Genomic DNA, 144,179 nt, shown 5'->3' on the forward strand with positions numbered 1-144,179 from the left:
ATTATAGAGACCGTTGCTTCTTGAAACAGTTTTTTATTTTTTACCAAAAAGCATTTTGTTAGTGGCCACAAAAAGTGAAAAACCAGTATTCTCTTACCCATATGAAAAAGATTTGATGATTCATCCTTAAAGTATCAAATAAACAACCAAACTATAATTGGTAAGTTAGTGGAAAATGTGTCTGCAAATAATGACCAAATATGATATTACATCATATTAAACTGTAATGGGAGAGTTTTGGTGGTGGCTGCTTCGAGAGTTACTTACCCAAATTAGTGCATTTACTCAAAATTAGACCTTAATGTAGATTTAACCCACTTACGAGAGGTTAAAATGTAGTTATTCCCAAGTAAACTAATCAGGAACAGAATTCACGCACTGATATAGGTACAGTAGCTTAATTTTATTTGTCAAAAAAACAGCCTCTGATTAAAGAAAAAAAGGGGGGTGGGTACTTATGCTTCCTGGCAGTCTTGTTGATGTTGTTGACAACATACATAGAAAAAAGACGCCAACTTGTGGCTTTCATTCTTTTTTTCTTTTTTTTTTCTTTTTTCATGACAGATTGGTAACAAGGTTATCCACACCACTGCTTTTATATCTTGCCTCCTGACAAACAGGCACGTGAGATAGGCCTACTGTTCTTTGTGTATTTCATTTTGCCTTATTTCAAAAAACAAAGCATGAATATTTAAATACAAAACAGCTTTAAGGCCTACACAAAATCTTGTGACAGAAGAGCATGAAATTGTTAGGGCATATTAAAAGCACATCTGCCGATTGAGTATCCTGTTCGAAGTGAACGATCTTAAAGTCTGTGGCGCGGAGCCAAATGAGTGAATAGGAAGATACTGTCCGACATTGTGTCATTAAATATAGATGCAGACCACAATGAGTGGCTCTTTACAACAAAGGGGCTTCACATTGCGGTTATGGTACTGTAAGTGCTTTTTCTGAAGTTGCTAATACTCCATCAGATGCATTTCAGGATGTCCCAGACAGACCTAGTCTTGTAAATTGAGTTATGGCACCTTCAAAACAGTATGCTAGAGTAGCATACCTGAATCTATTCGATACAGTAGAAGCAACAGAAAATTATGTACACTGATATAGCTCAACCGAACGCCACGTAGGTGTAATTAAGAACTCCATTGGCCTGTACACTGTGGAAATGGTAGGCCTAACATCACAAACGTTGAGAATTGGCCGCAAACCTGCAGGAACACAAAGACTCGCTGTTGTACAGCATTTGCGTGAAATGTGGTCCTTTGTGGAACGCTACACCTGGAAATCGGATAGAGTCGGATTGGGTGTTTTTGCGACGACTGATCTAGTGACTCGTCACGGCAGAGGACGTGATGAATAACTAATGCAGTCCATTCACTGTGTGCGGCGAGTTCCCAACCAGCTGCTTCCGCTCGTGATGAGCGCACCACCGTGCTTCTGGCGCAGAAATCGAATTACACTCGCGTAATGAAACCGACGTCTGCTTTCTGGAGCGAGGTCTGGTCTGTGGCCTTCCCCCAATCACCCTTATTATTAGCAATGAATTATTTCCCAAGACAATCATAGACCTTACGGCGTCCAGAACCTGCACTGTGTAATGCCTCTGGTATTTTTACCGTTCGAGAGCAACCTCTTGTTGAAATTAATTAGCTCGTAAAATATTTGCCTAGTCCTACTCATAGGCTAGGTTTTTTTGTAGCCAATGAATTTTATGAGCTATCTTAGTTAATGGGAAGAGGTTGGGTGCTCAAATAACATGAAAAAAGACTTGATTTCCCAGTTGAAAAAAAAAACAAAACAATGATTTTGAAAGCACTGGTAGCTGGTTGACCAGCTGGTTCCCAGGATGTCATAGCCTGACTTGTAAAGTGAATTATGGCACCTTCAATACAGTAGGCTGACAGTTGGCTGTCTATTCAGGAGATAATATAATTAAGATCCCCATTGACATGTGAACTGTAAAAAAGGGAAGGCCTAACTGCAAACCGTTGGCTGCAAATTAACAGCTCATACCCAGCCAGACCAGCTCAATTTCCCAGCTGGCCAAGCTGGTATAGCTGGATTTTACAGCAGGGTTTAACAAACAAACAAAATCAGTCATGCCGAGCAGATTAGAAATACGTTTATATATGACATCGTTCAGGGAATATGATGTGAATGGAAAGGCTGTCGCTTCCTGGAAGTGTTATTTAAACGCTGTCAGTTTGAATCAAGACCTCCGAATTGTATGAGGGGTGTGAAAAAAATTAAAAAATCAAACGCTTTTATTCCACAGGCCTGAAATCATTGAACTCTGGGGCTACACAGACAGACATAAATGAGGCTAGACAGAGATTCCATATCGCTGATGAATACCACACATTCTTCTCCTGACAAGGAGAACAAAGGCATCAATTTCCACAGTGAAGTCAGATAAAGCTTGGCTTCCTTCTGCATGCGTTGTGGCATTGCACAGTAGGCTAGGCTACAGTACCACAGAGAGGTCAGGGAGTGCCTTTTTCTCAGAAGTATGGGCTCTATATAAATTATCATTTTAATTTAGCTGCTTTAAATTAGTTTCAGGAAGGAAAATGGTGTTCCCTCCACTGGCTTTGATCTTACCTGTTTTATTTTCCTGTGCAGTGGTCCTACTGGCCGTTTAAATCAAACACAGGCACACACACACACACACACACACACACATTTACCCTCACAAGTAGTTATTACACCCATTAAATTTGCATTACATTATAGGCACTTGGCAGATTCTTATCCAGAGCGACATACAGCAAACCCAAATAGTAAGCTGTGGTACATCAGATCTCCCAGTAATTATATTGAATAACCCACTCACAGATAAGAAAGTAAATGCAAGATACCATACCATCACTTAATCTCTACCCATAGACTGGTCCTCCCTTAACACAGACAGTTGGTTTCATCCATCTTCTTATTAGCTTCAGCTACCATCAAAGAATCCAAATTTGTATGGAATTGTATGGAATACCTTGATACATCAATTATACCACTACTAGCAGATAAGCCCAATTATTACAGAAAAGCAGCATGCTTTATTATATTTCTTAATTAATATGCACTATGAAATGTATTTCAAAGAGATTACAAACAAATAAATAAATAAAAAACATCAGGGCCTTGGATGTCCACTGGTACACACCATACAAGAAAGAAACAGTCAACCTGATACTTCCTTGTCTTAAAGATTATTATGTTTTTACACTTTTACAATTTGTCCAATCAAGGGTGACTTACAAGATCATAGTTGTTCCACACTCAGCTTTCACAGCTGATAAGTTTGCTGGAGGGAAACATCAGCTTCAGTCCAACTTAATCCGATCCAAGATAATTTTTCTTCATGAAACCACACCCAGCTGAACCTGCAGGTGAAATATACCGATCGACTCGCTCTCCGAAACTCTCCGTTTCTGCCTCAACTTGGAAACACAAGAACAAAAAGCCAAAAACAGAAGGCCATCAACTTTTATTTCAATCTTTTTTTTCGCTGTATGTACTAGAAAGAAGAGGACGGGTTTAACGTGAGTTCCTGTTGGAAGACAGATGATACAGACGGACAAAACAATCACACCAGTGAAAGAATCATGTCCCAGATGGACAAAACAATCACACCAGTGAAAGAATAATGAGATAAGTAAATGAATTATGTGAGATAGCATGTTTAAGGCCACTGCTAGCGTGTTACTTTCGCTCAGTCAAAAACAGGCCAGGGAAGGGTCCTTTTCCCCATTCACGCAGTAGAAGGGTATGAGATTACTTGATTTCTACCCGTTAAGTTTCAGGAATGAATGAATGAGGCACAAGACAGGGCTCTGGTTCCTTTCCAAGGAACGTATGTGCTCCTAAGATGAAAAAGTTTGGATCACACTAATGCATCCTAATTACAAACCTGGGTTCAAATAGTATTTGTTTTGAATTCAAATACTTTTCTGCATGTGACTAAGCTTGCCTGGCGTATTGGAACAAATTACATGATCCTAAAAGTGTAGACCCACCCATTTGCTCCTCCATGCAGGCTCCAGGCAAGATCAATAAACCACAGGAAAGTACTTGAATCCAAAACAAATACTACAGGTCTGCCATTAGTAGACGTGCTCCCAAAAACGTTGTCTAGTTAGCGCAGCTAGCATCAGTTCTTAGGAGCAAAGGCTCAGAACACGGGAACTCTGTAGAGCCTAGCAAGAGGGAACATAAACGTGGAAATTTGCGTGAGGGGTTAGCTTGTTAATATTGCAAAGCAAATCTTTAGTAGGGGTGAAAGGGCGGGGTATTGATTACCTCAACTTTCTCTAGTTTCAGCTAGGGGTTAGACAAGCTGGTCGCATTACACTGATCCATGCTCGTGATGACAAGGTACGCGGTGTTCAGAATGGCACACCGAAAAAGTGAATACCATTTCAGAACTCTACGGGAATTTCAGCTCATTTTCACTAAATAAGCCACCCACAGCCGTTTGTAGGTGAAGAAAGAAAAGGCAAAAACATATCTACACGCAGAGAGAGGGACTCCAGAGAGAGCATGAGCTATTTACAAGGATAAACCCATCTGCACGCGGCCTGCGGTTAGGGCAGGATTATTCACCTTCAAATGTAAAACAAGAAAAAAACTTTTTTTTCCTGATGGGGGAGGGTGGGGGAACCACAGTCTTCCAATTTGAGAATTATATACATTTCAGGAAAAAAAACAACTTTCATCTGCAGCCGTCACCACAATAAACATAACAGAGCAATTGAAATAGGCGGGAGTTATAAAACTGCTGAGTCACTCTACTGCTCGAGCTGCAACAGATGGGCGAGGGAACGAGACCTACGGGTAATAAACAAACACAGCCATATACATATCAACAAGTGTATATTATACAACAATTCAGACCAGGTCGCTTTCTTACGGAGAAATATTGTATGTGGTTGATATACAGGGACCGTTAAAAAAGAACACTAGCAATAAATGCCGTCAGTCTCTCAGTTCTCTTTTTTAAAAAATAAAGATGGTGGTCTGGGTTGGAGGAGTCTGGAGACCCTGTCTCTCTCGCTTTTTCCTCTTTCCTTCTCTCTCTCTCTCATTCTCACCAGATCCGTTTACAGGGAGCAGAAGGATTGTCCCTCTCTTCTGTGATCCTGTGTTCTGTTACAGAACGTCAGTCACCTCTCTTGAAAGGCTTTGTGTGTGCCTGTGTGTGTCTATGTGTGTGTGTGTATACATGTGTGTCTGTGTGTGAGTGTGTGTATACATGTGTGTCTGTGTGTGCGTGTCTGTGTGTGTGTATATACATGTGCGTGTGTGTGTATACATCTGTGTGTCTGTGTGTGTGTATATGTGTGTGTCTGTGTATGCGTGTCTGTATGTGTGTGTGTATATACATGTGCACATGTGTGTGTCTGTGTGTCCGTGTCTATGTGTGTGTCTGTGTGTGCGTGGCTGTATGTGTGTGTATATATGTGCGTGTGTATGTGTATCCATGTGTGTGTGTCTGTGTGTGTGCGTGTACGTGTGTGTGTATACATGTGTCTGTGTGTGAGTTTGTGTGTGCATATACATGTGTCTGTGTAGGAGTTTGTGTGTGCATATACATGTGTGTGTGCGTGTGTATGTGTGTCTGTGTACGTGTGTGTGCTCTGAATGTGTACGTGAGCATGTGTGCGTGTGAGTGTGTGTGTTAGAGAGAGAATGAGAAAACAAGAGAGAAAAAGAGAATCCAAGAAAGACAGAGAGACAAATAGAGGTATACAGTATAAAGGACATCTACAGTCAGGCGATGAGTTAAAAGTGGAGGCGAGAGGCATTTCCCTTCCCGGTTTTATCCTTCCCGTTTTCCTGTATTCCGGTATTCCTGTGTGGAGATGCATGTCCAGGTGGTGCTCCCCTGCATGGCAGAGATAAGGTTTTCCCAGCTTTGGTTTCTTCATGTCTGAGATGGGTCTGGCTGAAGGGTTCCACCGAATGAAAAAGGGTTCTCGTGGTACGGCCGGTGCAGCGTACGGCAGAACAGAGGGGGTCTCCCTGGAAACGAGTCAAACCTCCCACCGCCCGTCCACTTTCACTACAAATCCAGTCAAGAGCGACCCTGCTGCTACAAACACACGAGAGCTGCAAACCAGGCTGGCTTCATCACAAGACGGGAAGAGTCTGCAGTGGAGTACCAGGCCCCCACCGCGGCCACGCTGCCTACGGAGAGAGAGGGAGAGAAAACAGAACAAGCGCATGAGCGAGTGCGCCCCACAGGCATGACGAGGCCTTCGTCTCCCAAGCAAAGCGTGCAAATTAGCCATGAAACACACCCAGTATGTATACACCCAGACAACAAGCCAAGAAGGCACACACCTCCCCACCCACACACCAACCGATCCTCACCAAGGAGCCTGACAGTAATTGTGAATTAAATTCTGAATTAAATGCCACTGAAGCTCGTGTAAGCAACTGAAAGAGCGAAAATGAATACAGTAGCGCATATTGTAAAAGATATGATCATTCAAGATCAGATCAAAGGTAATGTTTTTCACTCAAAGTCAGTGTTCTAGAACTCCACTTTCAGTTACCAGTTGTAATTGTTACATCACACTTAACTGAATGTTCAGTTAAGAATATTCTTAGATGTTCAGTTAAGAATGTACAGTTAAGACCACATTCAAGTCACATATTTAAACCTAAATGGGTTAATCTACTGTAGATTGCCACTTCAGATTTAGGGTTTGCCGGTAGATTGGCATTTTTTCAAATGCTTCCAATGCAGTAATAACACTGAGCTGTATATAAACCCCTCTGAGTGGCCATGGACTCAAACTCACCTCTGCAGCAGATGCCATGGGCTTCAAGGCCAAAGAATAAAAGCAAGTGAGAAGAACAAGAACAGAAACAAAAACTGAGACGGAAAACAGATGGAGAGGAAAGGAGGGATAGAGTGAGGGAAAAAGAAAGGTGGAAGGAGGGGAGAGAGGAGAAGAAAACAATTGTGTGTTAGTTGGAGGGAAGCAGAACAGAGTAAGATCGACAGGGTCACAGCTTGTGAACAGAAAACTCTGAACCGCCAGGGCAGATAAAACGCTTACGATTCTCACAGCTATACACCAGACACGCACAAATTCAGCCAACCCCAATACTTCCAGCCAGGTCCTGAATTAGAAACACTAGAATAAACATTTTCAAATACATAGCTAGAGACACAGGAAACATGGCTCTCTTTTTTCTTCCTGGACTGCTTTCGTAATTCCACACTCCCAACTAGCAGCGTGATTGGAAAAGCAGAATAGCAGACTGCCTAAACCATGTGAGGGATTCTCTGTCATATTCTCCACTTTGTAATTGTAATTATGTATTATGTAATTGTTTTGGATTCAAGTTCTTTTCAACACTTTGCTAAGCTTGTCTGGTGTATTGGAACCTATGGAATAAAAAAGTGCAAACTCAGCGTTCTTGTGCTCTTGGTTGGCTCAAGTGTACCAGGCAAGATCAATCGAGCACAGAAAAGCATTTGAATCCAAAACATGGTCATTGACCCAGATCTGCTTTGAGGCGAGGAGAAGGCAGCCTGAGATGGATGCAGAGGCAGATTATGGCTGACTCTGGAGGAGACAGGACGTGAGCGTTCTTACCTTCTCCTCCAGGTCTTTGATTTGTCTCTTTTGAATGTCCGTTTTGTCCTCCAGATCCCGGATACGCTGAAACGCAAACATTGACCTCAAGATAAGTCCAAAGCAAAAAATAAATCATCCAAAACATACAAACATACCTCCCATCGTCATTCATGTGCATTCACATTCTTACCCAACTTTTGAAGCTGACAACATTTTTTTGGGAAAATATGGTTTCTCAATTCATTGACACAAGCAGCATTCAACAAATAATTTAAACAAATTTCAACACATTGTTAGTGCAGTACTGTTACTCCAAAGAACAGGACTGCAGGTGATACTCTGACCTCAAAAGGATTGGAAATGATTGAGAATGAGCTTGTCACACGATTCGTGGGAGTGGAAGACTTGTACCTTTTCTTTTTTCCAAGAAAATGATTCTTGTGAAAATCTGGGTTCCACACACAAGTCTGTGCTTGGGGGAGCTTTGGAGGTCAAACAGTGTTTGAGGAACAATATTGTATGCAGTACTCATCTGTTAAGATATACAATATCACCCCCTGCTGTCAACCTTATGAATCGCAAGTCTGCTGGAATGGCAAGAGCAGGTCATGTAGAATCAACCAAAGCATTTTATTTAAGAGCCCATTGTCCCTAAAGCTATAATATATTTTAAAAGCTTAAAACCTAAAATCGTTTAATATCTATGGAGCTATTCATTATTCATGAACAAAATAAATCTCCCCTCTTAGCATAAGTGCCTAAAATAATTGAATGAGACTAGAAAGTGATTCTTAAATGTAATTAGTGAAGTGAAATATGAAAAACTAAAAATTGGAAAGAATATCATCCTGACAAATCTAATCATAGTTATGGTGACTGAAGATGTTTTAAATGAATGATGACAGAGCAAAGTCACATGAGAGAAATCTGCTGGACCGATTTACCACTGTTCTCAGTCCAACCACGGTGGACTGTAGTAAATGGTGCAATGCATGAGTGAATCTAGGAAATATACACACACCTAGCACTTTATTAGGAGCAACTGTAAACCTACTTATTCATGCTATTATCTAATCAGCCAATTGTGTGGCAGCAGTGCACTGCTTAAAATCACGCACATACGGGTCAGGAGCTTCAGTTAATGCTCACATCAACCGTCAGAATGGGGAAAAAATATGATCTCCGTGACTTGATCGTTGGTGCCAGACAGGGTGGTTTGAGTATTTCTGTAACTGTTATATGCAGTCATATGCAGTTATACGTGGTCATATGCAGCTGTGCAGTCAGCCGCACAGTTGTACAGTCGTGTGCAGTCAGCTATGCGATATTGCTCTGCTTTGCGCAGTCGTACGCAGTAGTCATATGCAGTTGTGCAGTCAGCTGTGCAGTCACACACAGTCAGCTGCAGTCATACATGGGGCAGCCTATAGCCTAGTGGCTAAGATGCTTGACTGGGCCCTGGAAGGTTGGTGGTTCAAGCTCCGGTGTAGTAACAATAACATCAGTGGAGCTGTTGGTCCCTTAAGCAAGGCCCTTAACTCCACATTAGTCCAGGGGGGATTGTCCCCTGCTTATGGATGGAGAGCGGGACTGTCCCTGGTGGGCCTGGTGGAGCAGCTCCATCCTCTCCTGCAGCACCTGGCAGTCAGACTGTCCCCTGCTCAGTCTAATGGACGGAGAGCGGGACTGTACCTGGTGGGCCTGGTGGAGCAGCTCCATCCTCTCCTGCAGCACCTGGCAGTCAGACTGTCCCCTGCTCAGTCTAATGGACGGAGAGCGGGACTGTACCTGGTGGGCCTGGTGGAGCAGCTCCATCCTCTCCTGCAGCACCTGGCAGTCGTACTCGCGGCTCTTGCGCAGCATCTGTCTGCGCAGCTTCTCCACGGCCATGCGCAGCTCGTCCTTCTGCTTGTCGCTCAGCGGCTCTCCGTACTTGATGACTGTCTCCTGCTGCATCGAGTTGTACAGCGTCGCCTCCAGCTCCTGGATTTGCTGCGGGGCGGACATAAATGGTAAAATGGTTGCCGTTTATATAGGCCTTTATCCAAAGCGCTGTACAATTGATGCTTTTCATTCACCCATTCATATACGCACTCACACACCAACTGTTGGCTGCCATGCAGGGCACCAACCAGCTTGTCAGGAGCATTTGGGGGTTAGGTGTCTTGCTCAGGGACACTTCGACACACCGCCATTAACACATAAATGATTCAACTCAGTTTTATCTGTCACAAAGATGCTTAACAGAGCAACAGAAAAGGGGCAAATACCAGACCTGAGCCCCCAGGTAAAAAAACTCCCAAATGGGGAAAAATGGGGAGAAACCCAGCTATAGGGGAAATGCCCATCCTCTGCTGGGTTGGTAGCAGTTTAGGTATTAAACTACCAGGTAAAATAGAAAGTCCACATTGAAAGCGCTTTCTCAAGTGAAAGACGGAGAGAAAAGGGAGATACCATATAGGCTTGGTCCAGGGCCTGCTTTCTGTAGTCCAGTTCCTCTTCCAGATAGCCTTTCTGCTTGCAGAACATTTCCTGTGAAAACAGTGTTCTCATCACCATTTCACCCAACCACATCATTTTGCTTGGAAGGTCAATTTTCTAAACAAAAGCAACACCTGTGTATTTGCAGCTCATTAAATTAATTGAACACTGGACACCTACCCAACTGATATTTCTATTTTAGGATAATGTGAGACCTTTTATGAAATCATTGGTCGATCTCAGCTTTTAACGTCTGACCTCGTACACAATACGTGTGTCCCACCCACTGAAACTAAAGGACACGTAATTTTAAGAATGTAACAGACTGTCCATCTTACAACAGCATTACAGGTGGCATTACCAACAGAATTATGCTCAGCATTAACAACAGCAGTACCATCATCTATATAGAATTAGCAATAGTGCTAATGCTACACATTATGAGTAGCATTATGTTTGTATTAGTGCTAATGCTACACATCAGGAGTAGCATTATGTTTGTATTAGTGCTAATGCTACACATCAGGAGTAGCATTATGTTTGTATTAGTGCTAATGCTACACATCAGGAGTAGCATTATGTTTGGATTAGTGCTACTGCTACACATCAGGAGTAGCATTATGTTTAGTATTGGCACAATATTACACCCCCAGTCTTTCCAACAGGTCACTTACCATCTCCAGCTCCAGGTCCATCATCTTTTGATGCAGTGCCGCCTCCGTGCCCTCGATCTGCTGGATCCACTAGAGGGCGACAGCACAACACAAGGAATCAGGTCAGTTTATGGAGGTAGAAAAAATGTCATTGCCACCGTCAAACCGACTTCCAGCAGCTGGTTCTCTGTGCTCGCTCCAGCCCCAAAATTGAGTCTGGCCACCATCAATACGCTTGATTACAGTGATCAGACTTCCTGTCACTATGGCGACCTTACTATGACTGATGGGAACCCGGCCCCCACCCCCAAACCCCCCAATGGTGTTTTAGCTCTGATGTGCTATCAGAGGCGACCTTGGACTGGCTTGTGAATAATTACCTTACAACACAGAACCACCCCCCCCTTCCGCCACACAAACCATTTCCGTACCTTTTCTGCCAGTGAGAGAACAGTGCTGGCTTGTATGATGGCCACTTGCTCTTCATTTCGTAAGTTCTGCACGACACAATGAGGGGTTATGAAAAACAATATTATATTAACAATATAATATTATAAAAACAGTATTCTCAACATACTTATCGAATATGTTATTAGCGTTCATTAAGGGATTGTGACGTTAGAAAATATTTAATATAAAATCAGTGTGAATCTCATAATGAGAATATGGATGTACCCCATTGTCTCCGAGGATGTCTAGCAGTTTGATGAGGTCGGGTATGCACACGTCCTGGAGGATCAGAGAGAGCAGAGGAGAGAGTCTGTGTTAAAGGGCCTGGTGGGGGACCACGTCCACCTCTGCCCCTGAGAACGGACACATCTGGGCTGCAATGGTGCCCTTGGCTAAGGCACCATGCTGTGTCTCGGTTCGAATGTGGACTATTTAAGGGAGGGTTCAGTCTGTTAGAGGTCCCCGTCTCATCATTATCTGCTGTTTGATCATTTTATGTCAAACAGCTGCATGTGAAAGGTCTTCCTCTGACTCCACTCTATGTGAGCTTAGCTGTCCTCTGTGGTATGAAAAGAAGTGGGATCACGGAAGAACACAACTGCGGTTGCGAACTAGACATTCCAAATGATGGCGTGAATCGGACATGCTCAGCCTCACATGGGGCACCAATATTCATTAAATAAACACATAAATAAACAAAAGAACGTATCTGCTGCTGTAAAAATGTATCCTATTGCAATGCTGATTTCAGTACTGACAAGGGACCTGCAGTAATAACTGGTTCCCTGCAGCTACTTCAGAGCACGTCTGTCATAAGTTCATATAAATATTAATACTGAAATCTAGTTTAAATTCCAATGCACACAGGTGTAACTCTTTCTAACAGACATGTAGCTATTTGTCATTTCATAAAAGGTATTTATTATGAGTTTCATATTCACAGGACTGTATTGGATTCCTTTTATGCCTTACTGCCATTTTCAATGTGTATCCCTTTAAGGTGTGAGATCTCATATCAGATTAGAATGTTCTTAACTGAACATTCTAATGCTGATGTAATAATCACTACTGATTGAGAGCAGTGGAGTTCTAGAACACTGAATTGGAATGCTAATAAAACATTCCACAAGCCTATTCTTCAAAAGGGTGAAGTAACAGAAGCTGCTCCAGTCCACTGTCAGCTGTTGGTGGAGACCGGGCCTACCTTCACTCCCTCCTTCATGCAGTAAATTTGGAGGGCGCTGACCCCTTCTGAGAACGGGTGAATCTGGAGGTTAAACGGGGGTGATCTTCGCTCTCGCTCCTACAAAAAAATAAATAAACATACATCCCGTGATCTCAGCAACATTCACATTTCAACATCAAATGCTACAGGAAGATATTTCTCTTATTAGGTGTTCAGCCAGGACCCTGTTAGTCAAATCACCGACTCAAGGGCTGACAACAACTGCTGGGTTTCCACCCTCCCTTTACCTGGGAGTCAGGTGTACAGTCTGGATGGGGTAGATTTCCATTTGAGGGTCCATGAGCCAGGAAATAATAATGTGCCATTGTTGCACCATCGCCTGCTATGCCCCCGGCCATCCAGCAGATGGCGGCAGCAGCTGCACGTGGGCAGCCTGGATCTGCTCGTGTCACAGAGAGCCGGGCTGCCGCAGCACGGCACGCAGTCTCCGGGACGGGCCGTCAGCGACGCGCGGGCGGGGTTTGGGCTGCGAGCGCCGGGGTGTAGAGCTATATGCAGCGTACGGGAGGGGGAGGCCGATCCGCCTGAGAGCCGTTCAATACCGCGCTTTTTTATTGCCCGCTAGCGGCTAGCACAAAGAGCAGTAAATAAAAAGCCCATAAATGAGGCCACTGTCAAAGCAGGGTGCCTTCACCGCACATTTCAAACACATGATACGCTGTACGGAACTGCACCTGTGCTATAGCAAGCCCTGACATGGAAAAGCTATTCAGCTGTATTAATAAATTTGGTGCTAAAAGCATTAGCAATGGTTCAATAAATAGTTCAGCCTACCTAACCACAAACAATACCCAGAATGCAGTTCTTCACCACTTTTTTCTCTGTGGATTGTGGCAAATAAAAAATAGTACAGTTGTTACTCAATCCTTAAGAAGCATTCTTCCTTCTTAAAGCATACAAACACACATTACAAACAGGCTGGAGATACAGTGCATGCTTTGTGCACCAATGTGGTTTGCCTGTTACAGTGCGGAATAGGATTTCAAATGTGCACTATCAGCAGAAGAGGCAGAAATGACCTGCTTCAAATTGCATTCTGGGGATTGCAGGCAGAAAGGACCGCACGCTTACACTAAAACATATAGGGACAGCCTCCTGTACTCCCTTTGAAGGGTCGTACAGAGGATTTGTTCAAGAGTTAATTAGTTCCTTGTGTATGAGAAGTAAAGGGAGATTATATGCAATTAAACTCGCTCCTCGCTTTCAGAATTCAGAAACATGCGTTCCATAACCGGTATGAAAATTGCCACAGCATTCATTATATTGACATTTCACTTTGCACCATCTCCCTTTGTGTTTTCTCAGCTTAAGTGAAGCTCGCAGGCTGAGACAAAAGATACAGTAAACGTGCAGTAGTAGAATCGATCTGAAAGATGAAGATGAAGAATCAAACAAAGAAAGGTCACCTCTAATTCCAGGATTCTGAACTCGAGCAGTTCACTCTGGTCTTTGGAGTCCTGTAACTCCTGCTGTAGGCGGCTAAGATCCGCTTCCAGCTTTTCAATCTGCGAAACACACAAATGTAAACCTCTCTTTGAGTATATCTATCATTTAAGGGTGATCAATAACTACTGTAATTGGTCAATGGTTTTCTTTCAACGGAACTCCACTATTTGAAGTATGAACGGTCTGTCTCACAGCTAGATATGGAGCAAACACCATCAATTCTTTAAAAGTCAATTATTGTAATCTGTGAATGTGAAATCAAATTAAAGTAATTACATTTGCTTCAGTTGAATCTCTTAATAAACATGGAAAAATTCAAATGACTATATTCCTTATATAAAGGCTTACAGCAAGAAGACTAATGTACTCATAAATAGAGTTATTTTTTAGACTTTTTGGCCTTCTGCTGTAGCCTATCCACTTAAAGGTTTGATGTGTTGTGTGTTCAGAGATGCTCTTCTGCATACCACTGTTGTAATGTGTGATTATCTGTGTCACCTTCCTGCCAGTCTGGCCCTTCTCCTCTGACCTCTATCATTAACAAGGCATTTGTGCCCGCAGAACTGCTGTTTACTGGATGTTTTTTCAGATTTTCACTGCATTCTCTGCAGACTCTAGAGACTGCTGTGCCTGGAAATCCCAGGAGATCAGCAGTTTCTGAGATACTCAAACCACTCTGTCTGGCACCAACAATCATTCCACAAAATTATATAAAAAATACATAGATCACATTTCGTCCCCATTCTGATATTTGGTCTGAAATACAGCTGAACTTCGACCATGTCTGCATGCTCACATGCATTTAGTTTCAGCCACATGATCGGCTCATTCAATATTTGCATTAACAAGCTGGTGTACAGGTCTACCTAATAAAGTGTATATTGCTGGCTAGGGGGTACAATTTCAGTACCCTACAGGGTACTGCCCCAGCGACAAGCATTTGTATCTTTTTGGCCACTTTGGTCACCTTTTTTTCTGTGTGTGTTTCGCTTTCTTGGGTGCGGGGGTTGAGCAGGCATAAGTAAGCAATAACTGTGCAACAGTCGCCATGCTGTGAAAATTCACCTTCTCTAGAAGTTCCTGGTTTCGTCGAATGAACAGCTGTTTCTCCTCCACCCACTTAGAGTCCTGAGGTGAAAAAGATTAAAGGGGAGAACTGAAGAAAGCTTTGTCACCGAAGCCTTTTATCAAGTTTGATTTCACGCCAATATCATATGACTCAGCTTTCTTAAGAAATGAACATTTTTGTTGCTAAAAGCACATAAAATGATCAGCAATTCTGAGCTTCATAACTGTCCTATGCCTGTTTAGGTTTAAAATTGTTCTCCTAAAACATTTGCCTTTGAGCTGAATGCAGTTTTTAAACAGATGTATGAGCACCAATAGTGCAGAGGCACAATTGAACTTTTCTGGGTAAATTTCAATTAAATACTACATAACCAGCAATGGTATACACACTCTCCCAATCCAGCTTCATAATCCAGAGTGAATGTTAAAAAGTATTGCGTATAAACCAGAAATGCCCATCGTCTTCATGGGTATATCGTGACTCGAGAAGGTCCCGTGTGCATGTGTTAATCAGTAAGGAGACATTCTGGTGCGTTCACCTGTCCTTTCAGTGTAAGCTCCTTCTCCAGGTCCTCGATTTTGGCCTTGTACCTGAGAATGTCTGCCTGGATCTGCTCTTGGGCCTGGGGAAGACAGTGATGGAGTTAGCCTGAGCGGTGGGGTGGAGGTGTCACAGGCTAGCAATCTCAGAGGTGGTCCTAAAGACCGCCGGCCCCTAGGCAGAAAATAACTTGAGGTCCTTTTGTCATCGTGTAACCTCAAAGCTCCTAAAGCTCTATGGCCCGCTTCAGGGCCCCCCAGGCAGTTGCCTGCCTCGCCTGTCCATAAGCACTCTGAAGTTGAGTCTACAGTCCTTTATGTGCCTTGGTTTTGGAGGTGTTACCTTTGCCTCCATCTCCGCATCCAGGATACCCCCCTTCTGCTCCTGGAGGAGGGCGTAGGCTCGCTGCAGGGCCTGGTACTCTCTGGTCAGCTGCCGAAAACGCAGCTCTGACTCCTCCGCTGCCAGCCCCTGTAGAGAGAGGGAGCGGAGAGAGTCAGAGAGAGAGAGAGAGAGAGAGAGAGAGAGAGTGGAGGAAAGAGTCAGAGAGTGCGAGAGAGAAAGAGCAGAGGAGAGAGAGAGAGCAGAGGAGAGAGTCAAAGAGAGAAAGAGAGAGAGCGAGAGAGTGGAGGAGAGAGTCAGAGAAAGTGAAGGAGAGAGTCAGAGAGCGAGCAGAGGAGAGAGTAAGAGAGAGCGGAGGAGAGTCAGAGAGAGAGTGAGAGAGTGGAGGAGTCAGAGAGAGAGAGAGCGGAGGAGAGAGTCAGAGAGAGAGAGCGGAGGAGAGAGTCAGGGAGAGTGAGAGAGAGCGGAGGAGAGAGAGAGACAGAGGAGAGAGTCAGAGAGCAAGAGAGAGCAGAGGAGAGAGTCAGATAGAGAGAGAGAGAGTGAGGAGAGACAGATAGGGAGAGAGTCAGGGGAGAGAAACAGTCATAGAGGAAAGGTGGAGAGAGAGAGTGAGGGACAGTGAGGAGAGAAAGATAGGGGGAGAGGAGAGAGGGGAGATAGGGAGGGAGAGAGATAGTCAGAGAGGAAAGGTAGGGAAAGAGAGTCAGAGTAGAGAGAGACATTAGTGGGTAGAGAGAAATATGAAAGAGGGAGGAAAGAGAGAAAACAGAATGAGGGAATCAGTAAAGACAAGAAAGAAAAGTAGAGGGGAGAGAGGGATTATGTAAAGCAAGACTGCCCACCCTGTTCCGAGAGATCTACCATCCTGTAGGTTTTAATTTCAAACCTAATTCGGCAAACCTGATTCTACTAATTAGCAACACAATGAGATATCTAGCTGTTGAATGAGGTGTGCTTTGGAGTGAAAACCTACAGGACAGCACATCTCCAGGAACCGGAATGAGCAGTCTGCTTTTGGGTCTAGCACCCATTATCAGATTGGTCCCCGTCCCATGAGCCTTTGTGTGGCGGGGCGAGACTTCACCTCGTCCAGGTCCTCGTCCGGAGTCGCCGGGGTGCGGTCCATCCGGAAGGACGCCACCGAGGAGGACTCTGAGTCCATGGACTCCTCGTCGTACCCGAAGAACGTGTCCACCACGATGTGCCGCTGCGTGAAGGAATGCAACAGGACAGAGAACGTGAGTGGTCACGTCTTACAAAGACAACAACGGCTGAAGGTTGTGCCACAACAGACAGCCTACCTTAATGGGCCTCGAACTTCGTTTATGTCTCTTCCTGCGTAGAAGTTTTTCTCTATCCTAAAGCACAAGGAGAAACCATAGTCACGGTATAATTAATGTACAGGAGATAGATCATAACAACAGTAAATGTAATGAAGAGAAGATTCTAGCCGACAGCATTGGTTCTCGAAGTTTTTAATAATAGTACCAAATTATAAATGTAGTACCTTTCAGAAACCCGTGTAACACACATACTAGCATAGCCTAGTGGACTACAGACTCATTCTGGGGCCCACCTCATACACTCCTGTGACCTATGTAGGGTCCTGGTCCACTGGCCTGCAGTAACAGGTCCCATGTAGATTCAGTAGAGTTTATGCAGGTACTCAGGGGATTGAGAGTGGACCATAATAAAAAGGCAGGTAATGTCAGTGGATTTTCTGCTAACAGCTAACAGGACTCACTCTTGTCAGCTCGTCGATCATGTTCTGCTGCTCCAGGACCTGCAGCTTCAGGAACTCGATCTCCTGCTCGTCGTGGGCTTGGTCCAGGTCGTTCAGAGACCTCAGCTTCTTCAGGGGAGGGTGAGAGCTGATCTTCTCTTTCTGCGGGCAGAAGGGCTCTTACACCTCTCCCAAAATAAAGTTCCTCTATGTTCAATGTAATAATTCCTGCCTGAATCACATGGTTTCAGACATTTTTGTGTCTCCGATGCAGGACCTTGAGCTGGTCTACCAGTCTGCTGATTAATGGGTCCTTCACCTAAGAAGTCTGAGTGATACATTCAGTAAATAAGCCTGTCCAGTAAAACCTCACAGAGTACACTACTCCATTTCAACTGCAGTTGAACATAATGTGCTATCAACTGTAAGCAGTACTTAATGAGCCATATGTCAAGAACCATCAACCATGAATTGGGCCGTGTATCTATGTGACTTTGACAGGCGGACCCAAGTTTGTGAACACATGGGGAAGCTGAACATGCTACATTTCTATAAGTCAACTTATGAACAAATCTGGCTTTTTTTAATGATAGAATGGCACAACAGAAAATGAACAAAGAAGAAACAAAGAAAACACAAAAGAGATTTAAAAACTCACATAGAAAACTAAGTTAAGAGTTACATAGAAAGAACAGGATCTTTGAAATACCTTTCATACCCACCCCTTCCCCCAAAACAGGAACAGTGTTAATTTGTTCCAATACTCTTTGTCCACTGTGCTTTTTCTTACCATCTCCAGGTTCTCCCTGGTGAGGACCTTCAGCTTCTCCTCCTGCCGCTGCAGGGACTGGGTGAGTTCATCGTTCCGTCGGCTCAGGAGCTTGTTCTTCTCCAGCAGGGGCTTGTACTGTTTCTCAGACTCCCGCACGCGCTTCAGCTGTGGAGCACAGAGACACCCGCCGTCAGAGCTCCCGCCATGCACGCCAGAACAAGGACACGCCATGACAAGTACACAGCACAACAACATGCTACAACAAGGACACACCACCGCAAGGACGCTCCACAACAAGTACACAGCACAACAAGGACACACCACCACAAGTACACAGCACAACAAGGACACAAGCCACCACAAGTACACAGCACAACAAGGACACAAGCCACCACAAGTACACAGCACAACAAGGACATGCCGCCACAAGGACACACCACAACAAGGACACGCCACCACAAGAACACGCTACAACAAGGACACGCCACAACAAGGACACACCAGAAGGACACTCCACCACAAGGACACAATGCAACAAGAACACGCCACCACAAGTACACGCTACATCAAGGACACACCAGAAGGACACTTCACAACAAGGACACGACACGGACATGCCACAAGGACTCTCCACTCATGGCACCCAGCAATGGCGTTTGCTCGCATTCTCCACCAAGTGCAGAGAGATAGAACCTTCCACGACATCTAGAACTGCACCTCATTTTGCAATGACATTTTTGTTCTATTTATAGTCATTGTCATATGTAATATGGTCTGAAATATAAAATATGGAAATGCATACACAATATTACTGTAAGGTGGAAAAAAAAGTTATTTAGAATTTCTTTCACGCCTTGAGTTAACTTTCTGATCATCTGCCAACTTCAGGTAGGAGTTTCATGTCGAAGCAGTTTTGTGTGCATGAGACAGCATGTTGCTCAGTCTGGTAGAATTACAGGGCAGACTAACTCACAGGAGTAAATCTGCAGGTGGGAAGAGCAGATGGAAGTCCTGCATGCTCATATTATGTTTTCCACCACAGCTACACCATAAACAAGCTGTTATCGGCTGATAAGCCAATAAGAAAAGCAAGTACAAACAGAATGTCTGAAAATGTGGACAGTATCTTACACACACAAAAAAAATCCAGTACTGCGAGAAGTAGAGCAGGAGCAAGATAAAAACATTAAAACTGCTGGCGACCTTCTCTCTGTACCCTGAAGCGAAGCACTTAATATGCATTGCCTTTCGTGCATATCCAAGGACAGGGATAGGAATGGTTTAGAATGGTGCACACACAGCTTTCCTAGTCACATGAGGTTCATCACGGTGTCAGTAAGCAGATAATTCACAGTATGGAGGTTTGGAGGCACAGTGGATAGCACTGTCACCTTATAACCAGAAGGTCCTGGGTTTGAAGCCTTTCTGTGTGGAGTTTGTATGGTCTCCCCCTGTGCCTGAGTGGGTTTTTTTCCGGGTATTCCAGTTTTCTCCCACAATCCAAAGACATGCAGGTCAGGTGACTTGAGGAGGAGTTTACAAGGTGTTGCTTTAAATGAGCAGTTCAGTCAAGATCAGACCAGGGTCAATTACATTGTCTTGGATTCAAATACATTTCTACTCATTACTAACCTGACTGCTGTATTGGGACCTATAAAATGCAAACCTCACCTTCTGGTCCTATTGGCAGGCTCAGCTGCATCTGGGAAGATCAGTTGGGCACAGAAAAGTATTTGAATCCAAAAGAAATGCGTATTTGACCCATGTCTGGGAAAGTAAAGGGTAAATGAAATGAGAATTAAATTCAGTCTGGGTTGCTCTGGCTCAGACGGGCTCAGCTGAAGCCCCAGGTGCGGGTGCAGGACCCAGGTTAATCCCGGAAGCTGGATGTTTAATCCAGCAGACAGTGGGATTAGAGGGATGAAGGATGAGACGGCGTGGAGCGGTCAGGATGCGGTCGTACCAGCTCGTTCCTCTCATCCACCAGCAGTGAGTTGCGGTCCTCCAGCTTGCGGATGGTCGAGTTCAGTTCCCCGATGCGTCTCTGGTTCCGGCGCATGTCCTGCGTGCACACACACACACACACACACACACACACACACAAAGAATAATACAAACGTTAGGCTTAACTATAGGCAACTGTTGATAAATTTGTATGATAAAATTGTTTTCCATGAATGTGCATGTTTGGGACTGACAAACGTTTGATTGACAGTAGCCCCCGGCACAAAAAAGTAAACACTACAGATTTTCTACACAGTTCAAACTGAAAGTGCATCCTCTGCAATCACTCCCAAACTTCCCTTTCTATCAAAGCAAATAAAACCTCTCCATCAGAGCGGCCTCTTCAGCATCCAGGGCAAACTGTGTCTTCCAGTGACTGTGTGACTTACGGGCAGAGATACCTCCGCTCTGTGGTACCGGACAAACAGATGTTGAGAGGGATTATGGGAAAAAGAGTAATAACTGGAGATCCGCGCTGTGTTATGTGGGGTCACAGGTCAAAGGTCACGCCAACCAAATGTCCTAGTTGTGTGCCTCAGTGAGGGTTTAACACTAAGGTTGAGCATGATTCTCTGCCGATGATTAAATTGGGAAGCACCCGATAAGGAGAATTAAGATTTGGTGGAAGGACTCTCTGGCTATCAGTTTTCCAACACTTCACGACAACTGCAGCTGTATAATCTACGAAGCAACACAGTAAACGTCATGTAAATGTTGCTATGGTGATTTGGTGGGTTAGTTTTGTTATTTTGAAAAAGCATTTGGAACTATATAAGCGCTGGTGGAGGTAGAGTTTTCCCATTTCCCATCGTCTCAGTACTGCATACCCACTTTGCCGACCACTGCATACCCCTAACCATGTGAACCCGGCATTAGTGTTACTGTGAGGCAGATACCCCTCCTATTGTTTCTTCCTCTGCATATAACCCATCCTCTTCTCCTAGGCTCAGGGGTAAGCCACAGTCTCCAGTCCAGAGGTTCAGTGCCTTGGTACTTTAGGAGAATTCCTAACCTCACATACATTTATTTTGGTCCTTAATGTACTCTGATAGCATTTAACCCTGCTGACAAAAACAGCTCAAACTAGGTTTTGAAACAGCTGGCAGCTGGTTGAGCAGCAACCAGCTCAGACAAGCTACCAGCACTAGCTGGTTGACCAGCTCATACCCTGCTAGGCCAACTTCATGACCAGCTTGGCCATGCTGGTTGACCAGCTCATACCCAGCAAGACCAGCTTATGACCAACATGACCAGCTCAATGTTCAAGCTGGCATAGCAGGGAATGAGGACTGGACGTGTCACTGCGCGCTGTATCCCGGCTCTGGAGCGTACCGGGCTGCCGCAGTGCTCCGCTCCGTCCCCTGCCCTGCCGGGGATCTCCCTCTTGGGGCTGCCCAGGTTGCACTCGGCCTCCTTCACCAGGAAGAGCTGCTCGTCCAGAGCGTCCTTCTGCAGCTGCAGCTTCTGCAGGAAGCCCGCCGCCGTCTCCAGCTCCCTCTCCAGGGAGAAGATGGTGCGGTCCTTCGCCTTGATCTCGTCCACCTGTCCAACGCACACACACACATACGTGTTTACACTCACACACACACATACACACGGACACACGTGTTTACATTCACACACACACACATGTATAAACACACAGAGAACACACACATTCACACACACACACACACGGACACACGTATAAACACACAGAGAACACACACACACACACACACACATACACACACATAGACACCGCTCACACACACATACACAAATTCACACACACACACACACACACACACACACACACACACACAAACACACGTATAGACAACATGCACACACACAGACACACACACCCACAAACATAGACATACAATCTTTCTGCACAGAGTATTTATAAGTCCACAAGTTTACAATGAGTTTTACTATACTACGGAGAACACAGCACACTAACCTGTCATAGAACAGACCACATTATATCTGAGTACATACATTATTTACCAAATAGAGCAATAAGAAAGCCTCTGCCCATTTTCTCAGTGCAGAATATGTATCTACTGTCTGTCTGAGTACAGTAAAAAGAAAAGTATAAATAAATAAAAATTTTCAGTACAAAAGATATTTGTCATATGTTTGTCTCTGGTGTTTACCCAAAGAGTTCAGAGTTTGCATTATTCATCTATCTACACACATCTACAGGACAGTTTTTACTCATAGATAGACAGATAGACAGACAACAGACATACAGACGGATACACTCAGTGAGCACTTTATTAGGTAGACCTGTACACAAGCTTGTTAATGCAAATATGTAAGCAGCCAATCATGTGGCAGCAACTAAATGCATAAAAGCATGCAGATGTGGTCAAGAGGTTTAGCTGTTTTTCAGACCAAATGTCAGAATGGGGAAGAAATGTGACTTTGACTGTGGAATGATTGTTGGTGCCAGACAAGGGTGGGTTTGAGTATCGCAGAAACTGCTGATCTCCTGGGATTTTCACACACAACAGTCTCTAGAATTAGCAGAGAATGGTGCGAAAAACAAAAACCATTGTTAATGAGAGAGGTCAGAGGAAAAGGGCCAGATTGGTCAAAGCTGACAAGAAGGTGACAGTAATGCAAATAACCACACATTACAAAAGTGGTATGCAGAAGAACATCTCAACACAATGCGTCAAACCTCTAAGTGGATAGGCCATAGCAGCAGAAGACCAATAAGTAAAAATAAATAAGTCTAATAAATACCTAATAAAATGCTCAGTTAGTATACAGTATAGAGAGATAGACAGATATATACCTATAGATAGATAGGTAGATAGAGATAGATAGAGATAGATAGATGGGTGGATAGATAGATAGGTGGATAGAGAGATAGGTGTATAGATAGATAGATAGACAGTATAGATATATAGATAGATAGATAGATAGATAGATAGATAGATAGATAGATAGATAGATAGGTGGATAGATAGATAGATAGATAGATAGGTAGATAGATAGATAGATAGGTGGATAGAAAGATAGGTGGATAGAGAGATAGATAGGTGGATAGATAGATAGATAGATAGATAGGTGGATAGATAGACAGTATAGATAGATAGATAGATAGATAGATAGATAGATAGATGGACAGATAGATAGATAGATAGATAGATAGATAGATAGGTGGATAGATAGATAGATAGGTGGATAGATAGATAGATAGATAGATAGGTGGATAGATAGATAGATAGGTGGATAGAGAGATAGGTGGATAGATAGATAGATTGATAGATAGATAGATAGGTGGATAGAGAGATAGGTGGATAGATAGATAGGTGGATAGATAGATAGGTGGATAGAGAGATAGGTGGATAGATAGATAGATAGATAGATAGGTGGATAGAGAGATAGGTGGATAGATAGATAGATAGATAGGCTGATAGATAGATAGATAGGTGGATAGAGAGATAGGTGGATAGATAGATAGATAGATAGATAGATAGATAGAGAGATAGATAGGTGGATAGATAGATAGGTGGATAGAGAGATAGGTGGATAGATAGATAGATAGGTGGATAGAGAGATAGGTGGATAGATAGATAGATAGATAGATAGGTGGATAGATAGATAGATAGGTGGATAGATAGATAGGTGGATAGAGAGATAGGTGGATAGATAGACAGATAGGTGGATAGAGAGATAGGTGGATAGATAGATAGATAGATAGATAGATAGATAGATAGGTGGATAGATAGATAGATAGGTGGATAGAGAGATAGGTGGATAGATAGATAGATAGGTGGATAGAGAGATAGGTGGATAGATAGATAGATAGATAGGCTGATAGATAGATAGATAGGTGGATAGATAGATAGGTGGATAGATAGAGAGATAGATAGGTGGATAGATAGATAGGTGGATAGAGAGATAGGTGGATAGATAGATAGATAGGTGGATAGAGAGATAGGTGGATAGATAGATAGATAGATAGATAGATAGATAGATAGATAGGTGGATAGGTGGATAGATAGATAGATAGATAGGTGGATAGATAGATAGATAGATAGGTGGATAGAGATAGGTGGATAGATAGACAGATAGGTGGATAGAGAGATAGGTGGATAGATAGATAGATAGATAGATAGGTGGATAGATAGATAGGTGGATAGAGAGATAGGTGGATAGATAGATAGATAGATAGATAGGTGGATAGATAGATAGGTGGATAGATAGATAGATAGATAGGTGGATAGAGAGATAGGTGGATAGATAGATAGATAGGTGGATAGATAGATAGGTGGATAGAGAGATAGGTGGATAGATAGATAGATAGATAGATAGATAGATAGGTGGATAGATAGATGTATGGCTTTACCAGTCGGCGGATGTCGCGCTCGCAGTCCCACTTGATCTTGGAGATCTGCTCCTGGTGGATCTGGTGCTCAGTGCGCAGGTCTCCGGCCTTCATCTTGTCGGCCTGGATCATGTTGCTGAGCGCCTCGTCCGTCTGCTTCTTGGTGGACTTGAGCTCGTTGATCTCCTGCACCAGCTTGACGCGCTCCGAGTCGAAGAAGCGGCGTGCCTCCTCCCTGGCCTCCAGCGTGAGGGCGGTGCGGACCTTCTCCCCGCTGCCGTCCCGCAGGGCGCTGAGCGCCGCCTTCAGCTTCTGGTTCTCCCCGTCCTTGATCTTGGCGTTCCGGGCCAGCTCCTGCTCGTGCTGGCGCACCAGAGCCTCCCTCAGCGCCTGGAGCTCCTTCTGCTTCTCCTCGTGCCACTTGGCCCGCAGGTCCGTCAGTGTGGCCGTGTGCCGGTGCTGCTCCTGCTCCCGGACCCGCTTGGTCTCCTGGACCTTCTCGCGCTCCAGCTTGCTCACCTGCAGCGGGGGGACCGCGACCAGCAGGGGGCAGTGTTTTATCATCCGCACATAATCAGGCAGACCACATGCGATCTATGGACACGGTTACATCACAATCCAACCCATTAAGGTGTGAGGTCACAAATACATGATTAGAACATTCTTATCTTATGTGAACATTCTAATGCTGATGCAATAATCACTACTGGTAATGGAGAGTTCTTGAAGAGTGTTTCTCAACTCCAGTCCTCGGGACCCATTTGCCAGAAAGTTTTTGTTGTAACCAGGACCTCACACACCAGATTTAACTAATCAAGGGCATTTTGGTGGTTTGATTGATTCAGTGATTAAGGTTGTGTGAGTTCTTGATTACAACAAAAACCTTCTGGCAATTGGGTCCTGAGGACTGGAGTTGAGAAGCGCTCTTCTAGAACACTGGTTTAGAATTGCGGAAAAACATTCCAAAAGACTTATTCTTCAAAGGGTTCCATAATTTCATAAATATTTGAGGATGGGCAGGAAAGGACGTTACACAAACACACAAGGGCCCAATTAAATAAATATTAAATGAACTATTCAATGAAGTGTAATTATGAATGAATCATGAATAAACCAATGCTGCAGCAGATTAGACACCATGATGAGAATAGAGGCTAGGAAAGAACACAAAATGGTGTCTATAAACTCATCCTACCTTGCATTTCTCCTGATGCAGTTCTATTTGAATGTCAGTCAGTTTGGACCTGAGATCTTCATTGGCTGCTTGTAGGGCGGATATCACCACTTCGGGTTTCTCGCCCTTTGAACGTCCTTTCTTCGCCATTGGATCGAATACTACGGATCAAATACTTTCATTCGGAAATGTCCACCACCTCAAAGAAATGAACTAAGGACCTCCAAGGATTCCAGTGCTTCCTCTTCCCCATTATCCTAGCATTCAGAGGACCTGGGGGGGTAAGAACAGAGCCACGAATGCGGTCACATCTCAGCTTCCATTTCAGGGCTCTACAGAACTCACATTTTAAGCAAAATCTCCTTCCTACACATCTACACATCTTAAGTTTTTATCATTTATCAACAGAGAGCCCTTACTTCACCAGTGGAGTGGCCTTCAGAAAAGGGACAGTATCTCTGAACTCAGACATACTGTGCTCTGTAAACATGAGACTTTCCTTTGTTCCAGCTTCACACTGATGCAGATTATGATTAGAGATCGGGACCATGTGTGTGTGCTTTCACACACACACATACACATACACATGCATGCACATACACGCACTCACACACACACACACACACACACACACACACACTCTCACACACGCACACTCTGTCTCTGGGACTGCGAGTAACAAACTGTTTGGCAAACAGAGCGGGGAGGCAGCGGTCGATATGACTGAACAGAGGCTGACCGTTCGGTCGCAATAAAAACTTTAAAAAAAGAAAAAAAAAGAAAAAGAAATCTGAGCCACGGAAAAGCAAACTCAGTTTTACCTTACCCTCATCTCCCTTCCCCAGCTGTCGTGCTGAACATGGATACTACGCACCCCTACATCTGAAAGTTATACTCCCGTATACTCCATACAAAGGCCTACAATCTAACAGAAGGCCTGTCATTCTGCCAGTATGAGATTAAATCAGGACCCTGATAACCCTGACATCCCTGTCTTTTTTATGACATATCTTGGCTCTAATGTCACCCAGGGATGGGAGCCTTTCGGTCCGCCGTAATACTGCTTGTTTTAGTGAACACCCCCAAAATCATTATCACCACGAGGGATTGATAAAGGTAACAACAGCGACAGGAATCTGATAGGTACGGTCAGTGTGGGGAGGCTGACTGATCAAAGTGGAACATTCGCTGGTCATGTGGACCAACACATAAACCCAAGCCCATACAGATACAGTAAGCATTTGGACAGAGAAAACATTTCTGTTGTCTTGGCTCTATACTGTATGTACTAATGTTCAGTGTAATGGCTTCCGAAATTAAATTATGAATAGGAGGTTTAAGCATAGACTGTCAGCTTTAATTTGAGGGCATTTATTTCCATCCATATCAGGTGATCTGTGTAGAGATCTGGGTTTTAGGGCATAATGCATGCACACACATCCACACACCTGCAGACACACATATACACACACAGAAATGCATGTCCAAGTTATATACAGTATTGCTGTGGTTATGAAAACACACTTGTGTCATACACTGCATAACAGGACTTCCAGAGTGTTTCAACGGGCTTGAAGGTGAACACAGCCATGCATAAGGACGTGTGATGGCCCTGTTAAAAACGTGGCATGGTGAGAACAGTGCGGTGTACATGCATGAGGAGATATGACAACGGCCGGCCATGATAGGCTGGAGTTAATGCAAGGGCTATGATGCGGTGGGGGGGTGGGGGGGTGGGCGTTTCCCTGGCAACACGTGGACCGCAGCCCCCATCCCCCCTCCCTCACACACTGCAGCTCTGTCTTCGGCAGGGATGGAAACGGAGGCAGGATGTTCTCTCTCTTTCTCTCTCTCTCTCCATCTTCCGCGCTCTCTCTCTCTCTCTCTCTCCTGTTACCATCTGTAGACCTGCAGGAGCCATTTTCACCAACAAAAAAAACAACCGCCCCCCCTCCCAAAAAAATAAAAAACGGGAAAAATAAACAAGATGCACCCCCGTGTCATGTGACCACAGCAGCCATGTTGTGTGCTACTGCAAAAGATGTCCTCCAATAATCAGCCCTTGGTTTAACAGAATAGAATGTGATGACGTTGGTGATGTTCCGCTCTAAGACTGCAGCCGTTCAGTGCAGTAATCTCACGGCTCTCTGGGTAAAGCTCCACACTCTTTCTCTTCAGGCCTCTCCATGTTATTTTCAGCCGCGTGGATGCGCTATATACGGCTATCATTACTGTCAGCCAAGTGCTAAAACCCACAGGGACTGTGTTTATGTAAATGTGTGGGAGACAAAAGTGTGAAAGAACAATACTGCACATCATAGACTGCACACACTGCCAGAAGCCAACAGGCCAAAACGCCACCCCTTCTCGTAATAGCCACCTCCGGGGCCACAAGGAGACGAACCACACAAACTGTACATTACATGTTATTTAGCCGATGCGTTTATCCAAAGCGAATTGATTAGACTCAGCAGGAGACAATCCCTACACTACGTTATTTTTCAGACATTTTTATCCAAAGGGAATTATAGTTGATTGGACTAAGCAAGAGGCAATCCCTACATTACATGTTATTTAGCTGATGCTTTTTTAACAGTTTATTAGACTAAGCAAGATCCCCCCTGGAGCAATGCAGGGTTAATGGCCTTGCTCAAGGGTCCAAAGCTGTGTGGATCTTATTGTGGATACACTGGGGGATCAAATCTGCGACCTTGGGGGTACCAGTCTTGCACCATGTAACAGTCTGTCTGCTGTGTTCTTTTATCCAGTAAATCCGTATTTTCAAGATGGGATTCGACCCATAACCCACAGTGGGACGATTCTCAGAGGGGCTAAGATCTGATCTTAATCAAATCTCAGACACACAAAGAACTCAATTAGCAGGAGAATGCATTAGAGGTACCCGTTGGGAGGTCGGAGGGTTGACAGTCGGAGGGTTGACAATGGCAGAGTCGGAGGGTTGACAATGGCAATGACACTGATACTGCTACTTGGAGAGCAATGCGTCTTCAAAACGCTGATACCCCAGAGTGTAAAAGTGCAGCAGAAAGACAGAAAATCTACAACAGCCTGTCTGGCTCCAAGACCATCAGATAGGCCCTTATTTTGGCACAAAGATTGAGTGTTGACATGGTTTGCATTTCATTACGACTGAGCACACAGTGGAGCAGGTCACACACAGTGAATTTAACAGAAGTGATTAATACAGGCTCAAATAACGCCGCCTCACTCTCTCCGTCTCTCTCTCGCTCTCTCTCATGCGCGCCGAGGCCGAGATAGGCGCTCTCAATTTCAGCGGGTCTTCACGCTTGACTGGGGCCACCCCACGTCCCCTATGGGCCTGTAAAACGCGCGCCTCTCCTACACTGCATGGAGGGCACACTTCATTACACACAGAGAACAGAGGGCCAGCACTCATCTCCCAAAAACACGATAAGGAAAGCCTATCGTGGGAGAAGGTAAGAGGCTAACTCCATTCCAACACCGTGCAGACCACCGTGGCGCCCCAATCAGGCGCTGCATTGTAGTCAGTAATGGGTACACACGCAGTTACCGCACTCCCGCACGGCAAACATAAAATGCACAGCTTTGGAACCAAAGAAAACAATCTTCAACTGAATTAACTAAAGCCCCATTTTAACTCTTTCATGTGCGGCACTACATAGAATGCAGTTTTCACCCACAATATCTAGAACATTCCGGATCGTTCTCCTTCCTCACCCAATGTTGGCTCTTTGCAAGTCTGATGTAACAAAATGGCAGAAAAAGTTTTATTTCTTTCCTCTCCTTTATTCTTGATAACATTTTCCTATTATTGACTTTGACATAATTATCCACTCCAATCACAGCCAGTTTTTCCATGTGAACCAAAGTTACGTGACTGTACGTAACACCAATGCGTATGCACTACTTGAAGATGGCCCATCTGTCAGTCATCGGAGACCCCACCCGCCCCTCTCTGTGTACCAGTTCTGATCTTTGATTGGTTATCTCCTGAGGGCTGCAGGATGGGCTTAGCTTCCACTTCCTCCTGGCCTGCAGAGCATACCACCCTGAGCCGATACTGCAAGTCAAACCCTGGAGGGCCGCTGTGTCCCCTGGTTTTGAGGTGTGCCTTAGAGCTTAATTTAAATGGCCAATTGGCTAAATAGCTTTTCACACCATGTTTCCAAGGCCTAAAATAGGGTGCTGATAGCAAGGGACTGCAGCCCTCCAGGGCTGAAGATTGAGATCCCTGCTGCAAGTGCTTCTTTCTCCAGTAGAGGATATGATGTCAGAGCAGAAAACCCCATCCTTCCAGAAGGAAAGCAAGGTGAGAAGGGCCAGCCATTTCCAGTCCGATTTCCAGCCATTCCTCTCATTGTCTCTCATTTTACAGTAGGCCGAATGAGGTAGTGCACTGTGTCTTTCATTTTACAGTAGGCCGAATGAGGTAGTGCACTGTGTCTTTCATTTTACAGTAGGCTGAATGAGGCAGTGCACTGTGTCTCTCATTTTACAGTAGGCCGAATGAGGCAGTGCACTGTGTCTCTCATTTTACAGTAGACCGAATGAGGCAGTGCACTGTCTCTCATTTTACAGTAGGCCGAATGAGGCAGTGCACTGTGTCTCTCATTTTACAGTAGACCAAATGAGTCTCTCATATTACTGGTGAGGCCTCTCCCTCAGAGTTCCATTCTGACACACTTTTCATCCACACTGGCAGGGTTTACACTTACAGCACAATTTCATTTGTTCCAAAACGCCAGACAAGCTTAGTCAAATGCAGAAAAGTATTGGAATCCAAAAGAAATACGATTAGAAGTCAGGTCTGGCAGCAGCTCCATGGCGATCCTCAGTCTCAAAGCCTCAGTCACTGAGCAGAGGCCCACAGCATCGCCTCCCCTCCAGAGGAGAAGCATAAATCCCCTTTACTGACGCGGGGGCTCAGTCCTCTCCACTGCATCAGCGGCTGCCATCCGCGACTAAACACCGCTACGCTCAGCCTGCCAGCAGTAGAGCCCTCCAGAACAACTCCCAAACCCAGCACTGAAATGACAATCTACATCCCAGTTATTTAGCTAGTGCTTTTATCCAAAGCCAATTACAGTTGATTAGACGCCCTGGATGAATGTGAGGTTACGGGCCTTGCTCAACGGCCCAACTGCCGTGACCATACTGGGGCTTGAACCATCAACCTTCTGGGTCCCAGTCAAAGTTAGCCACTAGGCTATAGGCTGCCCCACAATCTGTGCTTATTAGATCCTTATCTGGGTACAGCCATAGCCAATCAGCTTTTACGAGACATTATTTTTCACATGCATTATTCAAAAACAGAATAAACCACAAGCACAGACTTTGAACTACATATTATTTGTCTTTTCATAAGGGCGTGTCCATATTATTTTTCATGTTTTCTCATTAAGAGGGAAGGGGGCTGGACTCTTCAGTGCTGTGGGGCCAGCCTAGAGCCACCATGCTACTACTAATCCATGGTTAGAGTGCCCTGGTCTGTTACTACCAGTGAGTCCAGCTCCTCCCAGTCACATGCCAGGCACTCACAGCCAATCAGCTGGCCTCGATGAGTAAATGGTAAATGGCTGTCATTAATATAAAGCCTTTATCCAAAGCGCTGTACAACTGACCTTCTCATTCACCCATTCACACAGCAACGGAAACTGGGTGCCATGCAAGGCACCAACCAGCTCGTCTGAGGTTAGGCGTCTGGGGTGACTTTGACACAGCCAGGGCGGGATCGAAACAGCAACCCTCCGACTGCCAGACGACTGCTCTTACCTGACCTGAGCCAAGGTCGCCCCATAATGTGACTCAGGGATGTGACTCAGATCTGTCCGAGAACTGTGTGGATGGCTGGGAGTCAGCACTGTAGCAGGAAGCACCATGCTCCTCCACGCTTCCTTAAGTTTCCTCATCAAAACAACCTCAATGGGAAAGAATTCAATGGCTTGCACTTTAAAGTTTTGTTGTTGTTTACAAATGCAGAATAGACATCTTGCACAAACACCTACCTTGTTTATTAGATGGTAGAATGCCATAGGTGTTCAGCCTGAACTGAATAAGGCATAGCCAAAACATTTGTGCAAAATGTCAATTCTGTATAAAAATACAGTTTGTTTTTACAAGCTTGGAAAATCCATTTTTGAGTGCAAATCCATTTTCTTTCATTGGATTGTTGGTTATCCCACGGCAGTATATTTGAAGGGGTGCAAACGTCAGCTTCTGGCTGCACTGTGCCTTGTGTGGGGGTGTACAGGGCACAGCTATAACTCCAAAAGACACTCAAAACAGAAAAGGGGGGAAAAAATGTCTTTCATAGAGTGAATATCATTGACCTACATATGGAAAGTACAGAAATGAATATAGCCCAAATACATAGTGCAAACACCCTCTGGTTTAGGGCCAAAGCTGGATTTCTTGTATGAATGCAATCCAGGACTGCCCAACCTTGTTCCTGGAGGTCTACCATCCAGCAGGTCTTCACCTCACCCCTAATTTGGCACAAAACATCATATCCAAAGATCATATCCAATAGGCAGAGAGACCCAATAGACACATTAGACAGTAATGCTTAATAACTTGGATTTGTTAAGGCCTTTGGCATGAAACCAGCAAAGCCTAGATGGTGATCAAAAATCTTTCAAATGTTGCCCCCACACTTCTTGCAGACTAGAGCCGGTGAATTTGTGTGCACCCGCAACAAGAACACAGCGTTTTTAATGGCTTAACACTTTATTTTGTTCTACCCGCTGAAGCTATTTCCTAGAGTGATGCTCTAACTGTGGTGTCTGGAGTGTGGTAGGGAACTGCAGAGAAAGACATTTCCCTGATTACATATTCTGCTGGGCCCGGGTCATGTGACCCGTGGCAGCTAATACCGTATTAACCCAGAAACTGAACATTCAGGGGGGAAAAAAACAACCTTCAATATCTGCAAGCGGGAGCTAGAAATGGGATGTTAAAATTAAAACAACACGCCGCGTAAGTTTCCCATCCTAATTTCATCACCGGGCTAAATGCGCTGTTGACGGCACGGATACGTGCTGCAGGGCGAGTGCCTCGCTCCCAGGTAGTTCTGCTCCCGTGTGCACTTTTATCCATTACCGCCGACTTAGATAAATTTTTCAGCGCCGTGCATTAGCCAAATTATAAGCGCGCGCGATTGGCTTAATGAGAAGCGCGAATCCGCCAGGCCCCGCGGGTCGCCCTGCGTCCGCGCGTTTTCCCGCTGCGCCGCCCGCCGCCGGTCCTCACAGCCGACCCTGCGAGAATCAATTACCCACAACCCACCAGAGTCTGCCCACTTTTATTACCTATTTCACGGATCAGTACGGAAAGGCTATTTCACTTTTAACACTATTAACTTGCTCCAGATATTAGTGCAAGGACGTATTACGCAAAAATATCCCACAGCTACATTTGGGGTTTTCTAACCAGAGATGCATGAATGAGGCAGGATTATTATTTGCAGATTCCCAGCTCCGCAGTAATTCATATTGCCGTTGTTGGAGTCATTTGGGCAAGTAAATCCTGTCTAAGATAAGCACCCCCTTATAAGATGGTGAAGATGTAATTCTCATGATGAAGAGCCTGTCACTGTTAATGTGATCCATTTGTGTGAACATAGAGGCTCCTAGTCTTAATCTGAGTGGCTGGGCCTGCATCAAACTCCTTATACAGGAGATAATAATAATCATCCTCTTTATCATCATCACCATAACCACCATCATCATCATCAACAACATTATCATCATCATCATCATCATAACAACAACATTATCATCATCAAAATCATCATCATCATCATCATCAACAACATTATCACCATCAAAATTATCATCATCATCATCAACAACATCATCACTGTGTTGAATGGACATAATATATCCACTTCCTCTTTCAGGAATGAGCGGCTGTCACCACCCTTGACCTTTCCCTGACAGCAGATATTCCGCAAGGAGACAGCGGACCCCGATAGGAGAGATGAAAACACAGAGCTGTCAAACACGCGGCCCAATTCCCGGGCGGAACACAGCCACACTGGCATTGTGACCCAGTTTCTGCGCCCCGCCTGCCCCCCTCCCTCTAAGAACCCGGCACACAGTGCCTCGACAGTGGGGAGAAAACCAGGATTTAACAGCAGAAGGGACACTACATCACAACCACAGGAGGAAGAAAATCAGACAGGAATCAATCGGAGCATCTGGATCAGGTATCACTAATAATGTCAGCAGGCCAGGGTTACTGCCAGGTTCACAGGCACTAGTGTTAACTGCACTCACCATTATTCACTGACCAACAGGACCCCTGTGTGTACAAAGACTCAATTCTAGAGGTATTGTTTACACCTGAGGTTTGCTCAGGTAAGAATTCTCCAGAGTGGCCAACTGCATATATGAGTAAAGTAAGTAAAAAGGGAGATTTTGCCAGCGATCAATTCACACTACACCATGAAGGAAGAATATTTACACCGGCCTTTCTGAAGTCACAGCACAAACAGAGGTTTCTGCAGTCAGCCGTGGGCTTCTTTAATAGACTAGCAGCTGTTCCACACGCACTTGAGGGCGAACAGGACAAACGCTTTGAGGTTGATGTTAGCAGGGCAGCCAGTAGGGGCACATAATTGTAAGCATGTGGCAAACATGTATTTCCACTAAAAACCATCATCGCAAGTCAAACGATTATGCTTGATGGCTTGTTTACAACCACTTTGGCTGCACTGAAAAGAGAGCATTGTCACTCAAGTAGTGAGCCACCCTGTAGGCCAGGAAGTCCTGGAGGCCTGCAGGGTCTGCCAGCGTCTGATGCGTTCCTGCAGTTAAGGGCTTAATTTGATTGGCTAAAGAGTCCATCCATCCATTATCTAACCTGCTTATTCCTGGTCATGGTTGCAGGGGGGCTAGAGTCTATCCCAGCATGCATTGGGCGAGAGGACAGAAAACACCCTGGACCAGGTACACACACCATTCACTCATAACTAGGGGCAACTCCACACCGGAACGAATCCCAGCCGGGATTCGATCCACTGCACAACCATGCCACCCTGGCTAAAGCCGTACAATCAAGGCCTACATCAGCTGCTGATTTTAAAAAAATCACAAAAACCAGCCCTCTAGGACCAGGAGTTGGAGAGCCTAGATGTAGGCTAGGCTGCAGTGTATGTAGGAACTCTGCAGTGTAAGTAGGTGCTCTCGTGTAATAGAGTCAATAAAAACAAAAATGAAAATAGGAAGACCATAAAACTATAATGCACTGCCAGCCAGCTTACTGTGAATACTGACCCAGCAGCTAGAAACAGAAACTGTGAAGAAACTATCTCTCACTTTAGTGGCATTTCCTTACCTTGCTCAATGCACTTTTACACATTTATAAAGCTTACTGTATGTCTGCCATCAATCACTTTTTTTTATTAAAAGTGCCTTATATTTTGCACTAATCGGGGGCCACAATTATTTTTAAATGATTTTCCGGGGATTTGCAGAAACATGTTTTTTTTTTTCTGTTCCCCAAATTATTTTCCAGTAATACATTTAAAATTCTAGGCTTGGCAGACCAGGGGAGTGTTCCACAAAGCAGGATTACTGACTTAGGCAGATAACTGCAGTAAGTGAAACCCAGAATCAGCCAAAATCCGGAACATTGGACTGAAGTAAAAAGAGCAGCTACCTGGCAATTCTGAACATATAAACAGCAAATAGTGGCCTCTGGAGACAGATCTCCAGTCTGTTAGTTTCACAACCAATGTCACAATAAAATGTCAATGTTGAACAATTACCACATACACTCAGCGGGCACTTTATTAGGTATTTATTATTACTACTCAGTACTTATTAGACTAATTTTTTAGACTTATTGGTCTTCTGCTGCTGTAGCCTATACACTTATAGGTTTGACTCGTGTGTTCAGAGATGCTCTTCTGCATACCACTATTGTAATGTGTGGTCATTTGCGTTACTGTCACCTTCCTGTCAGCTTCGACCAGTCTGGTCCTTCTCCTCTGACCTCTCTCATTAACAAGGCATTTTTGCCCACAGAACTGCTGCTCACTGGATGTTTTTTGTTTTTCGCACCATTCTCTAAAATGAGACTGCTGTACATGAAAATCCCAGGAGATCAGCAGTTGAGATACTCAAACCACCCTGTCTGGCACCAACAATCATTCCACAGTCAAAGTTACTTAGATCACATTTCTTCCCCATTCTGACATTTGGTCATAACAATAGCTGAACCTCTTGATGACGTCTGCATACTTTCATGCATTTGGTTGCTGCCACATGATTGGCTGATTAAATATTTGCAATAACAAGCTGGTGTACAGGTCTACCTAATAAATTGCTCACTGAGTGTATAATTATTATCTTATATCATATGTCACAGATAGGATATTTCCTGTATACGAGAGTTACAATCAAAATAAAAAATACCATGTCAACATACTATCCGATCTTACACTTTCTGTCCAACTATTAATATAAATCAAATAGTTGAATTCAAAGATCTCCTGCCATACACACAGTAACTGTCTTTGTTGCCAAGCAGCAATGAGCTACCACAAAAAATATGCCATCATAGATACAGAAATAATATTGTATATCTTAGATTTTTAAAAATTAATAGTTTAGATATTTCACTCAGAAATATCCCAAGCAATAGTCTCGTATGACCTTTTGTGCATATGGTATACTGTACATGTTGCTCACCATTAATATGAATGACATTACATAAAAGCTTGAAAGCTAGATTGGTACTGGTGCAGCTAACATTTAGTCAAAGTTATAGAATTGAGTAGCTAACCAAGTAAAAAATAAATAAATAAATAAAAACACACAAAAAAATTACCTTACACACGCTTATAACATTTGCATTTAAATTATTATTGTACTTAGCACAACATAATTTTAAGTTCTAGGTTACTAGCACATGACCATATAGACCAATATTTATGAATGAAGGTCACATAAAGACCTAAGTATACTGTAGAGAAGCATCAATCATGACTAAAACATATGAAGTGTATTGCATTTGAAACTATTAACCACGACGGACCATGACTGCAATACATATCAATTAAACAATTGATGTTGTACGTAGAGTAATAATGATCTTTTTCATTCTTGAGACGCAGGCTAAAGGCTCGTGCAGTAGTTCACCTAATACAGAACAATAAAGCGGAAATGATAACTGTGCCGTGGTTATGACGCCTAGTGCAGGTGGATTTCACAGTGCAAAATGGGAAAGAAGGGGAAATAAACCCACGATAGCAAATATACTGATAGCTGTCCTTAACGTTGCATTCAAAGCGTTGAAAAAACACAGCACTTCAACAACTGTACCCATCCATATCCTATTACCACAGCCAAGCGAAGCTGGTCGTGGAAGATGCCAATACATTGTTTCAAATGGCCTGGGAAAAATACGCTCAGCCTCACCAGCCGGAGTAGCTACCAGCATTTCACTTGTCATCATTGAAATGCTTGAAGCATCCTTTGGCACAGGCCAAGCTTGTAGGCTACCCCACGAATAGCATTTCCACATATCCACTTTAGTTCACACACTTCGGGGAAAATAGGTGGCTAGATTTCTCGCAACAATACATGCACTCAAAAAACGATGACCCCAATTATACTGCAATGGAAATGTAGGCTACAATATGAATCGATTATTGGCTAGCTAACTAGCTAGCGGTACCTAAACTGGTTGCATTAACAGACGGCTGCTTTTTTTTCAACCAAACGCCGAGCTTAAACATTGGCGTTCAATATCATTTGTTATTTAAACGAAATATAGGGGAAATGCCTTGTCCTTACCGTGTAATTAATCTCCGCGATGCTATAGGGCCTAAATACCTCGGATCCGTATCCATGGCTTGTCTTTTTTCCGATCCCCAACATCAGCAGCGGTACAATGCACTGAAACGATGATGCTGTAAAACCCCGCCCTCCATCCAGTCCTGCGAGAATGAGCTCACTGAATTTGCCGAGATCTGCAGTCTCCGACCCCTTCCATCTCATCGCCGTCCTGATCCGGCCGATCGCGGTCCTTTTCCGCACCTCCTTCGCGTCTTCCCAGCTAAATGTAATGCATTTTTGTCAGAAAATGTTCGTTTTAGACGTGGCAAGCGGGATTTACACCTCTTCTGCACGGTTTAGCAGTAAAACGTCCAAGCGTTCTTATTATTTTCCGTTGAGTGCAAAAAGGGCTGAAGCAGATTTTGAACAGTATGGTATTCTACATATAACTATTTAACACCCCCACCCCCACACACATATCTACAGATTAAATGTACGTATTTATGGTGCAGTATATCACCTGTATAGGCTACTGTAATTAATTAAGTGCTTTATTAGATAGCATGTACAAATATCCAAAGGAAAGCAACAGGGCACAACGTACGAAAAGGCGTAGAGTAAAAGTGGCTGAGAGATCAGCTAAGACAGGACAGAACAAGAAAGGTTCGGTAACAATTACATTTTAAACCTGCCAGTATCTTACAAGCGCTGAAGGAGGGAGTAATCAGCGGCGTCCATAAAGATGCCCATGTCAATATGCAACTAGAAAAAGGACTTAACTCCAAAGTGTCCATGCATGCAGTCACAAGCTTCCCTTGAAGTACCTCCCTTGGCAAATTACGGGATTTTGATTGGTGAAAATGTAAATATGCTAATTACGGGTGCCCTGGACACCGACAGAGGGATCAATGAGTGGCCACACTTGACAACTACACTAGGACACCGTCCCCCACAAGTAAACATATAACTAGTATTAATGACACCAGAAATCAAAGTACATTTCTCTGGCAAGATGTGAGGTATGCTTTTAAATGGAATAATGCGGTATAGTCAATGAATTAGTCCATGGGCGTCCAATCTTATCCACAAAGGCCGGTGTTGTTTTGTTTTTTTGGGGTTTTTTCTTTGCCCAGCACTAAGAAATCTTATTCAACATATCATGGTCTTGATAGAAGACCATTACTGATTTAATACTCAAGTTGAATCAGGTGTCATACTGCCGAACAGTTGTATGACACTGATATTTTCCATGAAATTGCCTTTTCAGGAACAGATCTGACCCCAGTCGGGATATTCTGGAATATTCTGGATATTCTACATCCATAAACTAAGCACGAGTCGTTTGACTTTCTTGTAGAAAAGTGGCATCCCTTCTGCAGAATTCCATACATTACTAAACTCTATACTGTGACCTCTGACTTCATATTGATGCTTCCTTTCATTTGTTCAGTTTCTGTGCCTTCTTTAAGTGTATGGATGCAGAACTCGCATACAGGTACCAATAGAGAATAAACCAGTATGTATTTATTTTGCAAGATTATTACGTAGCAGCTTGATTGCTTGAAGCCCTTTTATGGTGTAGTCAGAATCCTAAACATAAGTAGATAGTTTTGCGAAAAAGGCTGGAGGAGAGATAGGCTAACAAATATTACTTACATTTTCACTCAATAGCATTTAATGGGTATTCATTGAATTAGGTTTGTCATGAAGAATTATTGTCAAACATAAATACATTTTTCTGATGTATTATATTCAGTTGATCTTGGCCAATATTCTATTTGACCATGTGTCCTAAAATTTTATTCATGGAACATTACAAAATGAATATAAAATCCCAGGTTTTGTATCATTAACAACAAGAACAAAACATGACAAAACAAAAGGCTCTTTTGAGATTAACCACAGGTATTTGTATCAGTTTCCAACATTGATGTGTGGTTTCCACTTACAAAATATTCTGTGTGTGAAAAAGTACATCTTAAAAGGAATTGTGAATTAACTTTTCACCTTAGAGAAATTAAAATTCGAGTAAATTGTGAAACTGTAATAAGAGCGCCCCCTCGTGGTGCTTCTCTTAACTGCCAGCTTTTAAGCTAAAAATTCAGTATCAAAGCACAATGGCTGGTATCTTTTTTATTCATTCCCGTTTTAACCCTTTTTGTTCACTCTATAAATGCTTTTTTATCTGAGTCACATTTGAAAGCTTTTTCAAAGATTTATGAGAACAGCACTGGAATAAGGCAGTTGTAAAACATATATGGGGGGGACATGGCTCAGGCAGTAAGAGCAGTCATCTGGCAGTCGGAGGGTTGCCGGTTCGATCCCCCAACCGGGCTGTGTCGAAGTGTCCCTGAGCAAGACACCTAACCCCTAAATGCTCCTGACGAGCTGGTCGGGGCCTTGCATGGCAGCCAATCGCCGTCAGTGTGTGAGTGTGTGTATGAATGGGTGAATGGAGAAGCATCAATTGTACAGCGCTTTGGATAAAGGTGCTATATAAATGCCTGCCATTTACCATATGATTTAAAGAATGCAAACAACTTCATTCAAAATCCCTGTCATTGAACAAAAATGAGATCTTATTTTGCCACAATTGGTGATTCCGGAAATAATTATCTGCCGGTTAATTTCCCTTTTTTGAGCAAGATGTGCATGTAATACATTTTGAATGGTTAACAGCATACAAATGGAAAGGAGAAATCGTTGCTCCTTAATACAGAACATACTTTTATTTCATCCAGTCAATCTACAGAACACGACCCAATTAAAAAAACAACTAAAAACACTAAAATCATACCACTCAGAACATCATTTTTATTGCACAATTTTGTGTGAATCACCATTTCACCTCAATTAATATAAACCTTTCTGCTGAGCCTTAAACCTTTCTGCTAAGCCTTTAAAACTTTCACAGTATAAACCTGGAATCCATATGCATTTATACAGACCCTGATTATTACCCAGAAGCCTTAGGGCCAGGAAAGGGCAGTGCACGTGACCACAGAAACAACAGCCACAGGTTTTTACTGAATATCTGAGTTTTCTCTTTGTTCTGTGCTGCTGATACACTGTTAAACTGTTAAACTGAGATGCTCTGAAGCTGTACCCTCAATGCCATCAGTCGTGTAACAATGAGAACATATCTACATGTACGTATGTGGAGGTAAAAGTATAATAACCCCATCTACTGTAAATAGCTTAAAATCACATCTGTCTTCTCAACACATGAGCGTGCTGCCAAGTTAACAATGTCTCACCACATCTATTTATATCATACTCTTCCTACCTAAATCTAATGTACTATATATTATGTTTAATATACTATAATATGAAACACAAACTTTAGGTTTTCTCTATGCTGGGGCAGGGGTTTACTCCCAAAACGCAACTCAAGAGTCATCTACAGCATCTATTTTTCCTCTGGAAAAAAAAGAAAAAATATTGTGCTTGTATATAAATACAGAGGTAAAATCTTATTGTGCAAAGTTCTTTTCAACAGTACTGTTACTGTAAAAAGTACAACCACAAGCTGAAAAACTGGGCCACACTTCATAAGTCAAGCAACCCCATGAGTTACGCCATATTTCAGATCGTCAATTTAAATAACACATGCTATTTACATGTCATCTTGCTGTAAAGTGTTACACTTTACATAACCCTAAAGCAAACATTTCTATACTTAACTGGTTTAGAAATAGACAAATTAAAGTCTGCAGTTGACCACTGTATAAAGGCTGCATATATTGGCCCTCTCAGTAGCCAGGCCTGCAATATTCTGCAACCATATGTTTAGTTTATTACCATTTCTGTTTTGGAATGGATTCATTTTTGAATAAGACCCGGTGTAATACTTGCTCAAAATTGAGCCTTTAACAATAAGTCACGTGGGAGCTTAATCCTTCTGTATCTTTCGTCCAGCAGCTGATGTAAGCTGGTACGTGCACATTTTCTCCGCCGACTTTACCCCCTGATACCCTGTCAGCATCACCCACTGAAGTTCTATCAATGCCAACAAAACTAAAAAGAGCACAAGGAATTGTGGGCAATGTAGTTGTCAGATATCAAGGGGGCGTACACAATGCAGGCCACAGAACATACGATTTCAACGCAAACACTTTAAAAATGTTAACTTTTTGCCCTTCCAGCAGAAATGTGTTACAAAATGCTATAATATGGAATTAGGTTGAAATTCCCCTTTTTCACTGTGGCCAGAAACTGATTACCGTAATCAGAGATGGCTTGAGGTCAGGGGTGCACAAGGCCCACAATCCACATCAGGATTATGTGTCAACATCTGCTGTCAATTATTTAATTAGCTCAATTATATCTTTACCTGACATTTGTATCAGCACCAGCTACAGACGCAAAATTGCAAGCGTATCCTATAGTTTTACTGTGCACAAGTACAGGAGTGAACCAGCATAGTTAATACAGCTATCAGAAAACTAAAACTAAGGTAACCAGTTGGAACAAAAACCAGCACTCAGAGAGTTGTGCACCCCTACTTTAGATCATCATCAGTTTAACAAAGCTTAGTCACTTGGTAAATGTCAAAACTAATAATTATTTTGTTTTAAAATTCATCTAGAAAAATAACATTCACACTATATTTACGTATCATTCAGGGTATTGGAACACGACTAATCAAATCTCCCAAAGCATAAATGTCTGTTTCTGTCTATGCATATCCTAATCTTACCACAAGCCTTGGGAATATAACAACATAAATCTCTTCTGCATCTTCACAGAAACAAAATCATACTGAAATGAGGACTGACATTTGAAATATATCGGCAATAAATCGACGGGATTTTACCGCGAATTCGTCTTGTACTATTGCATCCCCTTCCGTATTAAAGGGAAAATGGCGATCGCCATGGTTACAGCGTTAGGCCGATCAGTCACCACGCAGTTGGGATATTTGCACAATCGCACCCAGCCTCAATTGATCAGTTATGGCTCAAGAGCGGAGTTCTTCAGTTTGAGTAAATTAAAAAACCCAGGGGGCCTCAGCATGCCCAGGTCTCAAGAGCACCGAAGAGCCCCGCAGAAACACAAAGCGTTGGACACACCAGAGGTACGACCTTTAGGCTGCATTACGCTGCACTATGAGCGCGCTCCGTTTGACCACAAACCAGCGCAACCGGAGGACTGCATCTCCTGTCCCATTGTGTATCAGAAACCACATTAGCGCATCACAAGGCTCGGCTTTGCTGAACTGCTGGCACTCTGAGGGTTAAGACCACAAAACCACTGGCTTCACCTGGTCAAAAATTCCTGTAATTAGTTTATTGCACAAGTAGGCTTACTTTAAGAACTGGATTTCTTTTTCTAATTGATTTTGTCTGGTTTGAGAAAAGTGATTTTCTCATGCGTGTTCGGCTGACAGGCAGACAGAAGTATAACTATGGTCCATAAGTTATATGCCTATATATTATCACAGCACCAATACAACATTGTGAAGGGAAATATGACTGCCTGATTCCATCTATTTCAGAAATCATCTACAGTATATGATTATTCCAAAGCTCAGGCAGACCTGAGGAGAGGTTTATAAGGTAGTGAGCTTCACCAATTTTGGCACACACGCAAAAAAACCCAACTGCAGATGGGGCTGTATTCCTGATTTCTACTTCCCGAAAATTGCACTTTTTGAAACGGAGGAGCAGAGCAAGATCAATAAACCGTTATTACATCTTAATAAATCCACATTTTCTCACTGAGGTCTGACTACTACAAAACAGTCAAACAAAAAATAAAATATTGGAACAACAGAGAGAAAACAGCCTTTTTCTGAAGACTACTTAATTTGAAACAATGTGGAAAATGAGGCAGATTACGATAAGACATGATAAAATCTGGATCCATACTGCAAAAAGGTAACCCCCCACCCATACCTCCCAAACAGAGATTGACACTGTCAATTCAAAAATAATAATAATTACAACTGTGGAATTTGTGATAAAAGAGAAGGAACTTTGGCACACACAACAGAGGGCTATCTGGAGCTGTTTTCCTGGGTAATGTGCTGGTATGAGATGGCTGGGGGGGGTCTCACAGTCCTTTATTAAAATACACCCTCTCCACCCCAGGGTGACTGGCCCGAATCTTCTCCTGAAGTGCTGGCTCCAAGCGGCTCACCGAAATCGAGCTGGAGACAGACACACACAGGACAGATGGACAGACAGACAGACAGAGACAGACACAGGACAGATGGACAGACAGAGAGATGGACAGAGACAGACACACAGAGACAGACACAGGACAGCATGTTAAAACGCTCACTATCAGCAGGTGAGGAGCTCACAGACGGCATAGTGAGCTCAGAAAATCAGCACAGGGCAGCAGTGCTAAAGTTCCTTTTCGGAGGAGAAACATAAAATCTTCACAAAGCCTACACATCCTCCTGGGAACCAACAGTAAAATGTATTTCATTTATTTATTTTCACATTATAGTATAATTGCCTTGATAATGGCAATAATGACTATAATGACAAAAACATGTTGAAACTATGTTCAAAGGTCTTATGTAATCTATTCTTATTGAACAGCCCTTGTAGTGTACTGTAGACTTCAGAGTAGAATAAATGGCTCTTCAGATTAAGACCAGAGGCTAGCGTCCCCAGCACTGGAGATAGATGAATGGGTGAGTCTCAGGAGCAAAGTAAGGTTTGTATTATCATAAGGTGATGGAGTACATAAAGTGTGCCATATTTCACTATGCTATGATTTAACAAAATGCCCATTAAAATGCCCTTTTTTTAAATCCATTATTCTGTGCTTGGCCAGCAACACCATTACTGTCTGCTGGGATGAAGAATGCCGATAAGCACTGAAGCTTGTCGCACTTTGTTTCAACCTTTGTTTTACGCTGTGCTGGAGAGTGCACAGTTGGCGTACTTTGGTAAAAAGCGCTTTTCGATGAAACAAGGTCGGTTTGTGAGTACGTGTCATCACGTGTCACATGTATTAAATGGAAAGAGACAGTGCTGTTGGGTTTTTCAAACGTCAATTTTTAGAGCACCGCAAAAACTTTGTCCCTTTGAGGTCCAATGGATCAGGGGAATCTGCAGCCAGTATCCAGAAAACTTGCGCATTTCAGTGACACTATCTGGATGGATAGATGGCACTCCAGGTAAATGTAACCTAGCTTAATTCCATTTTCGGGGGAACTGCCCCATTAATCTATTTTTTTGGACCAAACTATTTTGTCTTATTATGAAATTACATATGGCACAATAAGTCAAGATCTTAGAATTGTAAGATTGATCTAACTTAAAAGTATGAAAGAATGCAACATTTAAAAGGCTGCATCTGCTTGGAGCCTATTCCCTATATAAATATCTCAAAAGCACTCAGAATGCAGATACGACCTTATAATTCCAAGGTCACAAAGTATACAAATGAACAATTATTTCCTTCAGCCTGATCATCCTTGACTGTTGGCACATGGGGCACTCTTGGGCTCCACCGAAGCAGATTTAGAAAATGAAATAACCATCGCCTGGCATTCTCAGTTCACAGTAAAACGGGTCTTCGATAACTGCACCCACCTCTTCTGTGGAAACAGTGCACAGCAGAGCGGGGTGGCGAACACCAGACTGAAACGAAGAGGAAAATCACAGAGGGAACGTCACAAACCATCCCACAACACTCACACACCCTCCATACAAGGACACCCTGCAGTTGTTATGGGATCTTATGAGACAAGGTCCAGGGCTGTGTTATAAAAGGATACATGACTACCGACTTTTAAAGGTGGGAAAAGTGACCTTCATTTTCCTCTTTCATTAGTGAGATGCCCTGTCCTTCCTTTAGGACTGTAAATGCAGCCATCTGGCAACCATCCTGCCTTCTCGAGAAGCGTAATGCATAAAGATTCACCTCAAACTCAAAATGGAGAAGGGGATCACTGGGCCCTCTCTCAATGGTAAGTACCGGTAACACGACTGTCACAACCAACACCATAAATGCCTGGCATTGTTAATAATTATTTACAGTATACAGGACAATGTGTATTGCACCATTTGCATTTCACAATGCATATTTGACATGAGGTGATCTATCTTGAGCAAGGACACAATAGCTGGGATTTGAACCGAGTCCAAAAGTAATGAGTCAATCTCCCAAACCCAGTCTTCCGCAATGAATTCTAATTCAGAGCTTCTCGTAGACACATTTATTTATCATTACAAAGAGCACTTGCGCAACGTCTGAAGGCATGTCCTAGTGTAGAATCCACTCAGCCATTAAAATGGTTATAATGTCTGCATATCAATGTCATAATGTCATCTTTTCTGTTTAGTGTTTAAGAGAACCATGATGGAAATAGGCCATTTAGGCTTTTTTTTCTTTTTTTTCCTCAATAGTTTTAATTGAATGTACTGCGGTATTATTCAGTATATGTAATTGCCAAATGAATAAGATCAATGAATGAAATGAATGACAGCTGCTGGCAGAGTTGGAATGAATCCGGGGCGGCCTGTAGTGTAGTGGCTAATGTACATGACTGGGACCCGCAAGGTCGGTGGTTCGATCCCCGGTGTAACCACAATAAGATCGGCACAGCCGTTGGGCCCTTGAGCAAGGCCCTTAACCCTGCATTGCTCCAGGGGAGGATTTTCTCCTGCTTAGCCTAATCAACTGTACGTTGCTCTGGATAAGAGCGTCTGCCAAATGCCATTAATGTAATGTAATGTAATGAATCCAGGGCACACTCACCAGATTCCTACCAATCCCACCTGTATCGGTGCACTCATCCAGGGAAATCTCTGAAAAAGAAAGATTATACTGGGGGGTGGGGGTTCGAGTCACAGAAGCACACACAGAGCAGTAACCTTGTCCCTTCAATACAATACAGATCCTTACCACAAAAAGGCCTGATGACAGCTCACTGCATCAATGATGTACAAAATTGTGCTACAGCAATTACTAATATTCAAATGACTGCAGCTTTAATGCGCATTGTGAGTTACTTGTGATCTGCTGTGGTTCTGCTCTCCTGGTAAGAACATCTGGTCAGGAAATGCACTGAACTTCAGAAAACTACAAAGGTGGCTTTTTGCCTTGCGGCTCGTGGTTCTAGTTTTTCCGGTCCCATTGTGAAATTAGACGCCCTTCACCTTAAACTGGATCCACACCAGGGGTGCCTTTGGAGTGTGGGAGCAGCCCATATGTTTTGCATGTGTTTCTACTATGGCCACGTGGTTGAAAGTTTAATTTTGTCAATGAGACATGATTCATGCACATGACATACTGATACATACAAGCCATAACAGTGAATTGGAGAACGATTGAATTCAGCCCAACACACAGTGATTTTACCTTCAAAAATGCTCTCTTTTCCAATGTGTTCATCAGAAACGGTGGGATAGCTGTTAAAAGCAGGGATACACTCAAATTAAAAGCACGTTTGGGATCATTTCACTCAGGGCAAAGACACGTTGCACTGACATTTATTTGCATCCACACAAGCAAATTCATTTTCATAAAAGTGCTTACTGACAAGGTGAGGAAAATGGCTGTGGTTTACACAGCAAGCTGAAATTGCATTTCAGGATTTATATTACAGTTCTGATGGCACAGAGAACAACACGTTATTTGTGTGCACCCATTATCTCTTAGCTGTGCGGAAAAGGTAGTGTGAAGATAAGGAAAGGGAAATTGCACAGGGAATAAGACATGCCATTCCAGGACCGTGGGGACAAGGTTGCGATGGAATATTGTGTAACTTTCACACACAGGAGCATTCATTAACTGGCTGATTTTATTTTGAGCACGTTAGAGCAAAGTACAACTGAGCCAGTAAACATTTATATGAATGAATGAAGCACTAGAAGCAAATATGGTACCAGAACACAAAAAACAAGAGTAATTCCTTTTATGAGCTTTTTCTTTTAACCAAATTTTCTTTTTTTATGAATACATAACATAATATAACATAACGACAAGAACAGGCCATTCAGCCCAGCAATGTTTGCCTTTCCCCGCCACTAAAATATGCCTGCTCCTTAGTTTGCCTAAAAGCTAAATAGTACCAAGCACCTTATTACGCCTAGTCTTGAAAACCCCCAGTGTGTCTGCCTCCCACACACACAAATAGAGTGCTTATGTGCATTGAGTAAATTCTTTCCCAGAACAAACTGCACATGAACTTCATGGAGAAATGCAGTGGTGTGTTTGGGCGGGTACTGACCCATTCCGGGGGAAGCCATGAGGATTCGGGACACTACCACCTGGGTGATGGCCTGCTGGGCAGCCTTGGTGGACTCCCCGAGCCGGTTGTCGTTCTGGTCCATTATGGGAATACCGTGCTTCAGCTCTCTGCCCAGGTAAAGCAGACGAGACACAGGGCGGTAGGCTTCTTAGAGCTCGCAAGGACCAAAGCACAGCATGGCCTCGCCAGGTATAGTGATGGGTGATTATGACGCGGTTCACACATTACCACTTTGTAGAGTAGTTGTTTTTTTTTACTATGCAGAGCAGAAAGTAGTTCATGACATGGTGATATTTACATTTGAAATCATTTTTCTCCGTTTTCCTTTCTCATCAAGTAGCTGCTGTCAACAACACGTGTTTTGCTTAAAGTGGCGCATTTCGATGACGGTGTCTGAAAATCTGTATTACTTTTACTCGTATACTATAGCCGTCGTATGAAAGCTGAACGATAGTACACATGCATAGTGCGCAGTACGTAGTATGCGATTCCGTGCTTACCTTTGCCTCATCAGCGGGATATTGATACAGTTAGCAGCAGCTACGGCAGCGAAGGGGACAAACCGGCCAATGAGAGGGGATACGTGCTGCGTGAGGGAGAAAAAGAAGTCGCTCACTAATAACACAGAAAGCGCTGCCGCGTTACGGCAAAGAGCTTCACATTTCACTGTCGTCCTCCTCTTCCCAAAAAACACAAAAATACATTTTTTCTTTGTAAATGTACCTGAATATACTTCTCTAACACAGTGGTTGGTTAAACACACATGGGTCTGTGGTTATGAGTGAAACATTGTAAATAAAAAAAATGAATAAAAACAGTGTAATGAGCTAGAAGGCTGTTAAGATGGGATGAGTACCTTGGTTAGTGCGTTTAGCCCTAAAGCTGTTGCGACGGCACCCGTCGTAGCAGACACGTAGGCAGTACCGAGCTGACTGCGAATGAGAAACTCCAGTTAGCGTCCATGGGCAAGCACTTCACACCCGGGGTTATACTGTGTACGTCCAAAACATGACCACGTACACTCGGTGACCACTTTATTAGGTAGACCCGTACACCAGCTCGTTAATGCAAATATTTAATCGGTCAATCATGTGGCAGCAACTTGTTGCATAAAAGTATGCAGACATGGTCAAGAGGCCATGGAGAGGAAATGTGATCTTTGACCGTGGAATTACTATTCATGCCAGACAGGGTGGTTTGAATATCTCAGAAACTGCATGGACAACAGTCTTTAGAGTTAGGGTGCAAAATCGTGCAATAATTAAAAAAAACTTCCAGTGAGCGGCAGTTCTGTGAGTGAAAAACACCTTGTTAATGAGAAAGGTCAAAGGACAATGGCCAGACTGGTTCAGGCTGACAGTATCTCAAACCACTGTAGCCTATTGGTAAAGGTACATGACTGAGACCTGGAAGGTTGGTGGTTCAAGCACCGGTGTAGCCGCAATAAGATCCGTGCAGCTGTTGGGCCCTAGAGCAAGGCCCTTAACCTTACATTGCTCCAGGGGGGATTGTCCCCAGCTCAGTCTAATCAACTGTAAGTTGCTTTGGATAAAAGCATCAGCTATATACCATTATATAACCGTAATGTAATGTCATGATATACAGAGGAGCATCTCAGAACCCACAACATGTCAAACCTTGAAGTAGATGGGCTACAGCAGCAGAAAACCATCCATCCATCCATTATCTTAACCCACTTATCCTGAACAGGGTTGCTGGAGCCTATCCCAGCATACATTGGGCGAAAGGCAGGAATACACCCTGGACAGGTCGCCAGTCCATCGCAGGGCACACACACCATTCACTCACACGCTCATACCCACGGGCAATTTAGACTCTCCAATCAGCCTAACCTGCATGTCTTTGGACTGTGGGAGGAAACCGGAGTACCCGGAGGAAACCCATGCAAACACGGGGAGAACATGCAAACTCCACACAGAGAGGCCCCGGCCGACGGGGATTCGAACCCAGGACCTCCTTGCTGTGAGGCGGCAGTGCTACCCGCTGCACCATCCGTGCCGCCAAGCAGAAAACCAATATGTCAAAAGAAAAAGTCAAAGAAATACCTAATAAAGTGGTCACAGAGTGTACAAGGGCTGAAGAACGTGACCTGTCCCCAAACGCCCCCACCTGACAGTGAGAGGTGCGTCTCCACTCCGGTTGGTGTAGTTCACGATGGCGTTAAAAGACTGGTTGATCCACTGCCAGAACAGCACTGCTGGAGTCGTTCTGCAAACGAGAATTTGATCATTAATGAGTTGAATAAAACCAAAAAATTATTTTGCTGTAGGTGGCAACGCATAAATTGAAACCCTATAGAAATTGGCTATGCTATGTGTAATATGTGAAAAGAAATGCCGTTAAATCTAATGTGTAATTTGTGTGGTGTATGTTTGTCATTAGCACTGTTCTGCTAAAGGGCTACACTAACCTTTATTTTATGTAGATCAGCAGATATAGTTTCCTCAGTGACTCTGCAAGCCACCCAGATCACATTTGGATAAACAACTCTGCACTGGGTCTCCATGGATGGCTTTTAAAAGAACATTAACTTTTATCCCAAGGGTCTGGAAATTCAAATTGGGGTTGGGGCTGCACTAACAGTGGCTGTTTTATCCGCTGAGCTAAGAACAGTCTGCTACAACGAATATCCTTCTGCATCAACTGACTGTTTGTAAGTGATCCAGTCATTCTGGAGAAGGGCATTGGCTAAGGGAAGACATGTGATACAGCGAGGCAGTCCAACCCTTGTCCTGGAGATGTAATGTCATACAGGCTTTCATTTAAACTATAATTTGGAGCACCTGATTCTACTAATTATCAGGTCAACGAGGTGTGCTTTCATAGGGTTGGAGTGAAAACCTACAGGACAGCGGATCTCCAGGAAAAGGGTTGGTCTGTTGTCCAGCGTTATGACAAGTCAGGCAAAAAGAAAATGTATGCCCTGCACTATGTCCATTTGCATCTCACTGCAAGTTAAACAATTTAAAAACAGAATAAATGCTGAAAGCTCCGTGATTCATCGCTCACTTATAGAACGTCATCATGCTTCCTGTGATGGTCATGTTCATAGGGACCTGCGCAGACATTCGACCAATCAGCACCATCTTCTCCCCTGTATCTGGGTGAAAGGCCGAATCATAGACGTACTTCGCCCTCCAGAGCTGATCTTCTGTGAGGCCGGGGGACACCACCCCCTGCCTAAAAAAACAAACAAAAGAAAACAATAAAACATTGAAATTACAAACATGCTATTTCAGCCTTCTAACCTATCTGAAGTGTAAAATGCCCTGTGCAATCACTTTCTCTTAATTTTAAAGAGTTTAACCCCAAAATGCTCACTAACATTTTAGCTTTTTGGATGAACATTTTATGCATAAACAATTTACCTGATGTAAAATACACCCTTTCGAAGCACAAGTGCTGAGGATTTAGCAGACTGGATCCATTCAGTAATTAATTCCAATGAATTTCACATTTTTAACTTCTCACAGGTGGCTCACTAAAGGGACGAGTTGACCCATATGTAACCCACTACCTTCGTTTAAAAATAAAAGTAAGGATCATTTAAAATCCCGAATTAATACAATCGGCACTCCATCTATAATGTAATCGTTAAAAACAACGTTTTTGATTGCACACGGCCTTTACTCATCAAACTCATGTTGTAGACGGTATATTATCAGTAGAAACGCAATGTTGAAGGACCTGCTGAATAGTTTATGCAATTATCAACATTCATCTAAAATTATTACACTTGTGTAACTGTGAATGGTGCAAATGCCACCATGAATTACCTCGTGAAAGACTGTGGCCTTTTACCTGTAGTCGTGGATAATTTTCCGAGCGTTCTCCAGCTGTTCGTTGGATAAGAGAATGTTCCGGGGGTCGGTGACGGTGAAGAAGTGTTTGGCTCGTCCCATGAAGGTATCCTGGTCCCATCGCGGCTCCTTGATATTAATGTTTGTGGAAAGCTCTGTCGTCATGGTGATCTGACGTTGGGAAAAATCATAAAGAGCAGCATATGAAGACACGGGACCTGTACGCGAACATTCAGCAAAATATGGACCCCTTTTTTTTTCTTTTTTTTTTCTCCACAACTACTAAGGCTCAGTAATTACGCTGTCGTGAATGTTTCATTATACATCAGCCCGAACTGAATGTGTAGCCAGCTGTGTAATCAATGATGCCTTAAATTTGTTATGGATTTTTTGCTGTGTCTGGTTCTACCAGCCTGCAGCTTCTTCATTACCGATCAGCTGTCGGGGACTCGGAAAAGCACTTCACAATAATGATGGACAACATCGAATAAAACTAGGGCTACGCTAAAATAAAAAATTCTGATAACATACCTGTCTACTGGACACTTACTGTAGGTACTGAATAACTCTTCATGCATTATTAAAAAACACAACTTTCTGAATGAAAATCATTGTTGCAGAATGCTACGACAGTATAATCGTGGAGAGTATAGCCTAATTATTTTTAAGTAGCCTAAACCATAAAATAATTGATTTTATAGTAGTGAGGTGAAAATCAGTTCACATCCTCTGAAAGTCTTTCACAGTACAGCCATTAAACAAATTGCCATCATTAAAAACTTCTCCTGTATACAGTGTGTCATAACTCTGCAGAATTTGGAACATTCACTGCATTGGAGCATTTGCTTTAGCAGCTCAAAAGCATAAACTTTAAACTACAAAAATGTCTTTGAATAGGAAAGCACCAGAGCATTGCTTATGATTGCGAAATAAAATGAAGAACTAACAGCCTGGAAGCCATCAGGTGGGCAAAGAATTACAAAGGCCTGGGTGTGAACATTTCAGTAGGCCTACAGGGGCAACATCCATCCATTTTCATCGCTTTTTTCGCCTAGTCAGGTTTTTTAACCAGTTAATTTTCAATTATTTACAGCTATGATTTAGAAATGATGTTAAAAGCCAGGTAAAAGACCAGTGAAGACTCGTACTCGTAAACACGAAGCCAACTGGCTGACACCAGTTCACACCTGAAGTGTCTTTAAAAAGTGTTCCAGTATCTTGCAAAACCAGCTGCACGTTCAGAATTGAATAGAAACAAATTAAAAAGTAAGAAAGTGAAGAATTCCAAGCCAAGCAAAGAGAGCAGGAAAGCTTGTGGACCACACCAGGGGCCTGCATCATGAAGCAGGCTAATTGCACTGAATAAGAACCCTCCAAAAACCGGAACATTAGGAAGTAAAATGGGAAGAGAAAAGAGCTGTTCTGGGATTTATCCATCTACAACACAGTAACTCAGTAATCCCGCTTTGTGATACAGGGCCCAGGAAAACAGAAATGTTTGCAATAGAACAGTGCATTATAGGACAACAATTGCATTAGAAAACATTTTTGCAAATACCATTATTTAGTAGGCTACCCTCACAACATAATACAGCTAAGAACAACTAAATAAGAGGTTGCTGGTCCAGCAAATATCCTTAGGGTTAAAGTGGATGGGCCCCAAGGTCACAGTGCTGACTATGGCCAATGACTCTGTGGGATGGGGCATAGTTGGTCATGCTGTCACTCAAAGACGGAGACGGATCCTACTCCTCTTACACCAGTGTAACTGGTGAAGAGCCGGGTGAAAAGGATCAACAGCTGCTTACAGAACACCCTTTAGAATCACCAGGGACAGCCTTCAACAAAGCAAAAACGAGACAAAAACATGCATCACCCATAAAGCCTTTCCAGAAATGTAAATGCCCTGCACTGGCAAAATACTGTGTAAGTAAAATAACTGGCTAAATGGTTAGATCTGCACTTGAAATAATAATAATTTTATGATTCAACTAGATGGTGCATGTATGTGAACATTCAAATGATGGAATGGTGATTACACATACAATTTCAGCACTTGGCAGCACCTGCCAAATCTTCATTCATTCATTCATTCATTCATTCATTTGATATAAAGTGATGTATCCACCTATATTTAGTGACTTTTCATTGTATGAATTGTATGAAGTGCTACTTGTCCTATTTGATTGTGGCCTTACTGCACTGTTGTCCTTGGCAGCCTGTGAAGTGTTAGCTGTGCTAAAGCCAATTTGAACTTCGCCTAAGATCACAGGATTTCAGGCCTGTATTATTTCTTCCAGACTGAACCAAGCGTGTAAAAAGTGTTCATGGCTCGGGAAAGACAAAACAGACAGAACATTCTGAAATATGAAACAGTGAAATGATGCCGCATGCCATCATAATTTTGCCCAACAAATTAATTTCAGAGCTGGCATTTCCCCTTTTTCTCAGCCCTTCTGTCACTCTGTAAAGCATCTCTGTGACAGTCTGGAAAATGAAAATGAAAATGGAAGTTTGTGTTAACAGGAAAGAACACACTGGCACGCGTGCATGCACACGCTCTGTGCCATGGCCCGGCCAGTCTCTTCAGAAGAAAAGAGAAAAGAAAACAGCACTGATGAATACCTACATCAGGAGCTGCTGACTCAGCTGTGTTGCTATGGAAACTGCCGGATAACCCAGAGTGCTTTTATGGAGGGCTAAATCAAAGGCTTCCTTCACACCTCTGCCTGTGACCTGGGCCTATACAAAGAGCCCTGAGACTGACCCACTGCAAAAACATCTGCTAAAAACCCGTAAAACTTTGCTTGCAAATGAAAATCCATTTGACAAGTTCTGGTCAGTCTAGCAGTGAGATTAATAAGAATACATTCAAATCAAATAATTCAATTCTAATAATCATAGACTGTTGGTATTGAATGCTGCCACAAGCTTAATTCCGGTACAAGAGAACTAATAGCTGATGCTGATAATAAACAGAATCCTGCTTAGAAAATTGAAGAGCCAATCAATTTAAAAAACCCTTCAGGAACAATAACAAAAGACAAATCTGGCAGTGACCACGTACACAATGATGGATTCATAGCCGTGTAATATCATCACGGCTCTCATTATGTCTACCGAATCACAGCCGTGACTATATAACCTCAACAGCACTCCTGCTCATGTGATATTGCTTAATTATTTAATGTCTCTTGTAAGTTTCAGAATAGTAGAATATGGTTCTTGAGATTAAGGCCTGATGTCTTAATGTCCCCTACAGGGGCATAGAAAGAATTGCTGTGTTGCAGAAGGAAATTTAAACACGTGGCCCAGTGTAGATGCTGTTGAATCAGACAGTGGAGAAAACAATGAGAAGACGAGGCACTCATGAGCAAATAAATACGCATTTCCCCTGATCTGCTGACACCAGTACTTTCTGACTGGGGTTATAAATAACAGCAAAAAAAAGCTTATCCAATATCATTTAACAAGTGTGACATTAAGTACAGCAAGCCCATAGGTAGCAGTTAACCCACAGTCCAAATGAATAATCTAATTGGGGAGGAGTGTTGAGTAACAGCATTGAGATTGTGTGGTCAAAGAGCAACGTACAGTATGAGGTCAAAGGTTTCCCAACAAGAAGCAGGGTTAAGTATTAATAACACTTAATTATGAATTCATATACTAGCCATATAACATATAGGCTGAGCTTAGTGTCAGAAAACACTGGTCGCCTGCAAAGATTCCTTAGAATATTATATAACTGGAAATGTACAATACAATAGATTGCAGCGGTAGTAATGGAATGAATGAACTTGAGAGAGACTGGCATACAGGACTGTTCAGGCAAAGAACAGTGCTACTATCAGTATTAGTGTTAATAGCTTACTGTCCAGTCCCACAATGAGTCCAAAGTTTTTAGGCATGGGTTTGAATCCTGCTCAGGCCATTTGCCATTCAGCCAATAGGCATTAGCCATAAATGAATCAGTGAAGCCCTCCCTGGTGCAAAATCCAGCTATGAAATATCGGCTACGAGCTGTTTCAAAACAAAGCTTGCGCTGGTTTTTATTTTTTTTCTGCAGGGCTCAATCTCAAAACAAACAACTGCAATCTTGAGGACACAGAATATGAGGAGTCCTTTGCAGTCATTTGATGCGACATGATATGAATTGAACTTGTGGAAATTGGTAATTTCCTTAAACAATATAAATAGCTTCTTTTTTTTTTTTTTCCCAGTTAGACAAACCCTTATAGTGTAGGTTAAACTATATCATGAGATTTGCACCAAATAGGCACAAAATTGTAAAATAATTGTATCAGGGGCAGTTTTGCATTGTTATCCGACCTACATTTCAATGCACTCACAATGTTGTACAACAATCACCAGTGTAGGCATGACCCTAGAATAGAGCAGCATTCTATAATAATCAACCAATGCTTCCGATTCTTATGAATCAGGTGCAATGACTTTAGATGACCCCACAATTTGAATTACATAGCAGCCATTTTCTCATTTCAAGTACCATACTAGACTCATTCAATCTTTGAAAATATTCGCTACATCATAGAAAAGACGACCTATGAATAACGTTATTCCAATCTATGATGTAAACAACTGCAATTACACGTAAAACAAGCTAAATGGGGCGCTTCTATGGCTATCCATCTAGTTAACCAATTCTGGTCCGAACCATTATCAAAAAAACTATTTAGGAAGAAAAAAGGATCCGCAACAAAACACAACCGGCAGTCATCGTAGCCCTCCGTCTTCCGCGACATAGATTAATGTAGACCCAAACACAGTGTCCGTCACAATGAAGACTGCTACATGACTTGACTAGCTAGCGAACAGCAATAAGTGATTCAGATTGAGTGTCTCTGTTCTTTGCTTTGCAGTTCCAGCAGCCATCTTTGGTGAAATAATTCTTCGAGATTTCATCACGCTGCGCGCAGACCAAAGTACAATTTTTTAAACGTATACGGTTGTATTTATAAAACATGTTAATAAATATAATTGCTTTTCCTATTAATTGGTTAATAGCCTTTGTTTCCATTCGCCGGATAACGAGCAACAGTCATAGCTAATCGCTCGAATCCGGTGAAGATCCTGCTGGATCACCATCAGTTGCACCTATCTGGATTTAAGATCTGCGCATCTGCGCCGCGGAATTCGGAGTCGCCTGCTTTTGAAGAGAGACTGTATGGGTGAACAACTCAACTCAAAATTAATCATAAGCTTCGTTGCTGATATCTGATGGCGCTCGTAGTCAAACTGGGACTGTGCGCCTGTAACAGTTATATTGAGGACGGAAGGGAAACGCACTACGTTTAAAAAACAGTAACGGTTGATGCTCAGCATTTACGAGAAGGTGTTTAAAACTAGAGTTTAATCAGCTGTTTTGCTCGCTACTGAAACCCTACAACGAGCGATGGGCTGGTTTTGCAACAGTAACCGTTAGTTCGAGCAGACTCCACAGACTGGATCGCTGTAGACTAATACAATCTGAAGCGATATGCGAGACGTACACATTGTCACTAAACAGCTGGCTGGCTGTTCAGCACTTGCTCTTCATAAAATTACTTGTCAGTGCTAATTTAATCATTGAACTCTATTTTGCAAACTGCAATTTCTTATAAAGTCTCGTCACTGAACACACAGAGTTGAAATTTAAAACGCTATAGCCGTCACAGCCACTGTCTGTTCCCCGTTGAAGTGGGCATATGATGTAAATTATTAACAGGACAATATGCAGAAATCAGTTCCGCGGTTATGGAACAGATCCATCGTCGGCGATTTCTAAAGTAGTCACAAAAACGGGCTTTTTCGTTAAAATGATCCTCAAGCATCTGTCCAGTTGTGACTGGTTCGCTTAGTGCCACATCCTCATGATGCATATCACATGCTCCGCACCTCTGAACGAGGCGAGCTAGATCTGCATTTCGCCTGCCAGTGTAAAATAACAGATCAAGTTCTAAAGCTTTTTAACAAATTAAAGTCACACGTAAACACCGTTTGAAAATGGCTCGTTATAAAGATAGCGATCTACTTACTGTCCTCGGCCTCTTCGCTGTATTAAGATATGGTTTGACTGTAAAGGGGTGTCCCCGATTGCTTCGTGTGAAGCGAGTACTCTTCTCGTATTCAAAGCGACCGAGGGGAACTTCCGGCTGCTGGCGAATCGAACACTCACTTCAAAATAGAAGTATCTATAATACCAATATTATATATTTAGCAAGAATCGAATAAATGTATAAAAATCGGTGGTAAATGTGGTAATGGGTTTGATTGAACGCATTATTTGCTTGGATTTTTTTTTTGGCAAATAATTTTAAAATAACGTTCATAGTTTACCATATCGTTTAGCTAGTCAATTGGGACGTTCTAAACAATGTGATATTGACAGACCAATTGACAATTTGGTGTTGTTCAGAAAATATAAACAGCATCAGCATCTCTTTCATTTTCTTTTTAATTATAGACATTAACATGAAGAGCAACAGCCAACCGAAGTTGCAGTGAGCTGAAAAATAATCAGGGTTTTGTGTGATCAGATTAAGTCTTTAGACACATTCATTGTACATGCAGTAATTTTGTGATTGTTGTGGAATCATGAACACAACAAAGCATTAATCGGTTACTTCTATTAAGGTATATTGAGACTTAAGAGGTTTACCTTAAATGGACATTGCATCATTACCAGAATATACTGTGGCTTACGGATCACTGATTAGAGTTTATTTTGGCCAAATACAAGCTTTCCATTCTGTTCTGCGTCACATGAACCAATACGTTTGGTGCAATTTAATCAACATAATTTGGCACATTTTGTGAGGATAAGAGTGTTTTTCTTTGGAAATGGAAGGTAGGCTATTTGCACTGAAACAAAAATAAGAATAAAACTTTAAAGATGTTAAGCACTTCAGCTTCATCGGCAGAACATCCATTGAAAAAAACAAAAGGGAGAGATCCGACAGGTGCTGTCTAGAATCCAAACGAATGCAACTCTGCTCCTGGAGATCTACAGTCCTGTAGGTTCACTCCAACCCCAACAATGCACACCTCATTCATCAACTAGAGCAGGGCTGTCAAACCCTGTTCCTGGAGATCTACCATCCTGTAATTTTCGCTCTGACCCTAACAAAGTTCACCTCATTCAACAGCTAGAGATCTTGATGAGCTGCTAATTAGTAGAATCAGGTATAGGCATGTATGGTTGAAATTAAAACCTACAGGAACAGGGTTGGGCAGCCTTGCACTAGCAGCATCATCCCATGAAACATCTGCTATGCTGCAGTGAATGTCCCTAGGCCCACAGGTTGGCTGAGATGCTGCAGTAGTTCTTGTGGTCGGAGATCCAAGACAGATCGAGTTTGGGGTTCTCAGATTTGGAGTTGCATGCTGGGTCCTCACACAAATGCACGGAGTGGGTCTTCAGCTTTTAGTCAGACTCCGATAAGCCGCACCTTCTCCTGAATTCCTGGCCCCGTGCACGGATCCACTTGTTGGAGACTGAAATCAGAAGAGAGATTAGGATGAAAGATCCTGCATTGGCAAAATAGCTTATAAAGTGTGTGCGTGTGTGTGTGTGTGTGTGTGTTTAACAGAATGGTTACAACATACAGAAACACTTATCGGTTGGTCAAAAGCAGGGGTCCACAATCGTATCCGAAAAGGCATTTGTCCAGCACCAAGACCCCCAGTTCTACTAACTGTCAGGAGCTTGATTCGTTAATTACATTATGTTATTTGGCTTATGCTTTCATGCAAAGCAACTTGATTAAGCAGGATACAATTCATCCTGGGTTAACGGCCTTGCTCAAGTGCGGTGCAGATCTTATGGCTACACCAGAGATTGAACTACCAACCATCTGGGTCCCAATTATGTACCTTAACCACTAGGCTACAGGCTGATTAGTTGAATGTGTCATAATGCTGGGAGAAAAGAAAAACCTGCACCCATGCCAGCCATTGTTGGATATGATTGGGGGCCTCGGTCCTGAACAGAACACTGCTGAAGGACTCGTATGCCGAGTAGCTGTAGTTTAGGGTGCATGATGGGATACGTACCCCATTTGTTTCCCGCCATGACGGGGCAACCTGCATGCAGGGCTCGGTCATCGTCCTTTCCGCTTCGTAAAAGGTTGTACCAAAGCACAGCAGATCCCTAGCAGAACATGATTTCATTCAATACAGACCATAATTAATGCGCATACAAATGTGTGGATATCTATGGTATCCATTAGCAAGTTTCTATGGTTTCTGCTGAAACCAAAGGGCACTGCTGGTAGAGTGGAATCTACATTGCTACAGGGGCTACATGCATTGACCTTCTCGGGTTTGAGAGCTGCTCCAATGGCAGGGAATACCGTTGCTCCTCCTATATCGACATCAGTCATCTGGAACGTAGAAGTAGATCAAATCAATCAAAAAAGTTGTCATTCTTAGAGTGAATATCCCCAGGCATAGATTGGGAATAGCTTACATAGATTAAGGTGGTTGCAATCCTACCACCCCGTGTGTAGAATTCTTCATCCATAGAGAGCTGTAGGGTGTCAGATGTTAATGTTAGAATTGTCTTTCAATCTTCCTGTTCAGATGGCATAGGATGTCTCACCCTTAAGGGATACACAAATACTGAGTTACAAATACCTGTACACCCATGCAAAATTCATATTTATTCATACCTTTGAGTCATAGTGTGGTTCATACTGACCACCAATTCCATAATTTGCAACCTAAAAAATAAAATTAATGGATAGTTACAGAACGCCTATAACATCACAATTTAATAAATGAAGCTGAGATAGCCCAGCAATAAGAATTTATGAAATTAATTTGATTCAGACAGTCATTGTACATTAATATTTTGTAAATGTGGGAGAGTTGGCCAAGGAGGCAAATTTATCTGTAGACCGTCTTTGGACTGTGGGAGGAAACTGGAATATCCAGAAGAAACCCTCGCAAACACAGGGAGAGCTCCAGACATAAAGCATCCAGGCCAGCTGGGACACAAACCCAGAACCTCCTTTTTTTTTTGGAGGCAACAGAGCCAACTCTGGTACCGCCCACCCCAATCATCTCCATGCAATGATGACACAGTAAATGTCCATGCACAGCCCACGGCGATAGCAACACCTGAAGCTTCTCCGCCATCGTCATATCCAAGCCAGTGACATCTTCCAGCCTTTGATTCACACGGGAAATAACAGGGTCTTCTCCCTCAGAAAGCCACGCACTGTAGATATGAGGAAGGGAATCAGGTTCCGGGCAGATAACACAGAAAAGCTGACAGGATCACAGCAAGTAACACATGCGCTAAAATAAAGGAGTGCATCATAACTGGTCCTACAAATGATGAAATACCACTGAGGGGATATACATTTTAAATATGACTCATCAGGAACATTGGCCCTGTGACAGGGTTCTGAAATTGTGTTTATTTGGCCCAGAAAGAACAGATAGCGGAGTCTCAAACACTCCATTTGGCAGAACCTTCAGTTGCAGAAAACCACTCGATTCCAACCATTGATCATAAGTGACATTGCCAACTAGCAACCGCATTGAACCAATTGAGATACGTTTCAATACAGGATGCATGTTGCAAGCAGGTTAATCCAGGATTGTTTGTAAAGTGAAATGAGGATCTATTGAAGGGTTAACGAATTGCCATTCCCATGTAAAAGGGGTGCATGAATGCAAGTCACGTGGGCGGAACTCCAAAAATCACCCTAAAGCGCTAAGGCAGGGCGCTCATTCGTGACGAGACCTCTCTTCAAGCAATTCATATTCATCCAGGGTTTAATGGGATGGTCGTAAAAGGGGAAATAAAAAGCAACAATTTAGAAAGTTTAGCTCCATAAACTATTCTCACCTTGATGGTTCTGCACCCTGTTCTTATCAAATTGCCCTCTACTACTTTTATTTATTCGCTTCTCCATTGATCCGCTTCCGCTCCATTTGAACAAATACATTTTATTTGTATCAAATAACTATGAATAATTGTATTCTTATTACTTCTCATTTTGTGAGTGGGGAAATTGGACAGCCAAACAGTAGTTTTAAACACCTTTAAACTAAATTAAAGCCATTTATTTGTAAGAATAGCAGAGGTCCTGCTAGGTCTTCTGTGCACAGCGAATATAAATAGCTGGTTTTTCAGATTCCTAAAATAACAGCTTGAGGGCTGACAGGGAGACCCTGGAACTCATTTGAAGTCTGTGGATCAAGTGGAGTCTGAAACTTGAGCTCACCTTTTACAAACGCGAACTTCAGTAGAAATGTTCATCCCAGTTTTCGTGTCCCATACCTGCGCTCTTGAAAGCTTGGAATTGGAAATACAACCAAAACTGAAGTCAGTGACCTTTTAACCCTTCTAGTAAAGTTTTTATTTTTTTATTCCTTTACATTTTTCAAAATTGATTTCAATTACCAGTGATTGTTGCATCAGCATTGGAATTTGGTTAACATTCTGATCACATACCTTAACTGACTTCGCTAATTACAACAAATGCTTGCAACATATGCTCCAATTGATTAAATATGCATTTCCTACTCACCTTTGGTACAGAAAGGTTCTTTATGGTTTCAATTTCATTGTCAGACAGGAAGTTGTGATATCTTGTGATTTTTGGGGCGTCCCACTCATCCTCCTCTTTGATTGGGGCATAAATAAGACGAGGGTTCCTTCCACCAGTGCTGTACCTGCAGAACAGCACTCTCTGTCTTCTGGGGGTCTAAAAGATAGTCTTTTGAGCAAGGTTTCTTTTGCAATATCCCAACTCCAGTTAATCACCCAGTTAACTGAATGACAAATAATAAGTATGACTTGCCATTTGTATAGAGTCTCCTCTGCAGAGGGCTTCATATGCCTTCGTCTCTTTTGCAATATTTGGAGTAAAAATATGCGTCTCAGCTGGAGCGGTTTGAGATTCTTCTCGATGAACACTCTCCTTCATGTGTTTATAGTACTGCAAATGGTTTGCAATCAACAGATCACTGGGATCTGTGGCAGGAAGAAGCACAAGATGAGAAACGTGGGACAAATGGCTGCATTGCATTGCACAACGAGGCTCATATCCATTTCTGATTTACATGCAAACTGCCTTTTCTAATTGATACCAACATTTACACCACCTGACATTTTAGCCACATTTCTTGATAAGCGAATAAGTGATAGCCGAAGACTGTTTGGGTCTCTCCACAAAACATTTTCCTGCGATTTGTTGTACAAATGGGCCAGTATGATCTATTATACGAGTGTACGAGTGTTGTTGTGTACAGCCGATTAGCTAATTTAGCCAGGGTCATCAGGGGTTAGCAAACATACACACCAGCCCTCCAAGACCAGAATTGTTCACCCCTGATTTAGATTCTGGGGTTTAATTCCACAGCAAGAGAATCAGGGGACACCCACCCAGATCCAGCAACTGCTCTGTGAGCTTGATGGCGCTCTGCAAATCACCCATCTGAAAGACAAAGGGGGCGAGGAAACTAAGAACCTCCTTCCTGGTAATGCTGGCCTCCCGGCCCTCGTCCAGCTGTCTCAGGGTTTCCTGCAGCCACTGGAAGGCATGAAGGAACTTGCTGTTTTCATGGGCAATCATTGCAATATGGAAAGCTTCATCTGGGTTTAGGGTCTCCGCATGCGTCTGGCCTATAAGGTATAGCAACACAGGACAGAGCAGGCAGTTATTAAAACACAGAACACGGAGTAAACCGGGGCTCAAAACCAAACCACTTCTTTGAAAGGAATTTTGTTAAGCGCATTATATTCAGGAAATTTTGTTTCAAAGAGAAATGGTGATCTTAGTCCTGGACTACATTGAGTTTTGTATGGAGAATTCTTAATTTAAAATTGAATTTACTCTAGGATTAGGCTTAATCTGTGTGTCCAAAATGGGCACAGTATGTTTGTGAATGTCCAGATGAGCCAAATATTTTCTTTGTTTTAGGATTATTTTATAGTGCTAGGTACACTGTACATGTCAATTTGACATTTAACCAAAGATATGTATTGTTGGAAACAATAAGGGTTAAGAATGTCCAACATGAAAGCATGGAATACTAGCTTTGTTTCAGGACAGTAAGTGTGAAATTAGGAAATTAGTTTAACTTGGCTAAGAGAGCTACCATGCAATTTTTCACATCACACTTCATCTTACCCAGTCCAATAATTTTGTCTGGGCTCAGCATGTAGGTCTCTTGTAGCCTCACTAGTCCCAGTGCAATCCCATCCAGATCCTTGTCACTGGGGATGTTTGGGCTGTTCTCTACCAAAAACTTGTTGAACTCTAAACCACAGAAGAAGAGTTCAAATCCTTTTCAGTCTCATTGTTGAAGAAGTGCCTGACGTATCCGTTCACACATCCGTTCACACATCCGTTCACACATCCGTTCACACATCCGTTCACACACAGTATCTGCTGAAGCTGCTCACATCTGTTGATGCGCTGGGTCAGCTGAAGCCGCAGACCCGCCGCAGGACGGGTAATTCAGGGGACAGGACGGGTGATTCAGGGGTCCTACCTTGCAGGGGACTCTGCCTGGCCATACTTTCCACCTGGGTCCACTTGTACTTCAGCCTTCGCACAAACGCGTAGGCTGTGAGAGGATTGCTGATGTAATTTTCCAGGTTGTCAGGTATATCTTCAGAAAAATATTCAATGAGCGGCAGAGAACTGCGGGACAGAGACAAATGTAAAAAAATATATAATAATGTTTACAATTAAATAAAAAATTAGGCCAATTAAAAGTTGTAAAGCTGAAATGACTGCAAAAAGAATTATTTTTGTAATGCAATATATAAATGTAATATAAAGAATATTTTTGCAACCGTTGCAATTACTCATAAAAATAATACTGATGCGCTTACAAGCCTCAAATCAAGTCATATCGGTTTTTCCTGTGCCATTTTTATACAATTTCCAAAATTAGATTGGCTCAACACATTGAGAAGCAGTGATCTACTCAAACTGCTTGTGTCAAAGTCAGGAATTTCTCTGGGCCACAGGTGTACAGTGTCTTAGGAGTATAAATGATGGGTCTCTAATGCCATTTTGTCTTTATAATGGCAACCAAACAGTCCCTGGACATGAACATGATTACAGACAGTACTGCTGGCAGATTAATTAGTGGTACTCCAGCCGCTAGCCAAGAAAGATTGAGAAGCACACAATTAATCAGAATGGATAACTCAATCACTGTAGGCCCAGGAATACAGCCTCTACATGATAGATGTCACACATTCATTACACCGACTGGGCCTACACTGCTGTATGAACACAGTTCAAATTCTACAATGTCTACAGTGTGCTTTAGTTCAGAGCCATCCACCATTGGCCAATATTTTTTGCCTCAGCCTCTGCAGGCATTTGTCCAACCATTAGCTTATCAGAATCAAGAAGGTAAAATAATTAGTGAAATCAGGCAGTGTAGCGCATGGTAGGAGCAAATATCTGCAGACACTGCAGCCCACAGGACAGAGTTGAGTAGCGCGGACATAGAATGAGGTTACCTCTTCAGACGTGCCAGATGAAATTCCTCGGCTGCGATGTAGTCCTTGAAGGACTGAATGACGTCTCGCTCTATGTGGATGAGCTGGGTCATATCGCCTGTGGAGAACAGAAAAAATGGCATTAGATGGACAATATTTCAGCATCGCAAGAATACCACAGCATTTATGACGCACATTACATCACTGAAGCATTACGACATGAAGTTGTGGTCTGCCTTTTCACAACTAGGCTCATTATTTTCATCACCGAAGATAGGATTACTGACTCACCCACAGAAGAGGGGCCAGTTGCACACTGATGGCACCTGATTCTATGCAAAAGGTCTTGATTGAAGACCATGATTATATTATTAGTTGATTCAGGTGCCATATTGCTGAACTCTTAATCAAATATACATTTTATTTCATTTCGGTTTCAGGATTTTATGCCAACCTCTGCTCAATTATTTTATGAGCTCAAGCATATATTGATCTGAAATTTGTATAAACAGCATCTATAGCCACATACTGCATGTGTTTCCTAAAGTGAGCCAGCATAGCCAATTGGTTGGAACAAAAACCAGCATGCGGATATGCCCTCCAGGACCAGAGTTACACACCACAGAACATGCATACGCAAAAGCATCCAAAATGCATCAATGCAAATAAATATCAGTATTAAAAAAACCTGTTCAAAGTATAGATACATCATTTTAATGCTGCATTATTGAAAGCAGTTTTTTGTTGTTGTGCATAATATGCACCGTGGCTTTTCTCCTCACAAATTATGAAAACATGAATAGAAGTCAAACATTGCCAGAAGAATAGTTATCAAAATTAATGACCTCAAATATGTATCAACAAGAGCTTACTTTACCTGTGGAAGAGTAGAACTCAGACTTTGTGGTCCACAGAAAAAGGCTGATTAGGACCAACACAATTAACCACTTGAGAGCCATTCTTTAATGATATAAAACTAATCCTGAATTGGGGAAAAAAACAAACATCAAAAAACAGTCAGGAAACTTCAAAAGTAATAAGTAATCCAATTTGGACAAAAAGTACAGAAATAAAATATCAAAAGTAGGACTTTAAGGCACACTACTGGTGAAATCACTATTGTTCGGTCAAGAAGTTCTCAGTCTAAATGAAGCAGAAGTTGACACCAAGGCCTTTTAAACGAGCTGGTGCAAAGGCAGAAAGCTGTCCCTCATGTACCAATGGGCTCATCGGTGTGAATCACAATGCCCTAAAGCTTTCGTCTCTGCCCTAAACCCATTAACCAAACCACAGCTGCTCTGTGAACAACAGCAGCCAGATCAAATCCTCATAAATCCTGCCCAGGAGTCACACAGGGAATTAGCCATTGCACAAACACTGTATACTTGCAGCTTAATGCTTGGGTGTGTAGGAAACACACGTATACCGCCTGTCATCAATTAGTGATTATTTGATCTTTGAGCGTAGGGATTTTATTTTGGTTTAATGGTGCATCAAACATGAAGCTGCATAGACACAGTGTAAATTGTGTGCTTAAATTGTGGAGTGTGTAAAATAAAAAAAATAAAAAATAAAATAAAAACCTATGCAATGGGTAAATTCTCAAAAAGACTTAACAAAAAGTTAGTAACCCATGTAATTCCCAAGTTCCATCCTTGAGCCCCCTCCTGTATGCTGCTTTTTGTTCCAGCCAATCACTTGACAAATTAAGGCTGTTTAACACATGCACATAAGATTTTTTATCATTTTTTCCCTAAATTGATATTAACGCAAAGCATATTTGACTCATTGCCATTTGCTTTCCTCATGATTTCCTCTTTGTCTATAAAATTGTTTCATTTCAGTGACTGGGTGCCCACACTTTCACCAAGCAGTACTGATGATCCACCCATCTATGAATAATTTAATCAATTCAAGAAACCATTCGCCTTATTGCACAGTAAGTGAATGAAAGCATTCCTTTACCTGGCTGATGGTTTACCTGCCCTGGGATGTGTCATAAGATGGTAGATCACCCTTCACCACATTACAGTTAATGTGTCTCATTAAGAGCAATTAACAACTTATTATAATTCAGAGGCCACAACCTGAGAACTACCGTTCAAAAGCAGTGGTGTCAATCATGTGCCAATGAGGGCCAAGAGTATGCAGGTTTTCATTACAACCAATCACTACACCTGCGGATTTCACTACTTAGTGCCATCTTCTGGTGGAAGGTGTGTTAGTGAAATCAGCTGGTGCTTGGTTGGAATTAAAACCTGCATACTCTCTGCCCTCCTTGGAGCATGATTGGGCACCCCTGCTCTAAAGCAAAGCTGCCCAACCCTGTTCCTGGAGATCTACAGTCCTGTAGGTTTTCACTCCAACTCTATCAAAGCACTCATTCAACAGCTAGAGATATTGGCAAGCTGCCAATTCACAGAATCAGGTATACCAAATTAGGGTTGTTGTGAAAACCTACAGGACTGTAGATCTCCAGGAACAGGGTTGGGCAGCCCTGCTTTAAAGTAGCGGACTTTTCAGAATTGTCTCTCAGCAAGGATACAAGCAATGATGCACAGGTTCTATTCTAGGTACTGCTTGCAACAATTTGATTAGAAATGGTGGCAGTGTGACTAGGCCTTTTAATGAAACGTAATGGTTCTAATTAAATACAGTGTCAGGAACTCTAAAAATAATTTAAAGGACTGGCAGCACTATCTCTGATGACACAGTTCCCCCCCTCCATTTTGCATATATATTTTGGCAGACAAAAAGGTAATTTAAATACTAAATTAACATAAATAAACTCACTTAAATTACATTAAAATGCAGTTATAAGGCAAGATGAGCCCATTACAGTTCCTGTTCTAAAACCAAATTTAATCTGAAATTCAAACGGTCATTAAAAAAAAGAACATTATTAATTTGGACACATTAAACTAATGTGCATATACTGTAACGCCAAATTTCCATGTCTAATGAGTACATTTTCTAGTTGATGTTTCTACTCTCAACTTGAGGAAACAAATTGAAAGTGTTTATGGTGTCTTAAATGAAGCTGCGCCTTACAGTCTGACTATGAAACTTGTTTGGCAGTATTTGTGACCCTGGTCCTGGAGATGCAGAGGGTGTCCTGGTTTTCTTTTCATCATAAAGTCAACAGCAAATACAGACTGAAGAAACCAGGTGAGCTGAGTGAACTGTGCAATTAAGTGTTTTAATGAATTAATTAAGTGCTGAATAAGCAAAGCAACAGCCTGTATGGCCCACGGGTCCAGGATTGTCCCGCTGCCCAAGGGAAACTGGTGATTTAAATCAGGCGTGTCACACTGAATCCCCAGGGGGCCGCAGTGTCTGCAGGTTTTTGTGGTTTCCTTTCAATCAGCTGCCAATTAAGGCCTTGCGAACGAGGCGTGTGGATACACCAATCAATGACTTGAATGAACCCAGAACACCCCAAAAACCAGCAGACACTATGGCCCTCCAGGACTGCAGTTTGACACCTGTGGTTTAAATGGTTTAAAACAGGGCTGCCCAGCCATAGAGGAGAGTGGGCAGGTTTTCACTTGAACCTCTCGCTACACCAGCTGATTTCACTAATGAACACACCTTCAGCCAGAGAGAACTAATTAGTGGAATCAGAATCAAAACCTGCATATCCTCTCAGCCCTCCATGACACGATTGGGCACCTGCAGGAGCATTGGTGTTGGTGTATATATACGACTACGAGCCAAAAGCTACACACGCATACTGCCTGCTCCTGATTTAGACCAATCACAACTAAGTGTACATTTGGGATGAAGAAAAGATAGTTTGTCCCATTTTCTTAGATCACATACAATAAGTAGTTTGCGCAAGTGCAAGACATACTCTTTGTTGTTAATTTCCTTAAACTTGATTCAGTTGCTTTTTCCTGGTGTCAGGGTTCCAGCTGGGATGGCAAACCTTTTTTAACATGAATCATTTGCTTTACTCCAATCCCAGGATTAGGGAATCCAAATAAGTCAATGAAAGAGATCAAACCTCAGGACTAATGATATGAATTAAGGAGACCGCTTTGGAAAAGTGGGTGAACCAATGCTATGACAACATTTTCACACAATCTGAAAACCAACTACCTAAATCACAGGAATCAAGTATTCTTTTATAGTGTTGATGGTTGTGAAAGTGCTGCATAAATCACTGAAAGGCCTCAAACAGTTTTATTTAAGTGTTTTCTTTAACTGTGTAGTCAGTATATTGTATGGGCAGACAGGCTGAGTAGGAGAAGATGTCTTTCATGCCTGGTGTGACTGTTATGAGAATTGTCCAATGTGCAACAGGACTCTTTGGCTTCATGAAAAGCTGGTGTTAAAAAAGAAGGGAATACAATAAGGAAGGGTTGATTGCTAATATAGCCATGGGGGATGATTCAGTGGCTGTACAAAAAGCACAAACCACACCTCACCTCTGACCACAGGGAAGTCCCAGACAGTTGTTAAGGTGTAACTCTTTAAGGTGTGAGATCGCAACTACAGTGAGCTCCAGAATTATTGGCATGCTTGATAAAAATGAAGAAAAAAGGCTTTAGTAAACAACACTGATAATCTATACATCATGTTGAAACATGTGGGAAAACTAAACACTTTTATTTCAATTAATTATTCTCATGTTTCAATGTTTTTATTAATCGGTTGAAAAATGATTTAACAATGTGGTTAGAATGCTCTTAACTGAACATTCTGATGCGAATGTACTAATCAATACTGGTAATTGAAAGCGTTGTAGAACCCAGACTTAGAATTTTGCTTACCCAAGCAACGACACCTATTGCAATTGTTCTGAAGCATTGTGCTCTGCTTGCTCGCAGTTGGAATGCCGCAATGCTGGTAGTCGTCCTCATTTCAAACTAAATTAGACTCACAATTAACAGTATAAAGAGCTTCATTGAATGGATATTCTCTTACGGGCTTTCAATCAGCTAGATCAGTTCAGTTCAAACTACTGCATGGGTAATGTACTGAGGCTAATGGTGGCTTTTGAAAGCAGATGCATTTCTAATTTATTCACTAAATAAAGACAGATCTACAGCTGAAGTCCTAATTGCTGAAAATGTGGACATGTAGTCATTGGAGCTAAACCATTTGCAGGAGGGTTCCAGGATGAAAACAGGGTGAGGGGTAAGGGGTCTAACCTGCGTCGCATTCATTAATTTAAGTACAAAATGAAGTGTGCATGTTTTAGGGATCCTTGATTAAAAATCTAAAGTGATGTCCTTACTCCTTTTGGCCTTGTGACCACTTTAGTTACGGGTGAGATGGGGGTGTAATCTCCCACTTTAAATGACTAGCTCGGTGGCAAATAAAATCTAACTTTCCTAACAGGATAAGGGAAGAAAATAAGAAAAGAACACTGAAACAATCTGAATTTCATAGATTTTAAATTTTCAACTGTGAAATGAATATATTTGAATTTATTCACTTAGCATTTTGTAGTTTTGGATTCACATTTCAAAAATGGGGCGAGGTTGATCCCCTGAATACACCCGAATAATCAGAAACAGCTGAGAATCCAACAGTCCAATTACTTTTGGTCCCCTAAAATGGACGTATAAAAAGGGATGCCTATAAAAAGGAATTCCTACACGCATCACCGGATATGGATGCAAATACCCTCAATTTAAAGGTGACTGTCAGCGCTTTAATTTAATATTCATGGTTCCATTTTAAATCCAATGTGCTGGAGCCCAGAGCCAAAATAACTGAAAATTCACTGTCCAAATACTTACGGACTGCACTGTATGTTTTACTAAGCTGAGATCAAAATGTTGAAAATCCAGAATGTGTGTCCTCCTTGTTAGAGGAAGCCAGCCTTATTTTAGCATGCGACTAGTTTTTCCATTAACTTTTTTTAACTTGCTTTTCTCTGCTAAAAACACACATGCGTTCTGTCACTGATAATACAGCTTCTGAAAGTGCAACAGCCCTGAGGGAATGTTAATTCTGTCTCTCTTTTTACCAAAAGCCAGAATGAAAAAAACATCAAGTTGTCAGCATATGCAAGAAGAAAGGATACAGCCAATAAAGTGAATATCATTACATTAGTGATTTATCCGAAGCAACTTGCCGTTGATTAGACTAAGCAGAAGCCAATTCCCCCTGCAGTATTGTGGGGCTAAGGGCTTTGCACAAGGGCTGATCTTATTGTGGCTACACTGGAGCTTGAACCACCAACCTTCCAGGTCCTAGTCAAACACCTTCGCCACTAGGCTGTAGGCTGCTCTATAGGGAGATGCTTTAAATGCACTGAACCCGCCTCGTAACGATTGGTCAAAGCTGAGAAGTGGTTGGGTACCCCTCCCCTGGTTGAGCAAAAGTAAACCTATTCTTTCTCAGCACTGTTGTTTGAGAAGTAGGTAAAGGATGGTTTGTGGTAGTTTATTTTTGTGGCAGGGGTATTATGTGAACTATGACTATACTTATAGCTAAATATATAAAGCTCACTATAGCTCAGCACAGATACAGTATGCTTCAACTTTAATGGCTTATCTCCAAATCCTCATATTACGCTTCCCCAAAACATGCTTTCATTTCTCATTTTCTACTGGGAGTACTGGGGGTACCTCCTGAAACACTTTTCCCAGAATGGCCACTGGCCTAGAATTCATTCAATGAATGAATTCAATGCTGATATCTAGAGAGTTGGTGCCTTTATTTGAACAACTGTCAGGTTCAGACTAGTGTCAAACTCGGGCCAATCAGAGCACGGTAGATTCTGTGAGGGGTGCGTTTTGGACAAAGGCAGGTAAAAAAGAAAACGAAATCAAAAGGCACCCTTTTCTGTCCTTGATTCTGTGAGGTAGGCACTGATACTGTAACTCTGGGGACTCTGTACTAGCACTTAATTTTTTTGTGCATTAAATATCATCACTAAATATCAACTCAGCCTCACACTTTTCAGGATGTAACCATTACTGTGTGATTTTTAAATACAGACATAACGTATGCGTTACGTGGTACACAAAATCATTTAACATTAATACAAATACTCAGAATAAAAAAACAAAAACAATATGGTCTTGGCATCAAATCAAATAAAAATAAAAAAAAGTTTATTGTGTGTTGCCCAAATTTTTTTTTAACCACAGAACATATTACAATGGTACAGTGCAATAACTTACACTGGCTATAAATAGCTCCAACGGTTTAAAAGCAACTGTTTATGGGGCTTAATTGTTAGGTGGGTTTTTATGCATTTCAAGGCATGAATGAAGACCGTTTTAAAAGGATAAAAGTAGCAACAGACATCTGTGTTTCCAAGTCACCACCTGACCACAGGATGTATGGGAAAAGAGCCAGTGAGCTGCAGGCGTATCTGTGGATTTCCATATTTCCCAACATTCCAGATCTGTTCAAGTGGTGTTCCAGGGTAGGTCCACACCCAGAGGGATGTGCGGGGTTGTGCTTGGTAGTTCAGGTCCTACAGGAGGGGCTGGGCCTCAGGTCCTGGGCTGGGCGGGGCGGGTGGGGGGGTGGTTCAGCAGCGGAGAAGCCCCGGAAACATTCAGTCCACTTCCGTCAATCCGCACGGTCTCCGGAACTCCTGGCCGCGCTCGTGGATCCATTTATTGGACACTGCCGGCACAGCGTAACAAGATTGGGATGGGTGGGGTAGCCACTAGTTTAGGGCTGCCAAACCATCAATATCTACCGTCCTCTAGGTTTTCATTCCAATCTTAATTTGGCACACCTAATTCTACTAATTAGCAGCTCGACAAGATCTGCAGCTGTTGAATGTGCCATGTTAGGCAAAACGCACAGGACGGTAGATCCACAGGAACAGGTTTGGTCAGCCCTGCACACACACACTAGCCACTAGCCGTTAGCCACTTGAAGGACTAGGGTGTGCTACGCACTGAAAATCTCTCTGAGGAGCCGGGAGTGATCACGTGGCTGCCTGGAAGCGCCACATTATCACAGGCACCACCGAAATGCCGGGTTTCAGTGGATAACCCACTTAAGACGACCGCCGTGAGTGGGAGCTTAAGGAAAGTAATTGGTGGCTGCATCTGAATGGAGCTTACCCCATTTACTTCCCACTAAAACGGGGCAGGCGGCGTGTCTGGTTCTGTAGTCTCCTTCTCCACTTCTGAAGAGGTTGTACCAGAAGACCGCGGTGCCCTGTGAAGAGAGAGAGGGGGAGGAAGCGGAGAGCTGAGTCACCCCTCCTCAGATAGCTGGAGGTGAAACCCAACTCCGAGGTCACGGGGCGACGGCATTTGGGAACGGGGAGCGACGGCGGCGTTGCGTCTCACCTTCCTGGGCCAGATGACGGCCCCGAAATCAGGGAACACGGTCGCCCCTCCCGCCTCTACGTCACTCATCTGAGCGAAGATACAAACAAATGAAAAACTGCAACACTGCAATCACTTTCTCCTCCAGACAAGGACAAAGCGCATGCAGACGTCAATTCATCTTTCAGCCGCATTTCTTAAATGATGACTTTTTCAAATACAAAACATCCAAATGTACTTACTGAAGATACATATTATATACAAGAAAACATTTAAATTCATGCAAAAATGCACCCATAATTATTTGCATCTAAAACTCTCAAGACCAAAGCATACATCATTTAGTACACTCAGCACATCTACACAAAGCACAGGAAGAATGACTGAAGAATAAAGGTTCCCATTTTACACTGGGTGAGTGTAGTGTAATGGGTCGGGAAGTGGGCTTGTACGCCAAAGGTTCTGTGGAATATAGCGGTCGTGCCCTTGAGCAAAGTGCTTAACCTTAAGGCTCACACGCCTTACTGTGTTCCATACTGATCCAAGTAAAACGATTTTGGTAGAAGGATGCACATAATATTTTCCTGAGCTCCTTCTAAAATGATTCCCCACCTGACACAATGACATATTATGTGTTTGCATTATTATCGGATGATGTCACTAAATGTTAACACAGAGCTGACCAGGAAGTGGAAGGGGAGGTTTAGGGAGGTACTACTGTACGTCACTGTTCTTTGTGGGTGTTTTAGATACTAAAACCAGGAAGCAAACGCAAATGCGTGTGGGCCTTGCTTAAATAAATACCCAGCTATATAAATAAACAATGTAAAAATGCTAAAAACCTGCATGTTGCCCTGCATAAGAGGGTCAGCTAAATGCCTGTAATGTCCTGCAGATGTGAAAATACAAGCAAACAGTGCCATTAAAGTGGGCCCACTGGTGTATATCTGCCTTATACACCAATGATTGGTCACGGTATTCGTTTTTGCAGCAATCATTGGCTGTGTAGTTTTTTTTATTAGTTTTGTTTTGACTGCACTGACCACCCTGTTATCTGCTCTATCGGCCTGACTAGTTCCAATGCTCTGCCCAAATAACTCTGACCGTGTGGAATACTGGGCTGTTAAGGCAGCAAAGGGAGTGGGGCCTCCATTCAAAGAGCTGTCTGCAAGCGCCCGTCCAGAACATTCTCCTACTCGGTGATTTTTTTGCTCAAGGCCACTTATTAGGTACACCAATTTTAAAATAGTTTTGCTTTCTTTTTACAATTTCACCTCGTTTTCCCCCGCTTTTAAAACTGACAACGCACCTTAATGTTACAGAACATGTCTACAGAAGCGTGTTATGAGGTAAAGACAAATCTCCACAATTTGAACTGAAATTGACTGACTCTTTTGGGGCAAATTTAAAGCTTTGAGTCTTTTACTGACTTTGAATTTAACTAAAAAAAAATAAAAATAGCAATGTGACTAATAAAGCATGATTTATTTTCTTTTTGTAAAAGTCACTGGTGATACCATGAGCCCAAATGAAAGATTGGCTTCAGCAGATCAGTCAATTGAAGTACAATATTGAACAGAGACTAAGCCTTGTTTAAAAAAATTATTATTATTATTATTTTTTTTTTAAAAGCAACTAGGCAAAGGTTTAAAAAAATAAAATAAAATAAAATAAAATACTAAAGGACATTGTTGTGCAAGGTTCACACAGCGGCACCTCTACACCCATACTTACATAATTTAAAAAAGTAGCCACACGATTTCCAGTGCCTAATGATTTGAAAGCATCAGGCTCATCTCTCTATGGAGATAAAATTGGGAAATACATCCAGTGAAAGCTAGAGACACACACACACACACGTACTTACGTAGTTCAGATAGGTTGCAAGCCTATTTCCATCTTTCTTCAGGCTACTGTCAGAAGGACGCTGTAACAGACGTGCACAACTTTAACCCAAAATGGAGGATGGGGGCGTGGCTGAAATCTCCAGAGAGATGCGCAGCCATCAGTGGGCGGAGTCAAGGAAGGAAGGCTGCCGCAACGTGTTCATTACTGTCCGTGCGCCCACGGCAACCAGATCATATTCCACACGTAGGGAAACGATCAGTTAAAGGATAACACTGGGACTTTAGCTGCGGGAGCACATTCCAGACATCGTAGTAAACAGAAAAGACAACACCACCTGACTGCTTTAAATGATGAGGACATGAGTGGAGAAGCTCGAGAGAGAAGATGAGGGGCATGGGTCGCGTAATGCACCGTTTGGCAGGGAAAAGCCGCCATCTTTCAGGGGTGGGTTCACACAAACACAGGAAGTGACCTCAGGAGTGACAGATTAAGCGCATGCCAGGAACGAGTGTGCACTGTGGACACGTCCAGGGTGTCCTTGAAAATGACTTCTTAAATCGTGTCATGGTTTCTGAGAACATGTCGAACTGGTGATTGGAATTTCAACAACAAATGTCCAAGGTTATAATATATAACCATTATAAATGATATAATATAAAATTACACCCAGGGTGGCAAGTCTTTAGTGGTATTTTCCACTTACGTAGGACTGAAGTATTGCTCAATAAAGACCAAGTGTTTGTGCCCATCAGACACAAAACCAGGTCAGGAAGAGAGGAGGAGCGAACTACACTCATTCCTCTAGTAGTTGTAATGTGTGTTCATCTGCAAACCTGAGGTACCCTTTGCATTTAGTGACCCAAAAGCCAGTGCCAATCTCCCACCTTACAGGCCACGCAGTACTACCAGAGAGAGGTAGCACTGCTGAGAAAGCTAACAGGCCAAATAATAAGTTTTTCTCCCAACAAAGGTGCTTTTGGCAGTGTCAGGTGTGGACATGGATTTTGGATATTAAAAAGGGTTCACCTTACCCAAAACGATAATACATAAAGGGGAAAACGACATTGATGAAATACTTGTCAAGGGTTTAACTTTCTTTCGGCATATGGAATAAGTCATTAAAATTCCATTCACCAGATGCAGTTGTCTCTCTGTTCAAAGGTCGTCACAGGAGACGTGAATGATTATTTTGCTTTCCAGAAGCGAGCTGACAGTCCGTGACCAGCACACTTACCCGTGAGAAATCGAAATGCGGCTCGTACTGACCCCCGACGCCGTAGTTGGCGACCTGTTTGAGGACAGACAGCGGAGACGCGCAGTTACAGGACGGCTTCCACGGGCCGGGCCAACAGCACATGAAAACGCAGGCCGGTCACGTCTTGGAAATGAGACACGCTGTTATTTTTAGGTTTGGTGGGGGAACCGAGGGAAGGGGGGGGAGAGCAGGAGACTAAATCAAACCAAAGTCATGTAAGGAGAAATGCAAATTGAATGGATGTAAATGGTGGGAGGGTGTGTGCAGAGTGGAGTGTGGTCGGGGCGTGATGGAGGAGGGGGTTTGTGCGGTTGAGATTGGGCGGGGCGTTGTGTGTGGAGTGGGGTGTGGTCGGGGCGTGATGGGGGGGGGGGGGTTGTGTGGGGCGTCGCGTGTGGAGTGGGGTGTGGTTGGGGTGTGATCGGGGTGTTTGTGCAGTTGGGATTGGGTGGGGTGTTGTGTGTGGAGTGGGGTGTGATGGGGGGGTTTGTGCTGTTGAGATTGGGTGGGGTATTGTGTGTGGAGTGGGGTGTTGTCAGGGCGTGATGGGGGGGGGGGGTTTGTGCGGTTGAGATTGGGCAGGGCGTTGTGCGTGGAGTGGGGTGTGGTTGGGGTGTGATCGGGGTGTTTGTGCAGTTGGGATTGGGTGGGGTGTTGTGTGTGGAGTGGGGTGTGAAGGGGGGGTTTGTGCGGTTGAGATTGGGGGGGTGTTGTGTGTGGAGTGGGGTGTGATGGGGGGATTTGTGCGGTTCAGATTGGGCTGGGGTGTTGTGTGTGGAGTGGGGTGTGATGGGGGGGTTTGTGCGGTTGAGATTGAGCGGGGTGTTGTGTGTGGAGTGGGGTGTGGTCAGGGCGTGATGGGGGGGGGTTTGTGCGGTTGAGATTGGGCGGGGTGTTGTGTGTGGAGTGGGGTGTGGGGGGGGTTTGTGCGGTTGAAATTGGGGGGGTGTTGTGTGTGGAGTGGGGTGTGGGGGGGGTTTTGTGCGGTTGAGATTGGGCGGGGCGTTGTGTGTGGAGTGGGGTGTGGTCAGGGCGTGATGGGGGGGGGTTTGTGCGGTTGAGATTGGGGGGGTGTTGTGTGTGGAGTGGGGTGTGATGGGGGGATTTGTGCGGTTCAGATTGGGCTGGGGTGTTGTGTGTGGAGTGGGGTGTGATGGGGGGTTTGTGCGGTTGAGATTGAGCGGGGTGTTGTGTGTGGAGTGGGGTGTGGTCAGGGCGTGATGGGGGGGTTTGTGCGGTTGAGATTGGGCGGGGTGTTGTGTGTGGAGCGTCAGGGGGGCACCTGTAGCAGCTCAGCTGTGTCTACAGTCAGGCCGGTGATGTCCTGTATCCTGCGATTGACACGGTCGATGACAGGGTCCTCCTCTCCTTCCAGCCATGCACTGCACACACAGGGAGGGGGGGGGATTAACTTCCACGACCCCTCCAGGCAACGCCAGTGTGCCACGGCACATTCTGGCGGATCCACGTTACCTCAGCTTTCCGGAGAAGTCTTACCTTTTCGATACTCTGTAGTGAGCGACCGTCAGAACGCCCGACTTGGGATCCCTCACAGTCGCTCTCGCAAGCTTTAGGAGAAACAAATTCAATAAATTATTATTATTATTTCACCTATCAAATTTTGCTTGCCTACTCTATTTACTGTATTCAAATACTGATTCACACCCACCCACACCCTTTCAGTTCAGAACATCGTAATCATATCGGTGATCTCACATCGTATACCTCATCTTCCATCTTCTGCATGTCGTTCCTCTTAACCTTCAATATCACAGACGTTTTGGAGTCCATAATTTAAAAAAGTTCAGCTCATCACTCGTCAGGCAACATATTGAAAGAATAGCTTGCTAATTTGGCTGTTTTGCCAAATAAACCATGCCAAACTACCTTGTCATTGCCACAGAAGCCTTATTCAAACTGCAACAGTAACAAAGGCTCACTATCATACAGTTCAGTGTGCTAAGCAAAGTTGTTGCCCAGGTTACCAGGACGCCAGTGAAAAATGTAAAATGCTACGAGTACTATGATGCACTGAGGTACTAAGTTGCCATCGTTGTAATTTTCATCTAAACGCCACAGAGCTTTGTGTGGAAATGACTGGGCCTTTAAGGTGTATATTCTTTGACAGTGGGCATGAACAGAGAGGCTGGGGCCCTCACCCTGGGTTTGAAAAGAAGCAGGGGTGTCAAACTGAATCCCTAAGGGACCGCAGTATCTGCTGGTTTTTGAGGTTTCCTTTCAATCAGCTGTCAATTAAGGCCTCCAGAACAAGGAGTGTCGATTCTTTAGCCAACCAATGACTTAAACGCACCACAGGTTCTGAGAACAACCCGAAAACCAGCAGACACTGCGGCCCTCCAGGACCGGAGTTGGACACCTGTGGCCTAAGGTGTATATTTCCTGACAGTGGGCATGAACAGAGAGGCGGGGGTCAGGGCCCTCACCCTGGGTTTGGCCAGCTCCTTGATCTTCTCGATCTCCTGGTTGGACAGGGCGTCGAGGTAGCGCACGATGTGGGGGCTGTCCCACTCGTCCTCCTCCTTCATGGGCGCCAGCAGGAGGCGCGGGTTCCTCCTCCCGTCATGGTACCTGCAGTACAGCCGGCTGCGCCTCTGCGTGGTCTGAGGAGGAGGAGGAGGAGGAGGAGGAGGCGAGAAGACACCGCGTCACCTCCTTACGCCTCCCGCCTGTCTGCTCACCACGCTCACACACATACAGTACTCCTCTACGACTGCTCTTATATATGGGTATGGACCAGAGAGTCCATACCCATACCCAGGGACAAGTGCCCTGAAAGACCCGAGAGGGAAGTATACTTCCAAGTGCTAGAAGTCACCACATAGAGGAGGACCTTGTAGATGAATCTGATGAGAACATACATTAGCAAACTTAATGCTAGCGATACTAAAACAAGTACACACAAGTGTGATAACTACAATAAATCGTTCTCATTACATCTCATATCGGTGCTTTGCTGAGTGGAAAAGCCTCATATTTATACAGAGTGAACATTACTTCAATTCATATACTGCAAATGTCAGAATCAATAAGGGATATATTCTGATTTAACACTGCAAAGCAATGAAAGTGTGAGCACATGACAATTAGCCATGGTGCTACAAGTTAAAGGAACAGTTTGGTTTCAAATGCAATGTTTTTTTTTTTCATCTTTCCTACAGAATTGATGCCAAAGCTCTCTCTTACTTTAATAACAACATGAGCTAATAGGAAATCCATTTGTGGCTTTATAACTCCAAGGCTAACTAATGCTTACACAAATCCCATAATCCACTGCTCTGCCTCTCCAGAGAATGGTATGCACCGGGTTACAGCCCAGCAATCCATTTTATTGCAATAAATACAATCACAAGATTAAATAAATGGCATTTCCCAATTCAAACCATGAAATCCCCACAGATAATCCCCATCCCTCCCTACCTCCCTGTGAACCTTAATTGTTGTCTTTGTGATTTACGTTGTGTTTCGGTATTTTTTAGTTGGCTAGGTAAGGTATTTGGATAGTTAAGTTTGGTCACTTTTACTTTGTTGTTTGTTTATTTGTTGTTAAAAATACATAAATTTTAAAAAAGGCCCTGGTCCTTATCTTTGTTGTACGGGTAGCAATTGAAATTGCACTTCCCTCTAGGGTCTTTCAGCGCACTTACCCCTGGTTATGGGTATGCACTTTGTTGTACGTTGCTCTGGATAAGAGCGTCTGCCAAACGCCATTAATGTAATGTAATGTAATGATGTAAATGTACCAGCCGGAGGTCTCGGGATCAGAGCGCTCACCATTTTGACCCCTTCTCCGCGGCACAGGGCCTCGTAGGTGTCCCTCTCGGGCAGGTAGTCGCGGGGGCGCTCGTAGGTGGCCAGGTCGATGGGCCGCTCTGACGCGGGGTCCGTCGGCTTCCTGGCCTGCTCACGCATCTCCGTGGAGAGCAGCTTCTCGAAGTAGCGCAGGTTCCCTCCCGCCCTCTGGTGGCTGGGATCTGTAACAGCGTGCAGCTTTCTTAAGAGACCCTCACAGTTCACGAGGAGCATTCAGAATAATGAATGGGTCTGGATCGGCCGTTTGATTGAATGTTATGCTGAAAGTAACAATTTATGTTGGCATTTTGGATTTAAGGAAATAAATCATCTTATGGTAATTTTGGTACTAGATCGCCCCCTTGAGGTTGTGGCAGGCATGGTGAAGGGATGGGGTATGGGGAGTTTCAAAATGTCTGCAGGCTTTCATTCTTGAGCTTTCATTCATAGATTAACACATTAATACCATCTTATCAAATCCATTTCTTTACAGGCTAATGCATTAAGTATTTTTTTCTCATTGTACCAGGAAGAGGGAACGCATTTAGTTTATTTTTATTTATAGACAAAATGGCACTTTTAAACTAAAATTGGTTTTGTTTGGTGTTCATTGTAATAGATTTGGGAGAGAAAGCAGTAATAACACTCAAGCAGACCAATGACACTCAACGTAGTCATCACCCATGCACATGGTGAATTAAGCCGTCAGGTGGTCAATCCAGCATAGTACTCTACATTCAGTAGATTTAACCCAAAAAGTAAAAGTGAACCCTGTAATTTCTGGCCTCTTATCCTAATTATAAGCTTGATTATAAAATAGCAACCAGTAATCTGGAACCAGAACGCAGACACGGCTGCTTGAGGTCAGGGTCAGAGGAGAGGGGGGTGGGGTGGGGTGGGGTGGGGTGGGGGCAAATCCTGACCACTGATTACTGTCCCTCCCTAAGCCAAGAATCCAAGGCATGTCGTATCACCAGCTGGTTATCACAAGGGCAATTCAGCTGGTATTTACCATCATCGCTGAATCAATACGTCAGTGTTCCATCAGAGAAATAAAATATAAGAAAGTGCATTTTTGTTTCATTGCTAGGCACATGTTGTAAGACGCTCCCAGAATGTTAGGACATCCTTCATTAAGTTTTTATGAAAAAAAACTGTCCCTTTAAGAGCCATTCAACAAGGCACAGGCAAAACGAGACCTGAGAATACCTGGTCAGCTGCACATTTAGCCCAAAGCCATCTTTCATCCTGCAGCCCAGACCTAGAGGGCCTCATTTACTGAGACCTTTCACCTTTCAGCACATGCAAAAACCAACAACACAACCAATGACCGGCGCAAAACAAATGCCATAACCAAATCACTGGTCATGTTATTGGTTTTGTGCAAAAGCCTTCAGTAAACCAGGCCCAGGAAGTGGAAGGGAGGAGAGCAGTTGCTTACCGATGAAGACCAGGCGTCTGGTGAGCTCGATGGCGCGGGGCAGGTCTCCCAGCTGGTAGACGGAGTAGCTGAGGTAGTCCAGGACGTCAGATTTGGAGGTGGAGGCGTCTTCACCGGCGTCCAGCTGTCGCAGGGCCTGTTGCATCCACAGGACGGAGTGGTAGTAGTCGGCGTCGTTGTAGGCCATCTTCCCCATGTCGAAGCAGTCGTCCACCGTCAGGAGCGCGTTGTAGCGCACACCTGCAGGCACACAGGCTCTCGTTAGCTACGGGGGGCTGACGCGGGACGCCGCGACCCATCCCTCCCCAACTTTGGGAAAACGTCAAATGGTTCCCTCCGATATTATCACGTACTGGGTGATAATATCAGTGTCCCCACCCAAAACAAATGAAATGAGATCCAAGTCGATGGTCACATGCCAACACCACTGCGTATCCTCATGTTCGGGGACCTCTCCCAGTAACATTGTTGAAAACTGATCGCAGAGAACAGGGGGCATTTCATTCACCAGGGACCTGTATCACAAAGCAGGATTACCTAGTTAGCTGGGTAACTGCAGAGAGTAAAACCCAGAACCCTCCAAAATCTGGAACATAAAAAGTTGTTCCAGCTGTTCCAGGTTTTATGCAGTGCAGCTATACAGCAAACACAGTAAACCTGCCCCAGGGGTTATCTGACTGAACTAGAAATATCTACAACGTACACATTTCTGAGACCAGTGGGACTGTAACCAATTCAGAGCACTTCCAAAGGCTAATGGGTTCACCTGTCAATTTGGTTTACAGGGAACTGTCCAGATTCAAGCTGACATCAGTACATCCTGTCACACTGAAGAATGAAACATCTGAGGTGCTCGACTAGTAATGTCACCACAGTCACCTTCACTCCTTTGAAATGAAACCCAAACTAGAATCTGTTTTTATAGGACACCACATGCGCGCATACACGCATACACGCATACACACATACACACATACACACATACACACATACACACATACACACATACACACATACACCTGACAATACCCAGTTGAAAGAAGGGATAAACAGGCAGGTGTACCGTGTTCATGTCCCCGATAGCTGATCTGGGCTTTGCGTTGGCTTTTCTGCGGTATGGCTCAGAGGGTCAGGGACTGTGGGGAGGGGTGAGGTGGTTTACGGGGGGGGTAACTGGAGAAGGAGCGCGCAAGGTAACCCGAGACTCCAGCGACAGGTTGCGGCGAAACGGAAGCCGCGGGCTCAGAGGAATCCGCGGCCGCGCCCTCGTACCTGGCAGGCGGCCCTGGGAGATGCTCTCCGAGTCCAGTTTGTACGTGTCCTGCAGCCGCATCAGAGCCTTCGCCGCGCCCTTCTGGTCTTCCTCGTCGGGGAAGTACTGTCGGTGGACCGACATGTTGGCGATGAAACCTGAAGGCAAGGCGGGAAAACAAGAACCTTTCAAAAACGCGCTCACGTTACCGCAGTTCTATAGCAAGACCGTGAAACAAGACCACATTAGCCGTGTTATTTGTGTTGATTCAGGAGTCATTTTAATAGGCACCTCTCCCCACCCACTATATAAAGGACAGGAACTACAGAACACAGGTGCAGCAAGCACTCCCTCCCCAGCCACCATTAAGGCCTTAAGCCTTGAACCAGTGCGCTTTCTGGAATGTTTTTTTTGTTGTTTTTCCCAAAACTGAAAGTTACTGGATATTACAGTGCCTGTGGCATTACTGTCACATAGACTTAAGATGGTAACTGACAGCAGGGGGGAACTCCATAAGCTCATAAGCTGTGAGGGGGAAGGATCTGACAGCTCTCTATACACTGTGGAGGAGCTATGATACTGGAGAAAACGCATACACGCACAAACGCACACAGGCTCTCTCTCACCCACACACATTTAGTTAGGAAGGAATCTTTGAAGGCCTTCTAACCTCTCCCTCACACTTTCCCTCACAGAGACACACGCATTGTATCTCTCACCTAAACATACACACGCTCTTTCTTTCCAAAAGACACGTACACAGTGGCATTCTCTCACACACAGACACAAGCAGCTGTTACATTTGGGCGCTAGCTTGCCGTCGCTGCCTACATTCTGGAGCGACCCCGTAAAGAGATCCCCCCACACCTACTGTCAGAGGGGTCCTGCAGCACCAGGCTCTCCAGCTCGGACCACTCTGTGTTTAGCCTCTTCATCAGCTTGTAGGCGTTGACTGGATGCGCTAGGTACCCCTCAGGGTCAGAGGTCGACATTTGGGTCAGCATGTCCAGCTTGCTCGCCCAGCTGCCCAAGATTGACAGAAAGAAGCAGTTTAATATACACACACAGAACTCCAGCAGGTCCCCAATTTATACACACACAGAGCTCCAGCAGGTCCCCAGTTTATACACACACAGAACCCCAACAGGTCCTCAGTTTATGCACACACAGAACCCCAACAGGTCCTCAGTTTATACACACACAACTCCAGAAGGGCTCTGTTTCAAAACGCAGAATCTCTCCTCCTCTCATCTTAAAAACGTGTCTTGAAGGCTGAAAAGTTTACCTTTTGACAGCAGACAGCTTGGTTTCTTCAGCTTGGATGTATTCTTTCAGAGACTGCACCAGCTCCTTCTCTGTGAAGATGAGGTCTGTCATCTGACCTGAGGAGAAATGCAGGAGGAGAAAACGAATAAACTAAATGAAATAAATGTTTAAGAAATATACTTTAGAAATCTGTACAGTATGTATTTGAAAGAGACATGTCAATAAAAAAAGGTAATCTATATTTTTAGAATATATAGAAGTAATAAATAAAACTTTTTTTTTAATTTAACATGTGCATTCCATTCCATGCACAGAGGGAAAGGGTAAAACAGGGTTATTTTTTCTTTTCTTTCCTTTCTCCCTTTTTTAAAGACAGCCTATCATTTTCCATCTCACCACACCATCTCTACAATACCCATGAGCCCTTGAGACGACAGACCAATCACGTCTGAACACAGGAAAGGACGCCATGGCAACGGTGTACCGAAGTGAACTGGGTGCGTGCGCAGAAGAGATGGCCATTCCGCACATCTGTGTTTCGTGTCAGGACAGCCCATACTGATAAATCAGAGATGGGAGGACAAGGAGAAACACGCAAGAAAAGTGCTCTGCCTCTTTCTTTCTGTTCCGCACACTTTTATCACAGTGAATAACCACGTCTGGTAAACACCGTTAAAGAACTCCTGGCCAAACACAGGCGGGCGATGGTGTGCCTTTCCTCTGAGGCTTCCTGGTTTTATTCGATATGACAAACGTGGCCGGATCTCAGTCTGAACACCGGACACGGCACACATAGGAAAAGCGAAGCCGTCATGCGGTATCTTTTGTTCTGATCATCCAGACCGCCAGGCTGGCTGAACCGTTTGGTGTCAAACGCGTGCCGTCGCAGAGTTACTGGAGCACGGCGAGATCAGCATCGCGTTCAGCTCTCGGACCTAGGCCAGGCCCTGCCCCCGTACGGAAACTTCTGAAAGGAAGACAATGCAAAGGCAGACTGAAAACGCTCAGCGGGCTTTGCTGTAACACGCTCAAGATGAAAGGTTTCGTTCGGACCAACGACTCTGGCTATTCGCTGTAAACATCCCTCCCTTCTGAAAAACATGTGCTCTCCAAGGCAGCTGTGTACAAACAAAGTTAGTGCCAATGAATACGTTTTCCAGTCTATGTGTGCTTAACGCCATACTTTTAAATGCCATACCCTTGTGGTCTGTGAAGAGATGTGTTGTGCTACTTCTGCTACATTTAGACACACCCGTCCTCTTTCAAGCTGTGTCGCTTCAAGGGTAAATATTGAAATTAAAGCAGAAGTAACCCAAACAGTTTACATGTGGAGAAGAAAAAAAGCCAGTTATGCACTTTCAAATAAACATGATTGACAGCCTAAGCAAAATTAGCAGCATTCCAGAGCGCAAAAAAACTCAAGAAGTGGATACGAGGCTCCTGACAAGCTGGAGTAAAATCCTGTCGCTCTAAGAACCTTTTATAGACAGAACACTTGTATTTTTAAGGTTTTGAAATTGTTAAAGATTACCGATGGAGGTGAAGACCTCAGCCTTGGCACAGAAGCTAAGCCAAGCAAGAAGGAACAGACTATTCTTCATCATCATCATCATCGCCGTCACCATCTTCCGACTGGCAGAATCTGTGGAGAAATCAAACTGTCAATCACATCTTCCAGGTGTCTATAATACAGTGTTGTTTTACACCATGAACATTGGTGGACACAACTTTTAACATAATAGCATAACTTAACTTTTAAGAAAAATAACTATGAGGAGGGTACCTTATCATAGTTGAACAATGTTAACAAGGTTCAATAACACAGAAATACATGTTTAAAAAGTAACCCAGGATGAAGGCTTATAAACATAATACACATCGACTATGGTGTAGGTGGCAACATTCTGTAGGCTATTCACTAGTGGTCAGGCAGTCTGAACTACGCAAGGGTCCTGAATAGTGGGCCCTGCATATGGCTGCCCACTGAATGCCCGAGGAGAAATCACTCAGGAGTGACATAAGCCTGACTGGAAATCCGTTTGGCTATCACACCCAGGCGGAGATGTGCAGGAGGGAAAAGCAGCCCTAACTGCCTAGAGGAATTCCCGAAAATAAATATTTTACCACAGCGCTTAACTGCTCTCAGTGAATCACTTGATAAAACATTAATAAATCTGCATCTACCAATACAAGTGAAATATGAAGGGAGTGTAATAAAACACCCCTGGAAGGTGATGGAAAAAAAACAGCAGGAAAAAAGAAAGAAAAAATGAAAGATTCTTAAAAGAAAAAGAAAAAAGGCAGAATGTACAGCCAGTAAAGTAAACACACAGAAAGAAATGGCAAGTACAGCCTAGACCAGCTCCATTGACTAAACTTGATTTATTTATTGAACTTTCACCCCCTGACTCCACTTACTGCTTAAAGAATGAATCAGCAAAAGGCTCCAAGACTCGGTACAGCTGTGTTCCCCATTCCTCTGAAATGAGTGTTTTCTCTCAGTTTAATTAACACCGCTCCCCTCGTACATGGAAGACAGCTTAGTCTGAACTGCTATGTTCCATCGCCATCTAATCTGCATGTACAGAATTGCCCTCCTTTAATTAGTCTGTTGGGTGCACACCTATACTTATTCAGCTCTCGATAAAACAGTAAGCTCACTTTCTCTGTCAACCACATGTGGAGCAACACAGATGGTTATTTACAGTGAAAGTTTAAAAGAGAAGAAATTATACATGCGAGACTTCAATGGTGCTTATTCCCTCATTTAAGAAGGGGGGGCGGGAGGGGGGCGTTATCTGACTGATGGGGGGGGGAAGAAGTTAACAGGCCACATCTGGGAGGCTGTTTTAACAGCGAACTTTGGCGGAAAACTCTGGGCTTTGACATGAGCGGGCCTTCCAAGGGTGACGAGATTCTAGGAAATAAATTTGAAACATCCTGGCCCACAATTTCTGTTTTATGAAGCCATAAACCAGGGAAGAACTAGCTGAACAAACAGTTTGGAAGTGCAAGTTTGGAATCAAAAGATGCAATATCATAATCAGAGTGCTTTCCAACAGGCCAAAATGTTATGCAATTTAAAGATCCCATATGGAATAAAATGCAAGGGGTACAGGAATGACTCAGCCCTGACTAGCCAGCTGAAATCTGATATCGGACAGCCCTTACCATCATCCCCACGTTTACTCATTTTCCATCTTGCCCAATGAGGATCATATTGGGTTGGGGGTTCTCACCAAAGCTGGATCAAGGATTTTGGTGGCCCTGAACAAAAATGAACCCGGGTGGGGGAGGTGGGGTGAGGAAGCAAAGGCAGACCACCAACTTGGTTTGATTTTTAAAATATTTGAGGTACCCAACAAAACTACTTTTGTGTCAAGCAACCAGAAAGAGGGGGAAACCCAACATACTGTACAACAGGATTCAAAGCCATACAACGCCAAGGAAATGGCCGTCGCATGAAACGTCAGCACCTCTGCTCCTTCCGTCAACCTCCAGCTGTTCGCCCTCCCTTGTTTAAAACTACACGGACATTGCTCCTCCTTCTCAGCGAGGGGTCAAAAATAACACTTGCCTGTGGCAAGTAAAACCAGCTGTCAGACAAGTAAAACTGCCCAGCCAACTGCCCGATTGGCCAAGTAATGATTCAGGGCTAATGGGGAGGTATAGAGGATGTTTTGGGAAGGATACCTCCGCAGTACTGATTAAGTCTGAACTCAAGGTATGTGTTTCACGGTCTAAATACATAGCTATATGCTGAATATGATGGGATTGAAAATAAATAAATAAAACGTTTTGGTAGGTCCCATGAGGCTGTCAAGCCGACGATAGAGAACGGAATTTTTGTTGTTGTGTTTGGTACACAAATCTGATCGTGCGCTCGTAACTACAATATTTTAAAAAAGGTAATGAAAAGCGGCATTTTGTGGCTGCAGAACGATTTAATGCTTAGTTTGCTTATATGAAGTTGTCAGTGCCGCAGGGCTCACCTTGGTTACCGAGAACACTGACCAAACAACAGGCTCTTGTCCAATAGGCCATGAAGGTGCAGTGTGAGAGTCATCGCAATGCAGTCTGAACATGCACTCTGGACATAACCCACAGAAAAGTCTTCCCATGAATATATCTGCCAACTCCACATTCCCTTTAGTGTACTCGGAAAGCACATCCAACTTCCAACTGAAGCCAGGAAACAGGCACAAAGGAGGCTGTGAAGGAAATAAGCCAGTGAAACAAGACCCCCCCCCCCGCCCCCCCTTCAAATAATTTTAAAAACTACATCTGGTGACTTTCACCCGTCCAAAGCATCCATTTATCCACTTCTGTGATAAAAAATACATCTTAATCACGCTATATACGTCCACTCTGCTTCAAGTAGTCTCAGCACATGTGTCACTTCAAATGGAATTGGGGTTGGGAGTTTGACAGTACAAGAGCTACAGTACTCCTTGGATACTATTGCTGGTCTTCGTTGCCAATCTGTACTGGTTATCGGTAGGGGATCTCAGAACCTCCCCATATGTGGAAACTAATTGAAAAGACAAAGAAGAATGACAAAGTCTACAGAACTTCAGCCCTCAAAGTCTACAGATGCCACCAACACAGAATTGCCTTTTCTGTCCTAGTATAACCTTAATGTTCTTACTTAATTATGTGGTATTATGTAGCCTAGTATTTTTTTTGTATTATTAAATTCAGTCGCTCATTCATTAGAAGTTCTCAAGTTGTGTGAGACATGAAATCAATGAGCGCTTATGCCTCACGGCTCACAGATGTTGAGTACACAGTACACTAGAGATAAGAATGATAGAGGACTGAGTCTGTCCTTTCTGCCTGTGGTCCATATGAGCTTTTCAGCAAGCTTCCGCTGGCTGAAACGGAATAGCACACAGATTCTTTGGCTCTGTAAATGTCAACCACATCTGCAGTCGTAAAGGGCTAAACCAGTTTGATGTGAACAGCCTATATAGAAACAACCCAACAAAATCACATTCTTAGTCCATGAAGAATTTGAATCAGGGTAGGGGGAAATATGTAACAATATAACAGTCCTGGAACTATTAGGCTACGCCTTTCTTTCCAGTGAAAGACAAGATGAACATTTAATGGGATATCCTAGTGTTAGTCTTACAACTTCCTCCCATATTAAAAACACTCATTCATATGAGTATGATTTCATATGAAATCGTCATCCCATTGTAAGCAATAAGACCCAAGGTCGAATGGGGGGGGATGTTCCAACATTCTTCACATTTCTGTCGCACCTCTGTCTACTGTAGCTATATCACAGGTCTCTGTCAATCGTGAATAATCCATCATTCTAGTCCTAGGTTGTAGTCAAAGTAGACGGCTTTATACGATAAAATGGTTCATGGGTTTAGCAGTTTCTCCCCCGAATACTATCCTATTCCCACCGTGGCAAAGCCTGTATTTTCATTCTTTTTAATTGCTTCCTCGTTCCATTACGCTCCCACGTAGGCCAAGAGCATTTGGTCAAAACAACCCCATCCACCAATTAAGACATTTCACTCACAACCTATGGAAAAAAAGACCTTGCTCGAGAATGTTCAACTAACGCTTAAGACAAAACATGGGTTAATGCACCACAGACTGTGAAACGCTACAGGGTGTTAATCTGAGCCTCTGAGACCAATATGACAAGCCAATTAGGGCCGATAAAATTATCTCTCAGTTCGATTACAATTACATCTAGCAATAACTAACCATCGCACTCAAGGGAAAGGAGGATGCTTCTGCTCTTGATATCGAACTGCTGATATTGTCACTGATGAAGCAACAAATGTAACAAGTTACCTTTTCGTATGATATATGTAACGTTATTTGAAACGTCCCTGAGAAAGAATATCTACAACACTGTTCGTCCGTTAGCCACTTCCCAAGAATAGCCAAGTTGAATTCATTCCGGCCAAACGTTGGCGATGTTTTCAGCTCAGACAGAACTTTCTCGGCCCTACGTAAGGGAAATCCAAGTGGCGTCAGTCTGCAGAAGGATGTTTCTAGAAATACCGAAAGAACCGACAATACAAGCGGTTTGCGTATCAATATAGCCTATTTCAATTATTGACCATAATTAAGTGGACACAAATGATCTGTTTACGAGACAAACAAAATCACCCATTCACCATTTTTACACATGTAATGTTAAACATCAAGCCTCCAGAGTTAGATACATGTGGTTTGGTAATGTTATGTTCGCTATTTTTAAAACACGTCCGTACAAAGTAGCTAGCAATTTGTTAGCTTGCTTCAACTTGCTTAGCCTCATCGCATCCTAACCTAGCCTTCATTAGGAAATCATCGGTTTCAAATAACAAATAAAATATTCTGGGGCAAACAACTTGCTACTAATTGACAGCTAATTACTGAATACTAAATGAATCCTGTTTTACCAGTGCAAATTCTACAAGAGGCAAGTTAGCCTGCGAAAAATATCCCAATGTGTTCCAGTGACATTTATAGTTCTACGTCTTGGCTGTTTTCCTGAAGGTTTCGGAATAGATGCGGATCTTACCTTCCCTGCGATGTCTCGCTGTGCAAAAGTAGTGAAATCCCTGATTCGCACTGATTTCTTCACTGCCACGTATAGAACCTCCCCGTTTTAGAACCTTCAATAACAGTGCTGCGAACGTAAAGCTTCGAAAATATGCGCAAATTATTTTTGTGGGAATCGTGGGCCCTTCTCTGCGCGCGACATTGCAGCTCTATCCCATAGCACGTAGCCTACACACGTACCAGGAATGAATAGGCTACACTGGCGTATATTTAACTAGCATGCCTACTGAACAAACACGCAACCCCCTAGCCTCGTAAATAAAGATGACATTCTGCAGAACTGGAAGCATAATAAGCTGCAGCCTTTTTTCTTATCATAGCCAAGAAGGTTACCCGATACCTTTATTCATATCATTATATTTTAACATCAATAATAGCTACTCATTTTATCGAATGACATGACAACCTATGTTAATTGTCGTACTGTGTAACCCCTCCTTGTTTATTTAAACTGAAATAAAATCATCATTTTATTTATTTAATGCTTCTGCTATATTTGTGAGAAGAGACGTTTTTACGGTAGTCCATGCTGATCCGCACGTTCACTGAAAAGCCACCGAAGTTATATATAGGAAATCACCTCCACGCTAGCGTTACTTATATTGTACGGCATTGTATATCGTTCCTGAAATTCTTGTAGGGTAACATGGGGCAAGATGCCCCCCCCCCCCCCCCAAAAAAAGAAGGTCTGAATGGAAGGTCTTAGTCCACTGAACAAATGCTGCAAAAAAATTGATACCGAAATCCATTATAAATAATAAGAAAATAGGATAAACAATAATAGAAAATTACATACACCAGTATAGCTAAAATACAACATGTAAGTATAAATACCGCATCCTTCATCGCTCATGTGCCTCATGTACGTCCTCGGGGACCTTGAAGTGAAATAATAAAAGTGTGAAAAAAGTGTCACTTTTAACTTCCACAGATTCACAGACAACTTAGCACTCCAGTTGATTCCATATAATTGTTGTCCTAGTATAGAACACTGTAATTTCCCCCAGAAATTGGCATGTTGTATGAAGGGGGGGGGGGGGGGGGTTGGTGGCTGGGGGGTGGAGTGGCTAGTGACACCGCCTTGTCAGTCACGCACACACAGATGCACATGTACACACATATGCCCACATATGCATACACATGCGCACATGCACACTGTTGATGTGGTAACTACAACTTCTCGATGTGAGAAAGACAAGCTGGCTGCTCTCATGGACGTGTGGGATAAGCGAATGGAGTGCTTGTTGTGCCTGTGCAATCCTGGGCCTGAAGTCAGAGTGGAGGAGGGAGACTGGCTCCTTTAAGAAGCCATTGAGCCCTTAGTCAGGACATAACCAGCAAGCCAGTGAGATGTAGCACCATGACAAAGGCTTTGCCCACTCCCTGGTCTCCTCTATTATTGCACATTTGCGAAACACAGTTTCAGATCTTTAGGCAAAATGTAATATTAGATTAAGGGAAACTGATTAAAAACATTTTTTAAATTATTCTTTAATTTATTAAATTAATTAAAGTTGTGAAACACCCTATCACCCATGGGGGCAAATCATTTTTCACAGCACTGTATGTAATCAATGTATGGGTGGAATGTGACATCCAGTTATGTCTGACTACAACAACAGCAAGGGAGGAGTTGACAATGTTGAAAAGCTTACAGGAACTTTCAGAATATTGGGCTTCCAAACAAATAATAAGTGGACACCAGAGGAGAGACGCCAGAAAAACACTGGATTCTGAAGCTTAGTACTTGATTTCCAAGAGGACTGAACAAATGCACAAAAAACACCAACACAAGAGGGATCAAATTCTTTCTACTCAAAGGCTTCAGTATTCTGAATGACCAGTGCAAACTTTTCTTTCCCAAGGGGCCCTAATATGGGACAACTTGGGAAAGAAAGATTTCTTACTAACATAACCCTTACCCTAATCATAACCCTGACTAAACAAATGACAACCCACTGGCCTTCAGTCATTTTTAACAGTATCAATGATGTGTCTTCATACAATGCATTTCTTCTCTGAAAATCTCTTGTGAATGTAGAGCTGTGAGACTCGAGGACAACACTCTTCTTGGGAGATATTTCTGAAATAAAGGGAAAACAAGCAGACTGTTTTGTTTCACAGATAAGCTCCTTCATCAGAGTCTCCTGTGAATTTCATTATGTCAAGATATCAAGACAAACAAAATATCTGGGCCCTGTGGCTCTTTCATGAAGCAAGATTACTGAGCTGCATAACTGCGCTGAGTAAAACCCAGAAACGCTATTTTTACTTCTGTCCATGTTCCAGTTTTGGGAGGGGTCCAGGTTTTACTCAGCGCAGTTATCCAGCCAAATCTGTAATTGCTTTGTGATACAAGCCCCTGAGAAGTTTGCACATGCTAAAAACAGATGATGAAACAAAATATACAGTCATTGAGCACAGAAGGGTAGATCTCCAGGAACAGGGCTTTGAATCAGTGCTGTGGAGACCTTCCTCTGCTCGTGTGTTTTACTATTTTATCCTGTAGGTGGCGACATTGAACTAAACTAAAAAATACGACCGAAGAAAATATGAAAATGTCCATTGCAAACACATTTCTAGACATGTTTTCACTTGACAATTTCACACATCGCCCAATGGTAATGTTTCTGGAATGACGTGAAATGGTTGTGAAGTGAAGTGAAGTGTAATGATTTATGAAAAGATATGAAAGAAAATAGTTCTTGTTTATGAATTGGTGCTTTTTACCCATGTTCCAATTTACAGCATTTAGCTACAAATAGCTAATATAAGTGTCTTTGCCATTTTATTATTATTATTATTATTATTATTATTATTATTATTATTATTATTATTATTATAATTATATATTTTTTATTAATTAATTCTTTATTTATATATTTAGAATTATAATAAGTAGTAGGTGTAGTAGTAGCAGCAGCAATAGTAGTAGTAGTTGTAGCATTCTTATTAGTATTGTGGAATATATTGTACTTAATAAAGTAAGTCCACAATACCTTTGATAAGCATAGTCTTTTTTAAAAGAGATTATCATTGTAATTGATATTGTACCTACATTTCCTGACAAGTTCATGAATGACAGCTGATGAAATATTGTAATTGTAGTGTAATCTATGGTTAAAGGTACAATAGGTAAGATTTTTCTGTTAAAAACATTGTTACAAGACCATTGTAGTAAATCCCTTCCTATCATTGAAAAAGGCTCATTGACATGTTCACTCACCCGCCCGTGTTTATAGTGCTTAAATTCGGGTTTAAAAATATACAGATGATGGACCGACAATCTGTACCAAAACATTGTATAGTTGTCCAATAATTCAAGCTCATTGGTTGAAAATGGGTTCAAATTGCCACAGTAGGGTTTCAACATCAGTGCGTTCACAGAGAAGGAGGAGGGATAAACAGTGCTGTGGTTTGAGGGTGTTTGTTGCTGCAATTCCTCTCTTGACCATTAGAAGTTCAAAATTACCTATTGTACCTTTAAGCCGGCATTAGTGTCTTCAGCTAATTAACTCATTTGGCCAGTATAACTGGTGACAATGAAAACCTGCACCAACAGAGGCACTGCAGGAATAGAATTGCCCACTCACTGGACAAGACCATAATGAACCGTCTGATATCTTCAAATCTGCCTGGTTTTTCTCCCGGGTAATTCACTCAGGCAGTAAGAGCAGTCGTCTGGCAGTCGGAGGGTTGCCGGTTCGATCCCCCGCCTGGGCTGTGTCGAAGTGTCCCTGAGCAAAACACCTAACCCCCAAATGCTCCTGACGAGCTTGTCGGTGCCTTGCATGGCAGCCAATCGCTGTCGGTGTGTGAGTGTGTGTATGAATGGGTGAATGAAGCATCAATTGTACAGAGCTTTGGATAAAGGTGCTATATAAATGCCAACCATTTACCATTGACCAAAATGCAACTAAAAGGACAGAACATTTTTAAAATTTTGAGTTTGCATACAATTGAAAAGTTGACTAGCCCTCCTCACACAGTTTTCTTGAGGGGGACTGCAGTGTTCTGGACCTATGCCAAGAACCAGCCCAGGTTATCAAACCAACTTTATGTTTCCATGATCTCTTCCATGATGAACAGAGAGTGTTGTTATATAGATAAACAGCAGCCTGTTGCATGCTTATTCATGCTTTTCAAACAAAGAACCGTGCATATTACAGTATAAGATAGTATGACATGCATAACATTAAAAACATTATTGCAGCAACCTAAAAGTTACAATTATATCTATCATTAAATTAGTCAATGGATTGTCTGTCCGCAGATTATCAGGAGCACAGCAACATATCCTCAGCCATACCACCTTGTACCAGTCTCATATTATCAAACTGCTGAAGCTAAGCACATGTGGATGTAGCACCTGGAGGTGACAGTAGGTGGCACTATACCCCAGACCAAATAGAAATTCTGCCTTTCAGACCTGAGTTTGAGCCTCACCAGATCCCTGCTGTTACTGTATGTGTGCAGGCACATATGCACTACTGCAGCGATATTAGGAGATTATTTAATGTCTTTTAATCATTGACAGCACCTTTCCCCAAACAATATCTATTCAAGATGCAGTATGTTTATAATTTCACCATAATTTCCTGTTCCACCATTCAGCAGAATCTGCAGCTGAAGTAGATGGAATCTACCAATAACTTATCTCATAATTAATAATACTATCACATAAAGTGGGATCCAGAATTATTGGTACCCTTGATAAATATGCAGAAAATATCATGTAAACTAAAACATAATACTGTTATTGACAAAGTTTATTTTCAACATCATGAAAATGGGGGATAAGGCTTAGATAACAGGAGAAAAAGAATTCAGAAATAACATTTGTTGGTTACAACATTAAAGGATGTTTTGCAAGATACAGTCAAATTTCTTCCAACATTCAAATAAAAAATGTTTCCCCAAAAAACAGGTTTCACAATTATTTTTTAATACTTTGTGCAAACATCCCTGGCAAAGATGAGAGCCACGAGTCTTTCCCTATCATTTGTAATAAGATTAGAGAACACTTTTGGAGGGATTATTAAAGGAGCCAATAATTCTGGAGCTGTATATCATTACATAATGTTGCACAAATAAAACAGCTTGTACTATGAAAGTCTATGACATTTCATAGGAACACATATTTGGCCACACTTGTTTGAATGTGAGTGAAAAGCCCTTCATGGAAACCTGACCATGCATGCCTGTCGCCTTTGGTATCACAGTATGACACAGTATCAAATATAACATCGGGAAGGGTGTTTATAATGCTCAATGTTAAACAAACCCCCTTCCGTTCAAATAGTGTCTGGAGACACCTCCGACTCTGGGTCCACACTGTGAAGCACAGCTAGTTTGTTTTGACGTTTATTACCTGAAGTAAATCTTCATGTATACACACAAGTACTCGGTCTCCAAAGTGCAGCTGTGCAGAAACACGGCTTAGATACGCTATGCTACACAGGAGGACTTAGGTGTGAACAGGCCAGTAGCTTACTTTTCTAAAAAAGCTCAATCGCCATCAACAAGCTTATTCCACAAGAGAAAATTAGGCTTTCATTTAGACTCTTGCGATCAAGCATTTGGATTTTCTTTGTATCCAGTGGACTAGGTGATATGATGGTTTACACAGATCATAACCCTTTATTTTTTTCTCGATGAGTTTAACACTATTAGAAATCATTGGAGCCTTGTGCTGTAGTGCTGTAGCCAAACAGCCATGTGATTCAGCATGTGGCAGGAAAGGATAATTGAATCACTGAAGCCTTGTCCAGGGCCCTGCTTCACAAAGCAGGATTCCCAAGTAGGCTGGATAATGGCACTGAGTAAAACCCAACACTGTAAAATCTGTAACATGAAGTAAAAATACATGTAATACATACATACATACATACATACATATAGTAATGCCATACAGCCTTTTTTTGCAGTGCATTCCACATTCCACATTACACAAACGACACAGAGTACAGTGGGGAACATACAACTCCATTTGGAGTTTGTCATGGCAGCATAACTACGAGGACAGAGCCAGAGAACCCACACAGGCACGGGAAAGGCAAGAAACCTCCCCAGCCGCCAAGAGCCTGTCTTTTCTGTAATGGATGGCATTGGCGTAATTATATAGTTCAACAAGCTGAATGTGAGGTATGTCACACATCGTGCTGCGCAGACAGCCCAAGAGCAGAACTCTTATACAATAGCTATCTGAAGTATGCACACATTAATGTGCAGAAAGGTTGGCAAAACAGCTAACAGAATAGCCTGTAGATCAAAGCATTAGCACTGTTCAGGTAGCAGCGTTCCACCAACATCAGAGTTTGTTAGAAAGCTGGGGCGTATCTCCTGCCCAATCCCGTTTATTTTAGTAAAGTTTTTCCAGATGGAAGAGTGCTTCCATACGCTTGTGTTTACACTGGGCCAGGGTTTGCATTGTTAGTCAAGCACATGTAGGGTGGAAGGTCAAAGATGCAGGGAGCTGGGGGTTGTGCTGAACAGACAAAAAGGTGAAATCACTGTTCCCCTGAGCTATGTCTATGTCCGTACACCTTATTTAACAAACGAAGATGACTAAATAAAGATGACTTCAGTGTTATAAAAGCCTTAAAGCTATGTTTCATTCAGACGACATCCGGAGTAGAGTAGAAAACAATTAATAAGTGACTTCTTAGCTTCTTTGAAAGATTTATTTGTGGGCGGGGGGATGGGGTGAACATGTTCAGCTCTGCCAGAGAATGACGCAGGGATGACCTGCCAACATGTGTTGAAGTTTAAAATGGAGTCAGTCAACACGGGGAAGAGTGAGTTCCCCCAGGGCAAGAGGTGACAAAGTGGCATTCCCGCTCTTCAGCATCATCCTGCTGACATTACTGATCCAGTCACAGGCTTATTTCACTGACCCTGCCCCTCGTCTTAATCACGCGTAACCCCTATCGTGACCCAACACTTTGTGTGCTCATGATTATGTGTGTGTGTGTGTGTGAGTGTGTGTGGTGAAATGTCTTATCTGGCCCTGTATGCAGCTGGGACCGCGATCGACCGTGTGCATGCCCTTTAAGAGACAACAGTGTCACCCAGGTATTCCAAGCTTTTAACGTTCCCGATACGACAGAGAAACTGCCTCAATATTGACACAGGCTTCCTCAATTAGAGCGGCAGCTTAGTGTGAACATGTTTGTCCCCGGGGGGGGGGGAGGGCGTTTCACGTCGTCACTTTAAAAATAGCAGTCGGAGTTCCTGGGATCTCTGAGGAGATTTCACTGCATTTGTTCTCCGACTCCAAACACAGCCGCAGCCAGAGCGGCAGGGACCCCCGCGGATTCCCAGACGATGAGCTTTACGGCGGTCCGGGGAGAAACGCGAAGAGCGCATGTCTGAGCCGTCTGCGACTCAGACGCGAGACGCGAGACACGAGACACGAGACAGGGCCACGCCACGCAGACTGAGCGGGTCAGGCTGAGGTATGCTACCACGCCGGGCTCATGACCCCACTCCCCCGCCAGTCACCGCACAATTCTCCCTGTGAGAAAGATATAAATAAACAAAATGATCCGGAGAGACACAAAGCAGCTGTTATAGTCCCGTTCTTTCTTTCTTCTATTCACATATAAACCGGGATGAATTAGGGAACATTTAAGAAACATTTCCGGCTGCTTTTGAATGTTGAGCAAACCGCAGCGAGAGGAGAGGTCGGAAATGTCGGAAAGCGGGTCAGTGTGTTTGGGTTTTTGGGTTTAGGCGGGCTCGGAGCAGTTAAAATAAGCTATTCCCATTTCAAAGACTGTGAAGGGCTGACTGTGTGCCACTCAGGGACCAGTGTAAAAATACATTTCCTCTGGCATGTGCTAAAGCAATCAAGAGCCATACAGGCACAGCCATTCTTCAAAGAGCATTTTACAGAGAGATTCCAGACCTCTCCTGTGCTACTCATTTTAAGTCGCATTTGATCAGTGTAGACCAAAATTGTGCCTTATTCACCGCAATCTGTTTTAAACTACTTAAATTCATGGGTGAGAAATTCCGTTATTGCCACAAAAACCTTGAAGTCTGCCATGCACAATAGATGTTGTAATTGACTGACAGTGCGTTTTATTGCTAATCGCACAATCGATTGATCAGAAAATACACTTTTGGAATATTGAGGTCCCCCAAAAATGTTCATCATGTCCTTGCTTTGATACATAGAAAGAGTTGGGAACTGTTGCCAAAACCCCAAAATAGCTTGAGCTCTTTCGGGTCGTCAGTCAGTAGGAATATTGAAATTAATCAGGTGTTGGAGGCACAGTGTGCAAGGTTAAATGAGGACACACAAATGAGCCAAAAACTTTCTCTTGATTTATTTTCAACCGTTGATTCGACCAAAGACAGCGTCTGAGAAGACACAAACTCCCCCACGTTCCCTCCACAGAGGTATGCTGTTAATGAGACAGAAACAGAAGATGGTCTGGAAGTGATTATGCAAAGAAGGTAAGGCATTCTACGAACAAACGAACAAAAGCTGCCCGAGTGCAGCCATGAGAGAGAGAGGGCAGTGGAGGCCACTGCTACATTACACACACACATTGGTGCCAACCAATAAGGCAGGAATATAAACTGGCAGTAAAGGAACGTGATGGCGAGGAGCTCTGTGACTCCCTTCCCTGTGTGCTTCATTCTACCTACAGTATGTGCGGAGGACAACAGGGACCAAACAGAGCTGTTTGCAAAGCCACAACAAATGCAAATAAGCAGCTTGTTCCTTCTCTCTCTCTCTCTCTCTCTCTCTCTCTCTCTCTCTCTCTCTCTCTCCCTCTCTCTCTCTTTCTCTCTCTCTCTCTCTCTCTCTTTCTCTCTCTCTCTCTCGCACTCTTTCTGTATTTTGTTCCTGCAGAGCTGTACATGCTCTAAAAGTGGTACAGTATAAATGGGCATGCAGGTACAGTTAATTCCTCTGAAAGAATCCATCACAAAAGAAATAAAGCTATCCTTACACCTGGGGGATTTGCACAGTAAAAGCCAGGGGAAAATAACAGAGAGCAGTCATTTCCTGTACTGTAGGTGTGTTCTTTTTGGCAGCTCCTATGGGTGCAGAACTTATACGAATGTGAGACATTCCCCGGAGAAGGTTAGAGGCCAGAATATAAATAAGAACTCCTGCAGGAGAAGGGCTCTTTAATTGGCCCACGGTGCTGCTTGCCTTCTGTTATCAGCGCCTGCAAAAACCAGCAAGATAAATAACTCAGCTTTTACAGCTCACTTTTCCAAATGCCTTTCGTTGGCCGTCATGCAAGCCACCTACAGAAACCCTGTAAAACTGTCCTCAGAACGGTAGAAGCAGATTGTATTTCATTTTATTGAAATGGGACTTTGGCTGTTAGGGTGGGCTGCCGCTGCTGTAACTCAAATAACCACACATTACAACAGTGGTATGCCAAAGAGCATCTCTGTACACACAACACAGCGAACCTTGAAGTGGATGGGCTACAGCAGCCGACCAATATGTCTAAAAATAGGTCTAATAAATACCTAAGTGCTCACGCAGTGCATGCACAGCCATATAGTCACATTAAAAGTATGCAGTCTGGCATTTTTGAAAAATATACACTATCTGACAGAACATCTTTTTTAAAGGGTCTATGCATTTCAGCTACAACAAATACTGCTGTGTTTCCTTTACAATACTGCTACTTGCTTTACAAAAAAGAAAAAAAAGAAAAAAAAAGAACGGTGTCTGCTTGTCATTTTATGTGCTCGTGCCTGTCTAATGTTCCACGTAGTCGGCCGTGTCACCGTTCGTCATGTTTTCTTGCGAAGACTTGCGTCTGACTCACACCTTGGCGTCTCTGTACGCGTGCGGCCGCTCCAGCTTTCCACAACGGTAGTCCAGGACTGTTTGTCATTAGCGCTCTGCCACCGAAAAGATTACATTCCGTTTTCCATATCGATTCAGGAACCGTAGGAAAGTAATAGTCATGCGCGTCTCATCCAGGCTTCGCTAAACGTGTTTATTGTGTTTTTAAATCTTAAAAGATTAAACTAGGAAATTGCCTCTCTGCATTAAGGCAAGCACAGCATACAGGGTTCCATCTGCCATTTTCTACTGTTCTGAGAAAAAGAGCTGTCCGGTTTTTGACAGTTTGTGTGTTTTATGTCTTAGGACTTACTAAAAACTGGAATTACACCCAGATTAAACATTTTATATATTTTAACACCGCACACGTAAATAATTATAAATTCAGCATTTCTTTGTGTGTAACTCATTCTTAACAAAAATCACTCAGAACACTGTAATTCTCATGTCACGGTATTGTGATCAGCACAGCCAACCCATTATGACATTGCAGTGAGGACATATAATTTAAAATAACCACACAGTTCATAATTAGCTAAGATTAATGTGCTTTGGTTCACAGACTTGTGATAACAATGGCACAGTATGCTCAGATCTGTGCTTTAAATCAGCTTTATTTTGACATTTCCCTGCCGACTAATGGCTAATTACACAGCTAGCACACACTGTGTGGACAGAGACTGTGTTCAGTGATGTTGACTCTGTTTTTCCATGTGTCCCCACAACAGTGTGGCTTCCCTGTTTATATACAACTTTGGGTGCCGCACAGCAGCTGTAGCATTGACAGAAACAGGGGCGACGTCAGCTCAGGAGGTAGGGTTGCTGGTTCCGTCCCCTGCCCTATGTGTTGAAATGTCCCTGAGTAAGACACCTAACCCCCGATTGCTCCAGACGAGCTAGTAGGTGCCTTGCATTAGAGCCTATCGCTGTGAGTATGTGTGTGTGTGTGTGTGAATGAGAGACATGAGTTGTAAAGTGCTTTGGATACCATTTTCCATTTGAAAATGATTGAAATATTGCATATAGTGCCTTATCTGTAAGCTACCCATAAGAGGGGTATGAATTCAGACCATGGACTTCCAACTCCTTTTTAAATTACTTGGCACATGTTAAGACTCTTTTCAAGGCAGCTTTTTATGTCTGATTTACAGATGAACCGATGAAGCAGAAGTTGGATTATACTGTATTTCTGTGGCTTATGACACAGAAAATGTTTCTAAACAATACAATGGGGCTTTGTGCCTTCAGCCTATATCTCCTCTGTTCTTATTCAGATTATGAAAATAAATAATGTCTCAATATAAACAGTATAGGTGCGTACAATGAATGTTAAATAAGCGTGCGCCTTTGTGCAATTCCTTCCATTATAAATGTATATATTGACATATAAACTACAATGACAGGGAACTGCAAGCCATCTACTTGTGGAGAAGCTTTCTCTTAATGAAGAACAGGACCCTGCGTACCTGAGCTGGAATCTCAGACAGCAGCCAAAGTAATCAGCTCACAGGGACTGCCAGACCACATGGATATGCACTCTCCAGCTGTGTAACGGGCAGACTCCAGTGCCCTAGGTACTGCGCTGAAGCACATGGAAGGAGCAGTGGACCCACTTTGTCAACGGGTGGCCTCGAGAGTTTTACGACCGCTCTCGGTCATGAACCTTAGGGCGCCCTCAATCAATTCATTTTCATTGGCCGAGCGGAACTTTGCCACAAAAGGTACTGCCGGAAGGTTGCCCTCTGCGCTTGTTTGCAAGGCAGGTCATGATGTCACGGTGACGCAGTGGTTAGCCTTGTGACCATGCTAGAGGGCTCCGGATCCTCTCTGCGTGGAATTTGATTCTTCTCTCCATGTTCATGTGGGGCTAACACTGGCACATTTACAGGAATGTTATTAATGTGCATTGTACATGTCAAACATATATAATTAAACATCTTAAATCTTGGCTCATTCACACTCTAACTGGTATGGCTTGGGGTTCAGTGTGACTGGCATAGTCACGTCCCTTTGCAGTCTAGCTGTGAGAGTGTTCCAGTCCCTTGTGTGTTATACTGTGAAACGGGAGGTAAAGACACTGGCTTTGAAGCCTGCTTCTTGATGTTTCACCCTTCTGACACCAACCACTTATTCCTCAGGCTACTCAATCAGCTCAGTGTGAGGAAGTTGACATTTTTACGCTCAGGTGTGCTGCACATGACGGAGGAGACTCATATATTTGGTCTTACTGACAGCTTTTCAGCGTCAAAGGTTCTTTGATCCTATGCCCATTTTTAACTCAATATTTACGGAATGGACATCTTTAGCCTTCGTACACTTAAATGGCTATCATGCCCCGGCCTTAATTAAATCTGTGGAAGTCCATAACCTTTTCAATGAAAACACTGATAATCCTTAATACAATGCCTGACATGAAAAGCTTACTGATATTAATCGCTCAGCTGTTGAACTGTATTTAGCTATGGCCATAATTCCAAATGCTTTAAGTAATAACCTGAAACTACAAAAGACTGTGTAAATCAACTCTACAAGGTGACCTTGGCTGCAATGTGATACGGTGCTACTGCATGCGGGACGACACTGCATGTAACAGGCTTAATAATAGCATATTTGATCCCATTAAAATAGAAACATCTAGAATACTAACAGCTTGCGTACAGAAACATCAAGGTCACCCACTGTGCATAGTTCTCACACCTGTTTTGTACCCATATTGACAGATCTCTAAGTTCCAGTGTCTACCCACATTAATAGCAATACATTAATTAAGGATGGAACTGAAGATGATTCTCACTTGTCTCTGCCTTTCTCTCAGCCTCTCTCTCTCCTTCACCCCACTTTCTCCTTCTCTTTCTCTCTTGTTTATCTCCGTGTCTCCCCTTTCTCTCTCCTCTTTCTCTCTCACTCACCCTCACACTGTCTCTCCTGTTTATCTCTCAGTCTCACCATTTATCCTCTCTCTCTCTCTCTTTCATATCTATCAGGGAGGCATGAGAGAAAAATGCATTCAGCGGCTTGATCCGAACATGGGCAGGTCTTCTTCTGAGGCACACTGGTAATACGCTTATTAAGGATTTAAAGAATCGGGCCCCACTGGCGGCCCACGAGAGCATTTAGACTCCTTCAAGTAGTTATCGCCATGCCCACCAGCTGCCACACAATCTGCTTGGATGACACATCAAACGTGGGGCGACGCTGCCACTGACGTGGGTGTGCTGGCAGCAGCAGAGTTCAGCTGCAGGGGTTTCAGCCACAGACCTCATCTAAGATGGGGTGTGGGGGGGGTGGGGGGGTGGGGGGGTGGATGGTGCTGTTCCCTTCCCTCAGGGTTTGGGTCAGGCCCAATGAATGAAGCTCTGCCTCATTCTGCAACTTTACACAATGGTTTTGGGTTTCAACAATTTATGATCCAAGAGGGGCAGCAGCACAAGCCAAGGAAGAGACTGCTCGTCCACAGCTGAGGGAAGAAGGTCTTTACAGCATTCTGGCTGTGTAGTATCATGGTTAGAGAACTTAAAACTGTAACCTTAATGTTGCAGGTTCAATTTCCAGGTAGGACGGCTGTACCCTTGAACGATATACTTAACATGAATTGCTTCTCGCTGTATAAACGGATACTTGTTACAAATGTGAAAGTGCACTCTCAGAAGAAAAGGGACCAAAAGGCTCTTTGTGTGCCTCTCTCTATAAAGGAGCCGTATCTAGTTAATGGGTTCTTTCTTTGTCAGGCAAAATGGTTCTGGGAGCTTTCACACCTACCATAGAGGGTTCCATAAAGAACTAAAAAGGGTTCCTATATGAAGAAAAGCTAAATAACTATTTATTTTATGAGAGCATAGTGCCAGGGTCAGGAGGTTAAAGCCCTGTCACATATTTCTTCCACTCATGAACTCCAGCCAGCTGATTACACTCATTAGTTAAGTAAACTCCTGGCTTAAGATCTGTGCTAATTAGCAGATCCAGGTGATTGGAGAACAGATTACTGGGGAGGACTATTTATGTACCTCTCAGTAGTGTACTGTAAGTCTGCTGAATTCCTGTAATGTCATGTAAATACTGGGTCTGCTTCTGACACCTGCACTGGAAGTATGAGGGTGAAACTGATTTATGATGACCAGTGCAGGTTTATACAGCATATCTCTTCTTGAATTTCCCCGTGTGTAGAAACCTGGCTTCACGATCAAACCTGTCTTGGTAGGCTCACGTGTTACCATGAAACAATGCAGCTGGGCCAGTATTCAAGGCCAAGATTTTCCTGTTCTCCTGAAACATTTTTTCCCTTTTGCAGAGGGGGAAACAAGACTGCTTTTATGAATTAAAAAGAATTTGGAGCAGCTTGTAGCATAGTGGTTAAGGTACATAACTGGGATCTGCAAGGTCGGTGGTTTGATCCAACAATAAGATCCACACAGCCGTTGGGCCCTTGAGCAAGGCCCTTAACCCTGCATTGGTCCAGGGGAGGATTGTCTCCTCCATAGTCTAAATCAACTGTAGTCTCCTCCTTAGTCTAAATCAACTGTAAGTCACTTTGGATAAAAGCATCAGCCAAATGAGATGTAATGTAATGAATTCACCATAACATCAGTAGGAGCCATGGAACTACAGTAAGCGTTTCTTCTTGATAACGACCAAAAAAGTAATTAGGAAATGTCTATCCACAGCAATCCATCATGGAGAAACATTGCTGACATATGTACAGATGAGGCAACGTGTCTACTGCTTCCTGCTTCCCATCCCCTGGACAGCAGAATCACTGGACATCTCTCCAGATCCTCATCCTCAGACAGCATCATGGAATTTATCTCGCATCTTCCTAAGTCCATCCCATAGCACTCTTATCTTATGCAATTATCCCTACAAGGTTTGAGATCACAGATATGTGATTAAACTGAACATTCTGATGCTGATGACTCCACTATTCCACACCGACTTTGAACAAACATTCCAAAAAACCTCCTCTTCAAAGGGATAAGGACCATTAGGATTACTACAGCATGCTTTACTGTATGTAATTTTACGGAGTTGATTTTTTATTGTATGATAATAAACATTTGTATGATGGTTTTAGGTTGCCGCAAGTTGCACATGCACTTGCCAATCTGGAAATGTTGCTAAAATAACTGATGGGTGGATGCGTTTATGTTGCAGATCGTGTTAGATCTTGATAAGAGTGTCTTCTAAATTAACACAACGTAATGTTATGCGTCGTACAACATCAATTAACTGGGATTTCAATTTCAGTACAAGGACAAAGCAGGGCAAATTGAGCTTGCATAACCAGCACATTTTACAAATCAGTGCTCCATACAAGGCATGAAACAAGGAAACATCCCTTTCCCATTAAAGAAAAGAGAAACCAAATCCTTTGCTGATCTAGGAGAATAACTTTTCATCATAGATTTAAGCTTCCTTTTTTGGATGAGTCAATGATGCAGGCCATATTACACGCAGTATTTGAAGTGGGAGACATTTTCTGAGTCAATATATTTCCAGAAATAGCACTATGTGGTCATTAGAAGCATGCAATGATCAATGTTTCCCTAGCCTAACAATAAAGGACACTCTGTTATATCACTGTTCATGAATTTCATTTAATATCAAGGTACTGCCTGTGCCTTTGTTTATTTTTCCTACCATTTCATCAAAATGCAACATTAAATATTCAACCAGAACACCTGGTGTATGAGTAAAATGTGCTTCGGGCAATGTCCAAGGGCAGCTTATAGCAGGCGGTTGTTTGATTAAGCTTATTGCTTTGGGCAGCAAATGAATTCAACTCAACAAAAGCCCCCCAAAAAGTTATCATCCTTCCAGTGATTAAGAGACTCACGGGTCCACATGAAACCCGATAATACGCATGCTGACGTTTACTACGAGTCGCTCTCTGATCTGAGAGAACTGCAGTTGGATCTGCTACCAATCTTCCATCCTGCGCTTAAAAAATAAAAAATAAAATACAACCACATTAATCAGAAGGAATCGTTTCCATAAATGTTCCCCTTGAGAGGTTCGGCAGTGTCTCTTTTGTACTACCATTGTTTCCAGTACGTGTCATAGGAATTACAATTTTCAACGCTGAGAAGGGACGTAAATCTCACGGACCCACTGTAAGCCACCAAGCCAAGTCATTTTCATTCTTACGCTGAGAAAATGTGACCGATTCTACATCTGCAGCCAATAATCAATGTCATGAACTGATGGTATTAATTCCGCTCCCCAACTAATGCCAGACATGGATCCTTTTAAATATTCTGGACACAAAATACACATCCGTGAAAGAGTGTGCGCGTGCATGTTGGATGTGCATGCACGCACACACACAAATACATGTTCTTTAAAAGCAACCTGATCTGGTCAAATTGGTTTAGGCTGTACAACATTGGGTTGAACCATTCGTAACATCCCTAGCTGCTGAAGTTACCTCACAGCATCGTAGCCGAACATAATGTCATTCTGATATGGAACGGAGTGGAGGAGCAGTGCAAATATTTCAGAATGAGAATACTCCTAAAAAAACGAAATTCCAAAGTGCATCAATATAGAATATGCTCCAATATAGTAAAGCATAAGACACACAATACAGTGCAGTCCGTAAGTATTTGGACAGTAACACATTGTTCCAGTGGCAGCTATACATGGCCAGGCGATGACACTGTTACTTTTTTCTCCACACTTTCCCTCACTCTGGTGCAGGTTCTTCGTCTCATCTATCCATAATACTCTTCAGGTATTTTAATGTATGTTTTTGCAAACTGTAGCCTAACCATTCTATTCTTGAGACCTGCCGGGGGTTTGCATCTTGTGGTGAACCCTCTCAGGTTATGCTCCTGTATGGTGTTCTCTTGATGGTCGTCTTTGACACATCTATGCCTACATCCTGGAGAGTGTTCTTCATCTTCATCAACAGTTACAAAGGGATTTTCCTTCACCATTTGTAGGATTCTTCTGTCATCCACTACACTGATCTTCTGCGCTCTACAAGGTCGTTTGCCATTGCTGAGCTCAAGGGTGCATTCTTGATTCTTAACAATGTACCAAACAGTTGATTTTGACACACCTAATCTTTTGATTGATTTATTCTGTCACTGTCCAAATACTTATGGACTGCACTGTATATCGCATTTATCTTTAAAGGTACTGAAATGCGAATTGACTATGCATATTTAGCTTTCTGAATATTAATATACGTTTGCTGAATTGACAAAAGTAACATCCGTGTTTGCAACTCTGCATGTAAAAATGCCAGACCGAATTTCACAATAATCATGTAAAGTCATTCTAGGCGCGTCATTCTTTGTCGAGACAGGGAAAGTTGGTACCTAAGTGAAATTTCTGGGAATTGCGTCACAATACAAAGGAAGGAATACAGCGTGACAACCCGATTACTCACAACTAAGCTTCAGGATTCTTTCTCAGACAAAAAAGACGACTGAAATTTTAGCAGAAAGGCATATCGGTATTAAATAGTTTTGGAATGGAATAGCTCTGATTAAACTTGCAGATTATCTAAAATGTTACTTTAACGCCATGCCGCACGCTTCGGTGTTAAATCACATGTGAACCGCTATAGAGAACCTACTTTCGCTCGCTTACCGCAGCAGCGCTGCTAGCTAAACCATACCTTATTTAAATACGATTCGCCCTGAGACCTTTGGGAACTGTAGTTCAATTACCCAGAAAAGCGTTCTCTGTCACGGACCGATTCAGTTCCAGAACTACAATGGGCAGGACCGTCTGGGCTGTCAGCCCCAAACCACAAAGAGCCTGAGCGTTGCCATAGCGCCGCCCTCCCATTCAGTCCGAGGCCGCTCCAAAGTACTTGCTCCCCCCGTTCTGAAACGTCAGGAGCGGTTTATTATTTAAGTTTGTCTCAAGTGAGGGAGAAAGGTTTTCTTACGGGTCTGTGTTGCCTAGCAGCTTCCAGGCAGTGTACCTTAGGTTCCAGCGCGGACTTTTGGATATTTTTACTCCTGAGATATGTCCCAGACTGTAACTTTGAACGGACCCTCACCTTGGGGGTTTCGACTTGTGGGTGGAAGGGATTTTAGCACACCTTTAACTATTTCAAGGGTATGTAATTAATATTACGTTCTCTTAATATTTTCCAGGCAAAATGAAGCATGTATGATCTGATAGTTTAATCAGTTCTTCTAGCGGGTTACCTACGCGTCTTCAGGGGAAGTTTGTGTCTTATAATATTTATTGATATATACTTATCTGCTTAAAATGTCATTTTAACAGCGCTCGCCCTGCGGTTATATTTAATATAGAAGTAGATTTAGGTTGGTATTTGAAACGTCTCTACTTCTACGACGAATAAGGAATACGATGATAACTACTTCTTTATTTGTCTCAATTTGTGTGCATTATTCCTGGTTTTGTGAGATAATGCTTCTTTACAATGCATATTTTCTCTCGCAAGAAACGTAGTGTCTGGTCAGGGAGTTTGCGTCAAGATAAGGAAAAGTCATATTTCTGTTACTTGACAAAGAACTGCCGTTCTGCTTAAATCACTGTTCTAGGCTTACGCTATGGGAAGTTGTCCGTTGATGGTTTACACGGTAGTTGAAAAGATCAGCATGATTATGACGCAGAAAGGAAATATTCTTTCTGGAGAAAGGGTGAGAATGTAGGCTAACTGCTTTTCCAAACAGTGTGGAATGAATGAAACGTTTCACGCTTTCCATGAAATTCAAGCAAAGTTCATCGTTCAGTACCATGCTTCATTAGTAAGAGCCTAGCGCTCCCTTCTTTAGCGGTCTTAATAAATCAGAAATGCTGTGAAACTCCCGTAGTGTGCTTAGACGTTTTAACAGTATTATGTGTGTCGAGACAGTTTTAGAACAACCATTCGCCAGTTTATTAAAGCAAGCGACACTGCAATTCTTTGATGTATAAAAACATAAAAACGACAAACAAGTGTCTATAACTGCGATACCAAACATTTTCCAAACAATAACCTTTCGCTCTAGGAGTTTGTGTCATGCTCAGGTATTCCCCTTTGTTATGTCTGGGCATCTTGAAACGTCTGCAGGTTGAAATTCAGGTAAAGTCCCCGTTATTGTATCCTTCATCTTAATATCTTTAACGAACGTCAGGTATAATCATCCAAACGTAGGCTAGATCTTCATGATATGAGCAATGACACCCATGGGTAAAGGTGTATAGAATAATCATGAGAAAGTACGGAAAGTTCTATTGGAGGTATAAACAATGGTTAAACATTGTACATCGTTGTAGAGGAGAACAGTCCTTTCTCACAGTGAAAACAATACTGGGCACTCACTGTGGGAAGGGTGTTGAGTCTTGTTTGTCATCAGAGATTGTGGTGTGTTGAAGGACTCCAGGTGTTGCCGGGGCGGTTACCCTCCACGCCCCCCCAATCGCCTCCCCCCTTCCACCATCCCCTCTCCCCCAAGATTGAGCAATTGCAGGGTGTATCGTGTAAAAGCGCATTTGGAGTGAGCAGTTTTAATGAGTGTTTTTCTTATAGCGGCCCCATCTGTTCACATGACCCCTGCTGCAAAGGTAAAGGACATGACGAGAGTAGTATTGAATAGACAGGAGTAGTAGTATTACTAGTAGTAGTAGTATGCGACAATAATCTCATACATTACAGCCATCACTGAATGTTACCAGTGACAAAACATTAAAATGAAACGGAAAATGAAAGGAGTTAAATGGGAAACCCCCAAGGTCATCATCGACATCGTGTAAGTGGATGGGTGTTGTTGTGTGTTATCTGGTGTGTCCCAGCTGTCAGAGACATGCATGTCCAGCTCCTTGTTGTAACCCTAGTTGAAATCGGTGAGGTGTAGGAGTGTGTGATGCGTATGTGCATACATAGACGTGAGCTGTGCCCTCTTTGACAAGGGTGTTCTGAGGAGCGAGTGACTAATATTATGCCCATTCTAGTAATAGCGCCTCCTACTGTCCAACATGCATTGTACACTCAGTGAGCACTTTATTATGTATTTATTAGACTTATGTTTTAGACTTCTACTGCTGTAGCGTATCCACTTAGGGTTATAATGCGTTGTGTGGAGGTGATCAGCAGTTTCTGAAATACTCAAACCACCCTGTCTGCCACCAACAATCATTCCACAGTCAAAGTCACTTAGATCACATTTTTTCACATTCTGATGGTTGATGTGAACATTAACTGAAGCTCCTGACCCGTATCTACATGATTGTATGCATTACACTGCTGCCACACAATTGGCTGATTAGATAATCGCATTAATAAGGAGATGTAATAAAGTAAAAATGTTCCTAATAAAGTGCTCGGTGAGTGCATACGCTGCCTTTTCATCACGTTGGACACATGTACGGGAAAACAGCGTAATTGTTTATAGCATCAATACAACTTTGAGGTGCCACATTTAAACAGAGGCAAGGATTTTCCACTCATCTTCATCAGACAGTGTAGTGCAGTCCGGCACATTTGCCCCTGTTAATGATCTCACACTCCTGCGCACTGAGGCAACATTTGTTGTCTCCTGGAAGTACGAAACACGGCAGCTGCTTTTAGCGAAGGTGCCATCTCTTTTGTGAGCTGGGTTCTGACAGATAGGGCGATCACACGCCTCAGAGAACTTCATTTTCTGTCCGTAAAACCAGAGGGGCCAGGAGGCCTGCAGCCCAGATTGCTGAGGCGTGATGTGAGCATGTGCGGAAAGTTGCAGTTGTGTGACAAATCCCCACAAGTCATGGGTGAGGTCTCAGACACTATAGCTGACGTAGGCTGTCAGCGCACAGTGCACCTCAACAAACGCCCTTTCCCGAAACACGCTCTGCTCACGAAAAGTACAGTACAGGTGTTGAGAACAGTTCACAAGCCTTCCCTAAAACGAATGGCTGTCTCCTGACAGTTGGCTACTCCCCATCAGCGACTGGGTCAGCACTTATTTAACACATTTATCACAACTTTTTTTTTTGTTGTATTTTTGTATGTTTGTATTTATTTTTATGTATATGAAGTTAGTATCCCATGGGAATAGCAGGTTTGGAGACACTTGGGTTCAGCTTTGGGTCCACACTTGGGTTGTAGCGGAGTGTACTGGATGAGAAGGTGTCACCTCTGTTCTGATGCTCTTGAATCACATAGTACAGTGAATCATCAGTATTAATTTCAGCTGAAGCATAGGTGGCTCTTTTTTAAATACCAGGTTGTATAATGGCACCTGGCTCTTTGCATTGATGTTTAACAAATATTTCCACTAGCAGGGGAAAAAAAACATCTTTTTAATTAATTTAATTACTGGCAAAAAAATGAAAACAGGTTGCTCTGTCCGTAAAAAACCCCCAAAACTCTTCCGTCTGTTTTTCACGGTTTACGTCTCCCTACCCTACCCCAGTTTCTTTACGTTACATTACTGGCATTTAGACATCGTCTGCTGAGTAGCTTTATTCTGGTAATACCCTACGTTAGGCCTTTATTTGTGAAGCGAAGGGACACGCTGATCGCGTCACGCATGTCCATCTTGGTTTGTCAAACTGTTTTCTCCATCTTCGCCTGGAATTCCACGGAACCACGTGACCTCAGGCGAAAATGAGATTTATCAGCACGCTGTCCCCAATGCCCCGGCCGCCGCTGCCTTCCGGGAACATGAAACAATCTCTAATCAGATAAGTTTTCGGAGCGGTCATTATTTTAACTTTGCGTGTGGAAAGAGGTGAAAGAGTCAGGGGATTAAGCAGTGGCCCTACTGCATTACGTTTAGCAAGCTGGTAGCAGTGCAATGGATCCTGTCAGCCAAACATCCTAAATATGGTTTCTATTTAAATGCCTTCAGGTCTCGGCTGTTTACATTTTGTGGCAACCCAGTGCTTTGAAATTAGACTATGCATTTTTAAACAAATGACAAACATGTGACACCTTCTATAAATATCTGTTGACCTGCAACTAGGTACAACTGGCCTGGATCTGAAATCATTATATAATCCTGAATAGATTTATGTCATGCTATCACAACACAGTTCCCACAAGTTTCCAAATTGACGAGAGGAATGAATGACATTGTTATAACATGTTTATTTTTTGACGGAACAGTTCATTGACATCATACGTGTTTAGAGGTAAATAAAGTATGTTCAGAATGATGTGGTTTACAAAAAATGCATTGAGATCATATGTGGAGGCATTCAGCATTGAGACGGTGTTTACAAAATTTCACAAAATCAATGTAATGAGAATCGAACCATCCTCCAGTTCAGTCTAAAATGAAAAAACAGTATATTTATTAAACAGCTGGTTCTTTTTGTCTCCTTGGCAGAATTTCATCCATTTATGAACAGTAGGCTTACTTTAAAAAAATGATGGCATGCACCAGTTGAATTTTCATTGGGTACATAGGTCTAGTAAAATAATTTTTTTAAAAGTCACCAAAGCTAGAATGTGATGGACATTTTACACAACCCAACAAAAGAAGCATTATCAAATTCCACTGACACAAAAAGCTGGGATTATCTGGCATTGTGCTGCCTGAGCTTTGAAACAATGCGACACTCTCTCGGGACAGCGGAATAAGCTGTCCACGCAAACAGGATATTTATGCTCAGAGTTGACACCGCAGAAAACCAGTGTCACCCTGGCACATTTCACACACAACCGAACAGTGTCATTCCTGCTGCATCCCATAAACATTTATGACCCGCAGTTCTCTCTCTGGCAACCAGTGTGCTCAATGTAACTAACACATGCTAGCAATCATTGACAATGTGCAACCTTTAACCTTTTAGTTTTTTTGGAATGTTTTCTTTTTTCTATAAAAAAATCTTGAGTTGATTTGAGAGTTCTAGAGTTGCGTGTTCTTGAACTCGACTGTTTCCAATTGCAAGTGGTGATTGTTACATAAGCATTCGAATATTCAGTTTAGAACATTGTATTCACATTGTGATCTCACACTTGAAACAGTTATTGAGCACCTGTCAGCATATAATATGCAGTGCGTATTTCAGCTGTCTCCATAGCACACACATTCATCTTTTTTCTTGCATTGACCATCAACTGTACAAACTGAAAGATTTAACAGGAAAAGAGCATAGAATAAAGAATTAATGGCCCATAATGGGCATGCTTATAAATTAGATCATATTGATAAGTGGAAATATAAGAGAATAATAGGTAATAGGAAGATATGGCGCATTATTCTTTTGATTACTTTTCTTCTAAAATATTGTGATTATCACCTTGCGTTTCCCACATTACGGAGAAAATCAACCAGTGGATATACTCGTCATTTTGTGGTGCCATGACTGACCGAGTTGTTTTACATCACTGTGGCCATTATGGTGTGGTTTATTTAGGGAAAACTGCACCTTAAAGAAGGCATTGTGAAGGGCATTAACTTGCAGAAAGGGGGCCTGCATTTGTGTGGTGATAATGAGGGGCTTTTCCACAAGGGAGCCAGAACTATGAGTCATGGACGTCTATTCATTCCTGACCCTGAAGTCGGCTTGGTCCCGCTGAAATAACACGCTCTGAACATGACAAGCCAGCGCCTGAACACTCACAATGCACAACTGTTCACAGGGAGGTAACCAACACTGCTACAGCTCCGTTCACTGACAGAGCGCTGTCCAGACGTAAAAGTTTAAAGCTCCCAGTGATGTTATCTATACGGCCAGGCCCCCTGAAATTTCATTTTCATGGAAGAAGAATTGTTTTGTTAACTCACATATTAATTATTGTTAAATTGTGCATCCCTGTGCATTAGTGTGCAGCCATTGAAGTATGCACTTGTGAGAACCTTTATGAAAATTCAGCATGTAAAATAAAAAAAGAAAAATCTATTAAATCAGAGCTGCTTAACAGTTTATCATAGTTCGAAGTGGAAATTAAAATTAAAATGTTATATTCTGACAAATCCTCAGTAGTCACAGTACAATGGTACCTTAGTTTAACGGTCTATTTTCCCAGAGCCTTTGCGCATTGGCCTGTCAAAATGTTATTTTAAAGAATGGACACATTCCAAAAGAAATCTGCTTAATGTAATTGGCAGCTGGCGTTTAAGGATCCATTCAGTTTGAGTTATTTAGAAACGAAGTGCCTATGCATCCTGCCCCTTGATTAAATTAATTGGGAATTGAGTTCAACGCGGCATCATTCTTTCATCAGCGAGGATTAACAGCTTGTGTGCCGGGACCCCCTTGTCTTTTAGTATCGCTCAGGGGCCTGAGAGCTCTCTGAGAAGAATATCTCGTCTTCCGCTTGCTTGCAGCCACTCAGCAGTTTTCCGATGCTCTGATTTCACCATTTTGCCTTTCCGCCAATGCAACAAATCCACAGTGCGCTGCCCTACCCTCCATTTTGGCTCGATAGCAAAACTCTACTGTTCCAATGCTCCACAGTGCTATCTCAGTGGTGTATAAGTGCAAACAAGTGTCATTCGCATTCATTCGCATGTGTTCTGAGAGCTCATGGCGATGTGCGGCTTCGTTTGGGCTTGCCGCGTTGTTTCCAGATGTCCTTTTGCAGGCGCAGAAGGGATCATGGGGGTTATTCTCAAAAATTGTTGACATGTGTAAAGCGGGGATCATCTGGAGGGGAGGCGCCCCTCTGGGAGATCCAAACTTCAGGCCTCCGAAAAAGTCTCGCTGAGTCAGGAGTATAAACACACCCAGAGGACTCTGCTCTTTGTCACCACAGTTTTGGAGGGCCACGTGCATGCTGCAGCCCTGCTCTAAAATAACTCCCCAGTTAGTCAACGACAACAGCATCAACAAAAAACCTGACACATAAAACTGTACAGTATGCGGGTTTGACGCTTGCGCTCTTTTCTCTGAGGGAGCACGGTAAAACATTGTTTCAAACTCCCTAATGTGGCCTGATTGCCAAATGACATCTTCGGGGACTGTTCTCTCACACAGCTGAATGCATTCTCCTGTGGCTCCAGCACTAGGCGGAGTTAGCGGAGCCCAGGCGAGGGTAACCGTACACACGACCCGCATTGTTGTTCTCGATCTGGGCGTTTCTCCCGGTCCTAACACGGCCCTTTTGTCCTCTTTGTTTGCCCGTGTTAGATAACACCAGGTAGTAAAGCTGCGCTGAGTGACCTGTGCCCAGGAGACACCCTCCTCGCCATCAATGGAGACAGCACGGAGACTATGACCCACATGGAGGCCCAGAACAGGATCAAGGCCTGCACGGAGCGGCTGGTCCTGGCCATCAGCAGGTAAAGCCCAGGCCTGGAGGTCACCTAAACTCCCCCCCCACAGAGTACTGCACAAACCACGACCATACCACCACGGGAGAGTTTACATAGTGCTTTGTTTTAATCTCTTTCTTTCTTTCACTCCCCCCCTCTCCCTCCCCTCTCTCTGTCTCTATCTCTCTATATCTCTATGCAAGTGTGCACAGCAGCTAACTATAAACTATGCTTAACTATTAACCATAAACTATTTCTGCTCGGTTTGACTTTGTAGGAACATTCTGGAAAACAGGGGTTAATTGGTGTCAGCCGGCGCACTGTTTGACTTGTACTTACTGCTCATGCCTATTTTAATCTGTCTCTCTCTTCCCCATCCTCCCTCTGTCTCTCTCTCACTCTGTCCCTCACTCTGTCACCCTCTCTACGTTTCCCTCTATGACTATCTCTATGCAAGCATGCAAAGCAATGAACTTAACTATAAACTATGTTTAACTATCAACTTTACGCTGCATTTGTACTGCCCAGTTTGATTTTGTCAGAACATTCTGGAAAACCACAGTTGATTGGTGTCAGGAGGCACTGCTGTCTGACTTGGGCTGGGAATGTGCACTAAATCCAGGGAAAGAACGAGGGATTGTCTGTTGCATACCAGTTAAGGGTTTCAAAAAGAAAAGATGAAAAGCTCAAGTCTGTGAGCCAGACATGAGATGACACGGATGTGGATTAGAATTGCTGTTGCTTTTTCCCAAATAAGGGAACAAGCCACCAATATTCCTTCAATGGTTAAAAAAGGACGAGAAGAGACTCATAAAAAAGAACTCGTAAAAATCCTTGCCATAAACAGCTGTAGTGGTATAAAGCTTTCAGAGGGCAGTACTGAATGTTCAATCTTAAATAAACTCAGATAGAGTAAATTTGATCCTTGTTGGATTCATGTGAACATTTTTTTGAGTTCAATTAAAGGAACAGTTCACTGCCTGGAGTTCCTTGGTATTTTTCGTTTTAGTGTATATTCTCAATAGGCACAGACTCACTGTCTGTGTGTGGTGAAAGATGTTTGAGATAGTTACAGAAGTTACTGATAACCTTTGTGCTTTATTGTGGCTGGAATAGAGGCATTCACTAGGTTCAAGCAAGAAAATGAATTTTAAGTTACTTCAGAGCAGCTTTTACAATGATGTTATGCCTCCAGAGCTAATAAAAAAACATACAATAAAACTGAAAAATACAAAAGTTTCTTCAAAAGTAGAAAACTATCTATCCTTTTAATAGATTTGAAGGATTTTACAAAATATAATGAACAATCCCAATAAGCAAATCAGATAATTCTCAGTTTTGAAGTTGTCCAGTTATGCTAGTTACTACGAAAAGGCTGGCTTCTTCAGAGATATTTCCTCCAAGTGAAAGTGGATGACAAGGAGGGGGTCCATAAAGTGGTAATAAACTGAGGAGCTGAGATCTGGTTAAACAGGGAACTCTCATAAAATGACTTAAGACAACCACAGTTCTTCCTGTGGTCATTAATAGAAACGTTGTTTTTATACAATTCCAACTATTGTTATGTACTCATCGCATTTGTGAATCTATCCCTTAATACCCACCCAGACGTGGACTTTGAAAGTCTGATCCTAAATTCAATTCCCAGTGGCTCTCTTTGAAGTCTGTCTATTCTACAAGACGAGCAGTTGAGCTAGGTTATTGGTGAAAGTGGTAACAGAAAAAAACATAATCGGCCATCGTTCCCAAAAAGAGTTCGCCTGTTTGCTGTTTCCATATCTCGTCTCTCTGGCTTGCGCACGATCATACTGTAAAAACTAGGGCAACGGAGCAGCTTTTCAATGCAAAACAAGGCCTGGTATCTGCTAAGTGACCTCTGGCAGTTAGCGGTGAGCGAATACTCTTTAACAGCCTTGTTGAGTCACAAGCCGGGGAATTGCGGAGATAAGCCCCTGTTCAGCTCTTCCGAAACTGGCGTGGAGTTTCTGGTGCGCGAGCAGAAGGGCAGGGAGGCACATTCAGCTTTTTTTCCTGAGAGGAAAATCGGCGGGGCTTGGGAATGGCTTTAACGGCCCGGAATCTGCTGCGCTCTGCACGGGCTGCGATTTCACTTACACAGGCGACCCGGCGTAGCGTAGCGTAGCAATAGCGTATGCTCCACCGTGCAGGGCCCCCTCACAAACACGGCTTCTCTCCGTTTCTGGAAACGTCATGTGGAAATGTTAGCCATCGCCGTTAACCTCTCTAATAATCCTGATGCGAGGCAAAGAATAAGGCAGTGATGGATTAGGGGTTGAACGGGGGTGGATCTGACATGTTGATAAAACCGCATCCAATTAGGGCTTTGTTCCAGTACATTTCGGTCTTATGTGTAGTCTTTTGTATGACTGGAGAAATGTCAGCTAAATAAAAGAGCTGGCCTTTTAGTTCATCAAGTTTTCTGAGCAGCTCAAAAGAAGTTCAGACAATTATAAAACAGTGTGGGGAGAGATTTTGTAGCATACATGGTTATTCCTTCTCCATGGGAATACTGTTTACTGGAAATGCAATGTGGGGCCCTTGGAAATAAAAGCTAATTTTGCCGGGAGAGTCTCAGAGCGAGGAAGGTGGAGTTATAATGTGGAGAGCGCTAGACTAGCCCAAGCTGTCATTATACACAGTGACACAACTGAAGGGACTGAAAATACAGCCAAGGCAGGGAAATCTGTAATTTTCTGCTGGGGCCTTTGGATAAGTATATGAGCATGCACGTCTGCTACAAGCCCAAATTAGTGTGAAAGTAGCAAACCCTACGGCACTTCTGTATGAGATTGTCTTCGCAATTTCAGAGTTCACTGTTTCAGAACCAGTTTTTCCTCACTTTTTCTTTGAGCCTTTCAGCTGGATCTTCACACAGAGACTGTGCAACTTTGTGAAAGTGGCTCAGGTTGAGGAATGGTCCCAGAAAATAAGACCATCCCTGGAGGTGGTCCGAGAGCTACAGCTCAAACAGTTGGAAGGTCGTTATGTTGAACGCTACCGTACAGTTAAAAGCTGGCGGTGTTTGTGTGCGCTGAGTGTTGGGGTTAAATAGAGGGAACCAGAGGTGGTTTTCTGTGGAACTGACGTGGCCTGGTTCAGCTCAACTGCTCTCTAAAATCACCCCTCGGCGTAGCAGAATGAGTTCATATTATTCCATAAATCCACTGCTGGATTTCTGGCAGCTCTGTCAAAGGGTGGCTTGCTGGGAAAGATTTGCCATTTCAAAATAGGGGTCTGGTCCAAGTTCGCTACAGTGTCAGTGGCGCATGCTAGCCGGGGCCTTGCTGGAACACCCAGTGCCTTTACTGCTGTGCCGAAGCGCCGAAAAGCCATCCCAAATGTTCCCACTACGAGAGGTCTCTCTGCTCCAGTTAACCTCCTGAGACTGCCAGCAGGGAAATAGTTATGTTATTTCATTTGTTTTTTTTCAAAATATTGTGGATGACAGTAATGTGTTGCAGGGAAAATATTTTTCAAAATATGATTTATTAAGTATCTAATGTCTTCACATAATTTTCTAAATGATCATTTTTATTGCACATCCCTCGTAGTGTAGGTATCAGCCCAGCAGAATATGCCGTAGGGTTCTTGCGATTAAGACAAGAGACCTATGTCCCCCTATAGGGGACAGAAATGAATGGTTGGGCAGAAAGATGGCTGAAAAAGATTGGGACTCCGTGGGTGTTTCCGTGGGTGTTTTGCTGTTGGGTGAGCACCCCTGGGCTGGGGTAGGAGGTTCAGACCGTGTGAATCACAGGAGCTGGGAATTTTCTGTCTTATTGTGAAAGGAGTGACTCGGGGGTGAAACATTGATGGTAGTGAGTAAGACTGGTCTGAACATGGGGGGGGATTCCTGTACTACAAAAGGCCCAGACAGACATCTGTGATAGCTCTAGATTCCTGAGGCATTTCTCTGGTAGCTGTAAACATCAAGCGAGGATTGAAAAGATGACTCCAGGTGTGTCGGCCACAGTGCCTTGTGATCTTAGTCAGGCACAGACTTCTTTACCCTCATTTCTGGTGATCAGGGGGCGTTGTTCAAACCATGTTTTTTGTGTGGATTTTGGGGTTTTTTTCACGTTGGGTTGACGTCAAATGCAAAATTCCTTGTTTCAGTAACTGTTTGCCTAGGTACCCCAATAGACATGTTAATGGTGTATGGTGAAAGACTGCAGTATGAAATGAAAAGTTCCATCCCAGTAAAATGCGGTGTAGAGTTGAAATAAATGTTATACAGCGCTGCCAATTTCCGTATCCAACTGGGAATGACGTGAGGAAGTGACCCAATTGACTTTCTGCAGCACAGCATCTCGTCTTGTGGGCAGGCTGTTCATAACCCAAACTCAACACGCCCGAATTTGGCTGTTCACAGCCTCAATCAAATCTTGGGAATCAGGAAATTAATGTAGACAGGAAAGTCAGAGAGGGGAAAATATTACCAAGGGAAACTTACGACATTACTACCAAGGTGGTATTAACGATAACCTAAACGGGGTTAGTGTTGAATTACGATTTATTAATTATGTTTCTTTCAGCCATGATATGTGCGTTTGCTCCTGTTCCTGAGCAACGGGCAAAATGTGTCAAATACAAGAGTGGTTTCAGCGTTTTTCTCTGCAAGCCTTTTTCCAGTGAATCCCACTTTGTTCAAATATCCGCCCGGATATTTCATCCTGTTCCCGTCTGAAGCCTCGCAGAAAAGAAGAAAAGCAGGCTCTTCTCAAAAGACTCCATAACTGCATAACTCCCAAATCGTAGAGTCAGCCAAAGCCCTCACACACTGCCTCAGTACAAGTGGCTATAATCTGCAGGCAAAGACAGAAAAAATGTGTTCCTTTGAGTGTTTCAAGTCCCTGTTAATGGGGCCATGCCTGCCCACTCTTTGGCCTCACTTTAATGCCTGTGCCAACCAAGTCCAAAGTAGCACCCTATTTTAACATAATCCAGTCCTCCTTTTACAAAAGTGATGACTGGTCTTCAGCTCCAGTTCTGCATGGTTTTTCATTTTCTCACAAACACGGTCACCCCTGGTTCCTGCTGGCTTTAGTGTCAGAAGCTCAGGAGAAAATGATACCATGGCTCCTGCAATTTTCCTGTTTATACATGACCTATTCTGTGATGTAGATGGTGAAGGCACCTGTTCTGTTGCCATTAATCACAGCTGCTGATTCACAAGTTAAAAGGTCAGTGAGGAATTCTTATAATTACAGGCTTCTGATTACTCATATATTATGCATAATGTTGCCAGTTGCTAGGTTTTTTAGGCAGGCAGTAGGTCTACTGTAAGCCAAGATATATAATCGCTACAAAGAAGCAATAGCGCTCATGTGTCCCACAGTTGTTGCACAGATGTGCATTGATGTAAGAATGATAGGCGATGGTTATGGGCTACACCCGAGGCAACCACATCTTAGATCTCAAATGTCACATTTTTGCTGATATTAATGGCATATGTATGTTATTTATTCTTTATTTAAAGTTAGTATTCATTTGCAGTTTTATTTCTGCGTTTCCTGACACACCGGTCTGCCCGTTGCCCTGTCTTCTCTTGTGCACGTGCACAGGCTCCAGAACGCAGCGCACGCCTGAGCGCATCCTGAACAAACTGAGCGTGCAGGAAAACGCAACTCCGTCCCCGCGGGCCACTCTCAGATCCCAATACCGGGTCGCAAGAGCGGAAACCAGATATTCAGGTCAGCCGACGACGCTGAGCAAACCCCCCAAATCTGTCCGTGCAGGACGCGGGACGTCATCGCCGGCCGCTGCCGGCGGCCTTGGACCTGGAGGTCATTAATCAGCGCGTGCAGATGAAAGGCCTGCGTGGCGAGCACCTCCGCCCGCCGCGGCTACGCCGGGCCAGCCCGCCCTGACCTCACCCCCGAGCTGTGAAGTTTCCCCCGTTGGAGCGGTTACAGAGGGCTCTTTGTTGCTCTGGCTCCGCGCGCAGAGCGCTGTGTAGGTGCGAGAGTCTGGCCGAGGGCGGAGAGACGACGCTGTGGAACAATGCGGTGTTTTTATGGAAATCTGCCCTTCGCTTTTTTACCGTTAATTGGGTCGACACTGATGTCACGCTAAAGAATGTTCTGGAAGCCAGGAGGCTTTTCAGTGGCAAGGCCAGTGTCTCCAACTTCTTATGAACTGAAAACACTCTTATTGGTCAGATATTTCTGTGCTGGAAGTGGTCAGACTCTCTTAAATCATTTGCTTTTACGATGTGCAAAGACACATTATTTAAAGCACCAAGCTTTATCACTGGTCCAAGGCTGTTTGTGTCCAATTCATTCTCCACACCTGGTTTGTGAAACACAGGCCTACTATAAATCCTGTGATCTGTTCTTACTAACAGCAGATAGGCCTTGTTTTCTTTTCTTTTGATGTGACCATTTAATATTTCATTTTAATGCAAGGTCCTGTTTGTGGTGCAAAATGGAGTTCCAGTGGAGTTACAGTCTACTACAAGTATACATGTGAAAGTATGACATTTGTGCCTCTGTTTGCCAGAAGATATTTAAAAAATCAAAATATTACATTCTGAGGAGTCAGCAAATCGAAGTTTTCAGTTTAATTTCCTATTCCATTTACGTCCTGAGCAATTGTTCTAGTCACCACCCACTTTGACATGTTCAGTTTTTTTCATTTTAATATTCCCTTACAATCAACAAAGAAAACACATGTCCCCCCATTCATAAATGAACCCTTTTGGGAGCTTTTCTTTGTTTCTCCCAAAGAACACAGATGCACATTGTCTCCGTGCTATTCCTGTAACTTCTCTCCTCTCAGCTAGGTCGGTTTCTTTCCGTGGTTTGGTCGGGCTGACCACAAGGCATTTCCCTGCAGATTTGAGGTCTTTTTCTTGCATGCATGGACTCACGCCGGACAGAATGTTGCCCGTGGCGTTTCCTATGATGGAGGAGAACCACGAAGCGCCGTCATCGGGGCCGCTGCTAATGCGCCTTCCTCTTAGCGCTCGGCGGGGGAGTCTGCGATGGCACGAGGGATCCAGTTTAAAAGACCCCTCTGAGCTGCATAAGCCATCTGCGTAGCGTGATTGATGCAAGCTTCTTCCCTACCAGACTGGCGCGCCCGAGGAAACGGCAGCGCTCTCCAACTTAGCGTATTGAGTTCGTGCCAGCGCAGTTACGAACGTGTTCGGCAGGACCGTGTCGGAACATGGCTGCAGTCCCACTTCCTGGTCAGGCCCCTCTCGTAGCAAGAAGACCCTATGTGCCCTTTAAGAAAAATAACTATGTCACCAGATATCACGTTAAAGCAGTCAGTAACATTTTATGTTGGAAAACAACAAGAAAACCCAACGTTTAAAAGCCCAATGTTTAGCCATTTGCGTTTGACTGTTATTAGCGGTTTCAGTGAAAACGCTAGTGTCATCATTTTCTCTTCGGTTCTGACTTGGAATAACTGCATTATTATGCGTTTTGCCATCCCCTCCCAATATTCAAGTCCCGCACAAAAGAAATCGGTCCAGTAAAAACATTTCCTAATGGTAGTCAGTCAGTGAAACCGTATCTGTGGAAGGAAACCAGCGGTAGCAGAAACAGGAGCAGAATATTCTGCAGAAAATGTGCTGTTCGCCCGGAAAGGAGCTAGTGGAGAGGAGATATGCGTGCCGCCACGTCGTGGCCTATCAAAACTGTAAATACAAGGCTGGCAGCTTCGGAACATTGCATTCTTTTCCTGCCTCACATCACCACGGCAACAGGCCTTCCTAATTCCTTCATCTGGATCTTTTTCTTTTTGTTTTTCAGGTCAGAAGGAAAGGCCTGGTCTCCAACTGTTTTAGAAGATGGTCAAACGAGCCCATTCAGAGCCATCGCAGAGCCCGAGTTCCAGGTAAGAACAGAGACGGTCCGTATGGGAACACTCACTGAATTTAATTATACTGTTCTTGTGTGCATGCCGTTCTTCTTTGGCAGTAAAAAAGCCAGTTAAATGCGCTCCTATGTTGCTGCTGAAGCAACAGCAGCATGTCTTGCATACCCAGAGTACCTGTTTCACTCTATGTAGCATGCACAATGAAGAACGTCGCTCTGGATAAGAGCATCTGCCAAATGCCATTAATGTGACAATGGGTACACTAAATCATGAAGGCAATGAGTGGGTTGTCTCACAATCCTAAAATGCCTTCTAAACATAGATATAATTATTCAGTGTCACAGTTTGTGCAACGTGTTCAGGTCTCAGTAGATACTGGTCTGTCCGGTGGTGCCAATATACAGTAATAACGCAGCTCTGAGTGGGATGATTGTGTACACGTCTCATTACATCGGGCCCATTACAAACGTAAATGTATCGTTCTACATTTATCCCCGGCACCTCTTGCCCCTTTAGTTAGGTGTTGTGACTGCTTTGGCAATGGGAGAAAACTGTCAATTACATTTTATCATTCTCCATTGTACGGCCAGATGTTTGCAATAACAGAGATGGCTTAGAAATCTGCTGACCACCCACGAAATTGTAAGACACCCAGCCTCTGTCCTGCTTCAGCATCCCAGAGATGAGAACACACGAGGGGGCAATCGCTTTGTTCTCGACATGTGGCTTCCATCTACAGTTCAGTTGAGAGCGGGCTGTTCTAATGAAAGGCAGGTTTTTTTTGTTGCATAATTAATAAGTACAAACCTCCATTAGGACAGTATATTACACTGGCAGTATAGGTCCAGATGCCCCCCTGTAAGTGAAAACATCACAGAGAGGGCTCAAAAAAAGAAAACCTCTTTGTTGTCATTGGCTCAACTGCGAAAGCTCACTGTAAATGTATTCCAGTTGGAAAAGGTTTCATCTGAAAGTATAGGAAATAGGTTTTTCTTAAATTGCATGAGTTACACCGTGAGTGTGATAAATACAAAAACAATGCTGCCCTGCAGGAATGTGATTGGCCGTTTTACCAGAAGCTGCGTACCCCCACGCTTCCTTAAAGAGGCGGTCAGGGATCATTATATTTCACTGTCTCTGCAGGAGCATAAAACTGCTTTAGATGAATGTTAGGAAACACCAGACTGCGGGGAAGGGGGATCAACACCACGCTTGCCTGCACTAACGGGGAGAGGGTCGCATGAACTACCGTTACAGAACTTCTTCTCTCAGACAGACGCAGTGTGCATCGAGCATCTCTGTTTCCATCCATCTCACATCTCATCTGCCCTCTCTTAGCACTGTCCCAAAAGTAGTTGCAGTTATGGTGAAGGCAGCCAAAACATTATTTTTCCACGTAATATGATTATCATTTTCCTGGAGCGAGTTTTTCCACTTTTACCGAGACTGAGGTCACGTTAACAGCTGGGGATCGGATTAAATGAGTTGCCGTAGGTTTACAGTCCTGAGAGAGTTGATCTCCGAGGGGGACTGACTCAACTTCAGGAGGCTTACTTCTGCAAGGTAAACCATTTGATGAGGATACCAGGACAGTTTAACGAAAGATGAAATCAAAATTCACTTTTTCCTCAATTTAGTCAAAACCAACGAACACGTCTTATACAGTATATACATTTTTTAAAATAAAATTGTGATACTTATGAAATGTCAATTTTCTCTTCCCCTCCAATCAATATCCTGTTCACCCAGCAGCGCACATGCTCAGTTGATGTCCCCCTCAGTCAAAATGTGAGTCAAATCAACCCCCTGAAATATTCCCCCGAATGATCCGTTTCACTCATGTATACATCATATCACAGGAGCTACAGCCTTTTAACTTCCGTTTCAGCTTTTCCAAAAGACATCGGCCTATTTTAGGAAAACGCCAACTCACCTCCAAGGGCTTCGCTGGAAATTCCAACCCGTTTCCAAGGCAGGATGTGACTGTATGAAGTGACATCATGTTTCCTTTTTTATGCTTTACATATACACTCCCTTCTGGGACCACATACCCCGGCATGACTTGAGAAAAATGAACCTTTTTTTGTTCCTTTTTGAGAAATCATACTATGTGTTATTATTTTTTTATTCTTGAGTCCAGGGGACAATGTTGTACTTATTGTGTTGGAGTACCATATGCCTAGGAGACTGCTGATAATGTTTACTGAAGCATGGACTAAAAATATATAGTCTGCAATAAGGTGAAGTCATCCTAGATTCATTTTCAATGAAGTTGGATGGGACCTCTATTGTTTATTCACAAAGAGCGTGGAAAATATGGAATTTGAGAATGTGGAAGCCATAAAATCCAAGTGACTGCAGTCATATCCACAATTCACGCTGCCAAGCTGGCAAGAGAGGTGGAATTCTTTCAGATTACTTTTATTACTTCTGACAGGGTCAGTACATGGATTTTTTCATTACTTGGAATTCTAGTAACTTGAGAAAATCTGGACAAGACAGAATTGAACAAGTAAAATGTCTTTCAGATAGGACCAAGTACCTTCCTGTAACAGTATTTTAAAATGTTTTTTTTTTTTGTGTTAGTTGATGTCTACTGGGTATTTCCTAACTTCTCAGATTAAAGTGTTCTTATATTTGATCAGAAAAGTAATCAAATTTGACTTAAGGAGCTACAGTTTTCTATTGACTACATTAAAAGTGATTTCATGATTAATTAAGTCATCAAAATTAAACATTTATATTTTACTGTAGTTTTTCAGTTGATGCAGTATGCCATTTTCTGATCTGCCGGAATATAGAAATGCTCATAAAAATGACTAATTCCTATTCTCAGCATTTTTTTATTTTTCACAGATACTGCATGTCAGGCAGTTATGATTTGTCATTCAGTTCTGCTTTCTCCGCCTGCCAAAATGTCAAACCGACACGTTGTTTCAGAAAGGTCCTTTTAATCGCAGAAGAGCCATGTGACACATTGGATCAGAAAAGCGATAGATCTCCTGCTCTGACGTCTGTCTCAGCGTGGTTAATCGTGGCCTAATCCTGGGAAATGTCTAAGTCTTTCTTTTCACTGGACACAAGGGCCAGATGTCTGTCAGCAGGCCTGCGAGCGGAAGAGCTCTCTCTGTGTGGCGACCGCTGTCTGTCTCCACTTCACTTTAGTCTTGGCGTCACTCACAGTCCTGGCCCCCGCTCAGTAAAATGTCCAGTGTTAATTCAACTCTAATAGAGTGCAACAGGGTTCAATAGGGACCGTATATACCCTGTAAGAGTTGATTTAACACTGGACACTGCAGCCTTTTACAACAGGAGTAAAAAAAAATTAAAAAAAGGCTTTTGTGTTTGGTTTGAAGGCTTCATTTCTCAAGGTTGGGGAGTGGGGGGTGGGGGTGGGGAGCAGTCATAGAGGTGGCCCTGGCAGGCCTGAGGCATCTGACTTCAGTTAGGGCTTCCTGCTACCTCACCCCAACCCAAAAGCTGCTCCGCGTTTGCTGAACAACACCTACGGAGCTCAACTACCTCTTGGACATGTATTAGCAAACTTGCGCTTCGGCGAAACTGTTGTTATTACAAGCCTCCGGGCGGAAATCGACGGCAGTCACAGTGTCCAGTCACCCAGAACTGGAGGCTGTGCATGACTACCGCCATTAAACAGGTCAGCGAAATCCGCCAGCGCTTGAATTTATGCCCAGAAGTAGCCTTTCATCGTTAAAACCTGTCCCCCTTTGCCCTTAGTTTCTAATCTAAACCCCCCCCCCCCCCCCTAAAAAAAACCACTTTAAATGCTTTGTTACATACTTTATGTTCAAGTGGTCCCATTATGAAGGCTCTCTTGCGAGTGTACTATCTTTGTGCGTACTATATTTGGGTATGTACCTCTTAAAACACACAATACCTGTAAAAAATGACAAAGGGGTGAGGGAAGGTGGGGATTTCCGGTACTGCACCCAGGGCCTAGCAACAGAATCAATCTCTGCCATATTTACAAAATAATGAGATAAGGTTTCCAGGTTATTAATCTTCTGATATGACACAAAGGCAGTACAAATAAAATCTGGACTGACTGTGTCAACATGAACCAGTGCTATCATTAAAGGTACTTTATCTGTACCTTTTGAAATCTATGTTGTGGCCTTATATAGTGAGTATTACTCTGTATTCTCTTATTTATTTAATGAAAATGATTTAATCCCATAACACCAGCTGCAAATTGAAAGTTACCAAAAACATCTATTAGTCTGTAATGTTTCCAGACTGGCTCCTTGATAAGCATTGTGCCAGATTTCCTGACTTAACAAATCCACCATCCACTTAGTCCTTTAAGCCAGTGTTCTTCAACTCTTCAAAGGGTTGTAGGTGAAGCATGCATCTATTCCGCAAAGATGGAGAGTGCATTATTGTATTGTTTATAGAAAGGACTGACCATCCTTTTCAGCAAAAAATACTGGAAGTGCAATAGCCGATGACTGCACTGGCCACACACATTCAGCTTGTACATTAATGGAGCCAATTAATCCTCATCTGAAACGCTCCACTTTGACTTTATTCCCACCTTTGAACTGATTCTCCTTCTCCTCCATACGTATGTATAATTCACACAGTGTAATTCAGTGATTTACGGGCCTGTCCTCATAAAATCCAGCCCAGCGTGTGTTGAGAGACCTCTTAGTCTGGGGGAACAAACAGCACTCACCGCACCGGCCATAGCGCACGGCTGCAGATTAGCGCTCCGATCGGGAGGAAGGCCGTTATTCATCACGGTAAAACCTTTTCTGCCTCGCTCCCTGGCGGGGACTGGGCATGTGCCAGACGCTTACGCGGCCCATCCTGTGGAAATTACAGTATCCCTTTATCTCCCCCCCGATTAAGGCGGTGGTAAAAAGGAAAGTATTGCCGTCGTGTCTGCACAGGTATGCAGTAATGCAATAATGCACGGTGTCTTAGGGCTCGCTCTCCCACCATTGTAGACGACACAGGAACTGAAACAGACAGGCCTGCTCGGGTTACCGGCACTAATCCTGTGGGAGAAAGAGGAGAAAGGGAGGAGGGGAGAGGGGGGGAAGGCTTTTGTACGGCGGGCTTGGTCCGAGCGGAGGAGAGTAATTTGGGTAGTCTGATAGGCGGGAGGAGTGGGGTGTGTGGGGGGGGGGGGGGGGGGGGGGCTGATTGAGCCCGGCCCCTGCCTAGGTGGTCTGAGCTGGATGATGATGTCACATCTGCAGGGTAGAGGATGGGGGGGGGGGGGGTGTTCTTGTGTATTTCCCATGAGCCTATGGTTCCCGTGGGCAGGCCACCCCAGTGTCACCTCCAACCCTATCACCCCCCAAACCCCCCACCACACAACCTCCTCTTCCATCGTTACCAATTCAAACAAGTGGTCCCTGCTCAGACAAAATATTTATAGAAAGAGCAGGGAGTGTACATGCTTCAATAGCGATTAGTGTGTGTATCTTCTGGAAGTAAACTGGTATAAATAAATTCCATATGCGCGGTTGACATCACTGAGAAGCTGCAGCTTTTTCTCTCTAATGTAAAATCCAGTTGGTCGGATGAAATTTGTATACAGAGGAACTTCTTGCCGTGCTACGTGGAACTCTATCTGTATGTGTAAAAATATAACGTCCTGGTTATCTTTGTTTGTGTCGGTGGTGTTTTTAAAGACTGTGCCATTTCTGCTAGGATAAAGTTTTCTGTACATTGTGCAATATAACCATAAAATTCTCCTGTAAGTGCTACAGAGTTATACGAGTTAGACGTTCCAAGCCATTTATAGAGCTTCATGAAAACAAAACTTTTACATGCAAAGAACATACAGTATATATTTCTGTAATTGTATATTTGTAGGATAGAAAAGTATTTGTCCTGTAATAACGCAACATGAATGAACATGAACAATTGTCTGTTTCTTCTTGGCGTTTTCCTATTGAAATGGGAGCGCTGGTATTGCGTTACTTCACTGTACCGAGGCAGATGTTGTTTACTCAGCACCTGCGTGTTAATGCCTGTGTGTGATACGTGTGAACTCATTCGTAATAACAGCGAATCTCAAACTCTGTATCTGTGGTCTGTAGAGGAACAGGTGTGACAGACTGCCTTTTCTTTCAGGATTCTTTCAGGCCAATCGGAAGTGGGCCAGTGAGAAAGGTGGTGCAGCCGGTGCAGTATGCCCCTGACGTGCAGCCGGTGCAGTATACCCCCGACGTGCCGCTGAAGAACGGGAACTCAAAGCCCAGCGTGCAGTACAACAACCCTGCTGGTCTCTATGGCAACAACAACAACAACGGCGAGGGGGCTCTGCCCAAGCAAATGGCCGCCCTTGGCCTCAGCTCTCCCCTCAGCTCTCCACACAGGTGTGTGAGAGTGTGTGTGTGTGTGCGTGTGCATGTGCATGTGCTTGTTTGTGTGTGTGTGTGGGTGTGTGTGTGTGCATTTGGGTGTCCGTGCTTGCTTGCGTGTGCATACACGATTGTGCCTGCAAATGTTGGGATTTCTGCCTCTGCATGTTCTAGCTACCATTTTGTCAAGGGCACATGTTCATCATAAAATTTAAACAATCCTTGTGAAATTTACAGTCTCCAAACAAAAAGGGAAGGTTTATTTAGGAACTGCATATTTGACCGAGTGCTCAGCATTGGTGCGTGTGTGCACGTCCATGTCCTGTTTGTATGCTAACTAACCTTGAAAGCTAACTGGCTTCCTGTCTTTACAACACAGTTTTCTAAAGACGCATCTGGGTACTATTTATTTGTGTTTTTGTTTACTTTTGTATATCCCTGTGTTATCCTGTTAGATAGCCAACCTTAAGCCTGGGTACTACTAACCAACTGCTTTCTCTTACAACGTAATACCAGAAAACAAATCTAACATTTTGCAAGTGAAACAAGTAATTGAAAGGGGATTTGTCACTGTATGTTCAGAAAGCTGAAAAAACTAGTTTAAATTAACAAATGAGAGTAGCATATATGAAATAAGGTAATAGTACTGTAAGTAACAATTCCAATCAAAGGATTGAAATGACTTAAATTGGTGTACGCTCCCATAGCAACATTGGAGTTCACAGCCCGTGTTTCTTACAGCCTGGAGCCGCAGGTCCAGTCTCCGAGCAGTCGAAACGGATTCGACCCGGAATCAGACGTCTACAAGATGCTGCAGGACAGCCAGGAGCCTGTGTCCGCTCCCAAACAATCTGGCTCCTTCCGGTACCTCCAGGGAATCCTGGAAGCTGAGGACGGAGGTGAGACAATGGTTTGTTGTGAATTTACGCCTCTGGAATCGGTGTAGTCTAAAAGAGAGAAAAATCATTTAGCATTCTAATTTACGACTGCATTGTCTTAGTCAGTGTCCCGGACTACTAGCATCTCCCCAATGAATGTGAACTGACAGTTTGCGTCTGAGCGCAACGTCAGAGCATACTTTTGCTTTTGTAGGCATTTGAAATGTTAAAGAGTAAGAATTTGTAGGAGGGTCTAAAGACAAATGTTCCACTGGAAAACAACATGTACTTTATGGTAGAAGGGCTTGTATAAGTCTTTGTTACAGGTGCGTAAGCGGGTTTGAAGTTATTGAGATGTGATGTCATATGAAGGGAAATAAGCAGTTTTGGGTAATTGGAGAGCAAAAAGACAAGCTAATCCTTGCTTCACCAAACACCTACTCCAGTATGTTATGGACTGTTGATTATTCTCTTTGCTACAAACCACACTTGGGTGTAAGAGGGATTAAGGAACAAGCCAATAATTGCTTAACGGAGAGTCATCCAAATTCCTGCTTTCTTTAATTATGAACTTGTTACATTGACATTGGTCTAATGTTTCTTAGCATGTGGTGAAGCACCAGACACCCCCACCAGAACCAGAACCCGGTCCAGTCTGTGGACGCCTGGGCTGAAGATGCTGGGGGTGGTGAATATTCTGTGGGTTTCTCAGCAGGGATGCTGTAGACGAGGACTCAGTTCAGGTTTCAGAAGAAAGCTCATTTGGGTTCTTTTCCCCCAATGCCACCTCCCCAGGCTGGAATAAAGCAGTGTTTAAATCATTGAGCAACAGCATCCCCATAAGCCTTTATTTTCTATCAATTTGCTTTGTTTAGGAATATTTATTTGAAGTGAAGTAAATCAAGAAAACAAAAACTGTGATCCACGGCAATGTGCTTAGTCCTTAGCCACTCTCCCTCTGTTTGCAGGTGCAGGTGTGGGACTGTGTTTTTAGCTTCTGTACCCCACTAATCAAGTGTACTTTCACTCTGGCAAATTGGGGCGGTGCTCTCCCCGTGTGAAAATAAAAGTCAGGAGTAAATGAAATCGGTCTGTGCACGGGAGGGGGATTGTGTGTCGCGTTCTAGAGTCCCCCCACCCCCCGGTAAGAGAATTTCATTAATGAGTGGAAATAGGCAGGAGTAAGGCCTGTCTGTCAGTATGGCTGGGCATGTCCATTAAAGCGGCCGGCTGATGGAAGCCACCTGTCTGCAGGTGCAGCCCGATAAGGCCTCTGTCCCAGTGTGGAGTGGCTTTTTAAGAGATGCGGAGCGCTGAGCTAATGGCCCCCTCGGCGCGGCTGAAGGGAGAGCGCTCGTAACGCTCCAGTGCGAGTGTTTGGTGCTTAATGTGGAATGCCGGGGCTGCCACAGCTGCGTTTTCTCCTCTTAATTGCTGTGCCCCTGCGGTGCCAGGGCTTGGCGCAGGGCTCGTGCTCGGCCTGTGAAAGGAGCAGAGCTGGCACACTGAGCGGGGGGGGGGCAGCCAATGCCTCGCTCCCAGGACTGACACGCACATACGTCTAGAGTACTAACCCACTCCAGTCATCACCCACTCCAGTCATCCCCACTCCTGTCATCACCCACTCCAGTCATCACCCACTCCAGTCATCCCCACTCCAGTCATCACCCACTCCAGTCATCCCCACTCCAGTCATCACCCACTCCAGTCATCCCCACTCCAGTCATCACCCACTCCAGTCATCACCCACTCCTGTCATCACCCACTCCAGTCATCACCCACTCCAGTCATCCCCACTCCAGTCATCCCCACTCCAGTCATCACCCACTCCAGTCATCACCCACTCCAGTCATCCCCACTCCTGTCATCACCCACTCCAGTCTCCCCCACTCCGGTCATCACCCACTCCAGTCACCCCCACTCCAGTCACCCCCACTCCTGTCATCACCCACTCCAGTCACCCCCACTCCAGTCATCACCCACTCCTGTCACCACCACTCCAGTCATCACCCACTCCAGTCACCCCCACTCCTGTCATCACCCACTCTGGTCATTCTCATTCTGGTGATCTTTGTTGCACGTCGCTCTGGATAAGAGTGTCTGCTAAATTCCATATAATGTAATGTAATGTAATCCCCACTCAGGTGTTCTGAGTGATCCCGGGCCTCTGGTTTAACCCTCCCCGCTGTCTGTGCTTCTTGCCCTCCCAGGTGTCTCACCGACCGAGAGGATGAGGAGCGTGAGGTCCCCGGTCCGGTCCCCCATTCCCAAGCTGGGGAGCCCCATCCCGGTCTCCGTGCCCGGCCTGCAGAAGCTGCCCCAGTGCACGCGCTGTGGGAACGGCATCGTGTGAGTACTGCCACCCGCTCTCACTCGCTCCAGAGAGGAGCCTCAGCCCTAAATCACAAGGCTCACGTCCCCACCCCGGCTGTCAGGGAAACACAGAGACACAGCTAATCGCCACTCTCTGTGAGCACCGCTGAAAAGCAGTGATGTAATTCCCCCATTGTGTACGATTACAGTTTCGGCTGCGGGATCACCTGCCCCGGCAGGCAAAAGCAGGCCACACACAGATGCTAACGGTGATGCTAATGTTCAGCTAACAGTGATGCTAATGCTCAGCTAACAGTGATGCAAAGACTGTCCAGGGGCCAGAAAGTTAAAGTTCTGACATATGTTTCTTCCACCCATTAACTCAGGCAGGTGATTTTACGAATTAGTCGTGGCTTAAGAACTGTGCCAACAACTCCAGGTAATCGGAAACAAAATAGTGAGGAGGTCTCTTACGTTCTGAACCTGGATGTTCCACCTCTGCTAATGCTTGGTAACCGGGCGTGGTGTGGCCTTGCGGTAACTGAAGGATTTCCGTGTGCAAACGCAGGGGGACCATCGTGAAGGCGCGGGACAAGCTGTATCACCCAGAATGCTTCATGTGCGATGACTGCGGCCTGAACCTGAAGCAGAGGGGGTACTTCTTCATCGAAGAGAACCTGTACTGCGAGACCCACGCCAAGGCTCGGGTCCAGCCTCCGGAGGGGTACGACGTGGTCGCCGTGTACCCCAACTCCAAAGTGGAACTGGTCTGAGTTTTCACAACTTACCCCAACACTAACCCCTTTGAATCACCCAGAATTCCTTGTAACGTTTTGTACGCACTGCATATCCAAACTCTGGCCTGGGAAAATGGAGATATGGGTGAAGAGAGATGGATATATCCAAGGTTATTTTTTTCTTTCATTGCCTTTCACACTTGCAGCATAAAGTACTAACTAGACTTGCTTATTTGGTTGGGTTGTTTCCTAATGAATATTGCTTGTGTACGCATCTGCTGAGGTTTTTAAGGTAATTTTAACTCATTGAAGTGAACCGATTTCTCCCCCACTATCAGTAGTACTTGTGACACAATGTCGACACAGTATCCGTCTACACTAATTCCACATTTTGTCTGGATTCGTACACAATGAACACAATGTATTTGCTTGGGACTGATGTATTGGGTTAGTTATTCTTTCAAAAAGAAAGAAGAAAGAAATGGCTTCTTCAAACAAAGGAAATTGAATGGGAGAGGGGCGGCGTGGTACATCTGCCTGGGACAGATCTGTAAGCCTTACAGCTTAAATTAACATAGTTTCACCATGGCGGTCTTTGTTGCCTCTGTATCAGTACATTCCAATGCCCCCCCCCCCCCCCCACAGCTTTTAAGATGCAGTGGGGAATTGGGAAAGGAGTCAAGTTGAAAATATTGAGAGTCGAGCCCATGAACATTACATTGCATTAAAGGCATTTAGCAGACGCTCTTATCCAGAGCGACGTACAATGAAGTGCAAATCAAACCCAGGGACAAGTACGTTCTGGACCCTAGAGAAAAGTACATTTCCGAGCCCAAGCGTGTGGACCTAGCATGAACCTTTCAACATGTGGAAACCGTATTAATTTCTTCAGGTTCTGGCACTTATTTGCTGATGCAGTGCTCAGTGGGTAATGGACTCAGTTTGAAAGATTTGAAAATGCGTCATATTAGCAGTCATTAACAATTTGACATTTTTGTGGAAGATGGACAGTTTCAGTGGGACACTGATCAGATTGATCTGATTATTATTATTATTTTTTTGGGGGGGGGTGGTTTGTTAGTCTTTCACAAACATTCTTTATCGGTTTTCACTGAACATTGCCATGATTAGGATTATCTTGGTTACAATCATCAAACTGAATTTGAATGAATTGAAAGATAAAATGTGCTAAATATTTGAAATATTTTTTAAACTAGAAAAATGAATTTATTTTTAAGCAAAGAATGATGAAAAAATACTTGCATGGCCTTATTCCTTTTGAAAGTGTTTTGGGAAACTCCTGCTTTTCCCCCATTCCGTTCATACCAAGGTGGAGAAGCACATTGTACATTTTTTGGAATAATATAGTTCATGTGTTGTTGGGTTTTTTTTAGTAAATTGAGTATTGTATATATTATTTCCTCTTTTTACAGCTGTCAGTTTTGTAAAAGCTTTTAACGAATATAACGTGTCATTACTCTGGTTGCTCCGCGTCCCTACACCATTGAAAGGTTAACTGTTTCTTTTTTTTCTTTAAATTATTGTTTTGTTGATGCATTTTGTTTTTGTTTCTTGCCATTGGTGTCAGTGTCAATAAAGAAAAAAAATGGGAAACCACCCAGGATTAAAGAGACTCTTCATGCTCTCTGCCGAGAGGACGTTTATTTTTATTGCAATATACCTGTCACAGTGGAAAAAAGGAGGGCTTATTCGGGCCGGCGTCTTAAGAATTTACTGCTCAAAAGACGTCTCACCTGCAGCAGTAAATCATCTTCGGAAACCTGTGTCCCAGCAGCCAGCAGCAGTTCTGCTCTGAACTCACAGGATAGACAGGTATCCAAATAAAAACCAGCAAAGTGCTCCATACATGACTGTTAAAAGACTGCTGCCACTTTATAATCTGAAATTAAAGGCATTTTAGAGAATTAAAAGCATAAATTAAATGTAAATGCCAGGGGCAACATTTCCTGTAGTACAAACAGTTTCCTCCAGTTTTCCTCCAATGAACTTCCTAAATCCTCCATAGTTCAGTAAAATGACCCATCATTTTATATTCTTTTCTCACAAATGAGCCTTGAACGAGAATGCGAGACGTAACTTTAGAAGCTTTTGCTTTGTTTAAAAGAGGAATGTTGAGGACACCGGACAGCCATGGTTTACAGTGCACGTTAATGGCTTCTCTCTTAATCAGAAACAGAAAGAAGAAGGGACTCTTTCAAACCCCATTAAACACATTTCGGTGATGGCCCAGTTGCTTCTCACAGTAGGCCCGCTGCTGCTGTGACGGCTTGGTCTACAAAGCTAACAAATGTGTTGGGGAATAATGACTGTTTAATCGAATGGATTCGGTCAGCCATATACCCCAGCGGATTTAGGAGCACGGTAAAGAGTTAGTGACCTTTTTAAAGGACTCCAAACATGGGTGTAAGGTTTTCCGAACCTTCGACGAGCGCGTTGCCGTGTAGGCGGTGTGGTAAAGCAAAGCTGCTCCACAGAAAGGTAAACAGAGCTGCTGTGGAACACTGTCGATATCCCATGTGGAATTTCCTCCGGGAATCCTCTGTGTTCGGCTTAGATTTCTCCCCGAGTGCACAGACCACAGGTCCCTTTCCTGCCGGACAAAGACCTCTTGGATTTTCTTTCCATAAAATGTATTGCATTGTACTGTCTGCTAATCATGTGTCTCTTTGACTAATTATTACACATGAAGTGTAAAATATATATAAATATATACATTTTATTTTATTTTTTTTGTTGTGAAATAATACGTGTCCTATATATTTTATCTCTAAATATATTTATCTCTGAAAAATGTCTAGTGCCTAAAGCAGATTTAATTAAACAAAGGGAGGCCTACAATCTAAAAAAGGTTTCCGAAAGATTTCATTTCAGAATGCTTTGATTGAGTTTCATCCAAACCCAGTATACTTGTCTCAAAACTCTCACATCTCAAAACTACAACTGGGCAGTCTAGTTTACATTTTGCATGGACAGATGTTCACTTAAATGCAAAATAAAGCGGGTCTCAGGTATTGGGCTGATTCTTGTGTTTCATAAGTTGTGCAGTAGTTGCTGTAGGCAGCTGTGTCAGATAAGAATGTCGCTTTTGACCCAGAGTGAATGGCTGTCGGACCATTGTGCTTACTGTAGCAGGCTGTCGAACGGGCGGTTCTCCAAACCCTGAAAGCAGGCCTCTCTCGCATTATGTCTTCCAGGGGAGTCTTGCTCTTCTGCCACGCACAAACCTTTAGCTTCTGTCGGGTCTGATTTGTGGCCGCTGGCTTAGCGATTGCTCTCGAAACCCGGAGGTTAAGTTGTCCCTGCACTGAGTGATTGTGGCATTGAACCATTCCGAGGTCGATGACCAAGACGGACTGAATTGAATAGTTCAATGTTGTGCAGTACTGTACGTGGATACAATATTACTACATGTTGCTGCTACAATAGCACATAATTATTCATTATTGTTATCATATGATGATAGTTATGATGATGATGATGATGATGATGATTATTATTATTATTATTATTATTATTATTATCACAATGGCAGTACCGAACTGGCTTTGTCCTGGAGGAGGAGGAGGAACATTACCGGCTTCCCATAATTAAAAAGCCAAACAAGTTCTCTGGGTGTATGATGGGAAGATGAGGTATTGCGGGAACAGACAAAAAAAGGTGTGACAGACTTCCCTGTGTATTCCATCTCCAAGAAGGTGACTAGGATTATGGGGTTTCTTCTATTCATTATCTTACCATTAATTTCACATCAAAAGCTTTCAAATTGTTAATGAAAAAAAAAATCTATACTGATATCTCAAAGCTGCTCATTTCAAACAAATTATTCAACAAAATAATTACTATTTCAGCAATATAAAAAAAGGATATTCCTTTAAAAATTCTTGGAGCCTGGGTTGATTGCCTTCTTTATTAATATCTCTAAAAAGTAATGAGATTGGGAAAGGGAGTGGGCAAGCACTCGGGAATTTTCCAAACTGAAGCTGCTCTCAAGTTCAAATGAACAGAGAAACAGAGGGAGGAAAAATGATTAGAAAGTTCAGTTGGCCAAACAAAGCAGGCCAGCATATCTACAGTGTTGACATTTGGCATTTCCCTGTTTGGGCAGACTCTCCCTTCCTCACTAACATCACGCTGAAGGAATGTACCTGGACAAGTCAGTTTGCCATCGCCGCCATTTTCAAGGTCATCACCCGATCTCCATTTTGAATCAACCTTGATGTTTCGATGTATTGCCAAACTGTGCTTCAGAACTCGGGATTGACATTTAAGCATATAGGTTTGCATTTGGACAATGATATGTTGAAATGATATGTCACCAGGTGAAAGTGAGACGGAGCTGCTGTCTAAATTGAATCACATCTTGTGCAGCAATCCAGACGTTTACTTTGCTGACGTGGTCCGATAATAATTTTAACGTAACAGGCTACCCTGTGAACTTTTCACGACCTGTACTGTAAAACAACAAATTATATAACTTATACAGACAATTAAACAGTTAATAGAGTTCCAGGAATGTAACAGGTTCATGTAAAGCCTGTAGGCAATAATATACAGTCAGCCAGAGCATAGGAAGAACTATGAGTGTTTAGCGCCATAGGCTATATGCTGACTTTATGTAGTACTTTTAAATATAATTTATTAGAGGGTGAGTTAATGTTTTGACTTAATTCCAGTCAGTCTCTACGAGCATGAAGAAAAACGTTTGAGTGATGGAAGCAGGAAGCAGTCAGTCAGTGAGCAGGGACCGGAGATCTCTTTCTCTGGAAACAATGGGCTGACGGGACAGATCGCAGGCTTTCGGAACTGAAAGGCCTGTTTTCCCCGTGGCCTAGCAACGGCGTGAGAAGCACAACTCCATAGGTGCCGAAACCGGCGCGATAAGGGGCGGCCACCGCGCTCCATCTCCGTTAAACAGCCAAGTGTGTCCCTTGCCCAAAATCCGTTTCTATTCGGAGAGAAAAATAGCTGCGATGTAGTCTGCGGAGAGGTCAGGCCAAGGCCGTCCACAGCTGGGAGTGCTTTTTTCTCTTCTGACAGGGCAGCGTATGGAATTCATCTGCCAACGATATTATGCTTCTTACTTCTCCTTTTTCAGAACCGCGTCCACTGGGCTAAATAACTTGGCTGTGTGGTCAGCGGGGATACTCGCATATTAGTCCCAAAGTAACAATGTCTGGCGAGTCTGTCTATAATTCATTCTGTTATTTCATTGTTATAAGGTGATCTTTGTTTTCAAGTATTCTAGATATTTTTATTCTAGTTACCTGCAGCCAACAAGTCACTTCCATATTCTGAGTGATATAAGAGAATTAGCACAGTTATGGAAACATATGACTGCATACATGTGCACATTATTATATATTTATATTTGATCAGTCCGTATCAAATAAAATATATTTATGCAAATATGAATCTGGATTTTGAATGACTTTGTTGGAACTTTTTCAGTTATAATTTCATCATATATTATCAGGCTCTCCAGTGCAGAGTGCAGTCATTCATGGGATGAAGAAATGTTCATAGAGTGCATAACATTCACATTGCTACTTGAAATGACACGGGTGGTGTAATTATGGCTCAGCGAATATGACACAATCACCCAGGCATCCACAGATGTGCTGGCTTTTCCCAAAGACCACTTGAGTGAAACCACATCTATACATTAAGCAGTTAAAAGCATGATGTCACTCTCTGTCTGAAGTAAATGGCCATGGTGCCAGGGGAGATTACATATTTAAATGAGAGAAGATGAGAGAAGATGCCTTGAAAAGAGTTTGTCTGAACCCGTTCAGGTGCAAGATCACAAATATGCGATTAGAATGTTCTTCACTCGACATTCTCGTGCCGTTACAACTGACTTTCCAACATTCCAGAAAACCTACTCTTCAGAGGGTTTTGGGATACACGTGCTTCCGTGTTCCAGCTTATTAATTCCAGGGTAATTATATGGCGCAAAGGACAGGACTGTGTTCTGGACATAGATAGCTCCGGACTGGTAATACAAAAAAATGCTGGAAGCCAACACGCTTTCCTGGTGCACAGGGAAAGTGCAGGGTCAGAGGGAACCTCCACCACCTGCTGCTACAGGTGTTCGGCACAGTGGCTGTGGGCCGTTTTATTCTTTTGCACACCAACTGGTGTAAATGTTCCACATGTGCCCAATACATCCCAGGGAGAGGATGATGAGATGACACTATCTGTTTTTTGTGTTTTTGTTTGTTTTTTGTTTTTTTTGTGGGGGGGGCATACTTGTGATCCTGGCCATCAAGAGTAAATAATGCTTTTTATGTACTTGCCTGTTAGAATAAATCATTGAACTTCATTCACTTCTCAGCAGTCCCTCCTGTGGCCTACAAATAGCAGTAAATCCAAAAGTATTGTGCTTGTGTGCGTCTAAGCGTGGATATTTTAAGAATAACACACCTATTTATGGCCTGTCGTTGCACAAGGCGCTATTCAGAGCTGGTAGACTGGTAAATGAAAACAATAAGGTTTTTGTATAGAATGTCAGTGAACCTGGGCTTGCTGCCTGGAGAATTACAAAGGTATAGCCTTTACAAAGTGCTGTGAGAAAACTCACAAACCCCTGCTGTTCAGTCAGCAAACAAATTCAACTAAGGAATTTCCCTCCTATAGCGGGAGAACTCCATTCACCATTATAACAACTTTAATATTATTCACCCTGACAAAAAACAGCTTTAAGCTGTAAGCAGTGAGTCACTTTCATTAGAAAGAGGAATCCAGGAGAATCCTCCGATGCTGGTAAGACACGTTCTGTTTTCATTTGAGCATAGATTTTTCCAGAATGTAAGACCCCTACTTCCGCCATGCTGAGTCAGAGAAGGCGAGCTACTGGGAATGCAAAAACACGTCCTATTTTGGACACAGAGTGCAGGGGAATATGGTTTGGATTAACAACAGTCTCTTGGAAATGAAAAAAGACAAGAGTGTTTCCATGAGCCCGGTGCGGGGGGAGGCTAAAAATAAATCAAGTCCACTGCATATTAAAAGCAAGACAATGTTTCCCCATCAATCACTCACACGGATTGCTGTTGGCAAACAAATTTTGGACATTGCAGAACAAGCCCCCCCCCCCCCCCCCCCCCACCACACACACACACACACACACACACACACACACACAGAGTTCAGATTACTTGTACATCCTGCAGTTATTGAGAGAACATCTGTAATCCCCAGAAATAGGAACTCATCAAGAAGAGGGGTTTGTTCAGTACTCTAAAATGCTCATAACTTCGAAAGCCAAGTCAAATTACACAAATTTGAACTAGAATAATTTCATGTTAAATATATAATACAGGGGTTTGTAAACTGTGGGTCGGGACTCCATGTTGGGTTGTTCAATTTCAGGATTTTTAACTTTACAACTATAATAAAGCAGTGAGGCAGGAGAGGTTGTGGTATATTTCCAGTATAGTCGTGGCTAAAGGGCGTTGTCAGGCACAAGATGTGTGTGGGTGGAGTGTTGGGGTCGTGTAAGTTTGTGAACATTAATTTGGGGTCACATCAGACATATGTTTGGGAACCCCTGATATAATAGTTACTTAACCCTTTCCACTAGAGGGCAATTACCACCTATTTTGTACTAGTCCTATAAAAGTGTCAATATCTCAAAAACAATTTACTGCACACACATGGTTGAAGGCTTAAATTAAAGCATTAAAAATTTTGAGACAGAACAAAATTATGTTTTTACAGTTTAGCATTAAATATCTCAATTTTCAATTCAAGAACTAGGAACCCAGAACTACTTTATATTTGTGCAGAAACTTGATGTCAACTTGTATACAAAATATGTAGCTTGTCTGAGCTGGTACCTGTTTCAAAACATAGCCTCAGCCTTCAAAACATAGCCTCACAATGTCAACCAGGGAGCTGGTCTGAATTTGTCAACCAACTAAACCAGGTTGAGCTGGGAGCTGGTCTGATCTGGTCAACCAGCTACCAGCTGTTTCAAATCCTAGCTCTGGCTGTTTTTTTTCAGCAGGGGACACAATGGGAGGTAACGAGGGGATGAAGATGCAGCCTTCCTACTCAGAGGCTAAGCTTTTGTTTACCATCAGCTTGACGGTTGTCATGGAGAACTGTGATTCTCTGCAGCTGTTTTAACAGTTGTCCCTTTCTTCCTCACTGCTCAAGTAACACTGAACAATCTGGACATAAATCCAAGGCTTCCAAACATTTTATCCTGACGTAATGGCAGCTCTGATGAAATGCGCCTGTGCGCTGGAAGCTCTAAGATCATGGACTGCGAACAGAGACAACGTTTGTCAATGGGGATTCAAAAAGGGACTTTCAGCACATTAAAGTGGAACAAATTTATTGAGCAACAGCCAACAAATCTTTGTAATGCAATGGGTAGGACACTATGACCTTGTCTCAGGTGCCCCGTCGTAAGATTAACCTATAGGTCACTACGTCATTGTTAGCACAGGTTTGCCATGTGGTTGGTTGCTGAAAGAACTGAAATGCTACGTCTTTTCAAATTTAAATAATTCTCCCATCAAGTTCATTTTAAAATTGTGTTTAAAGCCAGTGTCGCCTATATTCTGTTTGGTAGCTTAATACGAAGGCTAATGGTATGCTTAATCTTGTGCTGTAGCGGGTTGTGCAGACAGATTTACAGAAGCTGGTTTGGTTAAACGCAAATTCATTTTGAACCCCCATTTGTGATAAAAGTAGAGGTGTGTGATGTATTTTTACTGTACCTGGGTCAAAAACATATTTGTTTTGGATTCAATTTATTTTCTACACAAGTTATGTCTGGTGTATTGGAGCCTATACAATATTTGAAACTCTAAAAAAGTGGAAACCCCACCTTCTGGTCCTCTTGTTTTCCTCAGTTGCATCAGCCAAGACCAGTTGAGCACAGAAAGGTATTTTAACCCAAAACAATGAAGTATTTGACCCAGGTATGGTAGTTAGTTATGCCCAGAAACAGTTCCTCCCTGTTTAGAATGGCAAGGGTGAGGATACAGGAAAGGCCATGCTCTCCTGTTTGGAAACACACACACACATACACACACGCACACACACAATGTGGAGAGAAAGAGAGACTGCGCTGAGAGGAATTTAGGAATAAAATAAATTAAAATAAAAATATTTAAAAAATAAACCCCTGTTTTATTCACTCGTTGCCAGATTGTCATGTACTATAGCCATTCTCTCCAGTGTTAATTTCTGTCTGATCTCCCATATTTACACATTGAGAACAGTGACCTCTTTTACGCGATTGTACACATAAAATACAACAATTAAAAGATTCAAAAACGAAATAGTTTAATTAAAATAGTTAAAATTATTTCACTTTGAATTCATTGAAAGACATTGAAGTATTTAGTTTCAGGGTTTGCGATAAGGAGTTCCAGGTATCTGGAGCACAAAATTTGACTCAACCTGCTGGGCTATTGTACAGGGGAGGGTAAACTGTGCTTTTCATGACACATTTTTCTGTCTTTCGGAAACTAGAGACGATGCTAAACAAACCCAACTTTGTAAACTATCCACTCCTTATCCTTGATAAATCACACTTGTCTCAAGAGTTTACTGGTAACCGGCCATCCTGTCTCCATCAACAAGGTCATACACATGAATCTGTTCTTGAACCTTGGCCTCTGCCTCACAGCCAAGAAAAAAAAAGCACAAGATGATATTGTTTTAAGGATCACATAAGCCAGGAAGTATCTACTCTCTGTGACCTTGTGTGAAAAATAAGCTGCGTTGAGACCATCACTGAGCTCAGTGGATTGAATAGCAATCTGCTGACCACTCATTTCACAACAATGTAACCACTTCATATCAAAAGGTCAATGTCACATGACTGGCTCTAACAATGGCTTCTCAAAAAAAACCTGCAGAACCTCTTTACTCTGTTGCTCTGTAAAACGTCTTTGTGAGTTTCCTTTTTGTGAGTTTTTGATTTGACTTTTTTGTGGAAATGGGGGATCCCAACCATGTAAAACAGTTTTTGACAGCAGAAAATAGAATGTATGTTAACCATCTGGTTTCCATCCAGTCCATGTTAGCCTATGATTCCACTTCAGTAATGTGCTAACTCGGAAAAACGTAGATAGAATGTCAATTGTTTACTTCTCTGGAGGAATTATCATTGTTGTAAGTTTTGCCGTTGTATACCCTACTTCTACAAAAGTAAATTATATTATCTATGTTTTGTATAGGCTCTCTCAAACATGATGAGCACAAGTATGAGTGTCTGAGCA

At 43.1% G+C, this 144,179-nt stretch overlaps 5 protein-coding genes across 18 annotated transcripts; 1 reads left to right on the top strand and 4 right to left on the bottom strand.

Annotated features, from left to right (window-relative positions):
- Positions 1-5,598: 5,598 nt before the first annotated feature.
- jakmip2 (janus kinase and microtubule interacting protein 2) lies at positions 5,599-37,763 on the bottom strand. 2 transcript variants are annotated; one of them, XM_061248116.1, is made up of 22 exons: positions 37,627-37,763; positions 25,844-26,095; positions 24,670-25,167; positions 21,654-21,863; positions 20,281-20,379; positions 18,336-18,482; positions 17,567-17,707; positions 17,124-17,180; positions 16,907-17,029; positions 15,820-15,948; positions 15,476-15,559; positions 14,934-14,996; positions 13,829-13,927; positions 12,381-12,479; positions 11,402-11,455; positions 11,158-11,223; positions 10,748-10,816; positions 10,047-10,124; positions 9,381-9,584; positions 7,611-7,676; positions 6,807-6,880; positions 5,599-6,182 (listed from the first exon to the last, which is right to left on the bottom strand). In XM_061248116.1, exons 2-21 carry the CDS (start codon positions 25,970-25,972, stop codon positions 6,830-6,832), a joined length of 2,466 nt encoding a protein of 821 aa, XP_061104100.1. In that variant the 5' UTR covers positions 25,973-26,095; positions 37,627-37,763; the 3' UTR covers positions 5,599-6,182; positions 6,807-6,829. The 2 variants fall into 2 exon arrangements, with proteins under 2 accessions (XP_061104100.1, XP_061104099.1); XM_061248115.1 differs by having other exon boundaries at positions 5,599-6,186.
- Positions 37,764-40,311: 2,548 nt separating this feature from the next.
- On the bottom strand, positions 40,312-57,789 carry sfxn1 (sideroflexin 1). 2 transcript variants are annotated; one of them, XM_061248101.1, is made up of 11 exons: positions 57,681-57,789; positions 51,647-51,816; positions 50,855-51,025; positions 49,955-50,053; positions 48,681-48,756; positions 48,325-48,410; positions 47,804-47,931; positions 46,933-46,982; positions 46,330-46,379; positions 45,162-45,209; positions 40,312-43,759 (listed from the first exon to the last, which is right to left on the bottom strand). In XM_061248101.1, the coding sequence occupies exons 2-11, from the start codon at positions 51,808-51,810 to the stop codon at positions 43,663-43,665; spliced, it is 969 nt and encodes a 322-aa protein (XP_061104085.1). In that variant the 5' UTR covers positions 51,811-51,816; positions 57,681-57,789; the 3' UTR covers positions 40,312-43,662. The 2 variants fall into 2 exon arrangements, with proteins under 2 accessions (XP_061104085.1, XP_061104086.1); XM_061248102.1 differs by lacking the exon at positions 57,681-57,789 and having other exon boundaries at positions 51,622-51,709.
- Positions 57,790-58,081: 292 nt separating this feature from the next.
- LOC133133986 (prolyl 4-hydroxylase subunit alpha-2-like) lies at positions 58,082-67,245 on the bottom strand. 5 transcript variants are annotated; one of them, XM_061250325.1, is made up of 15 exons: positions 67,088-67,245; positions 66,000-66,104; positions 65,144-65,240; positions 64,156-64,307; positions 63,792-63,920; positions 63,044-63,283; positions 62,460-62,632; positions 62,187-62,363; positions 61,881-61,951; positions 60,766-60,865; positions 60,315-60,365; positions 60,113-60,172; positions 59,958-60,026; positions 59,698-59,794; positions 58,082-59,139 (listed from the first exon to the last, which is right to left on the bottom strand). In XM_061250325.1, exons 2-15 carry the CDS (start codon positions 66,079-66,081, stop codon positions 59,069-59,071), a joined length of 1,569 nt encoding a protein of 522 aa, XP_061106309.1. In that variant the 5' UTR covers positions 66,082-66,104; positions 67,088-67,245; the 3' UTR covers positions 58,082-59,068. The 5 variants fall into 5 exon arrangements, with proteins under 5 accessions (XP_061106309.1, XP_061106312.1, XP_061106311.1 ...); XM_061250328.1 differs by lacking the exon at positions 67,088-67,245 and adding an exon at positions 66,754-66,772; XM_061250327.1 differs by lacking the exon at positions 67,088-67,245 and adding an exon at positions 66,512-66,530.
- A 4,730-nt stretch (positions 67,246-71,975) lies between these two features.
- On the bottom strand, positions 71,976-90,929 carry p4ha2 (procollagen-proline, 2-oxoglutarate 4-dioxygenase (proline 4-hydroxylase), alpha polypeptide 2). 8 transcript variants are annotated; one of them, XM_061250321.1, is made up of 16 exons: positions 90,785-90,880; positions 87,421-87,516; positions 85,781-85,891; positions 84,269-84,365; positions 83,855-84,006; positions 83,004-83,141; positions 81,732-81,971; positions 80,273-80,472; positions 78,925-79,101; positions 77,978-78,048; positions 77,763-77,862; positions 76,460-76,513; positions 75,112-75,177; positions 73,399-73,467; positions 73,168-73,264; positions 71,976-72,718 (listed from the first exon to the last, which is right to left on the bottom strand). In XM_061250321.1, exons 2-16 carry the CDS (start codon positions 87,440-87,442, stop codon positions 72,648-72,650), a joined length of 1,665 nt encoding a protein of 554 aa, XP_061106305.1. In that variant the 5' UTR covers positions 87,443-87,516; positions 90,785-90,880; the 3' UTR covers positions 71,976-72,647. The 8 variants fall into 8 exon arrangements, 6 of the variants coding, with proteins under 6 accessions (XP_061106305.1, XP_061106308.1, XP_061106304.1 ...); XM_061250324.1 differs by lacking the exons at positions 87,421-87,516; positions 90,785-90,880 and adding exons at positions 75,245-75,304; positions 88,242-88,431; XM_061250320.1 differs by lacking the exon at positions 90,785-90,880 and adding an exon at positions 87,663-87,680.
- Positions 90,930-108,498: 17,569 nt separating this feature from the next.
- On the top strand, positions 108,499-135,534 carry pdlim4 (PDZ and LIM domain 4). Its single transcript, XM_061250341.1, has 7 exons — positions 108,499-108,721; positions 115,676-115,827; positions 123,585-123,669; positions 129,760-130,004; positions 130,731-130,888; positions 133,078-133,216; positions 133,749-135,534. The coding sequence occupies exons 1-7, from the start codon at positions 108,629-108,631 to the stop codon at positions 133,951-133,953; spliced, it is 1,077 nt and encodes a 358-aa protein (XP_061106325.1). The 5' UTR covers positions 108,499-108,628; the 3' UTR covers positions 133,954-135,534.
- The last annotated feature ends 8,645 nt before the right edge of the window (positions 135,535-144,179 follow it).

This window comes from Conger conger, chromosome 7 (genome assembly GCF_963514075.1).
Source record: "Conger conger chromosome 7, fConCon1.1, whole genome shotgun sequence".
NCBI classification, from domain to species: Eukaryota; Metazoa; Chordata; class Actinopteri; order Anguilliformes; family Congridae; genus Conger; species Conger conger.

Coding starts and splice junctions, on each gene's coding strand:
- jakmip2 (XM_061248116.1), bottom strand. CDS start 25,972: ATGGCGAAGAAAGGACGTTCAAAGGGCGAGAAACCCGAAGTGGTGATA. Junction 17,708..18,335: donor CCAGGGAGAACCTGGAGATG/GTAAGAAAAAGC, acceptor TTCTGCCCGCAG/AAAGAGAAGATCAGCTCTCA. Junction 12,480..13,828: donor TCAGAATCCTGGAATTAGAG/GTGACCTTTCTT, acceptor ATTTTTTTGTAG/GAGCGAGAGCGAAGATCACC.
- sfxn1 (XM_061248101.1), bottom strand. CDS start 51,810: ATGACGACAGAGCTTTCCACAAACATTAATATCAAGGAGCCGCGATGG. Junction 50,054..50,854: donor AGCATGATGACGTTCTATAA/GTGAGCGATGAA, acceptor TCTCGTTTGCAG/AACGACTCCAGCAGTGCTGT. Junction 45,210..46,329: donor GTGGGATTGGTAGGAATCTG/GTGAGTGTGCCC, acceptor TCTTCGTTTCAG/TCTGGTGTTCGCCACCCCGC.
- LOC133133986 (XM_061250325.1), bottom strand. CDS start 66,081: ATGGCTCTCAAGTGGTTAATTGTGTTGGTCCTAATCAGCCTTTTTCTG. Junction 62,364..62,459: donor GAGGAGACTCTATACAAATG/GCAAGTCATACT, acceptor ACTATCTTTTAG/ACCCCCAGAAGACAGAGAGT. Junction 59,140..59,697: donor CATGGCGGGAAACAAATGGG/GTACGTATCCCA, acceptor TTCTGATTTCAG/TCTCCAACAAGTGGATCCGT.
- p4ha2 (XM_061250324.1), bottom strand. CDS start 88,293: ATGGCCTATTGGACAAGAGCCTGTTGTTTGGTCAGTGTTCTCGGTAAC. Junction 75,178..75,244: donor TTGCAACCTATCTGAACTAC/GTAAGTACGTGT, acceptor TTATCTCCATAG/AGAGATGAGCCTGATGCTTT. Junction 73,265..73,398: donor CCGTCATCTGGCCCAGGAAG/GTGAGACGCAAC, acceptor CTCTCTTCACAG/GGCACCGCGGTCTTCTGGTA.
- pdlim4 (XM_061250341.1), top strand. CDS start 108,629: ATGTCCCAGACTGTAACTTTGAACGGACCCTCACCTTGGGGGTTTCGA. Junction 130,889..133,077: donor CCTGGAAGCTGAGGACGGAG/GTGAGACAATGG, acceptor TTGCCCTCCCAG/GTGTCTCACCGACCGAGAGG. Junction 133,217..133,748: donor CGCTGTGGGAACGGCATCGT/GTGAGTACTGCC, acceptor GTGCAAACGCAG/GGGGACCATCGTGAAGGCGC.